Below are 144,179 nucleotides of genomic sequence, written 5' to 3' on the forward strand. Positions count from 1 at the left end.
TCACACAACATGGCCTCATTGTAATGATACTTCACTGTGAAAACAGCAGTAGTCAATAAAGTTTGGTTTTGGCATTAATTGTTTACCTGAAAAATCTCAGAACACAGTTTATCAAAACATAAGCTTTAAACAGGTATGATTTGTTTGTACATTTTTGGAGCCGCAAGTACAGTGCATATAGTGCAACTACAAGGAGCAAAGAATGCGGATGTTTTGGTCCTAACAAATACAGGAGATACTTATACTTTCTAATGTTGCATGTGTTATGTGCCATGGCAGAATAGAAAAAAATGGAAAATGGGGCAAGACTGTGGCTAAACTTGCTTCAGGGGTAAAGTCTTTGCATGGGCACCATCTCCATCAGGCAGCATGCTATTGGCTGTCAGGAAAAGAAAATAAAGTAACGAGCAAGCTCATAATACTTTTAAATGTGAAACTGTGCTGGAAAATTGTCATGCAGTTTTCTAATTAGACATGTCCTGTGATTTCTAGTTGTGTAATCTGACATCCCCACCAACCAGAAGCCATGTAATGTGTCATAAGCTTTTTCAAAATGCAGCCAATAAACATGTCAATGCAGGAGTGCATTTGGTTGTAAGGAAATCCACAAAGCTGTATGGATCTTGACTAAGCAGAAGACAGACAGCCAGACACATCACACATGTATCAGAAAGTTATTTACAGTGTCAGAAGAGAGTAAGTAAACGTAGTGTTAAATAGATTGTCTTCTCAACTGATCAGCTGTGAGTAAACCCGAAAAAAATGAGTAGAAAAAAAAAATCTAAAGAACATGTCACAATCTCTACATGCGCAGAGTAAAGGATACCACTGACAAAATATAATCTTATTCACTCAAGCCAGTGTGAGGCAATGCGTACAAGAGAGTCAGATCTCTGTTGATTCCTGGAAAAATGTTGAAATATGTAAAGAAGTTAAATTCCTCCTCAACAATAACAAGAACAGGGTTCAAAAATAAATAGCTTAGACAGGCCCGGTCTTAGGTATTATGGGGCCCTAGGCGAATGGGGCGTCCAGGGGCCCCCTGAGGGGGGCGGAGCCCCCCTGGAAGCTCTGTGAAATGCGTGAAAATTAGACCAAGGAGTCGATCCGGGGCCCTAGGCGGTCGCCTACTTCGCCTATGCCTAAGGCCGGGCCTGATTGGGACAAATAATGCTATAGTATATTTAAGTATATATGACAATTGCTCACTCGGACAATTTGTTTTGGGGGCCCCCAAGAAGGCGGGGGCCCTAAGCTATAGCTTGTGTAGCTTATACGTAAATCCTGCACTGAGCTTAGAAAATATTAGTAGAAGCACACACAGCAGTAGGAGACTAGTAGGAGGAGAACACGCTAACTGTAGGAAAGAAAGGGAGAAGGAGGCAATCGGAAGAAATCTGTAATGGTTGTTTCTTTTCTTTCTAATATTTAAAGAAAATTACTGCCAATGACCCGATTTTATAATTCTTTTTTGTGTTTGCTTGTTCTAAAATTGGAAGACTCTTCTTAGCATATGCAGAGTACTTTGAAAAGAACCCAAACAGGCCAACTACTTGGATCACTCTTTCTATACTTTTCAAAGAAACATAACTTAAAATTGACTCTGCTAGGTTTTCTCAACAACGTGGCTCTTGTAGGAATTTGAATTGCAGTGAATACCAAACTGGCCTACGGCAGAGTAAACAATGCATCTTAAGAGGTGTGTTCATTTTTTAAACAGCTCAAAACACTTCATTACCAAAAATAGCCGATAGAATATGCATAAACTTTTTTGGGGGCAGCAGCTTGAGCAGAGATGCCCAGACTTCCCTCTCCCCGGCCACTTCTTCTAGCTCTTCCGGGGGAATCCCGAGGCGTTCCCAGGCCAGCCGAGAGACATAGTCCTTCCAGCATGTCCTGGGTCTTCTCCGGGGCCTCCTCCCGGTTAGACGTGCCCGGAACACCTCACCCAGGAGGTGTCCAGGAGGCATCCTGATCAGATGCCCGAGCCACCTCATCTGACTCCTCTCGATGCGGAGGAGCAGCGGCTCTACTCTGAGCCCTTCCCGGATGACTGAGCTTCTCACCCTATCTTTAAGGGAGAGCCCAGACACCCTGCGGAGGAAACTCATTTCAGCCGCTTGTATTCGCGATCTCGTTCTTTCGGTCACTACCCACTGCTCATGACCATAGGTGAGGGTAGGAACATAGATCGACTCGTAAATTGAGAGCTCCTTTTTCGCCACGACAGACCGATGCAGAGCCCGCATCACTGCAGATGCCGCACCGATCCGCCTGTCGATCTCCCGCTTCATTCTTCCCTCACTCGTGAACAAGACCCCGAGATACTCGAACTCCTGAGAGGGCACTCCACCCTTTTCCGGCTGAGGATCATGGTCTCAGATTTAGAGGTGCTGATTCCCATCCCAGCCGCTTCACACTCAGCTGCGAACCGATCCAGAGAGAGCTGAAGATCACGGCCTGATGAAGCAAACAGGACAACATCACCTGCAAAAAGCAGTGACCCAATCCTGAGCCCACCAAACTGGTATCCGTCAATAAGGGCGCGCACATAATGGCGACCTTCAAAAGGGCGACCTCAATTGGGCGCGGCGAATAAAACCGCACATAAATAAAAGCGATCTTCAAAAGGGCGACCTCAATTGAGCACCGAATAAAGGCGCGCGTAAATAAAGACGAGCTTCAAAAGGACGACCTCAATTGAGCGCCGAATAAATGCGCGCGCAAATAAAGGAGTGCTTCAAAAGGGTGACGTCAATTGGGCGCAGCGAATAAAGGCAAACGCAACAAAATTACAGAAAATTTATTAGATAAAGGCAATGATTGAACATATAAAAAGGTGAAAGCAAGAATATTAAAACATCCAATTAATTAATGCATGAACTTCTAACGAACTATTACTAAAGCTCTCTATATTTCCTTGTTTTCAAAATTACAGAAAATTAGATTACGGCACTGCGGTGGGTTGGCACCCTGCCCAGGATTGGTTCCCTGCCTTGTGCCCTCTGTTGGCTGGGATTGGCTCCAGCAGATGCCCGTGACCCTGTGTTCGGATTCAGCGGGTTGGAAAATGGATGGACAGATGGATAGGTAGATTAAGGCAATGACTGAATGTATAAAAAGGTGAAAGCAAGTTACACTTGAAGCTGTAGATTATGTGCAATGCCACGTAGATATTCGAGATGCGGTCTATTAGCATAATCAATGACAATTAATTTAATTCGCTCCGAAGGTCATCCTTTTGAAGCGCTCCTTTATTTGCGCGCGCATTTATTCGGCGCTCAATTGAGGTCGTCCTTTTGAAGCTCGCCTTTATTTACGCGCGCCTTTATTCGGCGCTCAATTGAGGTCGCCCCTTTGAAGATCGCTTTTATTTATGTGCGCTTTTATTCTCCGCGCCCAATTGAGGTCGCCCTTTTGAAGGTCGCCTTTTTGTGCGCACCCTTATTGAATAGAACCCACCAAACTGGTATCTGTCAACGCCCTGGCTGCGCCTAGAAATTCTGTCTATAAAAGTTATGAACAGAATCGGTGACAAAGGGCAGCCCTGGTGGAGTCCAACTCTCACTGGAAACGGGTTCGACTTACTGCCGGCAATGCAGACCAAGCTCTGACACCGGTTGTACAGGGACCGAACAACCCTTACGGTCCGGTACCCCATACTCCCGGAGCACCCCCCACAGGACTCCCCGAGGGACACGGTCGAATGCCTTTTCCAAGGCATAAATTGAATGCAAATAAATAAAAGGCTACAAGTTGTAACTCCTTATAAATAGTAAAATCAGAATTTTAAAAACCTATGGCATGCAGATGGTGAAACCAGCAAAAAAAAAAAAAAAAAGATGCCGGGAACAACAACTAAGCAAAGTATTGAGGCGATTGTGTTTTGTTTAACTGTGTCCACAAATTGTTCACATTTAATGTCTACCTTTTTGAAGCAATGCAAGCAAATGGTCTGTTTAAAGGTTTCTGACTGTCCTTCATCTTTCCATTTGAAACCAAAACTGCAGAAGGTTTGGGTGCTTTTTTATTTTGGTCTATTGCAATTCCATCCACATTTTTATTTCTGACTCATCAGTACCGTGACCATGTTTCATTTTTGAAATATTGAGTTGTATAAATATTTGAATACAGTACATATTTCTCACATTGTACACATTTGTACTGGCTGAAATACTCAAAGAAAATCATAAAATATTATTTGGTAAATATATGAAAAGTCTTGCTAATTATACTAAACAGAAGTTTTCCCTTCTGGATAACTTACATTATGGTCTGGAATTAGCTAAATGGGCACTCCTTGGGTGTTTTTGAAAATCAACCTAACAGTCCTGGTAAGAGGCAAGTCCTGTTATTAAAAAAATAATAGAAGTAGGTGCTTAAGGTCAAGGAATGTAGTTCGGAAATTTTACATCATTATAGCACATTGTAAAATATTAAAAATATTTAATTTTATATTGTGACTTTCACAGTACATAGTATGGTAATGCACTTTGCAAAGCAATTTTAAATCATTTATATGTCATTACATAAAAATAAATACTTTGAAATCTTTGGGGAAAAAAAATCAAGCGCTGTGCATTTGCTAAGAACCAGGCCTAATGGCACAGCACCACTGGAGTACGGCCTATAGGGTGGAACTCACTGAAAAGTAACTCTGCCATATAACAGTGTAACGGATGTACAAACCTGGGATTTGAAAGGCTTTAATTAGCTATTTTCCTGTCTTCTCTTAGCTATTATTGTCAATTTTCCTCTCGGGTCACTCAAGTGCACTAAGCTAATGGCCTTCTGTAAAGTTTCAAGTAGATCTGCTCATTTTCTAAATCTGTTAGAATAAGAGATTTTGTAACTTACATAGTGACCAATACTTTCTTACATAACATTTCTTGAGCATGTTATAATTAGATCTTTCCCGTTAGTGATCACTCAGTACGATATATGAGCCCTCAATGTCATGAGCTCTTCAATCAGAACTTAATTTACAATTCTACGCTTCTTTTTGAGAGTATCATGTAGGTTCTCCAGTCAGTATTCACTTTCGGAAGTGAACCACACCTGATTATTTAGATGTTAAAGGACATGTGAAGCCAGAAACCAACGTGCTCTTTTGTTCTCACATTACTGGAGTACACATCTGCTCTTTGATAGAGTGTTACTAACTTCTAGCTGATGTGATCATCATCAAGCTGGATGGAAAAGAGCAGGATGTAGCTATTCATTCTCCACTACTTACTTTGTGTGTTTTCATCCCTACCTGCCAAGGCCCAATGAACATCAGCCCCCTTGCAGTGAGAGCAGCACAAACAGCAGCACTACTGACACAGTTATCAGTCCTAGCCATGACCTCTAACCTGTACGAAAGCCACACAGCTCAGCACTCTGTAATTACAGCTTAGTGCCCCTGGCATCCTCACACTGGGTGTGCAAACCTGTCGAGTCACCTCTGAACCCTGCTCTCTGATCTGCACCGTGCTCCTTGATTGAACACAGCTGCTGCTTGCTTATTCAGCAAATGCTGCTGTCATTATTATTTATTTATTATTAAAGCCAAACAGCCGCAGGTATGGTAAGTGCAGGTTCAAACCCCGGTCAGGAATTTTGCTCCACACATGTTATGCTCACTTAAAAGTGCTTGTTATTAAAGGTGATTTTCTTTCTTCTATCATTATGTTTATGTTGTTTCACCAGGTCTTCTCATAAAGTAAAAAAATTATAATAATAAAATTGCAAGATGTACGGCTATGAAGCAAATCAAGTCTAGAAATGTCATTCAACTAGCTCTCATAGCAGAAACCTTGACCACAACAGAAATGCACAGTAGGTGTAGGACTCTAGGGTGGCTGCCACCTAGGAAGAATTCCCAAGTTCATTCCTTTATGTTGCACATTTTCAGTTGAGTTTAATTACACAAAATAAAAATCTTTTTGTCCACCTGTCTATGCAACCTTTACAGTTTCAAACATCACTAACACTCCATCCATCCATCCATTATCCAACCCACTATATCCTAACTACAGGGTCATGGGGGTCTGCTGGAGCCAATCCCAGCCAACACAGGGCACAAGGCAGGAAACAAACCCCGGGCAGGGTGCCAGCACACTGCAGCATTGCTAACACTCATTCCACATAATACCCCTTCTGCCTTTTTATTTTAACCTAAATTTCAAATATTGGGGAGAATTATTTCTAGTTGTATTATAAAGTACATTGTCCTAAGACTCACGTTTAAGAGTAATGTATAAAATCTGCTTAATTTTAAAGAATTCCTTACTGGAAAATAAGAAGTACAGCTTGTTGTGTTAACTTATTCTAATTCAACTCACGATGAAGGCCTAAAAATCAGCTGATATTTATGGAAGCACACTTCTAAAAATTCTAGCCTTCTGAAATGTTTACTGTCAAATTGGCAGTGTTGTAAAACTGACTTGTGATAAAAATCACCTTGAAAAGTATTATATGAAATATGGATGATTTTTTAAAGCATTATCTTGCACTGAAAAATATATTGCATAGGGATCAGTTGTTGTTGATTAAAACAAAGACAGTGCGACATCTAGATTGTAATTTTGCTTCAAAATTTATAGATACTTTGAGTAAGTCGAGTGTAATTGCGGAAAACCATTCAGATCAGTTAACATCAAATGTAAACGTGGAAAACAATTTAGATGAGCTAACATCACATTATAATGTGACCTTGAGAAATGCTCTGGACACAGTGGCTCCCCTTAAACCAAAAGTGATCAAAGCACATAGAAACTCTCCCTGGTTTAATGAAAACACTCGAGCTCTTAAATTAGAGTGTCGAAAACTGGAGCGCAGATGGAAAACAACAAAGCTACATGTCTTTCAAATTGCATGGACAGAGAGTGTTAATAAATATTTAAAAAGCCCTCTTTAAAGCTTGCTCAGAATACTATTCTACATTAATAGATAACAATAATAAAAATCCTCGGGTACTGTTTAGAACAGTGGCTAAATTAACAAATGGAAATTCAGATCAACAGTGCAAAATACCAACAGATATTAGCAGTACAGACTTTATGAACTTCTTCAATGAGAAAATTAAAAATATAAGATCCCAGATCTCTGCATCACACTTCAAACCAAATACTGGCTTAGCAGACCCTGTCTCACATTGCACTCAGCACTTTAGTAATTTTAATCCTGTAACTGAGCAGGAAGTCTTAAGTTTAATTTCTAAAATGAAGCCCACTACTTGTTCCCTAGATCCAGTGCCAACAAAACTAGTAAAAAGTGCAATGAATGTTCTTGCAGCGCTATTCTAAACATTATCAATAGTTCATTATTGCATGGCACAGTACCTGATACACTAAAAGTGTTAGTCATTAAACCATTACTTAAAAAGTCAGACCTAGACCCACACATACTAAATAATTATAGGCCTATTTCAAATCTACCGTTTCTCTCTAAAATACTAGAAAAAGTAGTCGCCAATCAGCTTCAGTCACACCTTATGCATTACAATTTATTTGAGAAATTCCAGTCTGGTTTTCGCACTGGTCATAGTACAGAAACGGCACTAACACGGGTTGTAAATGACATTCTGATATCCTCTGATGAAGGAAACTCCACTGTAATTATGTTGTTGGACTTAAGTGCAGCATTTGACACCATAGACCATTCTATTTTACTGCACAGGCTAGAAAATGATATTGGGCTTACAGGCACCGTGCTCGCTTGGTTTAGTTCTTATTTATCAAATCGATTCCAATATGTACAGAAATGTGCTGACAGTACTCCATCATTATACACAGAAGTTCAATATGGTGTCCCGCAGGGCTCAGTACTGGGACCTTTACTGTTTTCACTGTACATGCTTCCACTGGGATCTATCATTAGGAAACATAATGTTAATTTTCACTCGTATGCAGATGACACCCAGTTATACCTTTCATTTAAATCAGATGAAGTTTCTCCAATGTTGTCTTTAATTAGTTGTGTTAGCGAATTAAAGGAGTGGATGAATGAGAACTACTTGTCTTTAAATACAGATAAAACAGAGATGTTAATTGTTGGAGGTAATGACGCTGATCATAACAATATTTTGTCATCTTTTAACTCAGTTGGAATCCCAATTAATTTTGCTGAATCAGCCCGCAATCTAGTAGTTATCTTTGACTCTAGCATGTCATTTAAAGCGCATATTACAAAGTTGTCCAAAACATGTTTCTTCTATCTTAAAAATGTTAGGAAATTAAGGCACTTTCTAAATTAACAGGATTCTGAGAAATTAATTCATGCATTTATCTCTAGTAGGATTGACTACTGCAATGCAGTGTTCACTGGATGTTCAAACTGTTCTTTATATAGCCTCCAGTTAATACAACATGCGACTGCAAGAATTATTACAAGAACAAGAAAATACAAACACGTAACTCCAGTTCTTAAATCCTTACACTGGCTCCCAGTTAAGTTTAGGGCAGATTTCAAAATCCTTCTTTTAACATATAAAGCATTCAATGGCCGAGGTCCAGCTTACTTGTCTGAACTTATCATGACTTACAAACCAGAGCGCACATTAAGATCTCAAGATGCTGGTCTGCTTATGGTTCCAAGGATTAATAAAATAACAATGGGAGGTCGAGCTTTTAGTTACAGGGCCCCTAAACTGTGGAATGGTCTGCCTGCTACTGTAAGAGATGCCCCTTCGGCCTCAGTTTTTAAATCCCGGCTGAAGACTCACTACTTCAGTTTAGCATATCCTGACTAGAGCTGCTGATTAACTGTACATCTCTGTTGTTAGTCATTAGCACTAAAACATAAGTAACATGATAGTTAGAATTGGATACTAACCCTCACCTATTCTGTTTCTCTTCTCAGTACTCAAATGTGGCACTTGGTGCCATGGCCCACCTGCCAAGTTGTTTTGCCTGCCTAAGGTAAAGTCATCCCTGATGGAGGATCGCAGGAATCGTGAGAAAGAGGGGTCCTTTCATCGGATTGGCTGGCCCAACACTATTGCAGCCGTGGAATGGCCAAATGGGGGAGGCAACTTGATGAATGAGGTCTCCAGGAGTCTAAAATTATCTAAATCTTATTATGTGATATCATCTACTGTTAAATTCTGCTCCGTACTTCTAAAAATTTTTTTTATTTTTTATTGAGGATTTGTTCTGTTCTGTGTATTGTATTGTATTGACCCCCTTCTTTTGACACCCACTGCACGCCCAACCTACCTAGATAGGGGTCTCTTTTTGAACTGCCTTTCCCAAGGTTTCTTCCATTTTTTCCCTACAAGGTTTTTTTGGGAGTTTTTCCTTGTCTTCTTAGAGAGTCAAGGCTGGGGGACTGTCAAGAGGCAGGGCCTGTTAAAGCCCATTGCGGCACTTCCTGTGTGATTTTGGGCTATACAAAAATAAACTGTATTGTATTGTTTATACATACAGTTTAAACAATGTGATGGTCTATTTATATAAAATTATTGTTGACTGTATTGCTCTTAAAAATGCTATAAAAATGACAGGCTTGTTCTTCTGTAATAGGTGGCACAATGGTGAGGATGGGTACCTCACGATTTCAGGATATTAGATTTGAATTCCTCCCCAGACACCTGTTGTGTAGGGTTTTGTGTTTTCACAATGCCTGCATGGTCTTTTCAGAGATACTCACGCTTTCCTTCCAAATCCTAAAGATTTACTTGTTACAATTTTTTAACTGACATTTCTAAGTATATAGGTGGACGAGTATGCCCCATGATGGAGAACTCTATCCCAGTTGGCAACTATCTTGCACAGAGTTTTGTTACAATTGGTTCTACAATATCTTACTTTTGGATTTAGTGTGTTCATTACATGTTTGGATGGATGTCCTGTAAACAGAGTACTCATGCACTAGATTAAACAGATTAACTTTGTACACTATGTTAAAAATTATTAGGCAAGTTGACTTTCTGACCTTCATTATTTCTATGTTCATTTTCCAACTCTAAACTGTATAAACCTGAATGCTGATTGGACATATTCATTTTCTGGTGATATGTAATTACTTAATGAGGGTGTGGTTTAAAGTGATTAACTCAGATTTTAAGGTGTGCTTGAATATTAGGTGGTAGCTTCATTACTTCAGGTACAAAGGGACAAGAAGCAGATTTAACTGACACTAAAAAGTCAAAAGTTATAAAATGTCTTACAGACCTTTCAAATCCTACCCGACAGCTTACAGACTTGGTTGCACATCTTTGCAGCTTTTTTTTTTTTTTTTTTTTTTTCATTCACACAATAATTTCCCACTGCTTATCCGAAGCCGAATCACAGGGGCAACAGTCTTAGCAGTGAGGCCCATACTTCGTTTACCCCAGCCACACTTGCCAACTCATACTGTGGGATCCCAAGGCATTCCCAAACCATCTGGGAGATATAATCCTCCTCTACGAGCCAAGGGTCTTCCCTGGGGTCTCCTCCCAGCTGGTCATACTCATAAACCCTCCACAGGGAAGTTTCTAGGAGGCATTCATATCAGAAGCCTGAATCACTTCAACCAGCTCTACTCTGAGCCTCTCCCAGATGTCTGCTCTTCTCACCCTATCTCTAAGGGAGAGCCCAGCCACCTTGTGGAGGAAGCATATTTTGACTCTTTGCACCCGTGATCTCATTCTTTCAATCGATTCTAAGGCCACCGAACTGGAACCCCCCATTTCCCTCTCCGGCTGTGCCTTGATATTCTGTCGATGAAAATCGCAAACAGGACAGGAGATACAGCACAGCTTTGGCAGAGTCCCACACCCATTGGAAAAGATGGTGACTTTTTCAGAGTATGTGGACACAGCTCTCACTGTGAATATACAGAGACTGAATAACCCTTTATTAGAAGCCTAAACAATATCCACAGCCTTCAGCATTGCTGGGCAGATCTCATTCCCCACTGGGGCTTTGCCACTGTGGAGTTCCTTCACTACTTTAGTGACCTCCCTCAATGAAATGAACATTTATCCCTCGTCAGTTTCTGTCTCTGCCTTCTCCACAGAGGGTGTGTCCATTGAATTCAGGAGCTCCTCAAAGTGTTCTTCCACCTCCAGAAAACATCTTTAGTCTGGGTCAGCACTTCTACACCGTTGCTGAGAACACCCAGGTTTTTATTTCCCTGACCACCAAGGCTGCAACCAAGGCTGCAGGCCTTTTGGCCTGTCGATACCTTTCTGCTGCTTTGGGAGTCTCCTATGCTAACCATACATCGAAGGCCTCCTCTGTTCAAATATAGTGTTTGTTAAGGACAAACTATGCCTTGCACGGAAGTCTAATAACAAAACTCCGCTCTGGTTTAGATCAGGGACGACGTTCCTCTGAATCTTGCCTCTCCATCATTACCCACGTGGGTCATGAAGTCTCCCAGCAAAACTATGGAGTTCCTACCTGGGACACTTTCCAGAATCCCCTCCAGTGACTCCAAGTAAGCCTGGTACTCCGAACTGACATTAGGTACATAGGCACGTATGGCAGTCAAAGTCTTCCCCTCTGCAACCTTTAGCCACACAGAGGCAGCATTACCGCTCACCGGGACAAACTTCAGAATGGCATTGACCAGGCAGTCGAGCAGGCTCAATAAGAAGTCCAATACCACCTGAATGCCTTTCTTCCTGGGAAACCTCAGAGTAAAGGAGAGTCCAGCCTCTTTCAAGGGGTTTGGTCCCAACACAAGTGAGTGGTTGGATGTGAGTCCAATTATATCTAGTTGGTAGTTATCTGCCTCACCCACCAACTCCTGCTCCTTCTCCCCAAGAGAGGTGACATTCTACGTCCTAAAAGTCAGTTTGTGTGTCTGGGTTCCAGTCTGCCAGGGCCTCTGCCTTCGACTGCCTCCCAGCTCCTATTCCTTCTGCAAATGGTGGGGCCACAAGAGGGTAGTCCCACGTTATGTTTTTGGGCAGTGCTCAACCGGGTCCCATGATAGGCTCGGCTGCCAGGCACTCACTTGCGGGCACTTCACCCTTGCCTGGCTCTAGGACGCATACTCCAGTGGACGCTACTGCTACACAAGTATTTTACTGTTTATACTTGCGCATGTACTTTACGTAAATGTGGAAGATTCCATCAGGTGGCAGTGTGAGATATCATCACGGTAAGAAAACATTCGGCTTCGCCATGTTGGGAATTGCCTGAAACATCCACTAAATTCCGAAGACACCTTATCGCAATATCTCTGAAAAGGATGTTTAATGATTAACTCCATCAATCCAGGGATGTGCCCATTCCAGCTAGCATTGGACACAAGGCAGAAACAATCCCTGAATAGGGCATCATACAAGCACTCACACACACAATAGCGTCATTTTAGCGTCACCAAATCCCCAAATCTGCATATCTTTGGAAAGAAACCGGAGCACACTGTGGAAACCCAGCAGGAAAACATGTAAACTCCAAGCAGGGAATACCAGCGACGTGTCTCCCTGCGAGACAGCAGTGCTACCGCTCCGCCACCGTGTCACCCCCATGTGTGTAATCATTAACAGTATTCATTATTTAAACAAAATTAACGATTTATCTGTAAAATGTAATATACATACTTTTAATGCATTTCATCATGAAAGTGATATCAAGTATAAATCTAAGAATTCTAAATGTGCAGAGAGTTGGAAAATCATACATTTAATGTGTTCTGTGTGGTGATCTATTGCTTCTTGCCACTGCTGTCAATGCAGGAGGAAGCCCCAGAAGCTCTTAGTGATTAACAACTAGGTTGGTTTTAAGATGATGTTTACAACGGTCTGCTTTAATGATAAAATAAACTACAAGATTAAAGTGGACATTTCGAGATTAAAGTCGGAAATTTCCACTTTAATTACAAAAAAACACCTTTTCACCGTGTCCTTAATTTTTTTCTCTGTGCCTCAAATACAGCGCTGTATATTCTGTTGCTGTTGTGAAGGTGCAAAAAAAACAAAACAAACGACGGCACAGAAGATGGTTTCTGAGATTTTTAAAATGTATCGTGTCATTACGATCAGGAATATGCAACGCTGTGTAAAAGCACCACAAATGCATCTGTATGTCAGCATTTTGATTCACCACATCAATCCACTCATCAAACACTGAATCAGGCACATCGATCCCGTAGGATCCTCATAGAGGCTTTCTGTTACATGTAGATAATAAACAGAGACTCTGATGTCACATTCTAACTTTTGTCACACTGCGCCCCCCAACTTTTTGCTGGGACTGCAACTCACGCACGCGTCGCATTAATTTCTGAGGACCTGCTCAGAGGACTCGTCAAATGAACGCTGGGAACGCGTGGCAGCCATGATGCGTGCACGTTCTGAGAGTGAAGTATAAACAAGCCCTTAAAGAAGTCTTGGTATGTTGGTATGCCTCACTTGTATCTCTTTTTGCCCTTATTTCAAAGTGTATTTAATACCAGATAAACATTTAAAGTACTTTTTGTTTTAGTCCCATTTAGCATAGCTACCAAAGTGTACTTCAAAATCTTAGACTTTAAATATCTTCAGTCAATCCACTGAGTGGAAGACATTTTGAAAGTGATGTATCAATTATAAGAAAAATGAAGGTTCAAGTATCAATAATCATACACGAGTAATCCAATTCCAGGTCACAGCCTCATGCAAACTGTAACCCATCCAGACATCATCACATACTGTATAATGTACAAACTAATCCCAGTTGGGGTGCCAGTCCTTCACCGGGCACACTCAAACATACACTCCTCATACACTTCCAATTTAGAACATGCTGGAAAAATCCACACACATATGCAAATCCCTCAAAGAACGTGCCCAGGCCAGACTTGTTTAAGGCATCAGAAGCTTTTAAAAAGTAGAAGATTTTGAAAAACTCAGTTTGTTGACTTCTGTTATTTGGCAAAGCAAACTTGAGCCCATATAATTTAGTTGTAGAGTGAGCTTGGATGTCCCTTGTAATGGATTAGTACCCAATCCAGGGTTGAGTCCTAAACCAGATACGAAAGTTATAGAAATGATCGATTTTAACAGTTTCCTTTACCTCTTTAGGTATCCAGTATCAAGCCTATACGATTACCTTAATTCTATCAGCTGAGTTTCTTTGCTTTTCCGAACTGTTGTCGCTCAAGATCTCATCATCAACCAACAAATTACCCTTGTGCACTGTGTAATATCTGATATGGTGCACACACTGACTATACCCACAAAACCTTTATAGCAGAAACATATAATTAGTACACGTGAGCATAAAACCAATACAGCATAAGGTAAACAGCACAGTCACATGTATGCAAAATAACAATACAAGTATGTACCCCAAACAGTATAGTTAACAATAAAACCAATGGCATAGGAACACAAAATGATATGATGTTCATATAAACTAGAGATAGGCATATTAATATCACAGTAATCGATACTTCGATGTTCAAACAGTAGTCATTTGGTATTGCGTACCATTATAAAAATATTGACTACAAATTTTTCTGTAAGATAGAAAACAAGGTTCTTGCAAAGACATAGAATGTACTCCGGCACTTTCTACTCACACATACTGGGATGAAGACAAAATGCAGACTGTATACGACAATGTCAGGCTGAAAGCGCAACACGGTATGTTGCTACTTTTCACAAATGGAAACAAAATGCCAGTAATGCAATACTTGCGAGAACGTGGTCCAACACAGTGGTAATAAAAGCAAACTCTTTAAACATTTAAAAAGCACACATCCTGACCAACAAAAGAAGTGTGAAAACACATCAAAAAGAAGCAATTTGGAAACAATTGCAGGATAGTTTTTAAAGTGGCACAAGGCATATTATCCAGGTAGCTCTGCTGCTAGCAGTTTTATTTAGCCTGGGGTTTACTGAAAACATGTTAGTTGCGTTTATCAAGATGTTTTTCAATAAAAGAGAAGGGAGAGTATAATAGAAATGTAGATGTAGCCATATTATTATTATTATTTTTGGTAATTGTTTCAGTTTCAAAGAGAGAAGTTTAAATAATTTTATAAAATTATTGCATTTTTTTCATGCATTAAACAAATCAGAAAATCTTTATGAAAATACAAAAGCTAACATTACTTTTATTGTGTTTATATGTCTTATTCTATTATTATGTATTTTTAATACATTTTATTTGGTGACCTTGATCTTCTGCCATGATATTATATAGACTGACCTATATTAATGAATACTAGTCATTCTAAAACACTATACTGTAATTATTTTTTGGAAAATAAAGCCGTATGCTTATTAAAAAAATACTCAGTATTGGTATCGGAAACAGTGATACCTAAGAATGCCTAAGTACTATTACCCATCCCTAGTATAAACCAAATATTTAACCAGAATCCAGTCTCACTCTGCAGACAAACCAAGAAAGTTAACCAACAGCATATGAAAGCAAACGACTAACGCACACATTCTGAGGGTTATGTTTCTGAAAATCTATGCACATTGACGTCTATGTCTCTGCCCATGTACATATGCATATTAAACACACCAATATATTACTCACTTCTTGTTCAGCTGTCATAAAATTGTTTGTCTGACCCTACGCTTTTAGTGTGCCACCATTGCACGAAATACATTTCCAGTCAAAAAGCATCCTGGGGCTGCCCGTTTTAGGCTAGGTTTATACTTCACAAGACGCAACGCATGCTGCAATGGACGCTCCTGCTATGCAAGCGTTTTACTATATATACTTGCGCGCATACTTTATGTACATCTGGAAGAATCCACCAGGTGGCAGTGCGAGATATTATTACGGTGAGTACAGGTTCGGCTTCGCTGTGTTGTGAATTTCCTGGAACACCCATTAGATTCCGATGACACCTTACTGAAAATATCTCTGAAAAGGATGTTTAATGATTAAATCCATCAATCCAGGGATGTGTCCATTCCAGCAGGCATATTGGGCACAAGGCAGAAACAATCCCTGAATGGGGCACCAGCTCATCGCAAGGTAAATACAAGCACTCACATACACTGGCGTCATTTTAGTGTCACCAAATCTGCATATCTTTGGAAGGAAACGAGAGAACACTGGAAACCCAGCAGGAAAACATGTGAACTCCAGGCAGGGAATATCAGCGACGTGACTCCCTGCAAGACAGCAGTGCTACCGCTCCGCCACCGTGTCACCCCCATGTTTGTAATCATTAACAGTATTCATTATTTAAACGAAATTAACGATTTATCTGTAAAATGTAACATACATACTTTAATGCATTTCATCATGAAAGTGATATCAAGTATAAATCTAAAGATTCTAAATTTGCAGAGAGTTGGAATATCATACATTTAATGTGTTCTGTGTGGTGATCTATTGCTACTTGCCACTGCTGTCAATGCAGGAGGAAGTCCCAGAAGCTCATAGTGATTAAAAACTGGGAAGACGCTTACGATGGTCTGCTTTAATGATAAAGTAAACTATGAGGTTAGAGTGGACATTTCGAGATTAAAGCCGAAATTTCCACTTTAATCACAAAATACTGTACACCTTTCACCATGTCCTTAATTTTTTTTCTCTGTGGCTCAAATACAGCACTGTATATTCTGTTGCTGTTGTGAAGTTGCAAAAAAAAAAAAAAGACGGCACAGAAGATGGTATGTGAGACTTTTAAAATGTATCGTGTCATTACGATCAGGAATATGGAACACTTAAATATAAAAGCACCACGAATGCATCTGTATATCAGCATTTTGCTTCACCACACTGAACCATTCATCAAACTTCAAAGCGTGCATATCAATCCCATAGGATCTGCATAGCGACTTTCTGTCACATGTACAGTAGATAGTAAACAGAGACTCTGATGTCACATTCCAACTTTTATCACACTCCGCTCTCTGACTTTTTGCTGGTACTGCAACTTGCGCAAGCGTCGTGTTAATTTCTGAGGACCTGCTCAGAGGACGCATCAAATGAACGCTGGATACGCGTGGCAGCCATGATGCGTGCACGTATGCGTTCTGAGCATGAAGTATAAACGAGCCCTTAATCGTCTTGTGTACAAAACATAACACAAATATTTCAACCTCCCACTCTGCAGAAACACACCATTTTTTGGTGGAGGTTGTACAAAAACTTGGCACATAATTCTTTTTTTAAGCTTCTAATGCTTTTCAGAGCTGTATTTAGACAGGAGGAAACCACGCGTTGACTAAATTCGCGGTTGTGACCATTTGTTCGGAATATGTTGCACATCAACATTGTGGTCGTATCCTATTGTCTAGGATAAGAACCACATATTGTTACAATGAGACTATTTAGTGGCTCCATTACACATTACATTAAAACACCCAAACACAACATATCAGTATGTATAAGATACACTAGCAGTAATGTTACCTGTTTTATCTTCTATAAAGAATCAATTACTTTGTGCACGTTTGCGTAAAACTTATTGACTAATCACAAACAAGGGTGTTTGGGCCTGTGTTGCCACGAAAGCTTGCATGTTGTAATCTTTCTAACTACCCAATAAAATGTGTAATTTTGCATAACATCCATAATGGCTAACACAGTACTACAGCCAAACACGGCTAAAGTCATGTGAGACTTTTCTATCATTGATCTGAATACACTCACCTGCTAGGCAACTCGAGTAGCCAAATGTGATTCCAAGTTTAGTGATGGGTTTATCGATACAATTTACTGAATCGATTCTAGTTAGTTTCATATATATGTACGTATGCATGTATGTAAGTATGTAATTAATATTATTGCTTGCTAACTTATATTTAATTCATTATATAAATATATCATAGCGTCCCAGCCAGGTTGAAGGCCTTTGGAGTGACTGTTGGGTCCGATTGAGGGAGGGCTGAGTACAGAGCGGATGACTGACAGTGGGGGTATGATTGATGCGGAAAGGGGGGGGGGGGAGTACCTGGGACAGGAGGAGGATCGAGAGGTTTGTTGGGGAAGGGGCTAGAACAGGGGTGTTGAACTCCAGGCCTGGAGGGCCGCAGTGGCTGCAGGTTTTCATTCTAACCCTTTTCCTAATCAGCAAGCTGTTTTCACTGCTAATTAACTTCATTTTCCTTCATTTTAATAGCCCTGTTTTTAAAGATTCAGTCCTCTGAATTGATTTGTTTCTTCTTTAAATGTCACCCAAACAGAAATGAGATGTGAAATGAGCCAACAAAACTGACCAGCAAAACTGGGATTTTAAACTCCAACCAATTTCACTCCAACCAATCTCTTAATGATAAGCCAATTCTTACTGTTAATTAAACCCGTTATTTATTTTCATGGCTTGTTGCTGCTTTTATTCTGCCACAGCAGACATTTCCAAAAGCATTCATTTTTCTGTTTTTTCTAAGATCTCTGTCAAAATGTTTAGGTGACCTGAGAGATCAACCTTACTGAGACCTTCACCTTTCTTTATTTTCAGCTATTGTGTGATGGGCACATGTGGCTGGCTTGTTTTGTGTCTCATTATTGTTTGGCTGCTAATTAAGGAAAAAAAGACGACTAAGGGGCCTGAGTCAAGTTATTTAAAATTAAGGCAAAAGAAAATAATTAGCAGCAAAAACAGGTCACTAATGAAGAAGATGGTTAGAATGAAAACATGGAGTTCGACACCCATGGGCTAGAAGTTTGTGTTGTGGAGTTACGAAGTCGGCGTTTGTCTTTTTCTGTTTTTTTCCTTTTCTTTAACGGCATCTCTCAGGACCGCAAATATGAGAGAAATATAGGAGATTGTAAATAGTTCAAAGTCAAAGACGTTCATTTTTTTTTTTTTGCTGTTACAACCCTCTGTGTTTTTCTTTTTTATTGTTCAAGTAAACAGTTTTGTAAGCTTTACTTCGTCCGTCTGTTTTTTTCTTCTTTTTCAAACCTGACGCGGAGGTCGCTACAATATGATTATATATAAATTTGTAGTTTACATATTTAACATAATTAACTAACATTGATTTATATCTCATTGTCCTGTTTCTGTACACATTTAAGATGCATAATTAAAATAAGACGTTACATTAAAGAATCACATTCACATTCACGTAACAATTCATTCATGAATCAAATGAATGAGAATCATTAGACTGATTCACGGGTTGAGATTTGTTAACATATCAAAACGTATCGTTCACGAAATGCCCATCACTGTCCGCGTGTCTTCAATGAAAAGAGTTTGAATTTCAAGCATTATCTGTTCAGTCCACACTAGCGATTTACCTTTAACTGGGGATGCTTGGTGTGTAATGGCACAGTAATGAAAGAGGAGAATATTTGTTGAGACAAAAATAATTTTAAAAAATTGCATGTGTGTCAATGAGCTCAGAGTCATTTCTGACAGTTCCTCAGGTAAGTAAATATAAGTCACTAACACAGGTTAATCACATATTTAATAAAAAAAATTGTAAACAGAGTAATAAAATAATAATAATATAATAATAGAATTCTTTAGCATGTAAATTGTACATGTACCAAGACATACAAAAATTACAGAGCAATAAAACAACATAATGGAACCACTTTGCCTGTAAATAACCTATTTAACAGACTCTACAAACTTTATTTAAGAAAAGGAAATACAACAAATAAATATTAGAAACACGTCGCTGGTAAATGGAGGGATTTGACATTGCAAATAAAAGTATTTTTAAAATCAGACATGCCTGGACTTACTTGCAGCAAAGTCATGTATAATTTATAACATCATCATATGATAGATTCCTAGACACATCTCTGTTAATGCTCATCACTGCAAGGCCATTGAGACGGTTTTGTGTGTCCCTGCCTAAAGGCCCCCAAGAGTGTATGTCCATCCATCCATTTTCCAACCCGCTGAATCCGAACACAGGGTCACGGGGGTCTGCTGGAGCCAATCCCAGCCAACACAGGGCACAAGGCAGGGAACCAATCCCGGGCAGGGTGCCAACCCACCGCAGGACACACACAAACACACCCACACACCTATGTGTTGTTTAAAAATCCATGGAGGTGCAGAGGCCACAGCAGGGCCGTTCTTAGCAGTTTGGAGACCCTACGCGGTTCAGAAATGTGCAGGCCCCGGATGTGCATGCCCCGGATGGAGGGGGGGGGTGTTCTAATAAAACATCCGGAAAGGGCCTTAGGTGACCAGTAGGCCTACATGTACGCTTGTGTGTATGCAGAGTGGTAAAATATTGGTATTGTTCTGGATCTGGTAAAGGCCGGTAATATAGGGCTATTTCATGATTTTATGGGAATCTCGAAATGAATCTCTAAAATTAACGTTTGCTACAGTGCATTTGGCAAAGTTACGACGGTGTGACAATATCATTAGGGATTTAGGTGAAGATTGCAATTTAGATAATAAATTACCATTGTTAATAAGACTAAAAGATGCACTGAACTGAATTTCCTGGGACTTGCACAGATGGCTGCAGTGCTAGCTGTGCAAGTCCCAGGAAATTCAGTTAGTGCATCTCTTAGTCTTATTAAGCCACGACAACAAAAAAAATAAATAAATAAAAATTGTAAGTCGGAGCCGGGCCGTGAGGCCCCCTATACGGATACGTAGTTCGCGTATGCCTAAGAACGTCCCTGGCACAGGGTCCCTGCTGCAGTACTCCTTTCCTTCAAGACCTCCTCTCCTCAGGCTATCTCTCTCATCCAAGGAGCAAGCCAAGCAGGCAGCACGATGAAAGAAGGAAGCTGCCTGGATGGACTCAGTCACTAGCTGGAGTCTGGACTGAACCCTGTCCGCCCATCACTCACCATGGTGGAGCGCCACACTTGAAGAGGTGGGGTGAGACTGGGACCCAGCAGTGTATGTGTCCGTCTGGCCGGCTGCGTGTCATGTGAGAAGACCAGAGGATGAATCCTGAGTCCTAGGTCCTGGTCCTAGCAGCGGTTAACTGCTGAAGTTGAAGCCTCACTGTCACAGCACCAAGGTCCTTCCAGCTAGTGTGCCTGTGTCCACCTGTACAAAATATCAGTATGTAGCTGCAATGAATCCTAAATGTGTAAGTTGCCTTGGCTACAGCCTTCAAAATTGGAGGTCTGAAACTTGAAAGTACACCTTAGGAGAAGGACCTAGAAGTCATAGTGGACTTAATAACTATCAACATCCAGACAGTGTACAGAAGCCATTAAGAAGGCTAATGGGATATTAGGTTATACTGTGGACTACAAGACAAACGAGATAAAGTTTAAGTTATATAACACACTAGTGAGACTTCATCTGGAGTACTGTTTTCAGTTTTGGTCTGCATATTACAAAACGACATAACAGCAGTAGAGGAAGTCCAGGAAAGAATGACTGGGCTGATTCTGGGATTCTGATAGGTATGAGATATGAAGAGAAATTGAGGGAGCTGAACCTTTTCTGTTTATGCAAATGGAGATTAAAGGGTGACATGATGGAATTTTTGTTTAAAAATGTGAAATGTGCATTTAATCATGTATTAACATCCCCATAAGTGTTACGCATGCTGGATAATGATTTTGTAGCATTGCAATTTCCATTTTCAGCACAATGTATTTTGCCAAGCCACGGCAGGAGAGCTTTTTAAATTTAAGCTATTTGGCCAGGTTGCCAATCATGTTAGGAATCAATTAATATGTCCTCCTCTTCCATTCCATATACCAATTTGCATGTCTTGAGCAATACCCACAAAATGAAAAAATAAGCCATCAAGCAAAACTGCTCAAATCTTTTCATATTTATTTAACATACAAAAACATTAATTAGAATACTTGGAACACATTTATAAAACCAGATTCTTGAGTAAACTGGATAAGGAACAAAACAAAACAAAAAAAACAGAAACTAAGGCCACAAATTCAGTTAAAGAAGAGACTGTAGTGGGCCATGGATCCCTTTTCTTTTTTAGCATGGCACTCATTGGTGGGCACAGACACTACTTCATTTCAAGGTGTATCTGCTTGAGTGTTGGTTGGAGAGAGGGATATTCAAAGATGCTCCAGGATGTCCATTTTTCAGCTAAGACTGACTAACTTTTAATATCCAGAAAAGATTTTTGTTGTCCCATTGTGGAGTTACTTTGCAAGTGGCCAAAAGCTGAATTTTGAAGTATTTAAATATTTCATTAATATTAAAAGAAAAAATGTAAAAAATAAAGTCAAACTTGGACAGGTGATGAGGAATATGAGGCCACAGTAACATTTACACAGGAAGGGCAAGTGAGTGACTTTGTGTTTTTGCCAGGTGAGGAACAGAACAAGCCAGCCAGCAGAGGGCACCAAAATACTGCTTTGCCAGGGTGCATGTTAACAAGAAATGGAAGAATTGTCTTTAATTTCAGTCCTCTGAGTAAGGCCCAGGTCTTGGGGCAAGCAGTGTTTGGCCAATTTGATCATTAATGTCTTATGGCAGCGAATCTTGGCAGTTCATGTTGTTCAATATGAACTAATATGAAGAGCCACCTGGGCAATTAATAAGAGAGAAATTGGAAGAGATGTGGTGTGTCATACACTACCTAGCAATACAACCAAAAGAAGGAACTCAATATGTCTGTCAAACACCAGCCCATAATCCTTGGTAAAAACTTAGCACAGGTGCTGGGGTGAAGATCAGTCATCTAGATTTTAAACACACAATTTTTCCGGTTGGCGAAGACCGTCTCTGAGCTGTGTCCAATGCCTCCCTGCGGTAAGTCTCTTCCTTTTGAAAGACCCTGCCATGTGGTGTTATCTTCTGGATTGTCCTCACCCAAACCTGGATGTATTTGTCCTTCTCTTAATGAGTATCACTTTAATACTCATCTGGCTCCACCTCATCCCTTTCCATCTGTCCTCATTTTGTCTCTTGATTTCCAGAGGTTTAATGGTCACACTACTGAGTTGGCCTCGGCTGGTCTGGTGAGAGCTGCAATTACATCAGCCCGCTCTATCCGATTCAAAGCGGCACACAGGGCTGCCACCGTAGCCCCCTCCTGTCCTGACCAATCAGAGAGAAGAGTATGTGCAGGATCTTCACCCCGGCCAATGACATCTGTTCGCTCTTGCTCGTAACCCAGCTGGGCAGCCAAGTGACGCCATCCCTTTCCACCAGCAGGGGGCAGTTGCAGAAGCTGCTCCACTTCATCCCTCCTTTGTGGGGTCATGTTGAGGTAGAGACGGTTGTCTAGCTTGCTGCCTGCTGCAAAAGAAAAAAAAAAGTTGAGCTTCACTACTTCTAATTCTTTTAAAAACAGAAATTCTGAAAACCAAGGGTATAAGCTCCAGTAAAGATTATGTTTCAAGTACTAATCTTTTCAGTTATCTTTTTGCATTACCTGTACATGAGCTAGACAATCATTGCACGCCACTGTGACTTTGCCGCAGAGCCATGGATCCACCACAGATGTACATACAGTAGTGGTGTCTGCATGTTGCCCCTAATTCTGTGCATCCCTAATCTGCTAGCCTCAACAGGCTTTCATCTACACCATGGATTTGTCACTTTTGGTGAATAATATCTTAGTACATCCCTTTGTAATGGAGGAAACCCCATCAGCTATCCAATTACTGCTTTAGGGTAATCTTGCCAATTGCACCGTTGTGGATGTTTCACTTTTTTCATATTTTTCTTTGTCACAGTTTTATGCTAAAATTGCTTATATTAATTTTTCCCTTATCAAGCAACACTCAAAATCCCAGAATGAAAAAGCCAAAATAGGATTTTTTGTAAATTTGTTAAAAATTATAAAACTGAAATATTACATTGACACAAGTATTCAGACCCTTTGTCATGACACTTGGAACTTGGCTTAGGTGCATCCCATTCTATTCATCATTGCTGAGATGTTTCTACACTTTGTTTGGAGACTTACTGTGGTCAATCCAGTTGGCTGGACATGATTAGGACACACCTGTCTATAGAATATCCAACAGTTGACAATGTGTACATTATCAGAACAAAAGCCAAGCCATGAGTTTGAAGAAATTGCCTGAAGAATTCAGAGACAAGATTGTGTTAATGCACAGATCTGGAGAAGGCTACGAAAAATATCTGCAGCATTGAAGGTTCCCAAGAGCACACTGGCCTCCATAATTCCTAAATGGAATACATTTAGATAAACCGCAACTCTTCCTAGAGCTAGCTTCCTGACCAAACCACTGGAGGACAAGAGCCATGGTAAGAGAGGTAACCAAGAACCTGATGGTCATTCTGTCTGAACTCTAGAGAACTTGTGTGGAGATGAGAGAAACTTCCACAACAACAACCACCATGGCAACGTTTCACTAATCTGGGCTTTACAGCAGAGTGGCCAGATGGCACATGAAAGCCTGTCTGGAGTTTGCAAAAAGGCACATAAAGGTCTCTCAGCCTGTGTAAAACAAGATTTTCTGGTCTGATTTAGCCAACACTGAACTGTTTGGCCTCAATAATAAGGATCACATCTGGAACAAACCAGGCACTACTCATCACCTGCACAATACCATTCCAATGGTAAAGTGTAATGGTGGCAGCATCATGCCATGTGGTTTTTGTTTAGTAATAGGGACTGGGAGACTAGTCATGGCTGAGGGAAAGCCGAACAAAGCAAAGTACAGAGATATGCTTAATGAAAGCCTGCTCCAGGGCACTCTGGACCTCAGACTGTGCCAAAGGTTCATTTTCTAACAGCACAATTACCCTGAGCACAAAGAAAAGCCAACAACAGTCTGGCTTAGGGACAACTCTGGGAATGTCCTTGAGTGACCCAACCAAACAGTGGTAAAGCTAGTAAATTGGGGGCCCCTGGGAAAAAAATATTGAGGGGGGCCCACATATAATCTTAAGGAGATGAAATATAAATACTTCAAGAAAAAAAAAGTTTAATAAAATGTAGGTATATTTAATTGAATATAGAGATTTTTAGAAATAAACATTTGTGTGTCAAGTATTTAAATTTTGAGGAAGAGGATGAAACTCTAGATACTATCAAACACATGAACTTAGGAGTCAGCTTAAGTGCTCTGGTGATGATAATTGCCCGCCGAACCAGAGGTTGGTGCTGTGTGCTAATGCCGTCTCTCTTACTTCCTCTGCAGAATTGAAGATTGATGCCCGTTCCACTGCTCATTTCCATTGCCCGTCCTCCTGGACCCGTCCCTTCCTGCCTGGAACCCATATGGCTGGAAGTTTGGCCATTTTTAATCAGGTCTGTATTTGACTCTCATCTGAAAAGACGTCATTTTCATCTTTGTAGAAATGATCAGCTTGTTTAATTTATTTTCATTATACGGGGTCACGGACATGCCCCAAACCTTTTTCATGTTTGCTTCTTGTCTTACAATACATTATTCCATAAACTTGATGGTTTCAGTTACTAGATGTAATCCATACTTATAAACGTATCAACCTCATTCTGAGCTTTGCTGCTTTCCGTCAACACTACACATGGATCCACCTTGTTCAGTATTTTAATTTCTGCCTTCTAATATTACTAGTATGTTCTGTGAAAGCGCTCTCTATAACACTTTTTCATGTTTTAGGTAACCAGATTGTCTCATTACATCACAGTGTGTTGCTGTTCACCTTGCTTCCCAGTTGCTTACACTACTGCCCACCTACTCTATATCATTTCAAGGACAGGATTGCGACCAGAGATTTGAAAGCATATGGCTTCAAACCATACGAACAATGAGAGCTACTGTTAGAATTTTTAACAGGAGCTGTCATTGGTCTAATGCTGTGAAATTGTATGGTTTTTATTCGCCAGTCACAATCCTGATCACACATGCTTGCTGCTTAGATTGGTAAACATGAAATGGTGGACATTTTTGGAAGAAAAAGGAAGGTGCTTAAGACTTAGGGACTGCCCCAGGCTTAGGGTCCCAGTGTTTTTACCCTGAATCTACATGGTGGCTATGCCCCTGCAGCCAGGGCCTGGACTTGAATCCAATGAAATATTTTTGTGAGACCTGAAACTAGCTGTTCACCAATGGTCTCCATCCAGACTGACAGAGCTTGAGAGAATCTGCAGATAAGAACAGCAGAAAATCCTTAAAATCCAGTTGTGTCATGTCATGGAAGACTCCAGACTATAATTGTTTCCAAAAGTGCTTCAACATAGTGCTAAGTAAAGGGTCAGAAAACCTGTGCCAATGCAATTTCGTTTTATCATTCTGAGGCATTGAATGTTTCTTGATGAGTGAAAAAGTAATTTAAATGATTTTAGCACAGGGCTGCAACATAGCAAAATGTGTAAAAAATGAAGAGTCTGACTACTTTCTGATGGCACCCTTACTTACCCTTCAACTGCTGGCTCTCCTGCAAGCTGTGAGTATCCAGGAAAACTCCGCTATCACTGTGTAGCTTCTCTGCTTCAGCCGAGCCCAGTTCATTGGCACGAGCTTTGGCCAACTGCTGTTTCTGCTTGCAAGATGTCCAGCTGCACAGATAGACAGACAAGCAAATAGGAAAGGTTATCATTAGAAACATGTTTACTGCAAATCTTGCAGTCTCCCCTTTTCCCCACTTAAGAAGTTAACTGTAATTGCTACCCTAATGATTAGTGAATATGGATGAACCATCACAGAAACCTTGGGGCAGTCTATTCATATTTAGTTTGATAACAATTGGATGTTACGAGTCATGAAAAATGATACTTGGGATCAAACCTATCCCAGCTTTCATTTGTAGCGAAGCTTTATAATCCCTTCTCATCTTGTGCAGGAATATAACTTGATTTTTGAAGTGCTTTGTGTTAGCAGGTTTATTATGAAAACGATGACATTTAATGCTATGTGATTGCAGTCATCACGACAAGTGCTGTATTCTTGATTGCTTGCTTTTAAACTGCTTTGTTTTCATTATAAAATATATAAACTGTGATTGCCTTTAAGGAACTTTGACTGCTTTGAATGGCACTAATAAAAACCTTGAACTTGGTTGACAGTGCTCGTGATAAAAGGTGTTATGTTATGTCAACCATCAATTTGCTAAATCCACTTAATTCAACTTTAACGTTGCAGGGCAAGAACCAACCTTGAAGCTGGTGGCATGACATCAAAGAGGACTCAGTCATATCTGGTCAATTTGGAGCCACCTAATGTAGTAGAATATCTTTGGGATCGGGGACACAAACTGGAGGAAAAGCCACATAGATATGGGAACAATGTGCAAACCTCTGCACTAGTGGTGACCAATTCAGAATTTTAATCATGTGTACTGCAATTGTGAAGAATAAATTAAAGGAATGCTTCACCCAAATACATGTTTTTTTACCTGTTACTTAACCCATGTTGTTTGTAGTGATGGCTAATCTCATATTTTCCCAGAGAACAGAGACAACAAACTTTCTACAATGGGCATCTACAGTACAGAAGCCAGCAATGCTGCACAACAGCAGCCAATATTAAAACATCCACAAAAAAAATCTGAAATACCTCATGTCGCATAATCAACATGTTAGTTATCCAGTTGTATGTAAATAAATGATTTTTCTTCTCATGTATTATTAAATAAATAAATGTATCTCCAGAAAATTAGAGTAGTTCATAAAAGTGAAGTGCATTCAAGTGAGTCTGAGCTTCTGAACTGAGGACTGGGCTCTCGATTAATCAATAATGCAGGTGGGACTCTGAGTATTTATTTAACAATTTTATTTTTTTTCTCTGACATTCAGTTTTTACCTCCTGTATGAAGAAATTTGTTATTTTCATTCTCCACAAAAATGAGATTCAGCATGAGGTAAGTGACAGATAAAAAATAATCATTTCTAGGTGGCAGATTCCTTTTAGCCAAGGGTATTTATTGGTTTATATTAATTATTACGTCCTACAAAAGATGCTTTCTAAAATAATGTTTGATTGATGTTAAAGGGAGAAGCCAAAACACTTCATGGATTAATGGATTTCTTGATTCAACTCACATTTGAGGTTAAAAAGTAATTGCCTCCTTGTTATTCACCTTTCAAGACACCAGCGTAAAGCGATGACTAGAACTGGGATCCCATAAGCACCCCCTCCCACACTCTAACTGGGACAATCTCAGCACTGTGGGGATGGAGCTCTAGAGACCCAGTTTGGGACAAAGTTTTAATCCTCTCCATTCAGCTGGAGAAATATGGAGGCTCTGACAACAAAGTTGAGGATGACAACTGCTGTGTTCAGCCAAAGACTCATATGGCTCAAGGGCTTTGACCGCCATGTGAAGAGGATAACAGGCAACAACAAAACAACCACCAAGTTTGTTCTGTGGAGTGGTGCATAAACTGGAACGAGCCCCAAAAAAATAAAAAAAAAGAACTTGCCTTCTTTTGCTAGACTTCCAGCTCTGTGCATTAGGAGCTAGTGAGCCGTTTCAAATGAGATTAGGAGTTAATCAGAAATGGCTCTGCATGTTTCCTTCATTCTGCTTCAAAAAGGCCTGGGCTTTGCCCTGTACTTCTCATAAACCGACAGCGTATAAAATTTCCACGGGCACTGATATCATTCCAATAAGAAAAAGAGTTGTAACTGCTTCAGAGTGGCTTTTCTACTGCAGTGGAAAACATTTGACTCAAATGACTGAAAATGATCTAATGGGTGAATGGGATGATAAAAATAAACTGGGGGAGTGGAACTGTAACCTCCTTCCTTATCTTTGAAATGTTCTGCAAATGTGAGATCAGCACAGCGGACTTCTTTTATTAGATATCATTCTGATTCTACTGTAACCATTTAAGACAGGAATTGTTTAAGGCAATTTTGACTAAGTGACAACTTTGCATGCTTTATGTAGAACCAGAGTTGAGGGACAGTGGTCCATGGTTCACAAGACCCGCATCCTTGAGTCACCTAATCAGGTGCAAGTCGCCTCACCTACTGAGCCATCTCTAATCATGGAGGCGAAGAGAATAAATCATATTGTCAACTTGTGGCAAGAGCCCAATGAGAATGCATAGAGAAGAAGGATATACTCCTCACTGAGGACATTTCAGTCAAGAATTAAAACAGTAGCCAATAGCTTTGAGCTGTAGTTGTGCCAACAACCTACAGATTTCAGCCTTTGACCTTTAGCTTTCCATATGTATAGCACCTTCCATAGTGAGTGCTACCACACTACTTTATTTGTAAATTGCTGGTGTATTAATTCTTGGTAGCACACTTTGCATTTACATTTTTCATAACTTTTTTGCTGCCACCCAATACTTGATACATTCATTCACAGACACATCCTGTTCCTTTCACCAGACTCAAGTACAATCTTCTCTTGAATAGCACCCTTCTCACCAATGTGTGACACAAGCGTGCCTTTTCTCTTATCGAGGTCCTGAATGAACTCCAGATGAATACAGAACATATATGACCATCTGAATAAGAGAGAGAGAGTGTGCACATGATTGTGCTCTCCTTGTGCCATACCTAGTCATGACAGAAACTAGTAAGTTTCAATTCACAGCTTTCACAGTCGCAAAATGAGAATCTCACTAAAAAAGAATTTTCTGGAGGTTGTAAGGATTTTTTGGGGTGGAAAATGCATGCAATCTATCACAAACCAGTAAATTCAATTCTATCTATGCATCTCATTCACATCACTGCAGTGGAGCACACTGCATTTTTAAATAATATGACTTGCTGCATATGTTTCACACGAAGACACATTAAAACTCACCATCATACACATTACTATTTTTTTCCCCCCTGTCAAAATCAGAGGAAGATTCCCCAATCATCCCATACCTAGTAATCACCTTTTCCTCTTTCTTGATGCATACAGAAGAGTTTGAGTATACAGTATGCATTCTCCAAGCACCATGGAGCTTCAAGGTTTTTTTTCTGTCTCTAATGCATCTTTAGGATTTCAGTTGCCAAGACTGTCGTCATAATTGCAAACGGGGGGATTGTATGACTAGAACGCATCTGGTGACTCCACAAAATGTCTGCATGTGACAAGATATGTATCAGGTGACATTTTGAATTCCAGTAGATATCTATATTAATACTAAATGACAGGTAGACACATGTGGAATTAATGCATGTAAATGATTCCAGACGGGACTAAACAGCTTTCCTCTTGTGTCAATGGCACAAATTAAATTCAATTTGTTTTGCGATTTTTTTCTTTTTTTTTTTTGCAAAAGTTAAACAGAATTTTCTTTCAAATTCAATTTGCCACAAATTGTTTTGCTCATCACTTGCCATACCTGAGGCCAATGTGACAGCTGAACTTGTTCCCCCATGTGGGCAGAGTTTCTAATTAGGCTATATTAATTATTAAATATACTGAATTATTAAAGTATTAAAGAAGGTTCTGAATTTGCCTTAATGCTTGTTTTTGTCTATTTTGCTGTTCTACCTCAGTCCCGGTTTTTTCCACTATTGAGGGGTTTTTTTTTCTTTTTTTTTTTTTGGTTACTCACTGTGAGAACAAGCTGCTTGGTGATAGATCTCCTTGTCTTGGCCAAAATAATAGATAATCTTTGGGCAAGGGAATGGGAAAGTTGAAAATCATGTGTGGTGGATTGTTACCTTGCATTGGGGTAGCTTAATCCCATGTGGGGTCATATTTTTTGCTGTCTCTGGTTCATCTCCTGACATAAGTGGATAAAAATAAAGAGATAGGTGTCAACACATCTTGTGTCACTTCATACTTGTTGATGTCTCTGGTTCACCTCCTGACGTCAGTGGATAAAAAGAGATATGTCTCAAACCATCTTTAATTATGAAGTTTTTATTTCAGACTGCAGCTCAGTGATGAAGGTGTTCACTGGCACCTAAAGGAAATGCTTTCAATAACGAAGACTTATCTTCGTAAGAGGCTTATCTTTTCTCCTGTTTTTGGTAAGGAGGTTCTAATGTGAGTATTTCCAGTGGGTCTGTACTGTGCAGTTCAGGCATCAGGGTCTGTGCAGTTTTTAATGTGATGAGCTTTTTGGAGGGAGTCCAGATATTCTTATCATGTCAAGAATATTTACATTGTTAAAAAAAACCACAAAAAAAAGTAGATGCTTACCATTTGTAGGCTACATAGAAAAGCAGCCCAATGATAATAGCAGCAAGAATGGAGCAGTAAACTGGGATGATGTTTTTGCCACTGTCTTCCTGTGGGATAAAGTCTGGTGAGCCAGGATTGGTACTACTGACCACTTCCAAATCAGAGCGTCCCATAATGCTGAGGTTCCTGTCTGAATAAGAAATAAAACAGACTTACACCCTAGAAAGTGTTGATCTATAATATGTTAATGTTTCATCATATTCTGGAGCCACAGCCTCTAAACCTTGCTATTCTGTTATTAAATTCACAATTGTATCTTAAGTAGTCCCTGCAGCATTTATTTCAGATTCATTGTTATTATATATAGCTACAGTACAATAGGCTCGTCTGCTGGTGCAGAAACCTCAAGGATGGAGAAACCATACATGACACATTGATCTAGTAAAGCAGACACTGACCAATAAACATAATTAGAACAATACATAGTACATAAATATGCAGCAGCATCAGGTTATCAATACATATTAGATCAGTCATCTATGTACAAACAATACAGGTAAGTTATCTGTAGAATGACCAATAAAAGTAAATAATTACAAATTAAAAATAATGTCAGGTAGTGCAATACAATTAGAGATGCAGGATAAATATTATGGCTCTGCATAGATCAGGTTAAAGGAACAATTGTATCTATGGTCTTCGCTTTCTCTCTTACCAATATACTGTATGAATAATAGCATGGTCCTCAGTGTAACCACCTGCTGTAGGGCCTTACAGTCTAACACAACAAACTGACTAGGCAGCTAGTCATTGTGCTCTCTTCTGTGCATCTATAAAGTTTAATGACGATCTCCAAAAGAGTCTGGATGCAGACCCCTCTGTGGCTGCTTCAGCCGCAGGACCCAGTGATATCGCTCAAGGACCTGCAGCTGAATGTGTGAAGTGGAGACTCTTGGCAAAGGGCTATATTGAACATGTGCTGTTGGGTGAATTCTCACGATTAAAACATTAGTTTTGTGCTAGTGACTAAATGTATATGTGCATGGAAGGATGCTGAGCAGAAATAAATAATACATAAAAGTGGGCTGGTCGGCACGGTGGCGAAGTGGTAGTGCTGCTGCCTCGCATTTAGGAGACCTGGGTTCACTTCCTGGTCCTCCCTGCGTGCAGTTTGCATGTTCTCCCCGTGTCTGTGTGGGTTTCCTCCGGGTGCTCCGGTTTCCTCCCACTGTCCAAAGACATGCAGGTTAGGTGCATTGGCGATTCTAAATTGTCCCTAGTGTGTGCTTGGTGTGTGTGTGTGTGTGTGTGTGTGTGTGTGTGCCCTGTGGTGGGCTGGCACCCTGCCCAGGGTTTGTTTCGTGCCTTGTGCCCCATGTTGGCTGGGATTGGCTCCAGCAGACCCCCGTGACCCTGTGTTAGGGTATAGCGGGTTGGACAATGACAGACTGACTGACTAAAAGTGGGCTTTTATGTTAATCACTCTTTTCTATGACGCCTCAATAACATCAATGGGAACCTGAAGTCTCTAAGAATTGATGAGGTTGGTGTCATGCTTAACAGCACAGCTTTAAGTTAGAAGGTTTTTGTTTATGTGGTATGTAATTCACATGGCAACTTGTAGGCAAGTCCTAGTACTTTAATTAAGGTCATCTCTTTCCATAAAAAGTTAAATTTCTATAATGATCTCATTCAAAAAAAATTTTAATTTGCAGGGCCTTTAAAATATTTTTCCTGTCAACTTAACCATTCTTTGTATAGTTTGCACTAATGCTGTGCCTATATCTGACAAATGAGTCATTTACTCTATAATGGCTCATTGAATTACTGTGTTCACCAAGAAAAACACATTTTTTCTGTTCTCAGTTAGTTGTAGCACATCTGGTTTGAACAATTCAAATAAAACTGTTAAATAGCTGCTTCTAATTGACTCTTGTAGAAGTCAATGCTACATTTGTTAAATAACATAACCCTTATGTTTCTAAATACTGTAAAGTGGCTGCGAAGGAGAACAGTGTGGTGCAAGGCAGGGACATAGCCCAGCAAAGCTCACAGAAAGGCAGAAACAGGGAGAGCGAGAAAAAAAACAGTAGCGGTGGAGTCGATGAATGTCATTATACCACTGCAGGAAGAAGGGCCCCACCAGATTTTGGTTTGTTCTATGCATGTAGTATTAGTGCTGGAAGGGAGGCAGGGGCACCAGTGAAGGAAAAAGAAGTACAATCTGGGAAGAATCAGGGAATGCTCCCTCAGAATGCCATTAACTATACAGAAGTGTCTTGTGTGTATATACAGTATGTGCATAATTTAATGTATTTTACATACATACATCCATCCATCCATTTTCCAACCCACTGAATCCGAACACAGGGTCACAGGGGTCTGCTGGAGCCAATCCCAGCCAACACAGGGCACAAGGCAGGAACCAATCCTGGGCAGAGTGCCAACCCACCGCAGGACACACACAAACACACCCACACACTAGGGCCAATTTAGAATCACCAATCCACCTAACCCGCATGTCTTTGGACTGTGGGAGGAAACCGGAGCGCCCGGAGGAAACCCACGCAGACACGGAGAGAACATGCAAACTGCACGCAGGGAGGACCCGGGAAGCGAACCCAGGTCCCCCAACTGCGAGGCAGCAGCTCTACATTTTACATACAGTATATCTAATATATAAATCTGAATGTGTGTTTGTGTGTATGTTTGTTCAGAATGCACATCCGGAACCTTGCATCTGTTCTGCCAGTTTTTGCACAGATTCTCCATTTATGCATGGAACACCATAGACCAGAATTTAGTTGGTGCCCCCCCCTGGATAGTAGTGCCAGGTATCCTTGCTTGTCCAGTATGCAAATCCACACTGCTGAATCTTTGTCCACCAAACATTACACATATCCTCCATTAGTAGTTGAAATTTAGTTGATGCCCCCGCTAGTATGTATATTATATATACTAGTGAAACACACGTCTCTACAGTCCTAAACTACCAGTAAATTGTAAATAACAACCAAGATAAGCAGCTGTTGATAGTTTTTATGTTTTCTAAATAGTTGCTTATTTCAGTTCCTCTGGAAATTTTAATGTATTTAACTGTTTCTGGCGAGTCAAATAAAGCAAGATGAACGTTTTCATTTTGGCAATGCATTCTTTTGTTTTCACCATTAAAAAAATACCAGTTGACATTGACCACATTCCTGAGGTATCTTTGCTAAGTTCTGGTCTTCAAAGAAACATTGATCTTATAATGTAAAGGCGATGCTTTCTTTCATATAGTCAGAAGTTTTGACTGTTTGATGGTCTTCTCAATTGGCGCTGTGCATTTCTCTGTTTTTCTCATTCTTGTATCCTGGACTTACAGTTGCATATTTATGAGCCATTGTGTTTGTCTGCTGGTCAAATTCCCTATATTTAGGATTACTTATTGCTTGTTTATGTGCTTCAGTGTCTTGTCTTCTTTTTTTTCTTGCTCTTCATCACGTAATTGCCTTCTGCAATTTGCTTGATGCTCAGATTTTTCTTTCTGCCATTAGTAGTAGTTTTTCAATTACTTTGCCATAAACACACAACCTCACGTCACTTTGCTATAATTAACTATTTTTGTGTTTAAAAAATATATATTTACATACAGTTCATACGGTCTGGAACGAATTAATTGTATTTACATACAATCTTATGGGGAAATTATGTTCGGGTCGCATCCAGAGGTACCACTGTACTGAAATGTCCATTCTTAGGACTGTACATACTGCCCTAGATGTACCATCCTGACAAATTTCAGCTTTTTAAGTAAATGGGAAATAGTGTGTGTATATACTGTATGTTCATTAAGTGGCAACCTGGAGAAATATTACAGGTTTTCTCACGGGTTGCACTTTTCTTTCCCATTAACTGGTGCCACTGTGTCACTGCGTGAATATGTTCATGTTGTCTTGCCAACAGACTGGTGTACTGACCAGAGACAGTTCCCACCTTCTGCCCAGTGGTGCTAGTATAGGCTCCAGCTTCTCCGAGCTGAATATACAGGTTTGAAAATGGATGAATAAGGGCAGGTCTGAGAAAAAAATGTTTCTTGTGACTTACTGAGAAATAAAAGAAAAACATAAAATCATAATGCAACTGTCAAAAACAGACTTCATCATTAGAATTTTTTCTGTTGTTACCTATGTTTACTTGTCTACAAACTATTTGTTTTTATACTGTAGTGGTCAATCCCATTTTTTTTACTTGCCCTGCATGTTAGGGTGACTTTTTTGTTTAAAAAGTATTCAGCAGAACGCTGCAAATGTGATCCTCCATATATAATCACTAAGACGACAGATTTGCTGTGTAGCAGTGTGGTGAAACTAAGCAAATCCAGTGTTCACTAATTTTAAACAAATAGTAGTAATACAGTTTGTCTTTTAGGCTTGGTAGTGAAATTTTCTGGGAACAGTAGAATATTTTCAGCTTGACTGAAAAGATTCAGTGAGGATAGGGTTAAAACTGAATAGCCATTTGTATCTTCCCTTATTAGGAAGTGGTTTCATTCCATGTGCATGTGACAAGCAGTGTTAATATATTATAGGCTCACTTGGGAGTTAAGGAAATCAGGTCTGGCTGGGGAGGAGACAGTGACTCTTACAAACTTGGAAGCTATCAACCAACACATAGCTAAGCAGCACTTGGGGGGGGGGGGAGACTGGGGGGGGGGGGGGGGGTAGACACAGACCTCTGATAAGAATACACAGTCCTGCATCTGTATTGCTGAGGAAGTTTAAATGCAGCTTCTGTCCCCAGGTCACCCATTTCAAATAAGGAACTCCAGATCTAAAGGTCAGTTAATGCATGGATATATATGTATCATATGGGAAAACAAAGCAGCTTCCGAGTGATGAGGTCTTGGCTCTGATTAATTGCCCACCAAAAGTTTCATGTCAGTGACAGCTCTAACCATCTCATCCCCAAAAGCCAAATACTGTATTACCAGGATCAAAGGCTTCACTCTTGAGCAAGGGGTCAGAGGTCAGGAACTTCCTCTGACCGCCCACACATCTTTAAATCCCAGCAGGCAGCCTCTGTTTCCTCTGTGTTCTCTGGCAGCAGCCCTGCATTTATCTGAATTACACTGCAAAATGCTAACCACAGTCTGCAAGTAATGACTGACCTCCTTTAATTTTAACAAAGGCTGCCGAAGGGGGCATCTGTTATGTGACTATTTTTGCTCATAGTAAAGGGCTGCATTATGTTATATTATCATTGCAGAGTGCCATGGTATAGTATGCTCTTAAAATATTCCATATTAAGTATTAAGTGAGATTTATTTCTAATAACTATTGTCTCTAGAGTAAAGTTTGAAGGATGGACTTGAATCCTCACAGGTGGCGCAGTGGTAGCGCTGCTGCTTTGCAGTAAGGAGACTGTGGAAGATTGTGGGTTCGCTTCCTGGTTCCTCCCTGTGTGGATAACGCTTTGAGTACTGAGAAAAGCACTATATAAATGTAATGAATTATTATTATTAAAGAGAGTGCTGAAAATGCAACATAAGTTACAGGATATACAGTACATACTGACTTTTTTAATAATCCTGCTCCTGATACAGAAGACAACAATCAACCTTCTCACAACCTTATCACAATGCTTAGTGTTAAATGATGAGCCCAAAAATGACATTATTTAGGCTACTTATCCTATGTAGTTTATAGTGATGGGTGTAAAAAAGTCTTAATGTTATAAAACAGAATGTAGAAAACAAAATTTTCTGACAGAATGGGAGGTGGGAGACTGTGACGGCCAGAGCTGGGCAACAGCAAACAGTATCAAAACCATCCATAAAAAAAAAATCTTCTGTTACTCCTGTTGCATAATTCACATATCAGATCATCCAATCGTATGATCACAAGGTGTGAAATGCCCTGCTGCTTGTTCGAAGCATCTCAGATGTGCACAAGTCCGAGGTTTATTCTTTTCCTGACAATTTTTTCTCTTGCTTTTTTTTTTTAACTTTTAACTCTTAGTTTTACATCAGTGCAGCACTTTTTCTTGATATCATGTGAAGTACAAAAGTAACCAATGAATAACCTTTTACTGGACTGGACTCCTGACCAATGAATGAAGTCCGGAGGTGGGACTTCAGTTCAAATGCTTGGATGTGCCTGAGCCCGTTCAATTTTTGTACACAAGAACATTTTCTGGAAGTGGTTTATTTAATAATATTTTAGTAAAAATATATGGGTTTGGAACATTATGGGCATACAACTGGATCACTTTAAATATGGATTACCAGTATGTGACATGAGTGCCATGAGAATTTGTTATGTAGGTATTTTGATATCGATAGCTGATGTGCTGATAGCTGATAGATTCCTATTCTATTGGAAACTTTTTTTTATCTCCGCTCTGCATGATTAAAAAAAGTTGTCACCCATTGCTACAAACTAAATTGGATAAGTGACATATAAAAATATTATTTTTGGGTGGAGCATTGCTTTAAGTGAATTATATATAATGTAGCTTTATTAAGTGTTATATGGTGGGGTTCATGGTTTAAAGCAACATAATGAAGCAGATGGATTCATTTATTTGGACTGGACTGACTCAGAAATGACAAATTATAATCAATGAAAATATTTTGCAATCATTCTTAATTTGTGGACAATTTAGGTGAATAGGACAGATGAATAATAGAACAAATAATGAAAGGAGTATATATACCACCAATGCAGAGAGATAGCTTCTTAAAACACTGTGTGAGGGTGTATCTCATGAAAGGCAATATCCATCCATCCATCTATTATCCAACCCGCTATATCCTAATACAGGGTCACAGGGGTCTGCTGGAGCCAATCCCAGCCAACACATGGCGCAAGTCAGGAAACAAACCCCGGGCAGGGCGCCAGTCCACCGCAGGGCACACACACACAAACACACACCAAGCACACACACAAGGGGAAATTTAGAATCACCAATGCACCTAACCTGCATGTCTTTGGACTGTGGGAGGAAACCGGAGCACCCGGAGGAAACCCACACAGACACGGGGAAAACATGCAAACTCTACGCAGGGAGGACCCCGGAAGCGAACCCAGGTCTCCTAACTGTGAGGCAGCAGTGCTACCCACCACACCGCCCTTGAAAGGCAATATGTGAAATAAAAATTAATTTACTTTTATGTGCCAACCTTCACTAAAGAATGAGCAATATGCAGTAACGATTGCTTTGCAAAATAATTTGAGATGAAATATTACACATAAAAGTGTTAACATTAACCCTCCTTATTAAAGTATGATGAAACATGTATTGCTCATTATTGTATTGCATATATAGTAACAATTGATGATTAATGATTGTTGTGTGAACTGGTTAGTTTTTGAGAAACCAGTTTTTGTATATTTTAGATAATATGAAGAGATAACATGAAGTAGACAGTATTGCACTCTCCATAGATAGATAGATAGATAGATAGATAGATAGATAGATAGATAGATAGATAGATAGATAGATAGATAGATAGATAGATAGATAGATAGATAGATAGATAGTTAGTCCACAGGGGGCAATATGGCTTTTTACAGAAGTTTTTTAAATAGATAAATACATACAATTAGGAACAAAAAGGGAAACCAGTGAGAAATATGGAGCTAAAAGTATACTGACCACCATCACCCTGTGTATTCATACCCCATGTCACCAACATGCTCACGGCATCTCTTAATAGCATAAGTACATGTCAAGAGAACTTACCCATGCAGAGTGTGTCTGACAGACGTGTGCATTCTCGGATCTGCACCTTGCTCTCCTCACACACAGTGCAGGGCTGGCAGGCTTCTGTCTGACTGACCTTTTCTGAATATGAGCTACCATTAATGCAGGGTTCACACTGGGTGTCCATGAACAAGGTGCACTTCTGCTTCACCCCCTGGCCATACTTGCAGGAGGAACATTGGATACACTGCAGACTAGAGTCATTGAAGGAAATCTGTAGGAACTCACCTGTACCAAAGAGGAAAAAGTCATAGAAATATTAGCAGAGATAATACATGGAAAGGAAATAAAACATAGATTCTGTTGTGGCTGTTCCTATCAATACAGTGAAGTTTATGTTAATCTGGCATTAAACCACAAGTCATGTTTGACACACTAACCAGGGATTCTAGAAAGAGACCATTAGACCCCAAAGCTAAGAAGGTGTATTGTAGCTTTTCTCATGAGAATCAAATGTGCTCTTGGGTAATTCCCATGTTTTGCATTAGTCTTCTTTCTTTTTTTTTTGGCTGCTCCCGTTAGGGGTCACCACAGCAGATCATCTTCTTCCATATCTTTCTGTCCTCTGCATCTTGTTCTGTTACACCCATCACCTGCATGTCCTCTCTCACCACATCCATAAACCTTCTCTTAGGCCTTCCTCTTTTCCTCTTCCCTGGCAGCTCTATCCTTAACATCCTTTTCCCAATATACCCAGCATCTCTCCTCTGCACATGTCCAAACCAACACAATCTCGCCTCTCTGACTTTGTCTCCCAACCGTCCAACTTGAGCTGACCCTCTAATGTACTCATTTCTAATTGTCACACCCAGTACTAGAGCTACTTGCAATATGATATCTCAAAAATTGTGTAGAAAAGGACTCACATATTATGGATCCTGATGTGGATCCCGATATGGATCAGCTATAAATGTGATATTAAGTGGACAGTGTAATCATCATTATATGTGGTTTGGACTTGAAATAAATGCAGTAGGATCCTTTGAAATATGCTTTGAAATTCAAATTAAATATGCTATTGCAAATTAAAAAAATATGGAAAGTGAGTAAGACTACAAGCTTTACATGTTTTATGGAATGGCATCAAACATTCTTTGGACCAATATTAAGGAACAGCTCCAAATTTTATATATTTTGTTAATCCACAAGGGTAAATTGTCTTTTTGCCTGACCTTTGGGGGACAGAGCACAAGGTCAGCCATTGTACAGTGCCCCTGGAGCAATGTTCAGGTTAAGAGCCTTATTCAAGGGCTCAACAGAGTAGGATCTCTTCAGGGATTTGAACCAGCAGCCTTCCAGATACCAGTGCAGATCTTTAGCACTATGAACGAAAGCTTGTGTAGTATGGAATACTGTATGCTGGAATACTGTGTATGGATGGTATGACAATAAAGCCACTTGACTTGAGTTATGTGATTTACGAGCAAACATCAACCCTTACAGCTCTGGGTAAATACAGATGTAGATTCAAAATACAGAGGAGAAGCAACTGTATACTGTAGTCTAACTATGTAGCCTGCATAGAGGGCATGTCAGAACAGTTATAAACTGAATGTTTTTGAAAGAGCACCCTTTGATGGAAATCATAGGCTACTTTCAAAATGCATAACAGACTTTAATTAAAAGCATAGTCATTATGGGGATATTGCATGTGGGTGGTTCCTTCCTTTCATACTGTACGTCAAGTAAGAACAAAGAATGATAGTTTGGGTTGTACCACATTGTGTTTTACTTGTAACACAAAGCCTTAAGTAGTGGCATTTGCCACAAAAAATGAACATCTGCCACAGGGACACATGTTTACTTACAGTAAATGTGAGGTGGCACAATAAGCTAGGGGTGCTACTCCAGGGCCTGTTTTCTTGCCAATGAAAGTTCTTAATTGATAGATAATTTTCAACTTTAAATACCTCTTGTGATGCATACCCTCTGAAGGTATTTTGCATATACTGTATACTGTTATATGAAAGGTATCATTTAATATTTAAACTAAATAAAACAGTGGACACATGAAAGTCAGTCTTATCATTTAGGAAGAATTTAGATTTGTTATTCAATTTATTTGTAAGTTCCCTGCTTAATTTAATTTTTTTTTTTTAACTTTTAATATTTTGAGCCCAGATTTGGTACCTTTATGTCACAAATGCAAGCATGGGGAGTGTTTCATGTGCTATGGTGAGGCAAACCACAGGAATAAGGCTGATGGTGTTATACAGTACAGTCACTGACTCATTTCCTGTATCCATCCCTAAGCCTCACCTCTTCTGGTTTCCACAACATATAAACCACCGCCTCTCCAGAATTACTGATGGGGATTTCAGTTCACTTTACTGACTTCAAGTACCCAATTATGTGAATCGATTCATTTAATTTGTCTGATTCATTAATAATAAAAAAGAAAAACTTTGGGAGAGAGGGTTGTCCCACTTAATTGGATCTCAAATTATTAATTAATTAATTTAAATTATAATTATATTTATTAAATTATATAAAGTAAACATCGAATTCATACTGAATAAAAGTTACCTCTTTGAAAGCACAAAGCATGACAATATAATAAAAATGCAGAATGTAATTAAAATAAGACACTAAGTTTTGAGAATTATACATGAACATGTATTGTGTGACTAGTTCTTGGGTAATCAAATGAACAAGAATCATGTGACTTATTCTTGGGTAATGAATCGGTTTGAAGGTGAAAGAATTAGTAAATGATATATGCTTGGTGTGTTCATCGAGCCATAAAAAAAGTGCATGTTAAAATAAAGCTAAAAGCAAAATTACTTAGCAATTAGAATAATGTTTTAATACGGTTCAGTTTAAAGTGATTACTCATCAGTCCGTCATTATCCAACCCACTATATACTAACACTGGGTCACGGGGGAGCCAATCCCAGCCATCACAAGGCGCAAGGCAGGAAACAAACCTCGGTAGGGCACCAGCCCACCGCAGGGCACACACACACACACCCACACACCAAGCACACACTAGGGACAATTTAGGATCTCCAAAACACCTAACCTGTATGTCTTTGGACTGTTTAAATACTGTGTTTAAAATAATTACAATAACAAATTGTACAAAACAAACATTTAAAACATTCCAATATAAATGAGTTGTTACTTTATTTTACTTGTATGATGAAAAAGAGAATGATAAATGACAGAGTTCTCATTTGCAGATAATATTCTAGTGCCTTGAGCATGGGAAAGGCGCTATATAAATAAAATGTATTATTATTATTATTATTATTAACTAGAAAAAATGGTAAATGAAGTGAATGAGAATCAAGAGTCAAGCGAGTGGTACTTGCCAATGTACTTTTAACATCTAAACCAAAGAGGCTGATGGCATCACCCATGTGCTTTAGCACTTCCGTTGAGCTCTACTGAATTAATGTATTTGTGCTCGTAAATCGATTCCCATGATTTAATGAAAACAGTCATACAGAAAAACCAGTCATTCCCGAATTCTCAGTACTGACTGGATACTGCTGTTCATTTCAGAGTTACATAGCAGAGACATTTAACTCGCTCATAGGAGATCACTGGAGACTGGAAGACAGCACTAGACCTACAAAATCATTCACTTTTGTCCATCAGAACTACTGGACATTAAATTGGGAATACTTCAATACCCCAACCCTTTATCTGCAAGTTTGTGTTTAATTCACAGTGTGATAGGTGGCTGGCCATTTATCCCGGCCAATACCCCCAGGCCGCCAGGTGGAGCTTTCCTTGCAGTATGGAGGTACCCCGAATGCCAGCAGGGAATTATGGACATTGGAGTTTTCCTTTACAACCCTGCTGGATACCACGGGGGCCACTAGAAGGCGCTGCAGGGAGGAGCAGTAATTATTTTCCCTACGCCCCAGAAGTATGTCAGAGTCACATGAACAAGAGGAATGACGTGCTCCGGGGTGAAGAAAAGGATTTTTTTCTGACCCGGAAGTGTTCCTAGTCACGTGGACAGAGAGGGCGAAACACTTCCAGGTCAAGGACTATAAAAGGATTGTGGGAAATCCCAGACGTTGAGCCGAGCTGGGTGGAAGGGTGGCAACGCGTCTGGGAGTGGAGGATTGTTTATTGTATTATTGATTTATTATATGAGTATTGTGGAGTGTAGCTGCTTTGTGCACTTTAATATTGTCCAAATAAATAATAATTGGACTTTTACCTGGTGTCTGAAGAGTGGTCAGAGGGTTCAAGGGGTTGAGAGGACCTCAAACTGCCACAACAGTTATTATATCTGTTTTTTTGGTCATGGTAGTTGTTTGGGGAACTGCAATCAATTCTATAATGGCAGGCATACTACGTTAAGCCCTACCAGGTGGAAACTACATTACAGCCTTTCCAACAGAAGAAATTTTCTTATTGTAATAATAATGTAAATAAGATATATATATATATATATATATATATTAAGAGTCTCTTGTTGCATTGTATATTTCATTTACTTGGTAATTATCAGATTATGTTCAGAAAAAGTAGTAGTTTCTCAATTTTTATTCCATACTTCATTGTGTACTTGTCTATACTGTTATTTCAGTTGCAAAGCAAGTACAGGATAATTACGCTTTAGTGAAGCTGGTAATTGAACCACACGCCATGGCACAGCAAAAAGGGGCTTCGTCTCTGACGCTGACATCCGAGGTTCGATTCCCCGAGAGGGGAGCAGTAGAGTGTGTACGGCTGATGAGCCCAAATGAGGGCAAAACACGTGTCGCGTACTCTTTGGGGTGGCACGGTGGCGCACTGGGTAGCGCTGCTGCCTCGCAGTTAGGAGACCTGGGTTCACTTCCCAGGTCCTCCCTGTGTGGAGTTTGCATGTCCTCCCCGTGTCTGCGTGGGTTTCCTCCGGGTACTCCGTTCCCTCCCACGGTCCAAAGACATGCTGGTTAGGTGCATTGGCGATTCTAAATTGTCCCTAGTGTGTGCTTGGGGTGTGTGTGTGTGCCCTGCTGTGGGCAGGCGTCCTGCCCGAGGTTTGTTTCCTGCCTTGTGCCCTGTGTTGGCTCCAGCAGACCCCCGTGACCCTGTAGTTAGAATATAGCGGGTTGGATAATGGATGGATGGATGACAGTATAAGTAAACTATATTAAAGACACTTACTCAAAAAGCATTATAGAAATACATTACATTAAGTGTCTTGTATGCTTACATGCTGCTATGTAAAAATGTAGCTTATATGCTTAAATGCTTGTTTTATATATACAGTACTTATATGCTTACATCTTTTAATTAAACAATATATTTAAGTAGAAAATGCTTCCTTATATAAAATATTTTGAGCAAACAGTTGCTTTTCTGTATATAAAACTTTTTTGCCTTCAAAGTAGTTTTAGGCTGGATAACACATGCCTGGCCTTGTGTAAAAATTGGTGACAATAAACAAATACCGAAAATATCCAAAGCATGCCGAATGATAAAGATGGTGGAAATGGCTACTGTGATTGCAGTGTAATACGGTTACAAACACATACATCTGCATTAGCCTTAATATCTGTATTCTTTACATGGGTTGTCCTGATTGGAGTTTCTAGTGTTTTTATTATTACCTGTACAGTTACTGTATTCATTTCTGCATGTTGCATAGCTTTATGTTATAGCTGCTTAGGAACACATGTGCAAGATTCAAATTTGTGCAATCTAAACTGTCATCCATAAGTCATACATATTGTAGATATATGGATTATTCACTTATAAGTACTCACTTAAAGAGTACTAAATAAAATAAACACTGTCTGGTTAAACTGTCAGCTATAAAAGCTCATTGTGAAATTATCAGCAGTTATTGCACACTATGTAGAGTTCTCTACACAATCCCTGACCAGTAAAAAGACTGAAAATGTGATGTGCTAAGTAAATTAGATTGGTTATCACATAGTAATCCAGCAAATTATTTAACAACCATTCACACCAAAGTAAGCAAACAGCAAACTTTATTATTCTTACTCAATAAATTGCTTTGGACAGAAATATGTGCATTATTGTTAATTTTCAATCCACATTCTGCAACCTGAATTAAAGAATTGTGGTACAATTCTCTCTATCCAATTTGATACAATTCAAGGTAATAGGGGGCCAGAGCCTACCTTGGTAGCATCAAATAAGAGACAGGAATAAGCCCAGGGCAACGTATTAGGCCTTTTCAGGGTTCATTTACTCACAAACACACACACACACACATCCGCACACACACACATGGCCAATTTGACTTAACCAGCAGGAGGAAAGCCCAAACAGACATCGCAAGAACATACAAAGTCTACATGGACAACAGCCAGGCACTAAAGCAGGACTAACCACTATAATAATACTATGCTGCCCAGCACCAGAGAAATATGCTTTAAAAATATTTTGCATTTAAATGTATATCTTCAATAATATCTGATTATGGACTACTAATGAAATCCAGAAACCAACAACAAAGTTGAAGAAGATTTCTACCATGGTACAACTGTTGTGAGGCTGCCAAGGACACAAGTTCTGTGCCTTCATCAATTCATCATTGTCAAGGATAGCTAACTCATAGTCAAAATAATTTGTTTCATTTCTATCACACAAACTCAAGACAGTTGTAATTAAAGAGACTAGAGTGAACCTTATATGAGGTTTACAGTTAACCCCATTGAAACTGAGGAATCTGTAGCCTCATATTTGCCTGCCATATTATTATTGTTAAGACACAGATTTGGCAGATCACTCTTTCTAAACATGTGGCCTTTTGCTGGTTATGGCCTATTCAGAAAACAGCTCCTTAAAACTTATGTGAGTAGTGAATGCACCAGAAAAAGGTGAGCCACATATATTTTAGTAAGCTCTTAGTTTCATCATTAAAGACCTTACCCTCCTTGCACTGTGGACACTGGGCATCTGTTCTGTTACACGGGTGTACCCCCTCCACTCCTTGGGTGTCTCCCATTGTGATCTGCAACTGGAAAAAGACAAGATTTTTCAGTCATTTCTAGACCTCACATTACTTTGGGATAAAATAATGCCATAAGTGAGTGGCATGGAAAGGCAATTCCATCTTTAATACATTCTGAGCTGCTTCTATTATATTGTTCATTGCTATTTACACCATACATTTTGATAGTGTTTACTAATGAACTTATATAAAAAAAAATTTTTTTAATTAAAATATTTAAAAAATGTTAAAGTTCATTTTCTCAACCTTCATGAAAAGATATTGCATTCTGTTTATTAAGTTATCACTACATCCAATTCAGTGTCAGCTAACAAACCCTGCCATAGTGATAGGCATTTTGATTTACTTTACTGAATCAGTTCTTTCAACAACCCATTTAAGAGAATTAATATTTTTGATTTGTTTGATTCATTTTTAGGATTAGATGCTGATGCATATGTAAAGTCGTGGGGGACAGTCCCCTTATGACATGGGCAAGTTCCGCTCGCATGACTCTTGATTCTCGTTCACTTCACAAATATAATTAATATGACATTGTAATGTTTCACTACAATAAAGCATGAAAACATATTTAAGATACACATTTAAATAAGACATTAACTTACAGGATCACAAGTGAATAAGAATTGCTAATCGTTTGTGGGTAATGATTCAATTCATGAATCTAATTAACAAGAATTGTGTGACTTGTTCTTGGGTAATGAGTTTTGCATGAATCAAATGAATGAGAATTGTGCATCTTGTTTTTGGGTAATGATTCTTTCACAAATAAAATTAATGAGAACCATGCAACCAAATCACAGGAAACGATTTCATGAATCAGATGAATGAGAATCATGGTGATTTGCTCTTGGGTAACGATTCATTCATGAATCAAATAAATGAGAATCATGAGATTCATTCTCAGGTAAACATTCAGTTCGAACTCAAGTGAATCAGTAAATGATACGTGTCCACTACAGTTGTAGGAACTTCGGAAGTTCTCAGGTGTTAAGCTTCTACAAGTCAATGAGCTGTAAAAAATTGGGAACTAAAGTAAAGTTGAAAGCAAATAAATATTAGAAATTAAAATAACACTTTAATAATATTCAATATTGTGTTTAACTAATTTGTTGAATGAACAAAGAGACATAAATGTATTAGTTATAATATTATTTATATAGTCAGTTTAAAGCAATTCCAATAATACATTTTACAAAACAAAATTATTCATTCTAACAGAAATGTTTTATTGTTGTATTGTACTTTTATGTTGAATGAGACAATCATCAGTGATAGTGTTTTCATTCGCTGATATTGATATAGTTTGAACTGAAAAGAATCATAAGTGAAGACAATCAAGACTAGTGGTTCTAAGCTTTTAACATCAACTAGTGTTTGTGAATTTCCCCTTGGGATTAATAAAGTATCTATCTATCTATCTATCTATCTATCTATCTATCTATCTATCTATCTATCTATCTATCTATCTATCTATCTATCTATCTATCTATCTATCTATCTATCTATCTATCTATCTATCTATCTATCTATCTATCTATCTATCTATCTATCTATCTAGTGTCAGCAAAATGAGCGACACTGATAACATGACACAAGACATGGATGCACTTTAGCACTCCTGTTGAGTTCCACTAAATTGATATGTTTGTGCTCGTGAATCGATTTGTATGATTCAGTGAAAAATCATTAAAAATAAACTAATTGTTTATGACTCACCTATTAATGCCCTGCAAAAGGCTTTATATACAAAAGCTTGACTAGTAAATACAAAGAGTGAAACTCTGCAAGGAAGGACGGGATGGTGGACACAATGTCAGTTGAATTTGGGGCATAAACTATGCAGAAGGGGGTCCGCTACAATGCAGAATTACATAGTCTAACATCTGGAAGACAGACTTCCATTGTGTCCAGATCCTTGTCCCAATCCATTTATGACAACCTATCAAGTCCAACTGTCCTTCTCATCTGGAATAAGAATGAGACACCTTCCTGACCTAAGTGCTCTGGAAGAGGATCACTGGAATACCTTCTAAGCAGCTGCCAGAAACCTCTTGGGTAAGACCAAAATTACTGGCACTGTGACCAGGTGTTCAAGGCAGTTACTGACAATGTAACTACAGTCAATACACCAGCAAACATCAACATTCTCCAAATAAGACCACTGTGTTTCCCAAGGCTATAGAAATGCCACAGTCACAGCCAGTAATATGCACACTGGTGTTCTATCTACTGTACAGCTTCAGAATGGCAGATCAAAGTGGGCCTGGAAAAAAGACTGAGATTTCCTGAGTACATAATTGTAACAATTTTATGTTCAGACATGATCATCTTGTCAGAAGCTACAAAACAACTGGTTATGCTGGGGCTCACAGTGACCTGGGAAGAGCACATTGAGGAAGCAAACAAAAAAAATCATGCTAAGTACCAGGAACTGGTAGAGTTGTGCTAGACTTACACCTGGCAAACCCGCTTTGACCCAATAGAGTGGGCTGTCAGGTATTTGCAGGATGCTCACCCTGTACAATATTCAACTTGCTGGGTATTATAGAGGCTACAAAGAGAACAGGAATAAAAGGAGAGGATGTATTTTGAACCTATTATCACCCCTTAGACTGATTTAGTGACTGACTCGGGGTCACAGAGAGTCAGAAGCCGATGCGGTTTTCAGCAAGTACGGCTTAAAAATCACTTTATTTTACTCACTATGTTTAAGTCACTTGGCAAAACAAGCTCGCTAAAGGGTTAGGAAGCAGACAGTTCAGATTTCAAACCAATTCCAACTCAGCCACATTCAAGTTACCTCCCTACAGTAAGAAGGTTATGTGGTCTAATAATGATTGGGTTAGTAACCAGGAGGTTCACAGGTTCCATAGCCTGAGAATTACATGAGCTGGAAAGTGAGAAGCACCAAACATCCATATCAGTCACTGACACCCTTAGACACCCCCACCACAATCTTCAGCAGACAACAAATCATCTCCGCCATCAAACCTCTGGCAAGAAGAGATTCCCCACAGGTTGAAACCTGGACACAAACATGAAATGGATAGGATCTGGCTGTCTGATTTGAAGTGCGGCTTGTTGTCACAGCAGACTTTTTCAGACGCTCACAGACTTAGTCAGCTCTTGCTCGAGGCTCAGTTTTTGAAGGCCACGTCGAATGTGGATTCCTGAGGAGAACTGGTTCTAATTAGCCTGCTGAATCAAAAGAAAACGGCCTTTTCGCACCCAGGCCGCTTGTTAACTTGTAAATGAGGCCATTTCTCAGGGGCTGGTCCTGACAGATGAGAGCTAGGAGTTGGCGGGGGAGGGGAGGGGGTGACTTGTTGATGGCAGCCTTTGATGTTGTCGTTGCTCCCCAGGTGTGTGGCGCATACGGTCTGACGCTGAGCTCTAAACGCCTCCCACTCCCTACCCTCTTCTCATCCTTCACCCCAGCAACATCTTAAATATGCACATATTCAGCAAGCACCCAGCCGACTCCTCTGTCTGCATGATGGGAACAAACAGATGTCTACGTCCCTCCTCCACCCCCTCAAAAAAAATATCCCTCTGATCTTTCTGTAAGTTCACAGCGGGCCGTCTTAGGAACATGTGTGGACGAGGTGCTCTCTCTGCTCTTACTCCTAAAGCCCGGAAAATCTGAACAGCCCAAAGACTGGCATTTAGTGGATCATTGACTTTTGGAGGCCTGTTTCCTTTTCCAGTTTTAAAGCTAAGGCTGCCATAAATGTTTAATGTCTTTTCTTATGTGCCTGAGACACTTTGACCAGTTACAATTCTCAGGCTGCTGCCCCGAATAGACGTCCCGCGATTACCTGCTCCCGTCATGGAGTGTAAACCACATACAACCCCTCATTTAATGTGATAAGAAGGCATGGTGGGCACAAGGCATGAGCTCTGAATCAGTATCTGTATACAGTACTGTAATGACTGTCATTTTGAACCCTGTCATCAAGTGCTTTGCAGAAGTGTTGATAATTCTTTATTGCATAAAGCATCTTTCAAAATTGGTACTGTCACACATTTATAAAACCTTAAAAAAAGACTTTGGGAGAATTTTTTTATAAACAAAAATCATTATTTGCTCTGTATAGCATTTCTCTCAAGGTCATACTCAATGTGTTTACATGCACATACAAACTGGGATAAAGTGAGTAAACTGGTTATGGCAGAAACCTGTTTTCTTAAAAACCCACCTTTAAATGTGCAAGTCCACCTATATAACTGTCCAAAACAAGAGTTAAACATGGGCTGCTGTGAATCTGAAATCAAACATGAAATCTGTGTCTCCTGAGTAGTGTGGGGAACATTACTTTTAAAAGAACTTAACATAATGATCACTAAATGCTTATTTTAGCATGATGAACTGGAGCCCTGTCCAGGGTTGGGTGCTGCATTGTACCTGATGCTGCTTTGGATTCTGCAGTCCTTGAATTGAATTAAGTAGGTTTAAGGATATTATTTTTATAATGTTATTAATATGAATTATTCTACATGTCTTTTTCAGAATATACAATCTCTCTGTACTGTTGTAAAGAAGGGACTGTTAGGGTCTGGAACTATAACACAAATGGTGTGATGCAGGACAAGTGTTGGGCCATAAGCAACCCAAACAGAGAGGGGGTGACAAAGATGTGTAATGGTTGGTGTTGATAAATGAATTACCTTAACTTGTTTGATCTTAATGGGTTTCAGGCTGGTTTCTGATCTCAAGTTGGAGAGCTGAAGCTGCGTAGAGAAGAGCAACCAAGTGCATCCCAGGACTTAAGAACATGTCATACTGTAACAGACTCAGAGGATTAAACCCATTTAGTCTTGAGCAGAGGAGAGTGCATGGGGCCTAATCCAGGTTTTTGGAATTCTCAAAGGCATTGATAAAGCAGATTTAACAAAATTCTTTCAACTTTTCAATGAATCATGCACTCGAGGACACCAGTGGAAATTAGGGGAAGTGTATTTCTGACTGAAGCCAGAAAGCACTCCTTTACTCAAAGAGCTTTGGGATTCTGGAACAAACTAATGAGACATGTAGTTGAAACAGAAACCTTGACAACCTTTATGAAGTGTCTAGATGAGATATTGTGACACTGGCTGAACAAATAAGCTTGATCTCCTTTTGTTTGTCAAATTTCTTAACTACTTATGTTCTGTGTCTTCTTGGGAAGTAGCATGGCCTGAATGTTAGGCAACACATCCCTTTGAGAGATGGTCAACCCATCCAGCAACTTATCCAGCTCCTTGTTGTTACACAGAGCTGGGTCCAGGTGGTGAGGGATGATTCTGAATGTCTTGTTGCGAGCAGTATCACTGGCTAACTCAAGAATTTCAGTAGTCAAGTATTCGAGCACAGCAGCCAAGTCAATGGGAGCACCAGTGCCCAAAATTGCCTTTCCTCAGAAGCTTATGAACATGGCTGAATTGAAACTGCAAACCACCTCAAGAAGAACAAGTCTTTGCCTTGCCATGTGGTTTACCCCAGATCTTTCCTCTTGTGGATATCTTGAGTTGCACACAATAACTCTCTGCAGTAGGTAATGTCAGATGGTTTATCAATGGCCTCCTGTTGCCTCATGCACTGGACAAGTAAGCTGAGGTTTACATGGCGCTTTAAGTAGCTGTTGAGAGCCAGGCTTGCAGAAATACCTGGAGCCAACAGGTGGGGCTCTAACCAGTGGACCTCAAGAACCATCAGAACATTTGAGGAGCTCTCTTGCTAATTGTTTCAATGTCTCTTCTGGTGAGAAGAAGAAGAAGAGAGCTCAGAATTTCAAGAAGGGTCAGGGAAGGTGGGAAGACAGCATATCTGCAAGGTTTGGGAATTGTGTAAGTGCTACAGGTACCCCATGCAAGGGAGAGAACCTGAACAGGCAAGCTCAGAGTGGCACTAAGTCATTTTTTTCTAAGTCTACAAGTTTGTTATGTAATAAGTTACAGGAGTGGGCTCTGTGTTTGCAAGAACTGGCAATTAATAGAGCACTCAGTTGGAAATATAATACATAGAATCCAGCCAGAAGAAACAAGAAATATGGAAGTTTTAAAAAGCACAAACAGAGGAGATGGCTGTCTGTATATTGTCTCATGTTTTTGGTACCACGAGAGAATTGAAAAAGAAAAAAACAGGAAGCACATTAACTGATTTTCAGCATGCGGCAAGCACTCAGTACTTTGGAAATTGAAACTGCACTGGAAAATCTTAACAGAGTATGTAATTTGTCGTCCCCTGAAATTACTAGTCGTGTATCATGACATTCTCACAAGATGAGCAATTGTCATTGTGACATTTCACATTCCCTGCAATTAGAAGTCATGTAATGTGCCACTGGCTTTAGTCAGTAGAACCCCCTCCTGAGTCCTTTTTGGTTGTTTTGTACTCCTCTGAATCGTTTGAAGCACCATTAAAAGGGAACATTATGTATAAAATTAGTACAGTTATAATAGGCCTAAATACATTCTGAAACCTCTTTAATTGAATTCTGGGCAGCAAGGGGCAGAGCCTATCAAAATGACAGTATTGACATTTCACACAGAAGACATTAAAAGTTAATAAAAACAACCCAAAAAATAAGGAGACAAGAATGTACATACAGTGGAACCTCACTTCATGACCATAATTCGTTCCAAAACTCTGGTCGTAAACTGATTTGGTCGTGAACCGAAGTAATTTCCCCCATAGGATTGTATGTAAATACAATTAAGCCATTCCAGACTATACGAACTGTATGTAAATATATATTTTTTTTTTAAGTTTTAAAGCACAAATATAGTTAATTAAACCACAGAATGCACAGCGTAATAGTAAACTAAATGTAAAAACATTGAATAACACTGAGAAAACCTTGAACAACAGAGAAAACTAACACTGCAATAGTTTGCGTTATAGTGCTACCAACCGCTGGCTAAAAACACTTTTTTTTAATGAGTTTTAAGCACAGGGAAAAAAAAATGAACATTTGAAAACAATCCGTAATTTAGTAAACCACCAAGAAAAGTAACATTGCAACAATGCACGCTACGAACCGATCGCTTTAAACAGAAGTGAAAACAAAATCAAGCCCAGTGCATTCTTTAACTGCCTTCCTACCTTATGCGTCCAGCGCCCTCTCTCTCGCGCTGCCTGTATGTGCGTCTGTCTCTCTCTCCAGCTGCCTGTGTGTGTGTGTCGCGCTCGCTCTCTCTCTCTTGCTCCTGCACAGGAAATGCACAGGGAGAGACTGAACATGTACAAACCGAAAGGGAAACTGGCTTGTTCGTATACCGAGTGTGTGGTCGTGAACCGAGGCAAATGTTTGGCGAACGTTTTGGTCGTAAACCAATTTGTACGTGTACCGAGACGTTCGTGAACTGAGGTTCCACTGTATATCAAAATCTCAAAATAATCCTAACACAAACAGGCCAGAAAATATATAAAATGATCAGCAATTGTGTGTAACTTATGTTGATAGTTAAAGTAATAGTAAAATAGAACACATCCACCCATCTATCCATATGTGCTGTACCAGCATATGATTTATATATAATTCCCTGCATAATAAAGAGATATTCTAGGTGGCATGGTGGTGCAGTGGTAGCTCTGCTGCCTCATCACAAGAAGACCAGAGTTCAAGTTTATACTCCCTGCTCGGAGTTTGCATGTTCTCCCCACGGTTTCCTTCCAAAGACATGCAGGTTAGATTGATTGTTGATTCTGAATTGGCCTCTGATGTGATGGACTGGTGCCTTGTCTAGGGTTTGTTTCTACTTTGCGCCTGATGTTTTTTGGAATAAGATCCAGCTTCCCCAAAAAACCCTGCTCTAGATAAAGATGTTTAGAAAATGGATGGATGGATAATTATTCTTTATTTTATATGGTTTTCCTCAAAGTTTGACAGTGAAGAGCACATCAAGACATTTAGGTATCACCAACTGCATGCAGCACATAGATTCTGTTAGAAATCCATCCATCTGTTCAACCATTTTCTAACATGCTTATCCAGCTTAGGGACACAAGGAGCCAGTGCCTATTCTGGCATCATTGGGCACAAGGTGAAAATGAACCCATCGCAGGGGCAAGCTCACTTTCATAGCCCAACCGAGAATTACAAATTACTGCCAGAAAGTATATAAACAATACACTTTATTTTTAGTCTCCCTGAATAATTTAGATTACTTTATTAAATAATTAAGTCTATTTTATGTAGCACTATTCATGGTAAGGATTATTAGGTGCTTAATAAAAATGTAAATGGCAACTCTTTCAGTAAGTGCTATCACAGAGCTTGAATAAACAATTACATTTTACATACTGTATATAGGACCTTTCCAAGTGAGCACTTCACCACTGAGAAGTCTTTCAGTGGTCAGTATTGCTGGGAGCAGCAGCTTATTCACACAGAAATAAGCATAAGGAAGACACCCAAACCAGAGGGCAGGCAGGAGAAAATAGTTACTTTTTATTAAATACAGTCTTTCATACCAAGCACTTCTAAAGGCAAACATAGGCAGAAACTGATAAAGATGATGCACCACAAAGTTGTGAGAATCATATGGACTTGAAAGTGACTTTAGAGGAGGTACTGGAGAAGAGCATCTCCCATGTTCACCAATTGAAGGATGGCGGCCTTAAAGCAGTGCTGTCTTTTGTGGATTGGGCTTTACAAACCCAGCTAGCTTGGCTTTATATTATTTTCAATACAGGGACCACTACCCACCCCTGCACTTCTGAAACCTTAACCCACTTTCCATGCTGGTGAACACCATGTACAGAAAATTTACAAATAGTATTTCTCTATTATAAAATGAAATTCTGGGACAAGACTTTCTCTGAGATAATTTCAACTCCTGCGAGAGATGATTTCGGGTCCTGCAAGACAAGACTTTTTGCCAAGAGATTTTGACAACTGCCGGCCCTCCTCTCAAACATTTACAACAATGCCCATGGTCCACTCACTTCTCATTTGTGTGAATGCTGTTGTCAGACATAGTTCCAGTGCTCTCACCTCTAAGCGGGGTTGGAAATAAAAGACAAACAGTAGAAGACAACATTGAACGTCGTAAAGAGGTTCAAAAACGTTGGCGCGATACACATGCAGAGCAGGTTAGAGAATATGAAAGTACTAAAATTCGAAAGTCTCAAAAAACTGATAGTAAAGATCGCATTAATGCTAACAAATGGAAATTATTACTCGGTGAAATAACGGAACAGCGAAAAGAGAAAGAGAATATATGGACATAGATGATATGACAGAAGTATGTAGGTATTGTTTGGCTTTAAACTTTAACTCAGAGACTTGTAGATCATCAAATTCATGTTGCCATCAGGGAAAAGTAGTGTTTCTTCCCAATGAAGACGGCTATCTGTGAGAATGAAAAGATTTGTTGTTTGGTGAAAGTGAAATCCACATACGTGAGCGGCAGAGACAGGCCGGGGGTTTGGCGAGCGAAGCGAGCAGGGGGCAAAGCACCCTAGTATTCATACAATTTAGGATTTTCAGGGTTGCACATCATCCCAGCAATATGGAGTGCAAACTAGGAACCATTCTTGGACAGAGTGGCAGTTGGTCATAGGATCCACAAATAAACTGTACACATTCTTATCCATGCTTAGATGGGCTAAATTAGAGATGCCAGTTATTCTACAAGCTCATCTTAGGGGATGTCACTAGAGGAAAAAAAAAAAATCAGGGAGAGGACAATCAGCTGCACAAAGACAAAGACCGAGAATGACTTATAATGCCAGGATGCAGAATGCAGCAGCACTGAACATTAATCACAATATTCTTCACAAAATATGACCACTGACAGTGAAGTAACAGACTTAATGGTGGGACTTCAGCTAGTGGTAATAGTTAAAGACACCTAAAGCCAATGTTACATTACACTACGTCTAGTTGGAGGGGACGTCAAACTTGAAGGACTGCAATTGTTGATCTTGTCATCTCAGAATGTTAATTTACACAACTAGTAATTGCTGGGAATGTGACAACTTTTCAGTACAGTTTCTCATTTCCAAACTATCATGAATTCTGCCATTTTTCTGGCAGCCAAAAACATGCTATCTGATGGATTTGGAACCTGTATGAAAGATTCACAAGTTAAGCCTCAATCTCAAATCGTTTTTTTTTTTTCCCATTCTTTCGTGTTAGTTAATATACTTAACATCAGACAGATGAACCTTTCTTCTGTTTGCAAGTTCCAAAACACAGCGGTCCACTTCCAAATAAGCATTCATTAGCGCCTTCCTCCGTGACTTAAGACAAAAATCAGACCTGTGTATGTTGAGGCGAGTCGCAGGCTGGTTGGACCGAATCACTGGATATGTCGCACTACAAAACAGGCAGTCACGGGAGTGTGCAGAGACTGCATACAACTCATTAAGATTCTCTAAATAAAGTCTGCATCTGTAAATCACTGGAGAAGTTGTGTAGTGTGACATGGCCTTTAGTAAAGCTTTACCAGGATACCACAATCACATACATGAAGCAATGCTGAGCTAGGTGTCTGTAAGAAAGTGTGTTGTGGGAAGGCAGCAAATGACAGCCTCACTAATTCTTTTTTTTTTCTTTAAAAATGGTATTCACGTTTAGGTAATGGCACTACACTCCAGGGGCACATTGAACAGGTGGCACAATGCTTCAGAAGTGCAATGGCAGTGAAAGCACATTTTTAGCACAGCAGTCAGAGCAAAAGAACAATCATCAAGACAACAAAGAAAAGTGGGAATTTTAAGAACACAAGTAAGAGAGATTTTCATTTAGGCAACTTAAAAAAAAATTATAGATATTTTTTTATAAAATTATTTATTTTTTTAAATATATTTATATCTGTGTCTGTGTGTAATTGAAAGCAGCAATTGCTTTTTACTTTTCTCTATAAAACACTAGAAGAAAAAAAAGCATTCTTGACATTGGTTGACACCAAAGAACAGTAAGAACAACTGTGAAATTTTATATGGCTTTACTCCAGCTGCAGGATTAAGGGTGGGAGCAGGTGAGAGACAGCATAGGCCTTCATCAAGAATCCTTTAGCAGCCCCTGAGAGGCTGTCATGGCTCCTCAGTTAAGATTGTTCATCCGCCTCCTAGCACAATTTTTTGTTTCCACTCATTCCAAAATGATACACGCCATCCCCTAAAGGCAGCAACTGCTCTGATGAAGAATCCTCAGCTTAAACTATGTGGCATTTGATTTCACCAGTGAAGCTGGAACAGCCAAAGAGTGACCCTACTGTTCAGAATTCTAAACAGGATTTAGAAATCTTTCCCTTATATAGTGCTTTCTAGAAAGACCATTGTAACCATATATTTAGAGTAATGAATCTTTATCATAAATAATCCCTTTCATAACAATACAAAACATTTTACAAAGCAATCAGTCAAGCTTTGCCATCTGGCCATTTGTATAATTTGAAGTAATCAGGATGTTTTATGAACCGTGAGTTGATTTCATTGTGATGGTTTTTATTACATTTTTTTTGCGTCTTCTGTCAGAGATAAAATTCAGTTTGATTTCTTACTATAGGGTTAGATTTAGGAATACTACTTATTTAAAGATCAGAGGTTTCTCTGAAAGGCTAATTATTATTTAATGCCATTTTTGCCACCATTTCAGGGATAGCTGTGTGGTCATTGCAGTGGCAATCTTTCCCATGATGCACCAGGAGTGTGTGGCAGGTGGCATCATTGATGCCACCATATACAGGTCACTGTGTGCATTTCTGGTTATCTAAACTGATTTAAGGAGCAGTTTTCCATTCTTATTTTTTTGCAACTCCCAGCAATAGAAACTAGCTCTGTACTTTTGACTTCAATTTTTGGTTAGCAATTTGGCGTTGTAGACTTTTTTTTTACTTTCAGTATCGTCCTCTGCCTGTTATTGACTACATCCTTTCCTTCTGATCATTGCTCATACAAATTTTTTACTGACTACCTTTTCAGTCGGTGAAGATTTTTATCTTGTATAAGACCTTTCATAGTAACTACTATCTCTAGCAACTTTGCAGGGAAATACAGCAAAACATACCTTGGCTACGTCCAAACTACTATGTTTTCCATTTAAAAACTGCATTTTTAAATTAAAACAATCTTAGTCCATACTAGCATTTTCTTATTGTTTGTGAATGTCTGTCTGCCCACACTAAAACAACAAAAAAATGACATAGATGTTTGCCTACACTGGGCATCAGCAGAAAAATCCTTAAACAGATGGTACTGCTGCTGGCCATGGGATTTGCTATAAAACTGTACAAACCGATAAATTATTTGTCTTTTACACGTTTGCGGCATTCAAACTGTATAAAGCACAATTTAGATTTATACAGGTAAGCAACACAACAAGCGTTGTGGAAAGCAACTCTTCTATGTCTGCTATGTTTAAATATGGTTATTTCCATGAAGGGTGACCAATCAGGCGTGAGACATTGTAAATCAGCAAGATCCAATCATGGAGGGGCTAGGTAATAAGTACAAACACATGACTAGAGCATGATTAGAGTCTGTGTTTGCACCCATTCCTACTGTAATGCTGAGCCGGCATTTTTAAAAGTATACAGCTCTGGAAAGAGTTTTCAAAAGCCTCCATTTTCAGGTGTTAAAAGCACTGAGGTGGTGTGGATGAAGGGTAAAAACGCAGACAAATGTCTCTTTAGTAGTATGGATGCATGCTTACTTTCTTGCATAGTCAGCTCTATTGAAAAGAGCCCTTTTGAGCCATCAAACTTTTCATTAATAAAAAGTTTTTAATAATAATGAGCTTTACAAAACCAACAGTCAAATTTTTCCTAATTTAGAATTATCAAAATAAAACTTAGGGTCATCATTTAAATATACCTGTATCATGCCAAGTACTAAAATATTTACAGAGAAAGTTGTTTTAATTTGTATAGCATCGTCTTTTACAGCATTATCACAAAGTGTCTTTACCATATATATTGATTTCTTAAAAAACATAATGTTGACAGTTTTGATGGGACAGCCAAGCTTTACTATGATGTGAATTATTTGGCAAATTATTGAGTAACAAATACAGCTATGTAAGGCACTATAATAATATTTCACTGTCTGCTTCATTTGTAATTCACTACAGATCTTCCTAAAGCCAAGCAATAGATATGTGATTCCCATTATTACTATAATTATTTGAAAAGTATAGCAGCAGCCTAGGTACATTTATTGCACAATTACTGCTATGTGATAAGACTTTCATGAGACTTACAAAACACTAATGACAGCGTCAAGAATATGAGCTACATGCAGTGCTTGGTTTAGTCGTTTACTTCTACATAACACAACCTTTACAGTACTCTCTTATAAATAAAGGTGCCAAAGTAGTTTTTCTAAGCAATGCCATGTGAGGGTTCCAGAAAGAACCTTGATTTATTTAAATCCCTAACAGGTTCCACAAATAGTCAAAACTAGATGGTGTGTATAATAAACATCGCTTTATGATTTTGACAGGGCTCTTGCAGCATACATTAACACAGGCTAAGGTCAGGTTTTCTTGATCTGTTAGCACTCTGTCTGCTAGCCAACTATACATTAAAGATTTCTGTTTTGTCCACATATTAGGAACTTTTTCAAAGCCCAAAGCATCCAAATTCATATGTACAGAATGAAATGATTCTTTGTCAAGCAAATGTTCTAAGTGGAGCCACACAACCTAGTAAAGCGCCATTACAGAACCAATACTTTTAAGAGTGTAGCTATTAGTGACTAACAGAAACGCTGTGGAAAGCCCTTAAAGCTTCCGATCCTAAGTGTTAGCAAATAAAAATTGACTGATGAAGATTGATGTATTTTAAAACAGACAAAAAATCTACTTCATATTAACTGCAGTAACTGTTTGCCTTGGACGCCTTTTTATGGCTGCCACTGAAAACAGCGCTACATACAGTACATCATTCATGTGTAAACCGTTTAAGATTAAAATGTATATCAAATACGATTTTTATCATCAATTTTCAGTTTTACATTATTTAAAGAATCCTTTGTGAGCACAAAACGTCTCGCTGCCTAACTGACTTATCATGAAAGATTCCGAGTTACTTTAGGCTTGGGCGCATTCAGCGGTTCTTGTTTTAATAAAAACTGAGAAGAAGCGGGCCTTAAAAATCACATACTCGGATTTTACTGTCTCTCCTTTGAAACAATTTAAAATGTCATTTGGGCAGCTACAGCGCCCCAGGAAACGTTCCCATCAAAGAGGCCAATAAACACACTGGTATTGTGGCTCGGATTAAGCCGGAGAATGAAAGTGAACGCCATGAAGCTGTGCCGGTTCTCACAGCCCTGCTGGGAAATGAGAGCCGACGTGATCAGCGAAATCCTGAAACTGCAGCAAACCAAACTGTTTTAGGTGAAAAGCCTAAACCGTCATTGCGAAACTAAACCCCAACCCCCAACAAACAGCCCAAATGAAACCACCGCTTTCATATTTCACACCGTTTTCTTTTTGTAAGTACTCAAGAGCGTCCAGCACTCCACGGCATTTAAGTTACAACTAGCCCGGTGGGGGGCAAGCAGGCGGAACAGCAGTCAGACCTGTCCTGCAAAAAATCAGCAAATCAGCTCGTAAAGTGGTTGTGGAGAAGCCCATCTTAGTGGTGTAGGAACTAGTGCGAGTGAAAGACCAGACTGTGCAACCGAGACGTGTCACTCGCAGGCAAAGAATACTTTTGTCAAATAAACGGCACATATGCCAACGATAAAAATCGAATGCACTGTTCATATACGGATGGAGCTGCGGGGCTTCAAGACAGCTTTTATCTGACAGTGTACGACCTTTTGCCCCCCGACTAAATATTAGCTCTTGGGCTTTTTAATATACGTATGTATGACTTCATTTGAATGAAGGAGTGGTTAGTTACCTTCTGAGGTAGTCGGGGTAACCTCTGTACACATGCGCATTCGACCCATCCTGTCATTTCGTGATTCTCAAACCTAAGGCAGAGTCGGGGGTGGCCGGAGCCTTCATAAAATGTCATTAATGTTTCGGTTTTTTTAAAAAATATCTCGCAACACATCTTTTTGAAACAAAGTAGTGATGCTCTGAGAGAAATAATAAAGTAACTTCAGGCTTTAAATGTGGACGCTCCCTGTTACAAATTGATAAAAGCATTCGCACGATGCCCGTTAACTACCCCGTCTTCTTCTCCATGCTGCCAATTTTTATCATACCATTTGAATGACACCTTTATCCAAGGAGACTTGCAATATTTGAAATTCAATTGGTTACATTTATATAAATTTTTCCGACTGGAGCACAGGCAGGTAAAGTGACTTGTCGTAGCGGGATTTGAATCGACAACGTCAGGGCTTAAAGTGCACAGCCTCGTGTCACACTGCTAACAATTTAGAAAGAAAGAAAGAAAGAAAGAAAGAAAGAAAGAAAGAAAGAAAGAAAGAAAGAAAGAAAGAAAGAAAGAACGGGGGCGTAGATTATTCTGACCAGAGAGGGATGATTTGCTTACGAGCAAAATTCTTTGGTGAGAACAGTGAACAATTAAATATTCGGCATCTGTAACCAAGCAAAAAAAAAAAGAGCACATACTGTTCAGAGACATTAAAGGCATTCCTCTGGAGGCAAAGCGTCCTTTTTCCTCCTAGGAATATATTTCATCTCTTCTATTTATTTCACACATCTGTTTTTCGTTTAGTGCCACATATCGCCCCAAGTATTCAAAGCTGGTGACCTGGTGGACGGGATAGCGTTTTGGCACTGCTGATTTCACATGGGATGGATAAGGGAAACATTTCAGTGAAGAGCGCTATACAAAAATAGAAGCAAACTGAATAGAATCTAAAAACACGCTAAAGTGCAGATAATTAGCAAACTTTCCAATTACTTCCAAGTAATCGCGTGACATGGAACCTCGGCAGATATTTTCAGGTGGTCCACATTTGTCTTGTAATTATTTGCATCCAGTTTTCTGATCCGCTTCTTAACAGTCAAGGATGTGGGGGAGATGGAGCCGGCCCTCTCAGCAGCTGACACCAGGCGTGGAATAATCCGGGGCGTGACATTCACGAGTAAACGGGGAAAACCCAGAGGATGTCACTCTTAATAATAATGGTTCTGCAACAGCCGTTTACTGGACCTTGTGGTTCCTCGTATTTCACTCTGGAAAGGCTTCTTTCCATATGAAATTGGTTGTTTGGGCTTTACAAATGTTACAGATAGGTGAACAATACAGAAATCTTCAATATACACTGTACAGGTGTAAGCGACCAGACAGGATACAACAGGTTAAGAAAGCCTAGCCCGATGGACTCCTTTTTAAAATCATGAACGCATTGCTATTTCACAAAGCTGTTATATTTATTCATTATTGTTTATGGAAACTGTGAAAGGTCGTGCAATATAATTAATTAATTAATTTATTTATTTATTTATTTATTTATTTATTTTGCAGTTGTACGAACTACTTGGATCATGCAGCGGTGTAATTACAGTGTTTTGGATGATTTTTTACACGTCCGCTTTGCGTCCTACTGTGATGACTAAGAGTTGGCAGAATTCAATTAATTTTGGGCAACCTACCCAACACCAATCACTAAAACCAAAATAACCACACTGCAGCAAATTCAGGTTTACTGTTAGTGAAGTTCGCTTGCATCCAGATGATATGGTGTGAGAAGCCATCAGTGCACCCATTTATTCATAGCTGTAAATGTAATGTGGTCTTCTGCGTTTTTTTTTTTTTGCTCAATGCATTCTGCATCCAAACATAAATTGTACCTTGCAACATCTCCAGTGATCTGCAATCCACCTGTCCTACGGTGTCCAATAAGGTAAACGCATGTTTGGGAATCTTCGCGGGAGCCAAAGAAAGCGCCAAACGACCGCAGGGCACAAGCACCCACACTCTGTCCATTTACGGATGCGGAAAAACACGGAAGCTGCTCACAGCCAATGATCTTACTGGGAGTCGAGCTCAAGACTCTGGAGTGGTGAACTACCGAGGCACCAAAAAACACGATTTGCCAGCTACCAAATGAAAAAAAACGTTAATTTAGGGCCAAAACTGTAAACATTGCAGACGCACAATACAACTTTGGTCGTTTTATTGCATAGTAAAATATACTAAAATGCTACGGATATCCAACAATAAATACGAACTTTAAAAGTATGTTTATTATGTTACAAATTAATGGAAACGTCCGCAGGTTTGCTGCTATTTACTTTAAGTCCTGCAGCGGCTGAGGGTTTATTACAACACATTGGTCTGACTGTGCGTTTAAGCGACATCCTTCACTTCTTTTAGTTTATCTCTAAACCGAATCGTCGCCGTCTGTGAATTCAGATGTGGCAGTGCGTCAATATACCTGCTTTATTCATTCAGAATGGTAGGATACGGATACTATACAAAGGAACACAGCCTGGACTGGACACCAGAGCAAGCAGAGGGATTTTGCAGACAGGAGTTGCCCTGTATATGTCTGTCTTTTCCAAAGTTGGAACTGCAATTATTTAGATTGGTAATAATGACACAAACTCAAAGGCAAAGATTTTGAACATTTGGTGTCACATGTACTGGTTAATATAGGAGCTGTAGGCTGAAGAATTCCAGTATATTTTACAACCATTTTTCAGGTTAAGATAATAAAAGCTTGACATGTAAAACGTTTAATTCCGACGACGCCACTGTCATCTCCCCTGCCCTAGTCACTGTAAAGAAAAAGAAGAAGAAGAAGGACGTAATTTAATTGTTAAATGCTTGGCGGCCGTCAAAAACTGTCAGAAGCATAGACCAGTGGACAGTCTTTATCAGTAACATTAATGCAGTCAACAATTAGCACTCTATCATCATTAAAATATGCCTCAAATCAAAACAACTCAAGCTGATTAGCTGGATGATGTCATTTTTAATTTACAGCATACACATGATACACAGTTCATGTACCCAGTATGATAATAGCAAAGCGTATTGATATCTGACAATCATTTTTATACATTGGAATGTGTCGAGTGTTTAGGGAACTATAATCATATTGCATGTTATCTGGTGAAGTAGAAAAGGTTGCTTTTGTGATACAGAAGGGATGCTACAGGTTTGCCAGTTTAATAAAAACAACCCACCATCAGCTTACATTACTACTAAAAACCTTCAGCACACAAAGAACAAAAGTTTGCTAATCAACTTTAAGTTTTTCTTTTCCACAATGCAAAAGTGTGTTGATCATAAGACAAACAAATGTGGTGTTGCTGCCCAGGAGGAGTTCCTTATACAAATACACCCTAATATGCAAATGTAGAATTCTCTGCCATTGTGATTTTATTGCAATACGAAAATCATTCATAAAATAGTCTTGGAAATTGAAACAAATAATTGATACAGACAGATAAAACAGTTTTAAACTATATTTATGTGCATTTGTCCGTTTAAAATAATTGAACTATTTATTATATTACAGTGAAAATATATAGTTACTGTAATGTAATTTAACAGGATTTGTTTTACAGCATTAACTGTGTTCACAAACCCCCACACCATAAAGTTTAGTTCTGTTGGTCTGTCCAAATACCAGTCTTTATGATAAGCAATATAGAGTAAAGCCAAGCAAAATGACAACTTTTATTGGCTAACTAAAAAGATTACAATATGCAAGCTTTCGAGGCAACTCAGGCCCCTTCTTCAGGCAAGATGTAATATCTTTTTAGTTAACCAATAAAAGGTGTCATTTTGCTTGGCTTTTCTCTACATTCATAATGGCTAACATGGTACAACACCCTAGTACTACTGATAAGCTATATAAAATTACAAAATTCTTCCATTTCCAAATGAGTGTAAACAATCTGGTAGTCCATTTATCAATGCAGTTCAAGGTTGTGGGGCACTGAGCATATTCTGGCAACAGCAAGTGAAAGGCAGGAATCAGACACAGACTAGACATCTGCACTCTTAAAAATAAAGGTGCCAGGGAGGTTCTTTAGAGCTATGCCATAAGGAAACCATTTTTGGTTTCTAAAAGAACACTCCATGTGAAGGGGCCAGAAAGATTCTTTATTTATTTAGATCTGTAGCAGGCTCCACACATTAAATAACCATAAATAGATGGTAACAGATTTGTGAAATATCTATCGGTCAGGATTTTAAATGGACTCTTACTGCATTCAGTAACAGAGGCTAAGTCCAGGTTTTCTTAATTTGTTAGTGTCCTGCTAGGTAGCCAACCATACTTTAAAGATATCAGGTTTTTCTTCTCTATATGCACATTAGGAAGTTTTTCAAAGCACAACAATTTCATATGCAAAGAACCCTTCCCAGAATGAAATGGTGCTTTGTCAAGCAACTGTTCTACGAGGAACCACACAATCCAGTGAAGAATCATAAAATACCATTAACAAACCAGCAGTTTTAAGAGTGTGCTCACCTCACGCACACACCTACTTCACTCACAGTGCCCAGTTAAGCCTCACCAGTTTGCTTCTGAGAGGTAGGAGGAAAACTGGCAGATTCAACACATCATCAACCCAGCATCAGTACATAACAGTTCAAAAATGCCCCTTTACTGGGTTGTGTGGTCATTCATAGATGAATTACTTGACGAATAATCGTTTAATTCTGGGAAAGGTTCTTTGAAGTTCAAGCTGGTTCTTTGGGCTTTGAAAAAGTTCCAATTATGTGGAAACAGAAATGTCTAGTAAGTAGCAGGATAAAAACAGATCAAGAAAACCTGAACTTAGCCTGTGTTACTGTATGGAGGGAGAGTCCTTCTAAAATCAGGAGCCCATTGGTATTTCTCAGATCTGTTACCAAATTTTTCATGTTTACATATGGAGCCTGGTCCAGATCTATATAAAAAAGGGTTTCAGGATCCTTATTGTGGATGGTTCTATTGGAAACTAAAAGGGGTCTCCTATAGCATCGCTTTGAAGAGTCACTCGGATGCCTTTATTTTTTTAAGAGTGTACTGATGGTACATTATGGTACTAATTCAATGTGTGTAGGCATCAGGTTAGGGTTGTGTATGTTAGATGGTCAGGTTTCAGGTCTGTGCCTGATCTCTGTTAGGGTAGACAAAGAGAGTGCAAGAGCATGTTTTGGTGTACCCTATAATGGATGAACATTTGGCTCTGGGCTCATTCTCTCTTAAAGCCATATTTCATGTGGTAGGACCTAGGAACCAGGTAAGAGGCTAAGAAGATATCAAAAATAGATGGATTTTTTTATACAATTATCCAAATGGACACTCTCTATCGGCCTGTAAAAGGATTATGGGGAATAAGTCTAAATAGAAACTGCGCTGTGATTTCTTTCAATCTATTTGTCATCTATGGTGTCTTTTGATGTATTGAAAGGAAATTTGCATCTGATAGGCCACTTACCTCTAGCATTGTCACAAACAACAATCCATTCATTTTCAAGCCTATACTTATCCTGAGCATAGTCACAGGGAAGCTGGAACCAGTCTCAGCAAGCATTGGGCACAAGGCAGGAATAACTCCTGGACAAGGCACCAGTCCATAGCAGGCTGAACACACAAACACAATGCCAATTCACCTAACCTGGATATCTTTGGACTGTGGGTGTAAACCAGGGCATCTAGAGGAAACCCACTTGTTGAGAGACAGCAGTACTACCACTGCACTGCCGTGCCGCCCTCCCACAAACTTTTAAAAATACAAAAGGCTAAAAACGTTTATCATTCATATGTTACATTATGGGAATGAAGCAGTAACACTGCATGAATAACTTATTTATAAATTTAAATATCCAGTCAAGTTATTATATAAAGCTCTTTTCACTTTACAGTTTCCAAAACTGTCGTACAAGAAAACTATAAAATGGATTTAAACTACACACCCACAAACAAATTTAAGCCATAAAAGAGAAGCAGTATAGCAGCACCCTTAAATGTACAATAACAGATTAGCCCCAATAACAAACTGTTATATAAAGCAAATGCAAATGCAAGACAAAAAAACAAAAAAAAACACAAGATTCTGTTTTTTAAAATTCTGAAATTTTGCTTGTTATTACTAATATATTTTTTCAGTTGACGAGATTTAATGTAAATGGCTCATTCAAGTGATATTTCTTTGGGAACAATAGAAAAAAATTAATGTAATGTTTAAGTTGCAATGTAAGGCGTTCCCATCCAGTGAAACAGAGCCCAAGGGGACAGACTGAGGATTAGCCAGAGTCCCGTCAAGAAATACAGGCTTTTTGTAACTAAAAAGAGAAAAAAATATAATAAAAAATAATCCTATTCATAGATGGTCAAGGTTCAAATGACACCTCCAGGGATTTGTTAGATTTGAGGTACTATGGGATTGAGAATGCCTTTAGGTACACAAAGGTCAAATGATCCTCCAAACTGAAAAGAAAAAAAAATGAAGTGTTCATAAGCAATTCGGGCTTTGTGCAAGAGTGTCCTAAAGCAAGAAAAGGCTTGGAACATGGGCACCACACGTGTTAGCCCGAATGGAAAAACAGGCCTGTAGAGTATTAGGTTTAATTAGAACTGAAAGGCTGCCAGTGAATTTAATAAGGAGAAACAGCCATGTGGTTTTGATGTGGAAAACCACGTGGTTAATCTCATTGACATAACCTATAAAATACTGTCATCGTTGGAGCCTCCTGTAGTCCCTTACCCTCCTAAACTACTGCTTTGTCATGTGGGACTGTGTTGTAGTCGCACACATTGAAGGACTCAACTTGCCACTAAACTCTTCCCCTTACTTGTAGTGAGCGACAATGCCATTTTAGTTATCTCCCCATTTTATAGCTACTTTTCTATTAGTTGAGAATGGGATGGGGCTTAAAAAAGCTGCTAAAACAGACCGCATTGGTTACAGGCTAAGGTACTGGGGTAAAACCCTCAAAGACTGGTGTAATGTGCATAGTTGATAATTAATGTGTCAGTGTGATTTATGCTTTTAAATGGACCCGTAGATATACATGTGATTTGTTTCAGTACTTGAATATTGATTTCACTTGTATATGTGCACCTATATACATATTTTAGCCTTTACTGGATATATTGAGACACTTCATGAGCTGCAGAACAAAGCTCTTTTCAAAACGTAAATATCCATAAAGAAACTATAAAAGAAGATTAGAAATGAAGGTCTAGAAATTTCCATAATTTCTGGTTACAGATGGAAGGGTGGAAAAGTAGTGTTGTTTGTTGGGTGAATGTTATAAGAAATATTTGAATAAGATGATAAAAAGGTGGCAGCTGCCATATTCAGTTGACGTTAATTTGTCAGAACAGTTAAGCATTTGAATGATGTCTTAATGAATGTGATACAGCTGTCCATGCTTTGGACATTTTCACTGAATCAAGCTGGAAAATCAGAACCTGAACCTCCAATAAGAAAATTGCCATTGTTCTTGTTTATAAGAATATTTTGTTTGATGATGTTAATGTGGTGCCTTGACAGATGTTTTTTTTTCCAAAACAAACGAACATTAAAAGACAAGAGAAGTGCAATTATCCTGTAATGACTAAATGTTTTGTTCTCGGTCGTCCCTGCTGCGGTACCTGTGGATATGTTTTTTTTTCAGGCTAACCTTAGACTAAGGTTATATCCACACTAATATACATCCACACTAAGACATTTTTAAATGAAAATGATCTTCGTCCACACTAGTGTTTTGGCTTCATTTGGCTGAAAATGGCTGAAAATGCATATAATGCAGACATCTGCCTACACTGGACATATGCGCATCAACGTGAAAATCCTTGGAGGGCTGGAAACATATCCAGCCTGGGGATTTATTGCAAACCTTTTGCACATGTATGCAGCATTCAAACTGTACAAATGCATACAGGTAAACAACTAAACAAGTGCCGTGGACAGTAACTATTGCATGCTCACTATGTTGAAATTCGTTTTTTTCCACAATGCATGACCAAACAGGGGATGATATGTTGGGATGAGCAGAATCCAATCATGGAAGGGATACATAAATAGCACAAATAAATCTGAGAGCAATTAGAGTTTGTCTTTTGAAATATCTACGGTTTCACCCATCCAAATTACTATGCTGAACCAGCATTTTAATGGAGTAAACAGCTCTGGAAAATGTTTTCAAAAGTCTCTGTTTTTGGGAGTTAAAAGCATCAGGGTAATGTGGACAAAAGGTGAAAACTGAGACTAAAATCTGTGTTTTTAAACAAAAATGTAGCTGTGCATATGTCACTTAAGAGAAAACAATCTATTCTTCTGGGAAGATGTGGCCTTAGCAAAGTTTAGTTAGTTGTTTAGTTCTGTGATCCTATCACTGGAGTACATTCATAAACCATCTCCTCCTCAGCATCACTAGAGACTTCTGTTAAAAAATGATATGCATATGTACATGTTCACCATCTTAGATCCTATATGCAATAAACTGTACATCGATCAATCCTATGACATTGTGTATATGAATTACTTTGAGAAAATGTTCCATAAAACTGACACTGTATAAAATTGCTTATGGTAACCAGGTGAACGGAGCTACACTAATGTTTTCCACATGAAGTTACCACAATCTTTCTCAAAGAATAAAGGAACAAAAATGTTTGGACAAGAACATGATATTCATCCCAAAATTTCTCATCACTTACCGTTCACCTAACAATTCCATAACATTGTCAAGTTACGATTTAAAGGTCCCTAAGGTAATGCTATGTACTAAACTGCTTAGTAACTTCTTCCATCTGTCTACAGTGGCCTGTGTGAAGAAATATGCAAGTTTTCACAGACGGTGATCTTACTATATCTACAGTATATCCATATATAAACACATATACACTCATACACATACACTTATAAAAATATACAGTATATATACACTGTTAAGCATGTGCATACAGAGGATGTCTTCAAGGCTCTAAAAAGGTAAGCAATACCACCCCAATCAGAGATGGGGTGCTGTTATTAACCCCATCTCATTTCTTGATGCTCTTACTTCTGCTTTCGTCACAAAGACACCCCCCCCCCCCCCCCCCCCCCCCAATATTTAAGCCAGTCAATTGACCAGATGTAGGAAGCTGTGTGTCATAGGATGCTCGTTGTGCTTACTGGCCACTAAATATTACGTAATGGGTGGGAGACAGTTGGAAAGGAAAGGAAGAATGCAATGGTAACTGGCTTATATTACATGGTGAAAGAAAAAATAAAAGTCAAATATTATATTTCAGTTGGATAACATAAACCAATTGTGCCACAAGATAAAAAAAAGCAAAAATCCTCATCCCATTGCCCAGGCTAGCTGGTGTAACAACTCTTGCACACACTGAAAACGAATTCCCGTATGTTCCTACAGACACCCTTTAAATTATCTTTGATTCACTGGCTTTCTGTACTTTTCAATACAATATAGTTATATTAAGTGAAAGTGGTAGCACTGTTGCTTCTCAATAAAGTGACCTGGGTTCATATTCCCGATACTCTCTGTATGGAGTTTGCATGTTCTCCCCATGTCCACATAGGTTCTTCCCACAGTGCAAAGACATGCAGGTTAGGTGGACTGGTGATAATAAACTCGCCCCGATATGTGCCTGTGTGTCTGTTTATATATTCACCCTGCAATGGTCTGGCAAGCTGTCCTGGGTTTGTTCCTGCCTTATGCACAGAGATTGCTGGGAAATGCTCAAACTGGCCTTTCAACCCCACCTAGGATAAGTGGATTAGAAAAATGGATGGACGTTAAGTGAACAGTTTAATGATCTTGCATTACCTAATCCATTTATGAATTGCTCCATTAAAGTATATACCATAAATTACAATAATATTCACTTCTATAGCACATTTTCATACAAATGAAGTAGCTCAAAGTTTTTTACAAGATGTATGTATATACTGTACATACAGTACATCATGTATTTCACACTGTGAAGAACCTTATGTTTGCCTTTTTATTTTAATAGCGAGAGGCAATACTGACAGATACATCGATTTAGTTATTGAATCTTCTCTCATTCCAATTCACTGTAAGAAATGTCTGTCTGAAGAGCATCAAAAAATAAGTCTGGGTGCAGAACTGGATGAATTTCATTGCAGAATATTCATAAATTGGATACATTTACAATGCCTCTATGAATATTCTACAGAATGATTTGTCCCCAAATTTCTATTAAGATGCTTTCATTTTCCAATGTGGAAAAAGTGGATTTGGAAAAATACAAGTGGATAACCTAACCTAAGAATTTACATTAAGAGGAAGATGGACAAATACAGACCACTCTAAATTCTGACAGAAGAAGTAGAATATAACCCATGGTTATCAATACTTTAAGTGGGTTTTACTGGCATTGTGTACTGAAAACATTCCATTAAGACTCAAAACAATGAAAATGTAGTCTTTATTGGCCTGGCACCTTTTGCTGTGTATAAATTTGGTGGTCAGCTCTGCACGCGTATATGGCATCTGTTGTGAAAATGCAACTTCTCTCTTACTCTTGATGTTCTTTCCAACACAGCTATTTTAGTTAAATGGTGTGTGAGGGTTTGTGTGTTCACCCTGCAATGGACTGGTGTCCTGCTTCCTTGCTGGGATGGGCTCTAGCTTACCTGCAACCCAGCTCAGGATAAAGTGGGTTTAGAAGATGGATGGAGAGATGGATGAAACTCAAATTATCTACTACATAATAAAACGTGAAGGCCTGCATGTCTGGTCCATCAGAGCAATCTGATTGGTCAGTTTGGCTTTTTTTGTGATTGGTCGGTTTCACTTTTGTAATATGATGGAAACAGGAAGAGAGTGAGACACATAAGGATAAGTAATGACGTAGGAGGTGCACTGAGAATCGCCTTCAAAGGTGGGATATATAAAAGCAGACAGGAGCAAGGCCCCTCAAAATGCTAAAATCTGAAAGGCATGCTTTATGGGAATGGGCTCGAGAGGTGGGGTGCTAGTCAAGATAGGAAAAGACCTGAAGGTATACCTAGGGCAAGAGATATCCAATATTTTTTTAATTTATTCTATTACCTGTCTTTGACAGGTAATGTAGGTAGTTAATAATAATACAAAATCAAAGGCAACTTTCTTCAACATTCTGTGTCACTTTTTGGCACTGGTTGACATATGAGCTGAGGAATTCCATTATATTTTACAAACTTTTTTGGGTTGAGATATTGAAAGCTCAACATTCATAATGCTTTGTTCCAGTGACATCTGTAACTGTCCTGAGTTCACAAACTCCACACTCTAAAGATAACTGTTTAGACCTCTTATATCATTGAAAGATGCTGAGAAATTAGTTCACGCTTTTGTTTTCAGTCGACTAGATTACTAGAACACACTCCTCTCAGGACTACCCAAAAAAGACATAAATCGATTGCAACGAGTGCAGAATGCAGCTGCTAGAATCCTAAAATCCGAGCACATATCTCCAGTTTTGATGTCACTACATTGGTTACCTGTGTCATTTAGAATTGACTTTAAAATCCTGCTTATAGTTTACAAAGCCTTAAATAATCTTGCTTCATCTTATACTGTATTTCGGAATGTTTTACACTTTACACTCCAAATCGTAACCTTAGATCTTCAAATGAGTGTCTACTTAGAATTCCAAGAGCTAAACTTAAAAGAAGTGGTGAGGCAGCCTTCTGCTGTTATGCACCTAAAATCTGGAATAACCTGCCAATAGGAATTCGCTAGGCTGATACGGTGGAGATCTTTAAAAAACTGCTAAAAACACATTACTTTAACATGGCTTTCTCATAACTATATTTTAATTTAATCCTGATGCTCTGCATATTCAATTTATTATCATTACTATTCATGGTGGCTCCAAAATCCGTACTAACCCCTACTCTCTCTTCTGTTTTTTTTCTGGTTTTCTGTGGTGGCGACCTGCACCACCAACACTTAATCAAAATTCCATGATGTCCCTACACTGATGGATTAAAGGACAGCAGTCCACATGACCATCATCATCAAATCCTTCCATGAGAACCCTGAATACAAAGAGGACTGATCATTTATGTTAGGTAGAATGTCTAGGGGGGGCTGGGCAGTCTCATGGCCTGGAACCCCTGCAGATTTTATTTTTTCTCCAGCCATCTGAAGTATTTTTTGTTTTTTCTGTCCTTCCTGGCCATCGGACCTTACTTTTATTCTATGTTAATTAGTGTTCTCTTATTTTAATTCTTACTTTGTGTTTTTCCTCTTTCTTCATCATGTAAAGCACTTTGAGCTACATTATTTTTATGAAAATGTGCTATATAAATAAATCTTGTTGTTGTTGTTGGATAGGTGGATATAAGGCAGGGTTTCATTCATTGTGCTCTGCAGCTTTAAATACTAAGTAAATCACATTGTATTATTTTTATATATCAACCAATCCTGGTCACAATCACAGACGACCAATCTACCATGCAAAAGCAGAATCTACTGTGTTAACTTGTGGTCCATAACAGGGCAAAGTCCTGAGCTGCTGTATCAGCCTTACTGCATTTCTATGAGGAGAATCTGAAATAACTGAGCAGAGACACACAGTCCCCTCAAACCTCAGAAATGCACAATGCCCGTCTGGAACTGAACCTGAGAATCGAGCAACAAAACCCCGTCTGCTAGTCTACTGAGATGTTCAATATCTAATAGACACTGATCGGCTAATTTATAAAGCTTCCTTTTCATGGCATTTATTCATCCTCAGTTGCCACGATGAGAGCCAACTTTCATTTCAGATGGTTATGTATGTATAGATTCAATTAATTAAGGACATGTGCTCAACAGTGAGAGGCCAGAGACTTACACATTTGTATGAGCCTAAAGCTTAGATCAGGAGAATCATATACAGTTTAAGCTATTTTAGATTTACGTTACAAAGTTATTTTAATCTAAATAATCATATTTACTTTCAAAATCATTTTTTCTTATGCACCATTTTTAATGACTTCTTTGTAATTTTGGTTTTAATTTTGATAAACTTACATGACTGTGTGAAATACAAGCCTATTCATTATACCACTGTAATTTCTGTTATCCGGGGATTAATTACAATAGAATATCAGATTCCTAATTGTGATTATTTTTTCCATTTTATCAGTTTTAGGATATACCAGAATTGATCTACCCACAGCAATCAAAGTGGACTTGACTTTTTTTTTTCCAAAAGACACTATCACCTGGCACTGAGGACACATATGCCTAGGAAAGGGAAACAAATGTAAACAGAAACTTAAAAACAATTAAAATTTGATTAATTTTGTATCATTGTTCCTTATTCATACAACAAAAAACCCTCTCTTGATTCATAATGGCTAGAATAAGTTCAAGAGCTATTGAAACATCTGTTTCAAAGCCTGTGATAAATCGTTGCATATGCGTGACGAGTGAAAACCACACTCCAAGAATGGGTCTGGGGTAAAAAAGAGAAGAGACGACAGAAGGCAGGCCGAGAAAAATAAACATATACTCTAATATACACACATACTTAACCATCTATAATCAGCATAGACAGACAGGTCGTTGTAGCCATCTTGAATTGGTACACACCCACACAAATCAACAGAACCCTAATACTGTTTCTATCTGGCATAGACATCCCTGTTGACTTTTGAATCCTGCATCATTAATTAGTCTGAAAAACAGCAAAAGGTGATAGATAGATAGATAGATAGATAGATAGATAGATAGATAGATAGATAGATAGATAGATAGATAGATAGATAGATAGATAGATAGATAGATGCTTTATTGATCCCAAGAACAGACTATGAAATTAATCCAGAACAAGATGGATGTTTATTATACAGCAACACACACACACACACGCACACACACACACCAAGAAAAAAAACCTTACTTAAACACAGTGATAATTTGTAGTTTGTAAATTGCACCCTGACAGTAGCAGTGTCAGAATTTGAATCCAGAATCATTAAACCTTGTGATTTCAGTGATATCCACTATACCATCATACCATTCCCATATAGTGATTTGAAAATAGAGTAAAAGTATACACATTGTGTGATTCCCTAGTACGGTATCTATAGAGTTGACCATATTTATAATAATCATTTGAAGTCTAATGTGTAACCCAGAGCCAGTCTCCGAATATGCCACTGTTTATATTTTAGAACTTGTTAAATAAATGTACATGTAAATTTTGTAATCTGTTAAGTCTCTCCAGATAAATGAAGTGAAAAGTCAAGCAAAATGACACCTTTTATTGGTTAACTAAAAAGATTACAATATGCAAACTTTCGAGGCAACTCAGGCCCCTGATTACATCTTGCCTGAAGAAGGGGCCTGACTTGCCTCGAAAGATTGCATATTGTAATCTTTTTAGTTAGCCAATAAAAGGTGTCATTTTGCTTGACTTTTCACTACATTCATAATGGCTAACACGGTACAACACCCTAGTACTACTGATAAATGAATAAAGTGAAACATAACATAAAATGTTCAGCAACTCACTAAAGCATAAGATACCATTTTATGTTTCTCCAGTTTCATTGCAGAAATCGTTATAAAGTATAATCTCTTCCACACCACTCTGCGCTAACTCAACACAGCTGCAGCCATTCTCTTTTCTGTAGGATCGACATCCACACCCACACGTTAAGTCGCATGAAGCTGCGACTGAATTGAGCTGAAGGGCTTTACCAGACGGGTGTTACACGAGTAGCTGTGGAATACTGAGGCAGAAGTCACCTCTTTGAAAAGAATACAGCCCAAACCTCTAATTTCACATCAATATGCTAACTCCATGGTCCTTTACGCCAATACACACGACGGTCACTCCACCCACTCGCCCCTCGCATAACAATTAAAATTAGAAATACACGAAACAGTCTGAACCGAAAGGTTGCCAATAGTTTGTCGCCATTCTTTTAAAAACTTTACAGCAAATCTCTTTAAAAAAAATTCCCAGTAAAGTCTCGTGGATTACCTTGTGTAAAGTCCGCGCCGCTCTTCTCCCTAAATAGAGACTCCACTGAAAATACAGTAATTCATCTATTTTAAATAATCTGACTGCAACACCGGGGTTATCAGAACTGCCAGTCATCACATAAAACACTATTTGCGCCTGATCTTCTAAATCTAAGTAGTGATAATCGGTGACTTCAGACAAGAAATGCAGACGTTTGTATTTGGCTCCGTATCTCTTTTTACAACACAGGGTGTTTAAAAGTTGCTTCTTTCGTTCTAATCAAAGTACCTGATTTCGACTTCAGATGTTCAAAAGGACTCCGAATAAAACACGATCAGGAAAAGACACGACCACATAATCGCGAGAGAAAAGCCCTTCCAAATATAAACGAATCCTTCACTTCTAAAACGATCCCCTGCGTTCAATGCGGTGCATTTAAAGTGTATCAGAGCTAGAAGAAAATAAATCATTGCAATTTCACATATTAAAATACATATGTAGTTATCTACTTTAATCTCAGTACAGGTTCGTAGAAACAACGTTTGAAACAAGAGATAAATCCCCGGAGGGAACGCCAGACTATACACTTAACCCACACTCGCATCGAGACCGTTTTGCGTGGCTAACGAATTTATTGCATATTATGTATTATAACTATTTAATGATTTGTAATTCAGCTGCAAACCTAAAACTCTTAAAGGAGATGTGCATCCACCAGTAAGTATTCAAAATAGTGACCGGACATATTATAGGTTGATCATTTTATTATATTATACATATTCTTCGTAGAAAGCAACAACACACTTAGTAAATCAGCACATTTGTCAGTCTCTTTGCACACCCTGTGTTACCTAACGCAACAGCTTATTTAAACTATAAGAGGCTCAATCAAATGAATTAGGTGAATATCAGACTCAAGCGCTTTAACACGCAATTACGAAATATTTTGTCATGGATAAAGGTTATTTAGCAATGGATCAAACCAATGCAATACTGGTGTTTAAAATGTGGTTATTATAATAGCATTCTATCCATTATCCAAGCATCCACTTTCGGAATATGTTTATTACAATTTAGGGCGGTTTAGCGCCGGATCCTGACCCGACGAAAACGTGTGAAAGGGCAGAAGTTCAGAACCTGCCCATCAGGGATCCAACAGATACTTAAGCTGATATAAATTGAAGCCAGTTTAGTGTCGCCTAGCCAATCAAACTAATATGTCTGTCTTCAAGATTTACGAAAAAAAAATATTAAAATAAAAAACAAATATGCTCGTTAATATAAAAACATTGAACAGAGTGATCTAGCCAGAAATTGAAGCAACAACTCCGGAGCAGTACGGCAGCAGCTCAGACCATTACGCCACCATGCCTTTTTTTGTATACAGTATAACCTTTTTGTGTGTGTGTGTGTGCGTGTATATATATATATATATATATATATATATATATATATATATATATATATATATATATAGTATAGTGTTTGTGTGTGAAAGTCGCTGAGATTTAATATGAATACGCCTGTTTAGAAACTCGTCGTAATTTCAATACTCATCTATATTTTCTTGGTATAGATAGTCATAGTTTTGCCAGATGCATTTGTTTCAGTAATTATGCTGCAATGCAACAGAGTAAAATACGTTTTAATATAAACGCCAGGGTCTGAGTAACATACAGCGTGGCATACTGCACTGTAAGCTTCTATGGTGTCTAAATGTAAAGCACTCATTTATCACTTATTATTATTTTGCTGACGCCTTTATCCAAGGCGAATTCTAATTTTTGAAAGATACAATTGGTTATATTTCTTTAGTTTTTCTCAGTTGGCACACGGGCAGGTGAAGTGACTTGCTCATGGTCACACAGGGTTTGAAGTCCAATGCCTTAACTACTATGCTGGTTACTGGTTCAGTGGCCAGAACTGTTTGGCTGACACTCTGAGTGATCCACTTACCGGATTGATCTCCACATTTATAAAGCATACAAACAATTGTACTACAAAGAGCAACTACAACTCATCAAATTGCTTAATCCATAAAGTCGCTCTATTATGATAAAGTTAAAAGTATTATGCCCAGAAGACAAATTACCGTATCAAACACGAAGTCATTTTGAATTCTTTGATACCTTTATAACGTGCCTTTTGTAACAATTACAACATGGTAATGAACAAACAGCCTTTGGGGGAGCCAGAAATATTTGTAAAGAAATAAGAATTCGCCTCACCTGAAGAACAATCAGCAGACAGTTGGCTATAGTCCTCGGATGCATCGCGACTCCACTTTTATTACACTTTGATTTTCAGCCAGAAACTTTGCCGGCTCTCGGCTTTTCTGCCAGACTTTAAAAAGTTTCTTTTTCTGGTACGGGGATGTTACCGGATGACTTCCAATTTTGTTAACCTCACATAAAATAACAGATGTCTTGATCGTTCAGTTTATAATTTTCTTTTCCAAAAATATAAAGTGCAATCGCTTTAAAAGGAAGAAAAGAGCTTCATGAGTGGAGGGCGATCAAATCGTGCAGTTTCTTCTCAGTTCAGAATCAGAAAACCTTTCAAGCCAGTCGACCAAGCGAATTCGGAGACAATAGTACTATCCCGACTAAGTAAACGCCTGTAAAAACTTATTCCTTTTGCTACAGTCTCCGGATCACTCCCTCGATTCCCGTCCACCGCACTTCTCTTCCAGTTGTCCGCATCTGCATCCTTGTGGCCGGCCCCTTTAAACAGAGAGCGAGCTGAACGGGTTAATTCTTGCTCTAGCTCAACCCTAGGAATGGTCACGTGGACGCATCTCTTCGCCCCCGGATTGGAGGGTCCGCCGGACGTAATAAATCACGACGGAGAGAGAGGGAGAGAGGAGGAGAAGACAGAAGACCCGAGGAGCTTAGAGATGCCAATAAACTAATAAAAAGACTTCAATTAAATGTGGAGGAATTTTACAGAGGGTTTGCTTTTTTGCATGCGAAAAGCCAGGGGTTTGGGAAACATGAGCTTCCTTCCTCCCCAGTTCCATTAAAATACCTCGCCAGGGTAATACAAATAAGCGCATCTCTGTGAAGTGATATCCCCAAATAATACCTGAATGCTACCCCCAATACTTAATATCCAGTGCGCTTATTAGGCATAAATGTTCAGCAGTTGATACTCGCATATCTCATCCAGATTCAGAAGTTTCGTGGCAAATACATACGTTTTTAAATGAAAATATCACAGATGTGGTAATATAAAATTTGATTGCTGTTTTTTATAAGAAGTAGTGTCTTCTAGTTTTCATAGTTTATGGGTACAGTAAGATTAACATTGTCTTAGGAGGCCAGTACATACCAGGAAATTATTTCAGAACTGAAATCTCTACCTTTGCATAAAAAAATGCTTATGTAAATCAGTCATTACAAGTTAGTTATTTTACTATGTATCACAGTTAGATTAACTGAAGCAGTACTAAAAAAATAAGAGGCAGAGATGTAAACAGTCAATCATCTTGTGTTTAGACAGATAGTCTGGTCTTTAACAGCAGCATCCCTCCATTATTGAATCGATGTAATTCAGTTCAGTGTCATGTGGGCCATAGTCTAATCCTGTATCATCAGGCACAAGGAAAGGGCAGGCAACTGCATATACGACATAATTTACTTAGATTTTCAAAAAGCCTTTAATACTGTCCCACACTGAAGATTAGTTCTAAAACAAGATGCTGTAGGCATCAGAGGTAACCTATAAACTGGATCTTAAGTTAGTTAAGTGACAGGAGGCAAAGAGTACAAATAAGAGGAGAATACTCCAGGTGGAGTGACGTCATCAGTGGAGTTCCTCAGGATCTGTCCTTTAACTGTTACTTTTTCTGATTTACATTATACTCCAATGTAGCTAATGAACATGTGAAATTTGCAGCTACTACTAAAATTGGAGCAATGGCAGACACTGAGGAGGCAGCAGCACATTTCAGACAGACTTGGACAAACTTTTATAACTAGATGAGCATTTGGAAAATGCATTTTAAAGTAAAATAGTGCAAAGTGCTACTTGTAGGCAAACAGAAAGTCAATTAAATAAAATGTATTATTATTATTATTATTATTATTATTATAAATGCAAGATGTTTGACACTATCCTAATGGAAGCAACCCCAGTAAATGAATTAGGGGTTTATGTTAACAAAATACTTACATTATCTAAGCAATGTGCAGAAGCAATCAGAAAGCCAAATGTTAGGTTATATTGTAAAAACTGTTGAATATAAATCAAAGGATGTTATGCTCATACCATATAAATCACAAGTGAGACCACATCTGGAGTATTCTGTGCAGATCTGGCCACCATACTACAAGAAAGACATAGCAGGGCTTGAAATTATGCAAAGGGGAGCAACCAAGTGCATCCCAGGACTTAAGGACATGTCTTACTGTGACACACTCAGGGAATTCTTTTCTAGTCTTGAGCAGAGGAGCCTGTGTGAGGACCTAATCCAGGTCTTCAAAATTATCACAGGCATTGGTAAAGTAGACCAAGCAGAATTCTTTCAACTTAACAGTTCATCATATATTCAAGGACACCAGTGGAAATTAAGGAGAGTGCATTTAGGACTGAAGCCAGAAAGCATTTCTTTACTGAAAGAGTTTTGGGAATCTGGAACAAACTAACGAGACATGTAATTGAAGTAAAAACATCTGACAGCATTTAAGAAGTATCTGACTGAGATAGTGGGACAGCTTAGCTATTAACTAAACAAACGAGTCTGATACAATGTATGGCCTCCTCTCATTCTCTCAAAGTTCTTATGCTCTTATCTAAGAACCATCCCTGGACAGGCCACTAATGCACACACCAACACTCAGTTATATTGGGCCAATTAATATGGATGCCTTTGAAGATGTGGAAGTAAACTCTTGCAGACACAAAGAGAACATGCAAATTCCACAAAGACAGTAGCCTGCAATTCAAGCTAACTGTGCTTATATGGGCTTTAGGTACAAATGCTAATGCTTTGGCTTTCTTATAAGGGGGCATGGTGGAACAGCTGTTTGCCTTGCTGCCTTTTAGCTCCATGAAGCCGGATTTACATGGAGGCCTGATCTCTGTTTGTGCAGAGTTTGCAAGTCCTTTTTTGAGTCTAGTAGCATTAGTAGTATTGTTACATTTATTTATATTTACAAGGAAATTCTTACTTGCTGGCACCCTGCCCAGGATTGGTTCCCTGCCTTGTGCCCTGTGTTGGCTGGGATTGGCTCCAGCAGACCCCCGTGACCCTGTGTTCGGATTCAGCGGGTTGGAAAATGGATGGATGGATTCTTACTTGCAACATGCAGTATATCACCAGTATCCAATAATGGTGCCTAAGTGGTTCTTCAGAGCAATGCCATAGTGAAAGGATTTTTGTTTCTCAAAAGAACCATCCACATGAAGGATCCAGTAAGGGCCTTAATTTATTTTGATCCATAACAGGCTCCAGAAATAGCCATGAATAGATGTAACAGATTTGTAAAATACCAGTGGGTTGATGATTTTAAAAGGACTCTTGCTGTATACCATTACACAGGATAAGTTCAGGTTGATCTGATTGTATCCTGCTGGGTAGCCTGCTATGCAATAAGATGTCTGTTTTGTCTACATAATTAGTAATTTGTAAAGCCCAAAGAACCAATTTCATATAAAAGAACCCATCCAAGAATGAAATGGTTCTTTGTGAAATAGTGGTTCAATGGGGAACCACACAACCCAGTTAAAGTGCCATTTTAGAACCATTATTTTCTGTCAGTACAATCAGTACAATAATGTGGAGATTAGTTGTCTGTTTTTCCTTCTCCACAAGTGATCAGAAGAATCACAGTCACTAGTTTGCTCAAACTGAGACTGCCCTTGTTAAAGCTAACCCTAACCCTAACCCTAACCCTAATGCAACGTGGAGCCCTGCAGCACACAAGATGCACTCTGACATCCACCACTGCAGCTATCAGTGAGGTGTACGTGACCGATTCTGTAGAGCTGCAAACAGTAATGTTATAGCCATCAACACTGTCTCCATTCAACATACTAACTCAACCAAACAATATAGACCATCACCTCTCGGCAGGTCTAAACTCAGTTAAAAGCACAACTAGAGTAAGAAATATAGAACAATTATTAAGAAATCAGTTGTTGTCTCTTACCAGGCTTCTGTCTTATTTTTTCCTCATTAATTCCTTAACAATGTATCAGAATGAAAAGGATCCATGTACAATATGATTATGTTACCCAGTGTTAGACTTTGCCTGTTTGGGCATAAAGTTCTTGTTAATCCTAGTTGCACTTCTTGCTGTGCTATTTCTGAACTACTGAGTAACTCCTTCATATTCCCTTTAGCTACTTCGAGGTTATTGACTCTACCTGTAAAAACGTCAGACCCTTTGCTATTTCTGTTTTAATATATTTAATTTAACCCTTCTAATCGATAATACTGGTTATCAGTTTTAGAAGAACAATTTTGGTAAAATGCAAAGAAAGTTAATCTTAGTTAGAAAGAGAATATACAGAGTGTCATGTGATGAAATACTTTCCAAGACATGAGGGTATGACTCCAAGACCTTGGTGGTAAATGTCAAAGATTATGAGGAAAAGGCTGATCTACAGTACATGGATGGATAGGCAGCAGGAACTCTTGTAGCTGTATAGATTAGGTTTTTAAAATAAATTAAACACTACGCTTCTGAAACAATGAGTTCTGAATAGATGAGTCAGAGTGGAGTCATCAGTTTGTAATCCAAAACATTATATCTGGATATAAAACACTTACTTTCATTTAAATGAACTCCTGACAAACTGTCAGACCTATCAGGGTGATGGAGAGTGGTAAGGGTTGGGATTTAAGACTGAGCTTGCTTAGGTGTCACAGGAGTTTGGACACTTTTCTATCATGGAGTCTACCATACAGTGCATTCAGAAAGTATTTAGACCCCTTCACATTCTGAAGGCACTGAAACGTTCACATCACACCACATTATTCTAGAAGACATTGTGAGACTATGTGTCTGACAGATTTTCCTGAACTAAAAGTGAACCATGCTACAAGTCAATAGTCCAAAAGAATAAAATTAAAGACCAAAATGGGTAAAGAGATAAGACAAGTTTTTTGGAAGACTAAGCTCAAAATATGAGCTGAAAGAACATATCAATGCTATGGCGGGACCAAAACAAAGCCGTGATCTTAAATGTCACTGAGGAGGAACAGATCTGGAGAAAGGAGAGGGTCAGAATTTCTTTGAGGTCACATGAAAGACAGATCCTCTCTTACTGGAAACATTTTATTGAAGTTATTGCTCTTCAAGTGGACTCCATGAGATGCTAATTAAAAAAGAGGCAATTATACCAAGCATTGACTAAAATATGTAGGCAATTTTTGTTGTGTTATTTTGTCAATTGTGTTAGCTTTAATATGTTATCAGAACTTGGCAACAACAACGTGAAGAAGAGATATTCTAATATTTTGCCATTGTTCATGTTAGTTATCTTTGTGCACAATACGGTCACATATAATAGCAGAAGACCATTGGAGGAGAGGAGTCTCTGTTCAAGATATCCTCATTGAATGTGTGTTTTCATTGTTAGCAGACTCTCAGTGTCCAGTTGATGTCTGTGCTCTCAAAGCATCACCTAAGGATATACATTTCCCAAAGGACTGAAGTTATCAGCAATCAAGTAATTTATTAAATTAAAAAATTAGCATTAGAAGAATTGTGATGATAATAGGCCATTCAGATCAACAAGCTTATCAGTCCCATTTACCTAATATTTCCTAAGTAATTTCTCTGAGGTCACCTAACCTTGTGTGGAGAGCGCTTTGAGTACTGAGAAAAGTGCTATATAAATGTAATGAATTATTATTATTATTAATTTCTCCCAGATGATCCAAATGAAAAGCACAACAGAAGCATAGTGAATGATATTAAATCAAAAACTCAGATGTTCAGAGTGCCTGTGTACCACATGCTTTGCTCTATGTATTGGTGGGGTGTCCTTTCCCTATTTTACTGTCTTCAGAGAGCATTATTCATCTTCCCTTTCATGTCCTATACTTTCTTTCTCTCTCTCTCAGTATAGCTAGCCTGGCTTCATTGTCCCTGGAAAAACCTTTATGTCACTTTTAAAGTATTTGTCAGTGCCCACCCATTTATTCAATTCAGTTTATTTTTGTATAGCACTCTTCAGTGAGTGCAGGTACAGAGTACTGTGACAAGATCTCATGTACAATTTAAATACAATATTTGCTAACTAGTAATTGCAAAAATAGTGCACATGATGACACAAATTTGTTTTATACAGACAGTAAACAAAGTGCTTGAAACTAGTTAATATAAATGGAGCCCAGCAATATCAGTCCATTAATTAATTGTTAAACTAGGGTCTGTTGACAAAGGATGAAAAAAAGTCAAAAACTCCAGTCAGCAGTAGACCTCTAGAATATACATCTCTGGGTGGTGCATGGTCAACTGGTGGAGAGAAAGTCAAAGTCAAACAGAGTCCCTGTCTTGGAGACCTCAGCCAGCTGGATGCCCACCCCACCCTTGGTAATCAACAGTACAGCCTGTGCTGATCCACCTGATATGATAACATAACCTTTCCATCCACTGATTTCAAGTCTCCCAGTACCTCAGATATCTTTCCATGCATAGAAAAATAGTTTGGAAGTAGAGCAGTGGCACCAAGTGGCATGGCAGGATATCAAGAAGAGAAACAGAACAGATGAGGCTTAGTGACAGGTCATAATTACGGTATTACTTTGTACAATTGACTAGCAGACACAGATTCAGCATGCACAGGGAATGATGTACAAAAGCAGCGAGTCTTCAGCCTGGATTTAAAAGCTCAGCAGAAGCACACAGAGCATTCAACATATTTAGTGTCCTGTAGCTAAAAGCTCTACCTCCTACTTTTTAAATTATTTCTTGAAATCTGTAGTAGGCCAGCATCTTGAGATCTTAATGTGCAATTTGGTTTATCATTAAGTAATGATAAGTTCAGGTAAGTAAGCAGGGCCTTGACCATTTAAATCTTTAAATGTAAGAAGGAGGATTCTGAAGACAGCTGTAGGCTTAACTGGAATCCAGTGTAAAGACATGAGAACTGAAGTTAAGTGTTCATGCTTTCTAGTTCTTGTAATTATTCTTGCATCAGCATTTTGAATTAACTGAAAGATACCTACAGAATGATTTGAACAGCCTGTGAATAACGCATTGCACTAGTTAGTCCAAAGGGAAATAAATGCATGAACTAATTTCTCAGTGTCCTCCACACTTAGAAACCATGTTAATTTTCTAATATTTTAAAGATGGGAAAAAAACATGTTTTAGATAGTTTTGTAATGTGTGTCTTTAAAGACATGCTGATGTTGGAGATAATTAATGCCTAGGATGTGTTCTGATTCAGTAAAACTAATGGTTAGTCCAGCTGAGCTAAATAGTGACACCATATTGTTGTGGTTTGCATCATTTCCCCCCAGTAAGTAACATTTATGTTTTTTCTGTATTCAGAGACAAGTAGTTCTATTTTATCCACTGTTTTAACTGACTGACAGAATTAATAAGGGTGCCATTGGGGAAACTTAATTTGATCTAAAAGAAAGGTATTGATGTATGTTGCCTTTATACATGTGAAAAATAAATGTCTTTTCTAATGATAGTTGGTAATGGAAGTATATAAAGTGAAAACAGTAAAGGTCTGAGAACAGAGCCCTGCAGGGCACCATATTTAACTTCAGAATTTAATGATAGAATGCTGTAAGAAGATTTCTGCATGTGCTGAAATCGATTTGACTAATATGAAATGAAAAACACAATGACTGTGTCTGAGAGACCAACATTGGTTTCCAGTCTATGTAACAGAAGGTGTCAAAGTCTGCACTTCAGTCAAACTATATACTTACTAATGAATTTCCTTTCATCAGAGGGTATTAGAATGCTATTTTACATAGTATGTTAGTGCCATTTTTCTATTGCGCTCTTGTAGCTCACATGTGTTATTTTCAAACATGCTAATATCAATTATATAATTCTAGAAGCACAGCCCTGGGCACAGGACATGTCTGATCCTTCTAAAATTGATTCTGGTTTATATTGTTTTGTAGAACTTGAAAACAAGGCACTATATGCAGTCTACTATGTTTGAGGAAAGCCACTTAGTTCATCCTAAGAATGAATGATGAGAGTTAAATGTATGGCTATCAATTCACAGTATCAGGAACTTGGGTTCCTATTTAATTTAATCACAATCTGTGTGAAGTGTACACATACTCCCAATCGAGTTTGCCCTGCCACTTCAATTTCATTCCCCATCCCAATGTTTTTGTTGTTTCCTGCCTGACACCCATTGCTTTCATACCCTGTAATAGAAAAGGTAAGTTCAGAAAATGAATCAAAGAAAGGACACCAAGAAGACAAAAGTGTGAATAGCCATGTAGTCATGTGGTCATTCTTCAAAAATGGCCAACTTAATTGCTTTCTCAGGCACCTTACACAAATATCTGCTAAATAAGGCATTGTAATTAAATGTGCAGAGGCAGCTTATGAAACTGTACAAATGATTCCTAGAAAAGTTATTTTGCAAGGGGAAAAGCAAAAAGAGAGTGAAGGAATGACCTGAAAACCCGGCATAATCTGACACAGATTGTACAACAAGCTGAGCACACTACAGTCCTCTAAGATTTTCCTTAATTATGTCACATTTTCTTATCTTTAAACTTTATTAACCCATCCAGGTCTGCCACTGCATCATTTTTTGGTATTCAAAGCCCAAGCTGAAATCAGCAGATTCCCACTCAGAACAGTACAGCATTGGAAACAATTACAGTTTCCGCTTTTCCCTAATAAAGAAAATGATCGGGTGAGACACAGAGGTTTTCCTGCTATCAGCATCCAGACAGTACAAAAGCAATTACAAATACTCACAGGATGCCTGGCTGCTACATGCAGACGTTAGAAGACAAGCTTTTTTCCTAAAAGAATTGTTAATATATGGAAGCAATTACCCAGCCGCATAATGCAAAGTAGCTCATGGGGGACCTTTATGTCTGCTCTCGATCCTGCCTTTGAAGAACTAGATGAGCTGGAGTGCTTGTTGAATTGCGATGAACCAATAGCGTGAATGCTCCTCATGCATTCTGGGATACAAGGGGAAGTTATCAAAGTCTGTACTGACCTATGTCAGGCTGCCCAGTTGAGCTGCCAAGTGTCGACAGTGAGATCAAAACTGTTTGAAGTGTACTTGCGTTACTTGTCTTATCACCACCCCCATCTTTATGAATTCACTTCAGCCATGCATCCAAATAAAACAAATAATGTTTTTAACCTGCTCTCCATTTACAAGGTCAGTTAATGGCACCCTTATTACAATACTGTAACAGTGTTGGTTTGGCAATGGTAATTAGCCAGGTGTGAGGCAGAAATCCATGTCAAAAAAGTTTTTCCTGAGTTCCTTTCAACACATGAAAAAGACAAAAATGGACTAGATGCAAAAAAATGACAAAATAAATTTTATCTGATGCTTCAAAAAGGAAGTCAGTGTGGCCCCCTAGTAGTAAAGGCATAGAACTGAAATGCACCGAGAAGGTCCTCGTTGCAGCATGTGGATTAGATTGTGCCTAAACATAGGCAGGGTTAAATATTTAATTCTGACTGTAATTCGTAGATGTCACATGTTTGAGTCATGCCAAGATCCATGGTAGTCAATAAATACATGACCTGCACACAAATGATGGAAAATTACATGTTTAAACAACTTAGTTTACTTGATAGTCGTTATTATTTGATTCAGATAGCGATCTCACAACCCTAATCTATTACCATAGTGTGACTTAGTTGTATTGTGCTTACAGTCTCTGCAGCCTGGCAACTGTCACTACCAGCATGCTGAATGGGATGTGATGTGAATTGTGGGTGGAGTTAAACATTTAACTAGACCCATGTTTAGCCACACCCCATTCCGCAAGCTGGAGCAAGGAATACTTGAAGATTTCTGGCTTAGTGCCCACTGCTGACATGTTTTCTACAATATTAGAACATTAGAACAATTTTAAGGAAAGCTGGCCATTAAGACTAACAGAGCTTTCCAATCCTATTCACACAACCAACTCCAAAATGCCATCAAGCTGAATTCTGAACCACCAAAAAGTCCTACTGTCTATGTCTATGGTTCTCAGTGCTAAGGAAAACTTGCTAACGTTTGCACAAATTTGCTCTTAACAAGTTTATTTCAGTGTCACCATGTTCTTATTCTTAAAGTAATAGCTGGAGTCCACTGTACTAACTCCCTTCATAATTTTGAACAATTCAATCATGCCACCTCTTAATCTACAGTGCTTTCCACAATTATTAGGACAGTAACATGGTAGATGCCCTATGATACTCCTGCCACATTGCCTGATTTTACTCAGGTTGAATCCAAACCCATCCAAATACATAAACTTTTCTCTGCACAACACACAAAGCAGTTTACATAATGTAACAGTGCTGACAAGTTTCATCGGTCAGGGATAACTCAACAACAGAATGAGCTGGCATTATATAAAATAAATAAGGCACTTCAGAGCCTACTGCAGGGGTGCTTATAAAAAATGGCGAGCCTGTAATTTCACACACAGAATTCCATTTAGGTAAGCAGTCGTTTTATGGATAGGAAGTCACCTAAAAGAGCCATGTAAAGAGCAAAGAAGAGCCAATTTGACAGTGCTCCATTGTTGTCAGAGCGGGATGAGCATAAGACCTACTGTCCAATTTTTAGGAAGTGCAGAGTGATGCAAAGACCACAATGGACCTACTTGGCTCTTTCAAGGAGTTATTGGAAAGTTTCGAGGTTGAGATCAGGATTCTGGAGTGCTATTGACAGCAACAGCAAGCAGTTGCTAGCAGAGCTTCCTACTCATGAAGGTAAGGAAAAATGTGGTAGATCAAGCTGTCACTGACCCTAGGGGATCCTTGTAAAATAAGTCCAGTGGTAAAACTGTGAAGGCTAAGGACAAGGCAGATGACAGAGGCGTTACAGAGCACTAATGGAAGGAGGGTCTCAAAGCTAAGATCCAGACCTGGAACACCATTTGCAATGACAATTCAGAGATTGGAACATCTGCTGCTGCACACAAGGAGGTTCACCTGCTCACTTATTATCGACAGATCACCACATTGAAGTGCAGCATTTAACACCTCTGCTGTCAACATCTCAACATCCCTGATGTGCTGCCTGACAATAAAGTGCTCAAGACCCCTGTTGATGTGCTTTTGTCACTGGCCACACAACTACAATTGCCATTTCAAAGATTTGTGCCATTTCAAAGATTTGGAAGTGATCACCGGGGACAGAGACATTAAAGGGAGGGCTACACGTTGCATAACCCAGGGATGAGTCAACAGTAGAATGACCTAGCATTCTATGATGTAAATAAGAAGCTTCAGAGCCAGTTGAAGGGGAGCTCATAAAAAATGGCAAGCCTGCAAAGTCACAAACAGAATTTCAAGCGAGCAGTTCTTTTAAGGACAGTGAGTCACCGGAAAGAGCCATTTAAAGAGCAAAGGGTACCCATTTTGGTGCTACAATATTGTAAAACCCAAATACTGATGACCAAACTCTGTTGAATTCACTTCACCTTGAGTTCAGCAAATTCATGGAAATGTTCGCAAACTCCACAAACTACGTTGAAGTCAATGGGGAAGGAGGAGCTGAACTAGTTTTGAGTGGATTATAATGAAGCAATTGGGAAAAATTTGCCAGCTATGCTGGACCAATTATTGTGCCTAAATATGTGATCTGAGCTGTAAGGCAGCAGTGCTAAAAAGTGAATCACCATACCTCCAACAACAAAAGATGCAGACGGAACAAATACCATAAACAGGGAATGTTAGTGTATCTCAGTAGCTGAAACAGCACTTTTTTTTCCCCTTGTGCTTGTGACCCAACTATGGTCATGTTGGCAACGATCTAACAGTAGCCAAGCGTGAAAGTTCTGTACACGACTGCTACAGCTCTGTGATGTCACACTGACTTCGCAAAGCATCATGGGGAGCTTGGAACAAACTGTCCACCTAAGTCAGAAGAAAAGGATGAATTTCCAGGAAAATATTTAGTGAGCAAGGTTACCTGTGAACGCAGCATATTCGCTGCAAAAAAAACACTTTGGAAGATTTTGCTGATCAGCACCAAAGACAAATAGTGCAGGACATCATTCCATACAGCAAAGCTGTAATAGCACACCTGCTTCATTCAACTTTCTGTTATTGAAGTAGAAACACTGGAAGAAAAACAATCACTTTTTGGCCATACATGTACTTTACAGCATCTTCACTCCATGAACCTCACACTGCTCCTTTCAAATGTAGTCTTGTCAGTGGTGGTTTGTAATGTGGAGCACTGGAGTGCCATGCCCCCACCAAATATTTTAAAAACTCTACTTAAATTAATTAGGTAATGCAAAATAGTCATGAAATAAATTTGTTTATTTGAACAATGTGCCTGGTGTCAGTGCATGTCAACATCCATTAAAATTGGTTCTATATTTGTTTAATTTCTGTGTGAGTAGCTATATTTCCTGAGTGAAGGGCGCCAGCCAATTCAGAGCATATATAAGTCTTTAATTTTTTGGCAAGCAGGTGACCTCAGGCTGCCCTTTAATTGGTTACTTGCAAATTTTTCCAGGGACGCAGCTCTCTGTGCCCCGGACACTCCCACATTTATTAACAGCAAATTAGTATTGTTTTAGTTTTTTTTTAATATAATGTGATTGGACTGTGGATTGTCGATGCACTATTTCATGTCCATGTCAATGGTTCACACTTCACACCCACCATTAACGTAATTACAGATGAGATATCGCGACTTTAGGGAGATGGCAACTTTTAACTGTACTTCAGAAATCAAATAAAATTTTCTTATTTTTTTAATGAAACACCCCTTCACCCTATCCACTTTAAGAAAAAATGAAAATAAAGGAACTTGGACTGGACCTGCCTGACTTAAGAATACAGCAGCAGGTGATCGAGGTTGAGCTTACACATGGACTTTTTCCTGATCTTGTTATGACAAATGGAGTTGGCTAACTGGATGTGGTGTAAGTAAAGCCTTTTTTTTTTGCTTTCCCTGTTTGCTGTTTCAAAGTGTCAGTATCAAAGCACTGTGGATAATGACGGGGTAGTTGGCAACTCAAAACGCCTCATGTGATAAAATATGTGAGTGTTCTGTGCATTGGAATGGTTCACACTTTCTGAGATTGATTCCTGCCAGTGCTGCTAGGATTGGTACAGGGTGCCAATGGCTATGAATTTGGATATATGAATTAAGAAAATGATGGAGGGATGAATGAATGAATGAATGAATGACATTTTTATGATGTTCTTCAACAATGAAATTAGAATAACTGTCATCTGATATTGGACATTTCCACTTCTGTATTGAATGAGAGAAAATTATTTGGTTAATTATACAATATAAAAGAGATGAAGCATTTTTTTCATGCTTCTTGTACTTCAAGTGTTTACTGTAGTAGAACCTTTACAAGCATTACTACATCAGTTTAAAATTCTTAAATCTAAATCTAACCTATTTAATAACAACATAACTGGCTACTTTGAAAGAATCAGAATGTCATTCAGGCTTTAATAATTTGATTATGTTCAAGTAAAGTTCTAGCAAACTTATGAATAATTCTTTGTATCTGCTCCATAGGTAATTTAAAGATATAAGTGCAGTTATTCACTATGGCATCTCAAAGTGTAAATTGTCTGGTGCCCTGTATAGGTGTTGAGGTTCTTGCCTTGCACCCTATTATTCCTGGGATAGGCACCAGCTACCCCAATATCCTGGCCTTGATAAGTGGGTTAAAAAATGGAAGGGTTGATGGATGGATGGATGGATGGATGGATGGATGTACTTTCTGAATATTATAAAGGGGCTGGTGCCCCAGCCAAGGTTAATTTACGCTTTGTGCCTGATTCTCCCCAGAAATGCTCCATCCGTGATTTGAAATGTATTAAGTGAGTTTGGTTTTAGAATGATATGTTATGTTACATAGTAGTAATCTAACAGAATAATAGTTAATTTTCAATCCCTGTTGTCTTTTTGCTTTTGGATCAGTCTTACCCGGGCCTTCTCGAGACCTAAAACATCTTTATGAAAAATGCAAGTGGCATGAAAGTAGCTGTAGTCATCTAGACAATAGCTTAAGGCTAATTTTTTTTTTTTGGCAGGCTTAGTATTGCTGAACAGCTAGATGTAGGCTACAGGTTTGGCATTAGAAGGAACAACGACATGCTATCAATGAAATAGAGACTGGCAACTGAAATGACTCAATTTAATCAGAAAGTAATTGTAAAAGTAACCCAGACAGCATTTCTATAATATATAAAACCATTTTTAAGTCCCTTCCCAATGTACAGTGGGAAAAGATCTCTTACTCAACATTTCAGAAAAGGAGTGGAAAGCAGCAATGCAGAGAATCCACTCGAGCTCCATATGTGCAAAGCATACAATTATTCAACTCAAAATTATATATCGAGCACATCTGTCTTGCTTACAATTGTCCAAAATGTTCCCAGGGCAAGATCCAACCTGTGAATGTTGCAATCGAGCTCCATCCTCACTGGATCAGAATTTTTAAATGCCTTTCAGACAGCCTTGGTGTCACAATCCCCCCATAATTCATTACCAGCTGTGTTTAGTGGGCTAACAGATGGAATTAAAGTGGAGAAGGACAAACAAACTGGAACTGCATTTACTTCACTATTGGCACATAGACTTATCTTGCTCAACTGGAGCAATCCTAACCCACCTCTGTTAAGTCAGTGGGTAACTGATGTTATATACTACTTGAAATTGAAAGAAATCCAATTCTCTCTTAGAGGATCTTTTCAAAACTTTTTTTAAAACCTGGCAGGATGTAATCAATAATATAGATTAAGCGCTTACATTGGGGAGAAAGACTCCTTTCCCTCTATAGTACTCTCGAATGTTTTACTCTGGCTGTTGGCCTTTCTCTCTTTCTCATGGGTGGGGATTGATTTGAATTTAGTTTTGTTAAGTTTGACTTGATTGTATGGAATGTTACTTGCTTTTAATAAATTCAATAACAGTTAAAAAATGTAATTGAGAAATTTTCAAGCCTGAAGGAAAGGAGGGCCAGATTTATGTTCAAATAGTGCTGCTGGGCAGTGTGTAGGCAACATTACAGTTTGCGTGGGTGTTTTTTCTTTTCTTTTCTTCTGAGCTATAAAGTGCTGCTTCACTTTGCCTCACCAAAAACTGCACCCCTGCTCAAAGTCTTGTCTTGTTATTGTCCATATTATTTGGCAGGCAGAGATTTATGCAATTACCAAGTGCGTGAGTGTTAAATAGAAATAATCAAGTGACAAAGGTAGTGTACAATCAGTTTATCCATTATGTCATGCTTAAATGTAAATTGCATCTATGGAATGACAGTTGTGTGTAGACAAAATGTGCTGTAGAACAGGGGTCGCCAACTCCAGTCCTGGAGGACCACCGTGACTGCAGTTTTTCATTCTAACCCTTTTCTTAATGAGTGACTTGTTTTTGCTGCTAATTAACTTCTTTTGAACTAATTTTAATTGACTTGCTCTTGAAGACTCGGACCCCTTAATTGTTTCTTTTTCCGTAATTAGCAGCCAAACAATGATGAGATACAAAATGAGCCAAAACAAGTGGTGTCCATCATACAATATCTGAAAATAAAGAAAGATGAAGGTCTCAGGAATGCTGATCTGCTCAGGTTCCCAAAACATTTTACCAGTGCTCTTAGAAAAGTGAAAATCAATAATCTTGGAAATGTCTGCTGTTGCACAATGAGAGCAGCAACAAGCCACGGAATTAAAGAATGGGTTTCATTAACGACAAGAATCGGCACCTCATTAAGCAGCTTGGTTAGAGTGAAATTGGTTGGAGTTTGAGGCCCTGACTTAGTTGGACTTCTGTTGGCTCACTCACTTCACATAACATTTCTGTTTGGGTGCCATTTAAGGAAAGAAATGAAGCAATTCAGAGGAACAAATCTTAAAAAAGCAATTCAGTTAAAATGAATTCACAAGGAGTTAATTAGCAGCACAAACAGGGCACTCGTTAAAAAAAAGTATTAAAATGAAAATCTGCAGCCATGGTGGTCCTCCAGGACCGGAGTTGGTGACCCCTGCTGTAGAATTTACACTTTGTATAAATACAATGATAACTGAAAGAGTGATGTAGCCCCCTGCATTATCACTGTGTAGTTCTAAGGCACTGCTTTGGGAATGGGGTTAATGATTTTGAGAACTGCATCTAAACAATTAGGAAAAGCAACAATATACAGAACTTCATTTTATTTACAGCAATAAAACATGCAGTAGGATGTCATTAAAGCAATCAAACAGAATGGTAACTAGGGGTACTTCATGGAAGCATTTACTCCATTTCTTCTATAGTGTTTCTCTCAAAGGCTGCAGCCAGCTGGTCTTAGAAGCTTCTCCAGCAACTCAATCAGATAAAAGACACTCCATAGAGAAGTCAAGGTGTTTGCAGCTTTGCCTCTTATACCCTTCGGCAGTGTAATAAGCCACTTTCAAATGTCTGCTAATGATTTACAGCAGTACTGAAGTAAAACACTTTGCCCCTATGATTTGAACAAAGCCTCTGTGTTGTTAAATGGCCATTCTCCGATGTTTCCTTGCCCTGCAGCAGCTTGAGGTCACTGTCTGGTATGACTTAGTGGTCAGCTGTTGAAGTGTGAGGTTTTGAGACTGGGAGGGAAGGAGAGACCTTTTCATTCAGAAGAGTGCATTAATGTTGAGTCGCCAGCCCTCCATCACACAATCATGGCCACAGAGGACATCTGTAAAGGAAATTGTATCTGCTCATCAAGAGGACAGCTCATTAGCCCATGATGGAGTGAGCCACTTTTAGTGAGAGAAATAGATTTTTGTTCCCCTCACAGTGGTTAAGGCTTATTGCACTGAAAATGTAAACTTGTCCTTGTTGTAAAAAGATTACTACAATGTGGTCTACTGACCTACTGATACTCATTCACATCATTCTTTTAGAAATATGGCTGGTGGTTAGCAGTTTTGTAGCCTCTGCCTTGAGATTGTCTGGATTTTCTCAAAGCTTTCCCTTTTTGAAATCTGTATCTCTGTGATGTTTTTTTTCTGTTGCCATGTTTGTGTGGACTTTGTATTTTTAACATTATATTGAGAATTTTGTGAAAAATGTTCACATTTTTTCAGGCTGCCTTCTACATCAACATGCATGACAGAAAATGAATTCCTTGGGAATCAAAGCCCCAGAATAGATGCATACATTGACACAAACACTTCAAGGAAGCACATAAAAAAATTAAAGAATGACATCAATCACAGGAGCTAGTGAGTGTGTGTGTGTATGCGTGCAATTTAGTAAATAAATGTATGAATGTGTCAATGACTGAGTGGGTCACTGAGCAAGTGAATGAGTGTGTGTTCAAGTAACATGTGAATGTGTCAATAAGAAGGAAAGATAGAACGTGAGTGAATGACTGAATAAATGGCTGAATGTGTCAAAGAGTGAGAGAGTGTGCCCACTCGAGTAAATAAATGAGTGGATATGTCGATTGTTGAGCCTGTGATTGAGTTTGTGAGGGAGTGAGCATATCAGAAAATGAGTGAGTGTGCAAGCAAGTGATAAAGGAGCGAGTGTGTGAGTGATTCAAAGGAGAAAACATATGAACATGTGCATAACTGAGGTAAATGAACCAGTGATTTGTGTGAGTGAATACATAAATAAGTGAGGTACAAATGTGAATGAATGAGCAAGCGTGTGATGAAGAGAGTGAGCAAGTGAATAAATGTGTCAGGGTATGAGTGAAGGAAAGTGTGATTTATACAGCATGCAAGTGCATGAATAAGTGAGTAAATGATTGTCAAGTAAAGTTTATTGTTATCTGTACTCTGTACGATTACATTCTTACTTACTTGGCTCCTCAGAACAACTGACAAAATTATAATCCATCCATCCATTATCCAATCCGCTATATCCTAACTACAGGGTCATGGGGGTCTGCTGGAGTCAATCCCAGCCACCACAGGGCGCAAGGCAAGAAACAAACCCCGGGCAGGGCGCCAGCCCACCACAACAAAATTATAATACCAAATATAAATAAGTAACTAAAAAGTACACACACAGTTTTATCTCTTTATTATAAAAAAAATCCTGGAAAGCAAAAGCAAGGCAATGATACGTGATCTTCTCGGAAGTTCTCAGAAGACATTTAAAAGACAGAGACAAAAGAGACTTGCCACGGAGTGTCTCGCGGGGACCATAAACATGAGACTTGGTGCCAAGAGATTGTCCCAGGGCCGTCTCGCGGGGACGTGGAACATGAGATTCAAGACACGCACTACTTACAAAAGATATCATATAAGAGCACACCCACCAAAAACACTCAGTCGTGTCAAAGCACGTAGCACACACAAATCATGTGCTCTCAGCACATATAAAGCGTATAAGGACAATACAGAGAATAGAGACCCAAAGGTGCTGGAGAGAAAAAAAGGCAGATAAGAGATTATGAAAGCAGTGGAATTCGAAAGGCTCAAACAAACGATGGCGCGATACACATGCAGACAAAGGTACAGAATATGAAAGCAGTAAAATTCGAAAGTATTGTAGCGTCCCAGCCAGGTTGAGGGCTTTTTGGTTTTAAGTGACTGTTCGGTCCGATTGAGGGAGGGTGGAGTACAGCATGGAAGACTGATAGCGGGGTATTGATTGATGCGGTAAGGGGGTGACACTTTATCATGTCAGTCGCTACAGTATCAAAAAAAAAGATAGAAAAGATCGCATTACCGCAAACAAAAAGTGATTAATCATCAGAACCAGATGTAATTAAAAAAATAGCAGGACAAATTGAGGTCAGAAATAAAAGGTAAAAGAGTAGACAACAAAGTCTTTTCGCATTCGCATCATTCAATGCACAAAACGTGGATTTACACAATAATGGACCATACGCTATGAGAATCTGTGGTCCCGGAACAGTTAAAGCAACGACAAGTTAAATTTCAAAGAATACACAATTCGGTCAGGTGTATATTGATGATCACAGAGAAGCGATGCAAATTTTAACAGGCAAAAAGAAAGAAAGGTGATGTATATATTCCGCGAATAACATTACACACCAAAGGAGATTGTGATATGCCATTCGTATTAAAATGTTTACAGTTTACCGTGAGAATAGCTTTTGCTATGACAATCAATAAATCACAGGGACAAACATTAGAAAAAGTTGGATTATTTATTAGAGAAACAGAAACAATATTCACTCACGGGCAGTTATATGTTGCGTTGTCACAATGTGTCTCCAAAAAATATTGTTTTTAACGAAGTTTTAAAGTACAAGTGCAAATAATGAAACTGAAACAATTCCAAAGAAAAAAAAAATGTAAAATTGTATATCCAATTAACCAAACACAGGGGTTGGCGAGCAGGGGGCAAAGCCCACTAGTATATAATGAAAATCAGAAATAGAAATCTAAAGTAAGTTTTCAACCCTTAATTCAGTACTTTGTAGAAACCTCTTTGTTAACAATTATAGCTTCAAGGACTTCTTGGCTAAGTCTTTACAAACCTTGCAAACCTGGATATGCTCACTTTATCCCATTCTTTCTGACAGTTTCTCTGAAGCTCCATTAGACCGGATGGGAAGTGTCTGTAAACTGCCATCATCAGGTCTCTCCACAGATGTTCTATGGGGTTCAAGTCTGGGCAGACTTGTGCTCAAGCCACTCCAGCATCGTCTACGCTGTTTGCTTTGGGTCATTGTCATGCTAAAAGATTGACTGTTGCACCAGCCATGGGCATGTGCAGTAAATTTTGTAAATACAGAGCAAAAAATTTATTGAACCGCAAAATTAAGGAACACTCATAGAGACCAATAGAACTGATAAGGAAGACTGGTAAACAGTATATTTGGTTGAAATTAAACAGCAATTTTAGAAAATAAACCCAAATGATATCTAATTTCTTGATTTTAAGCGGCATACTTTACAATAAGCATTTCAGTTACCGCGGCACGGTGGCGCAGTGGTAGCGCTGCTGCCTCGCAGTTAGGAGGCCCGGGTTCGCTTCCTAGGTCCTCCCTGCGTGGAGTTTGCATGTTCTCCCCGTGTTTGCGTGGGTTTCCTCCGGGCGCTCCGGTTTCCTCCCACAGTCCAAAGACATGCAGGTTAGGTGGATTGGCGATTCTAAATTGGCCCTAGTGTGTGCTTGGTGTGTGGGTGTGTTTGTGTGTGTCCTGCGGTGGGTTGGCACCCTGCCCAGGTTTGGTTCCTGACTTGTGCCCTGTGTTGGCTGGGATTGGCTCCAGCAGACCCCCGGATTGGAAAATGGATGGATGGATTTCAGTTACCAATACTAATATATATTCCAATGATCAGGTAAAGTCTAAGATTTGAGGTTGAATAGAGAACACTTTAGTATGCATGACGAGATCTACCGTAAAGGTGACTTTGGAGTACCCCGGGGTTCTGCTTGCAACAGAGTCTTAACATATGCAAGAGAGTGGTAAAAAAGGCCAAACAGCAAAAGTCCACATTTTCACTGACAGTACAAGTGTCCATAATAAATCTGTTATCAGCACTCAACCCTGCCCCATTCCTTCGATTAAATTCCTACCCAATCACACATCAATAAATTTCATTTAAAAGTTCTGGTTATTTGACATCAGTGTGGAATGGGTCATAGTAGGTGTCTCTTCGGTCACTCTTGATGTTTTACTGTGTCACAAAAAGATTAAACATCCATATGGACAGTCATTAAAAACAAGCCCTATGTGGTGCAGTGAAAAGTAAAAATGAAGGGGAAGTAAAAGACCCTGTTGTGCTGAAAACTATACCAATTATTTTAAAAAAATAAATAATATGATGATTTAATTAAGTACTTTGAACACACCCTCAACAAACATTATAGTTGAGACTATTGAGAGTGACCTTACAGACAGACAGGAGAGAGCTGGTACTTCGAACACCTTTGTAACATCAACGTGAAGTCCAAAACTGCGTAGTCAACTAAACAGACGAGGCAGCGGCAGGAATTAAAAATCACGAAACAAAGCCAATCCGGAATGAAGGATCCCTTTTCTTTATTTGGCCACAGTTACATATCACTGTTTTACCACAAAGTCGCAAAAGCCTTTTAGAAATGTTTAAGTAACGTTTGTTAACTGTGATATCAGAATGAATGTTGAATTCCAGCAGCTGTGATGCTGCACTCATCAGTTTGTCACATTCATTGCAATACTCAAACAAACAAAAATGTAAGGTGAAGTTGATCCAATATAAAGTTTTGTATCTTTTCACACTTTAATTCCTATACCTGATTTGTTATTTACATATGCCATGCTAATAATTTGTGAGTTTATGCATGTGTCTAGTAGGAAGTAATTGGTAGTGGCATTGAAGTTGGAGACTTAATCCCGCCTTCATTATATATGACAGTTAAATTTCTTTTGTTTGAAGAGCAGATGTAATCAGCAATTATTTTATTTGCACTTACAGTTCATTCTTATGCTCAGATTATTAATTAGGTGAACATGTGTACACCCAAATAACTTGTACTCAGTCAAGTTTCACATTTTTCTTGACTTTTCTACTCTGCAACTGTTACATTTGTTATAGCAATAAGAATGTCTCATCAAATACCAAGAAACATCAGAGTACTTTAGCAAATCCAGGGTCTGACATTTTCATGTCAAAAAGGTGTTGAAACCAATTGAAGCCTTTGCTTGTGCTTTCAAATTGCCTGTATTCACTTCGAGAAAGTTCAGTGCCATCGGAAGCCAGTCCCACAAACAGAAACACCTGAATTAGAACCCACTAAAGATTTTTTCACAATATAAAGCATTTAAAACACTAATGACCTGATTAATGAACACTTCATAGACTCAATATTGTGTGTGTTTATTTGCGGTATAAAAGTAAACACAAACGATTTTTACTTACTTTAGGAAACCAATTACGGTTTCAGTAGGCATGTATTTTGATATAAATAAACATTTAAAATACATACGGAATATAATGATTAGCAAAATAAAATTTTAAAGGAACAGTTACGTACCAACTGGAAAACTGGACTGTGTCTGGGTTGTGAGAGGAGGGAACGGTGAAAATGCAGTTACACTCTTCTGATCCACCTTCTTTGTAAACATTTATCAGGTAATAATCGGGCAAACAAAATAATGAGAAACTGAAAATCACAACATATTTAAACAATGACAGCACCTACAGGGCTGTCTTAACGCATGGGTGTAAATGACAGTGCTTCGGGGCCCCAGGAGCATAAAGGCCCATGATGGTTCCAATGCCTACGTATGTTTCTGCTTTGCTATCAAAACAGGGGCACCAGTGCACTACTTTGACCGGCGACCTATGATGTTTTAAAGATGGTCCTGAGCACAAAACGCAGCCTTGTGACCCATGCAGCCTCTTCATCCTCTCTGTACAGGTGGGCAATGAAAACTTCTTGCTGGTGCTCGCACTTTTTACTTTTGTTTGGATGTGGATTCAGGTTATGAGAGTTTCAACATGAATGATGACATTTGGATGCAAGTATCACTGCATAACTTTCAGACAGAATGATAACAAATACCAAAGAATTTGTGTATGGTTAAGTAAACGTGCAATGCAAAGTAAAAGCTGAAAGCCAAATATAATTAATAATTTTGTCACTGTAATTCCAGTCCATTGCAATGTCATGACCCCAGTTTAAAGTCATGTGCTGCACTCTGGAGCAGGTTTTCTTCATGGAGCTCTTTGTATTTAACCACCTTCATCCATCCCTTAGTCCTGATCAGTCTTCTTGTCCCTGCCGCTGAGAAGCATTCCATAATGTGATGCTGCCTTCACCATTTTTCACCACAGGGTGGTATTAATCAGGTGATGAACAAGTCTTTGCCAGACGATGTTTTTGGAGTTCTGCTCAAAGAATTCAATGATTGTCAGAACAAGGAATCATTAACCACTCAGGCTATCCATTAAATGAGGTTTGGCAAACTCCATGCAGGAGTCAGCTACTTGCCTGACTGATGGAGTGATGCTGAAATGCCATTCCATTCAACATATTTTTCCATCTCAGCAGAAGGCTTCTGCAGGTCTGTTAGAGTTTTTATTCACTTTCCTGACCAAGGCCGTTTTTCCCCATTTACTCAGCTTGGCCAGGTAGCCAACTCATGAAAGAGTCCTGGTGCTTTCAAACTTCTTCATTTTACAATTATTGAGGCCGTTGTGCTCCTTGTAACACTTAAAGGCTTTTATCCGCTTGCCCTGATTTATGCCTCAACACACTTTGATCGCAGAGGTCTACAGAGAGTTTCTTGGACTTCCTGGCTTGGGTTTTGTCCTCACATACAGTGTGAATTCCAGGACTTTACTGTAAATACACAGGTGTGTGCCTTGATGTCCAGTCAGTTCAATTTGCCACAGCTGGATTCCAATCAAATTCTAGACACATCTCAAGGAGAATTAAAGCAAACAGGATGCACCTGACAACAATTTTGAGTGTCACAGTAAAGGATTTGAATACTAATACAAATGAGAGAATTTAGTTTTTGTTTTTGATAGATAGATAGATAGATAGATAGATAGATAGATAGATAGATAGATAGATAGATAGATAGATAGATAGATAGATAGATAGATAGATAGATAGATAGATAGATAGATAGATAGATAGATAGATAGAATTCTTATGATTGACTGTTTGCAGACCTTACAATGTTTGAGAAGTGGGGGTGAGTACATCAGTTAGTATTCCTGGGTATATCACAGTATTATGTAAGTTTATTCTGTACAGTCCAATAAGAAGACATAATCCCTTTACCATTTATTTCATTCTTAGATTCCAAGGTTCACAAGTATTTCTGGTGTCTTTCCATGATGTCACTCCCTACTTCCTGTACACTCCTGACACACAGCCATTCCACATAGCTCCATCATAAATGCCAGCTGCTGTCACCCATGCTCCTATTGCACACTTCTGTCCTTGCATTGCTCAGTGATTTTTACACTTACAGGAGCAGAACTGGTACAGCAGTGAGGCAGGTCTTGCACCTTTTACATTTCCCAGATCCCCCTAATGAAATGAGTTAGCTAATCGTATCAGAGAAGGGCACATTGATGTATCTACACTAGAAGCCGATGGAGAGGAAAAGTAGAAATCTAAAGCATATCAGGCTTGTCATACACACACTAAGAAGCACAGGAACAGATTTAAGAAAAAGTAACTCTCTTCTCTTAAACCTCCTCCCCCAAAAAGGTGGCAGAGGGCAGTGAGTAAGAGACATGCCATGTATTGTTTATGCACTGTATCCTCACAGTGTGTGTGGGCGTGTGTATAATAAGCAGTGAGGTCATTTGAAAGTTATGGCCATCATTCATGTCCATGATCGTTGCCATGTGTGATAGTACGACAGCTGGCCATTGTTCTGATTCATTGCACATGTAAACAAGTTCCCCATGGCATGAATGTGTTGACTGCAAAGTCTGCTTTCTTGACGCCCAAACAGCTTTCTCATAAAAGGCTGGTTCTCTTTTCTTTGTGGCTTTTTTTCCATCCCTAAGCAGTATTTATTTATTTCAGACAACGAGAATGATGTGAAGACATACCCTGAACAAAACCATCAGAAGGCTCTTTTCATCTTTGAGCACTGATTCAGGGTTCACTTGGTGCATCTATCCTTGATGTCTGAAGGCAACTGTATGAGCAAATTTACAAAATGCTTGACTGACTTGATGGAGGAGGCCTTGGACTGGACACTACAAGCCTTGAGGTTAAAATTCGCACATTACTTCTTCCTGCACTTTTTATTGCTTAAAGTCAATTAATAAATCTCCATTCTGTTTAATGCTACACCACAAGAGCTTTGCTACACAACTAATAAGATTAAAAAATTGTCAATTAACTTGCATCATGGACACATTGCTGGAAGCAATAAAAAAGGAGAAGGTGGAACAGCATGACTCAAGACCAAGAGTACTGGTAAACAGTGTGCAAGAGTTCAATCAAGGGACATCAGGTTGCACAAAAAAGCTGGTGCTTAATGAGGAAGCAAAAAAGTATATGACCAGAAAGGTGTATACTGCATTGTTCTCAGAAGATGGAAAGTAGAGGAATGAGAAGAATAAACGTGTTCATGGTTTGAAACCAAGATTTTTAATCAATGTTTTTGTCAAAATAAAAACAAACACCAAAAATCTTTAACCAACAGAAACATGAAAAGCAGAAACACATGTTGTAATCTTGGATGATCTAGAATGTCCATGGTGACTTTTTGTGCCATCTCGTCATTGACGACTCACGTTCCACATTATCATACAAATTCCATAAAAATGTGGTGGCAACCACACCACAAACTAACTGTACTTGTGAAAACTAAGATGGCTTTTAAAAAGACTTTAATAATTTCAAGCCATTTGGAAACTACCTTAAATCAAAAATGATGTATTGGAAATGAACTCCACAACCCCAAAAATTATATTAACTTTGATTTTATATGCAAAAGTTATACCAAAAAAGGAAAAAAAATTAAACATCAAATATATTCATAACACATATCATTTACTAGGTACTCTTACCTGTAAAAGATAGGTAATAGAATAATTTTAAAAATAACATTCATTCTGGCCTCTGCTCGATATCCTCGCCAATCTCAACCTGTCTTGCCCTACGTGTACCTGCAGTGTTCCTCCTATGACTTTGCTTGGTATCCTTGCATACAATACAATACAAAACAATTTAATACAATACAATACAATTTATTTTTGTATAGCCCAACATCACACAAGAAGTGTCGCAATAGGCTTTAACAGGCCCTGCCTATTGAAAGCCCCCCAGCCTTGACTCTTTAAGAAGACAAGGAAAAACTCCCAAAAAAACCCTTGTAGAAAAAAAAAAACATGGAAGAAATCTTGGAAAAGGCAGTTCAAAGAGAGATCCCTTTCCAAATAGGTTGGGCATGCAGTGGGTGTCAAAAAAGGGGGTAAATACAATACAATACACAGAACAGAACACAAGTAATCTTCAATACAATACAACAGTGCAATAGAAATATTCCAAGTACAGAGCCGAATTCAACAGTAGATGATATCATACCTCAGCCTCTGTCAGTGTACATGTATCCTCAGCATTCGTCCTACTCCTTTCGTCAGTATTGTATTTCTCAACCTCTGTTGCCCAGTGTTTCCTCTCTCACTCATGTTCCCGTAAAGCCTGTTTCTCAGACTCTGTCATTTTCAGTTGCCTTGCTCACCATCCGTCTGCTTTTTGACTATCACCAACTAGACAAAGAGCCCATTTCAACAACGTAAGATGAAATGGGCACGAGTTTGTGTCAGCAGTGTATGAAGAACAAATGATAAGTAACGAAGAAGTTGTTTTGTAATGAATTGTAGTCCACTTTACTCATTACTGTACAGGCTTGTACTGTTAGTTGATGAATTTTCCAGGCCAATAGTATAATATTGAATGATGAATGTTCCAGTACAATATGGAATAGTAATAAGTATAAGCACCACAAACCTGATATACAGTAGGTGTATTGAATGAATGAGTAATTGAATCAGAATGCGTAATTAGGCCTCGAGCTGTAGTCGAAATCGCCTTTCAGGCCTAAAGAGCTTTAATCGAAGTCGCCTTTCTCTTTGAATTTTTGCGGCTGTAAATCCGCCGCCTGCCGCGATGGTGGGGTTGGATGTTGGTCTCGTAAGGTTTTTCGGGCAGCTGCGCAGAAGGCGACTGCGCATTCGGCTTCGGACGTGCGCAGAAAGCGACCACGCATTTGGCTTCGGACGGACGTGAGTGAGTGAGTGAGTGAGGAGGCAGGCGAATTATGTATTAAGATGGTAGACAAACCCCCATTACCCACTCTAAAAACATCATTCATATCCTTGTGAATACTTCTAGTCTTTGAAGAAGATTCAGGTTGCGCCTCATTAGTATTTAACGACCCAATGTTGCTCAGTAATTTATTTGCTTTGTTCACATCGAAATGTTCCATTTTAACTCCTTTTTTGTTATATAAAAAATTGTCATAATCAGGAATTGATCTTTGCACTAGTAAACCACTGGCCAAACTAACCAATCAGACCAATGCAAACCTGACTGATCAGATTGCATGGAGGGACCAGACACAAACACACACACACAGAGTAATGTTTTATTATATATGTAGTAGATCTGAATTTTCAGAAAACTTTCGATAAATTGCCACAGGACAGGTTAGTCTTTAAGTGTAAAGATGTAGGGTTTTAACTTTCACTGTGTAGATTGATGAAATATATAAGTTTACTGGATCATTATTGTCATATTTACAGAGTGCAGTGAACATCTTACTTGCATGTGCTAATCAACATGCAACACGTTACAACTCTCCCACGCCATTAATAGTGAGAACCTTACCTCGAAACTTTCCGTTCACGGGATCCCCTTGAGGTTGCTGGATATCATGGCCGGCCTGTGCACTGGTACTGTGAGTGCTGTGCAGAGTGGAGGCAGAACCTCTGTGTTTTTTCCAGTTGATTCTGGGGTTCGTCAGGGTTGTGTTCTTGCTCCTACTCTTTTCAATGCTTGTATGGACTGGATGTGGGGAAAGGTCGTGGGGTCCAGCAGCTGTGGGACATCTGTTGGTGAAGAAAGATTCACGGATCTTGACTTTGCTGAAGATGCTGTGATCTTCGCAGAGTCAATGGAGGCTCTGATCGGGGCGCTCGAGAGACTGAGTGAGGAGTCTGAGTGTCTGGGCTTGCGAGTGTCCGGGATAAAAACCGAGATCCAAGCCTTTAATGACCTCTTGGGCACAGCCATCAGCAGTGCCCTTTTGGGCACAGCCATCAGCAGTGTTTCTGTCTGTGGAGAGAGTGTCAACCTTGTCGAAAGGTTTACTTACCTTGGCAGTGACATTCATGTCTCTGGTGACTCTTCCTATGAAGTCAGTAGATGGATGGGAGAGCATGTGGGGTCATGAGGTTGCTGGAAAGGGGTGTGCAGGCACATTACCTGCATTGTGAGGGAGCGTCAGTTACGGCACTACGGCCATATGGTGCATTTCCCAGAGGGTGATCCGGCTCCTAAGATCCTCATTGTTGGGGACCTGAGTGACTGGACCAGGCCAAGGGGTCGCCCATGTAACACCTAGCTGCGGCAGATAGAGGGTCATTTCCAGAGGGTGGGACTGGACCGCGTGTCTTCCTGGGGGTTTGCCAACCGGGATCCCGAGTTGTTTCGTCGTGTAGTGGATGCGGCAACGCACTGTACCAGTGCATGCTCCCCAACTTGACTTGACTTGACTTGAAACTTCTGTCTTCCTGACTTCAAGACTAATGGCTTATTTTCCACCACTGCTAAAAGGTACATACTAAGAGGTAAGTCTCGACCAAGAGATTTTAACCTTTACTCTCAGACAGGAACAAGTTTCTTAGATTCAACAACTTGCATTATAGATGTAACACATGACAACAGCTTGAATCATAGCTTGACATTGGTCAAAATAAGAAAGTGTTATTTTCTATACCTTAATTTCAGAGTACTTTGAGACATTAATCTATATAAATTTCAATAAAAACTAGAAAAATTGTTTCTAAAACTCTTGACTATTTTAGCAATGGTTTTCTTACTGCCTCTGAAATGGTCAAACGTAAAGCTTGAAGTCTTCTCTTCACAGATGAAAGTGACACTTGCTTATTTTGACCACCGTCCTGTGAGGCACCTGCCAGAAAAACTATTGACTCTCAGAAACTTGTCTTCTGATTCTGTTGTGCTTTGGGTCTGCTAGACTTGTTCCTGTTATAGTTTCACCCATTTTCCAAGTTCCTTTTGATGGTGTATATAATGCATATAGTTATGTATAGTGCCAATTATGCGGGCATAGTGTGTCTCTTTTATGGTCTGATCTGAGGGGAGCATTTATGATTGTATTGATCGTGAACAAAAAAGCCACCCTAAATGAAGAATAAAATCCACAAAAGTATAATATATGGGGAGGTCAAAGTGACCTGAAGGATGTGGCAGTGTTCAGAATCTGTGACAGCTGTACAAAAATGTGGCAGAGTTATATTTATTTATTTATTTTGTAAAGTTAAGGTAGCTTTTTTAAAGCCTCTACTTTTTGAGCTAAAGAAATGACATTTGGGATGTTTTATGGATTGTGAGCAAACAAACTATTGTAAATGCAGATGAAAACATGTGAATGTAAATGGTGGGTCAAAATTGACCCAAATAATATGGCAGCATTCAAAATGTGCAGCTGCAGTACAAAATAAAGAACATTTGGGACACTTTGCTAAATGCCTTCACATTCCTGAGCCGAAAAGCTGACATTTAGGATGTTTCTATGTGTTGCGAATAGTGATGAATGAACAACGCTGAATTCACTTGACGTTAAGTTTAGCAAAAGCACAGAAATGATTGGGGATTTCACCAAACTCAGTGAAATGCAATGAAGTCAATGGGGAAGGAGAAACTGAACTACTTTTAAGTGGATTATAATGGTGCAGCGGTCTTTGAAGTGTCCCTGATAACTAGGGAAACATCAAAGTTAAGTTAAAATTAATGGAATTAAATATCAGAAGAGTAAACTTTCTTGCAGACTTTGGAAGATGCAAATAGATGCTTCCACAGATTCCTTATCAGGTACTTTCATTTCTTCCGACACTGCTGCCAAATGTACAACACATTACATGGATTCTTCCCTTCTTCCTATTTTCATAAACTGTATGGCACTCTGGGTAATAATATTAAATGGGTAAGCTCACTATTACGCACAGGACACGTAGAAAGTCCATAGAACATGACATTACCTTTAACACACAAACACACTTTTCAATTTTTCATCCGTGTACACATTTTGTGTTTAAATGTACTTACGAGTTTTCTGTTAACTTTCAGCCCACTACTAGAATCAGCATTATATACTAGGGGGACAGGGAGGGACTTGGGGTCTGTCCCATTCAAGACTAGCTGCTACAGCTTTATAATGACAATTCTAGCCTCAAAAAGCATTACAGGGTGCTGGCAAAAAAATGTTGTCTAAACCAGCCACTCGACACATTTCCATGAAAATATTCATTAAACAATATTCACAACAAAAATGCTTTGGAAGATTTTACCAATCTGCATGAGTGGTGAACAACCAATCTACCCAAACTGCAGCAGAAAATCCACAAAAGTCCATGTTGGGTTAACAGTGACCGGAAAGACATGGCAAAGTAAAAGGTTTATAGCAGCTGTACAGATTATGGGATGTTTAACTTTTTTTGTTTAACTCTTTATTCATTTGGTGAAATCATTATAAGGTTTCATTGTAAACAGGTAAAATTTAGGGTGCTTTTACTGATTTCAAACACAATCACGGGTATAATTTGACCCGAAGACATTGTGATGGTTAAAAGCAACATGCACGAATGAGTGCCACTGGCATTACACTGTTGTTTTTTCATATTTTTCACAACAAAGCCTATTAAATGGTGTTATCCTTATTACCCCAGCCCTCTGTTTTTGTTTCCTTGTTTATTCTTTTCCACAAATCTACATCTATATTCACATTACCCATTGTCTCCGCAGGTTGAATGCTAATTTAACAGCTATTCAGTGGGTTCAAAACGTCAAAATCCAAGAACTCAAACTAAAGAGCACGATAGCTTTTTCCATTAGGACATAAGTAAATAGTGCAAATCACACAGTGAAGTGATTTTAAGATGCCAGTTAACATAATTACACGTCTTGGGCGACGGGAGGAGATGTACTACCAGGATTTAATCTAAATAAACAATGGGAGAAATGCACACGGTGGACACCCCAGCCTGGAGCTGGGCTAGTGTTCTGATGCTGTCATGTGACCATGCCATCTGTTTGACTACTGTGTTTGCCCCCACAATATGCTGTATATATTTACATAGAAAATGAAATCCATGTTTTATATTAGTATTAGGGTTGCAGGGAGCTGAACCTAAAAGAGACCAAAAAGTCACTATTTACTGTACTTTTAAATAACTGACAATTTACATTTCCATTTTTCATTCATAAGTCATTTCTTTATTCATTATTTATTCATTCATAATTCATTTCTCAGTTTTTTTCATTCATAGTGCAATCAAAGATTATTTGCAGACTTGAAGAAATTAAATGAAACTAGCCAGTCCATTAAAAGTCAGGCTGCTGCCTTAAAACACTGGCTTGTCAAGGCTGAATTCTTTTCGTCTACAGAAACAGCAGGGTGGGTCCTAGGAATTTGGATTTAATTGCTCTCCCAATGGCAACAAGAGACCAAGCAATTACTTCAGATTGAGAGCAGCATCTGGATTGACTAAATTATGGAGCTTTTATGTGACAGACAGCTATTTAACTGATGCTGAGATTATTTTAAGTTTCACAACTGTAATCTTAGACATTGTGCTCGTTATTTCTTACTATTTCTAAAAGGTTTTCAAAGCAATCTAAATAATACTTCTAAAGTCTACTACTTTTCTGAGTCAGTGTATATCTTTTTGACATTTACAGAGTTCTGGGTGGTGCAGTGAAAAGCACAATAGCCTTCCATCTCAAGAAACCTGGGTGTGATTCCAAGGCTGTGCACTCTTTGCGGAGTTTAGACATTCTACATTATTTGTACATTTATTTTATTCCATAGATGAGTATTTTAGTTTAATTGGTGCACCACTGCTAATTAAGTTTGAATAAGTGTGAATGGTTGTGCCCTGCAATTCTTTTGAGTCCCATTTAGTTTTGCCATCTCTGTGCCCAACTTCACCAGGTCACCCTTCAGATTGTTTACACTCCAGTGAATTAAGAGCTCTTATGATTTAAGTTGACATTATTTTGTTATAGGGCTTTAGGATGTGCAGCATGGCTGCTCTAAAATTTGCATTTGTTATTTAGATTAAAGCCCAATGAAATCAAATTAAAGTGGAATGTGTTTTCTGCAAGATCTCATTCAATCAACAGTCTTTATTTCATAGGAGTTGAGGTCAATATTATATATTATAGCCATACTTTCATTATAGACTAGAGTGATGTGAAGGGACATGGCAAGTCTATAGGACCCTTTCCAATGTGCCCCATCACATAAAGTACCCCCTCTTTAAACAGTAAAGGACAATATAACAGAGTAATTCTTTGAATAATACAGGTGGTACAGTTACAGAGTCTTCACAAATTACTCATACCTCTTCCGCTTTTCTCCCTTTTTTCTTTCATAACCTTGTGTTAAAATCATTTAAATTAATTTTTCCCTTCCCATCATCAAACAACAGAATACCCGAGAATGTCAAAGCAAATACAGGACTTAAGGAATTTTTGCAAATTTAAAATTTATTTAAATAAAATATGTATATATACACATTTCACATTGACACAAGAATTCAGACCTTTTGCTATGACATTTGAAATCTGGCTGAGATGCATCCCATTCTATTCATCATCAATGAGATGTTTCTACACCTTGTTTGGAGTCCACCTATGGTCAATCCAATTGATTGAACGTGATTAGGAAAGGCAAAAATGTGTCTGCAGAAGGTCGCACAACTGACAATGTGTATCAGAACAAAAACCAAGCCATGGGGTAGATGAAATTGCCCACAGAACTTAGAGAAAGGATTGTGCTGAAGCACGGATCTGGAGGTTTCTAAAACATTTCTGCAGCATTGAAGGTTCACAAGAGCACAGTTACCTCCACAATTCCTCAATGGAAGAAGTTTGGAACAACAACAACACTTTCTAGAGCTGGCATCCCTACCAAACTGAGAAATAGGTGGAGAAGTGTCTTGGTAAGAAAAATGATCAAAAACCTGATGGTCACTCTAAGGATGGCTAAGCTCCAGAGAATCTGCATGGAGACAGGAGAAACTACCAGAATGACAATCACTACTGCAACACTCCACTGATATGGGCTTTATGACAGAGTGGAAGGATGACATAAGAAAGCTTAGAGCCTGCAGAAAGGCACCTAAAGGATTTTCAACCTATGAGAAACAAGATTAACTGTTCTGATGAAAACTAAGATTGAACTGTTTGGCCTCAATTATAATCATCACGTCTGAAGGAAACCTCATCACCTGGGCAATGCCATCCCAACATTGAAACATTGTGGTGGTAGAATCATGGTGTACTGTTGTTTTTTAGTGGAAAGGACTAGTAGACTAGACATGCTTCAGGGAAAACTGAAAGGAGCAAAATCCAGAGATACCTACCCTTATTGAAAATCTGCTTCAGAGTGCCCTCGACCTCAGAGTTGGCTGATTTTTCACCTTTCAACAGTACAAAGACCATAAACACTAAGTAAAGATAACACAGAAGTGGCTCAGGGTCAACTCTGAGAATGTTCTTGAGTTGTCTAGCCAGAAGTCCTAGACTTGAAGCTATTTGAACATCTCTGGAAAGACCTGAAAGTAGCTGTCCATAGACGGTCTCCATCCAACCTGACAGAGCATGAAAGGGTTCTCCAGAGAAGAATGGAAGAAAATCCCCTAAACTGAGGTGTACAAAGTTTATCGTGTCAGACCCAAGAAGATTCCAGGCTGTAATCGTTGCCAATGGAGCTTCAAAGAAGTACTGTGGAAAGGGTCTGACTGCTTGTATCAATAAGAGATTTCAGTTTTTTATTCTGGGATATTGTGGGTTGTTTGACGAGAGGAACAATGAATTTGAATTATTTTAGCATAAGACTGCAATATAACAAAATGCGTAACAATTGAAGGGGTCTAAGTATTTTCTGAAGACATTGTATATACATAGCAATATTTATGGAGTACCTCGTTGTGTGGTGGGTGCAGCAACACTCTGTGATCAGCAACAACAACAGCAACATCTATTTCTATAGCACGTTTTCATTCAAATGATGTAGTTCAATGTACTTTACAAGATGAAGAAAGAAAAAAGAAACAATATAAAAATTAGGCAATGCTAATTAACAAAGAATAAAGTAAGGTCAGATGGCCAGAGAGGACAGGAAAAACAAAAAAAACTCTAGAGCGCCGGGTGAAAAAAATAAAATCTGCTGGGGTTTCGAGGCCACCACACGATTGGGTGGTGGTGGTGCAGATCGCCACCTCAGAAAGCCGGAAAAAGAACAGCAGAGAAAATAGGGGTTAGTACGGATTGTGGAGATATGATAAGAATGATAATTAAATGCATATACAGAATATCAGGGTGTGGAGAATGGCCCGGGCACAGACAGGCGGACACCGAAGGTTCAACCACCAACACAAGTTTATTCATATTCTTCATATACAGTGCGCACACAACCCATTGACCCCGCACCAATCACCCGTCAAGTCCTGGCCTTTCAAAATGCCTTTACTCTTCTGGTCCGCCTCCACTCTTCTCCTCTGAGCTCCGTCCTCTTCCACCCGACTCCAGCCATTGAATGGAGGGAGGCGGCCCCTTTTATATTCACCTGGACATGCTCCAGGTGCCTCCCAATCAGCTTCTGCCGGCACTTTCGGGTGTGGCGGAAGTGCCGGCTGTGCACCAGGAAGCACTCTAGGTGTCCCTGGTCTTCGTCCCCCCAGCACTTCCGGGTGTGGCGGAACTGCTGAGGGCCAGGGCTCTCCAGGCATTTGGGAGCCCCCTGGCAGTGACCATGGGCCCTATAGGGTTGAGCTTCCATGCTTCTTTCCTGTGGTCCCCATAGCCACCAGGGTGGTTGCCCCCTTGTGGTCCGGAGGAGGCATAATCCCTCCTTCGGTCCTTCCGGGCATCTCGGCCAGGTACTGCCCCCAGCCGCTTGCCACACAGGGTTACACTAAAATGAAGCTGTAAGAAAGCCATATTAAAATAATGAGTTTTTAGCAGTTTTTTAAAGTGCTCCACTGTATTAGACTGGCGAATTTCTATTGGTCAGCAGAAGGCCGCCTCACCACTTCTTTTAAGTTTAGCTCTTGGAATGATAAGCAGACACTCATTTGAAGATCTAAGTTAACGATTTGGAGTACAAGGTGAAAGACATTCTGAAATATAGGATGGAGTGAGATTATTTAAGGCTTTGTAAACCATAAGCGCTATTTTAAAGTCAATTCCAAATGACTCAGGTAACCAATGTAGTGACATCAGAACTGAAGAGATGTGCTCGGATTTTCTTTTCCTAGATAAGATTCTAGCAGCTGCATTCTGCACTCGTTGCAATTGATTGATGTCTTTTTTGTAGTCCTGAGAGGAGTGCGTTGCAGTAATCTAGTCGACTAAAAACAAAAGTGTGAAATAATTTTTCAGCATCTTACAAAGTTAAAAGGGGTCTAATTTTTGCTATATTTCTTAAGTGAAAAAATGTTGTCCTAGTAATCTGATTAATATGTGATTTAAAATTTAGGTCAGAGTCAATAATTACCCCTAAATTCTTTACCTCAGTATTGACTTTTAAGCCGAATGGATCAAGTTTATTTCTAATCCATTTTTGCCAATCACTAAGATTTCCGTTCTCTCCTTATTTAGTTTGAGAAAATTACTCATCCACTCAGAAACACAAATAAGACATTGTGTCAGTGAGACAAGCGAGTCAAGGTCATCAAGTGCTATTGATAAATACAGTTGTGTGTCGTCAGCATAGCTGTGGTAGCTCACGTTATGCCTTGAGATAATCTGACCTAATGGAAGCATATAAATCGGAAAGAGCATGCTTCCAACTCCACCTCCCACCTCCCCGCGAGCCCTGCCTGTTGCTCATAAATTCATAAAGCAGTTAAGGTACAAAGACATGATTGATTGCATAAAGATGTTGTGTAAATTATATAGCACCTTTTCTAGAGTGTTCCATTCTATAGCTACATTATGCAATTAAGGTAATATTGTAGAGAATGGATCTGACTATACTTAAATGGCATAAATACATATTTTAGGATTATGCAGCAAACTTCAAATGTCCTCCATCATGCAGAACTTAATAACAGAGTAAGGCTATGTAGAAAATGAATACAACAGCAGAATTAAAACAGAAGGAGAAGAGACATGGTGGATAAGTAATACCTTTAATAATTTCTAAACATATAAACACATTACATACCTCAAATCCAATTTTCAGTCAGATATTGGATGACATGCTCTTCAAAAAGAGATATCATCTTGCTGGGGGCACATGCTCCCTGAAATGTAGGTTCTTTTATCTCAGAGACTAATGCATGCCCTAAACACCCACACACTCTTAAAAGCAAGTGGGGGGGGGAGTGGGGGGGGGACTTGAACATTAAAGAAAAAAAAGAACACTTTGCTTGTTTTTTAACGCATGTTTAACTTCTTGAAACAAACTGCCAGGAAGGCACCAAATCAACACCAACACAAAAAGACTCTGGTGTAATAAGAACAAGTCTCTTGTCTAAAGGCTTTGTCACGCTGCCTGACTTTTCTAGCAATTTTCGGTCTCAGGATCAGGGAGGTGATAAAAGAACTATTTGAAACATTTTGGAAGTGTGCAAGTGCTTCAGGCACCCCAAACTATTAAGGAAGAGCACCTGAACAGGTAGGCCCAGAGGGGCATGAGTTCATTGTTTTCTTCATGTTACTTTGTGTTCTCCCTGAATGTAAAATCTTTCTTGTGTTTAATTTAATGCCCCATCACACTACACAATTTTTCCAGTGATTTTTACTTGAAGACTTCACATATCCTTAGGAAGTTGCAGGCTGTTAAGGTGCACTCCTGTGTAGTCTAACATCCTCTGTGACTCAGTCTGACCAGTCTGCGACTCACCCCAACCAAATAATGCCTTAAGATGTTTGGGAGGGCTCTATGTGTTGAGAACTAATGAGCACTTACTCAGCAAAACAATGTACATTATTGGGCTCTGAGGAGTAAGGATCATCATTTCTTGTTACTTCTAATTTTTGTTTAATAAATCTGTCATTCATAAAGCTTCCATATTTTAATTTTTTAACATGAGGCAAAGTTTAATTTTACTCCCTCTTGTGAAGGATTTTTGAACTTTTAAACTAGTTTCTTCATTTTGATGTCTGTAGTTGGAGAGTGGCTGGAGTAAGGTGAGGCTATTCTCATACAACCAGTTGGGATTTGGCCTGCTTTGGTGGCTCATTGGAAGGCCTCACATCATTTTATTGCACATTTTGATTCCAATTGCAACAGAAGGCCACAAAGCTTGCTTAAAGAGTTTAATCCCAGACTTTCTGTATCTTATTTGAGGCCTACAGTATGTCACCAGGCCTCATTAGAGTATTGAAACCTAGTATGGAGGTAAAGCCTGTTTGGGAGTTTTCTGTAGTTCTTATTTATAACAACCTTTGTTTATAAAAAGTTTAATGCTTAGTAGCTTTTAGGTAGAAACATACTGAGGATGTCTGGTGTCCTGCCTCTTCATATTTCTTCGGATAGATAGATAGATAGATAGATAGATAGATAAATAGATAGACAGACAGACAGACAGACAGACAGACAGACAGACAGACAGACAGACAGACAGACAGACAGACAGACAGACAGACAGATAGATAGATAGACAGATAGATAGATAGATAGATAGATAGATAGATAGATAGATAGATATCTATCTAGATATAGATAGATAGATAGATAGTGTGATGGGCGGCCATTACCCAGCCGGGGCACCAGCAGCATGAAGGACTTGGGCAGACTACCTCCCCTAGGAGGCTAGAGGGCAGCCCTCCTGGGCGGCTGTGGCACCATGGATTCCTACAGGGCACACTGGGAGTTGGAGTTTGGTACAGCTCTGTTGGGTTCTGTGAGGGCTGCCGGGGGGAGCTGTAGAGACCTAGAATCTCAATTAATAAATAATATTATAATATAATAGCCTCAGACATACACCCTAGAATTAATTAAAAAAAAGAAAACTTCAGACTTGGCAGTGACAGATATACACAGTGAGGTATTACACAGGCATATTGTTGTTGATATAAAGGAGCCCCTGTAGCATTTCTTGATACACTTCTGCTGAATAATTTGTTATCTGGAAGTCCTTAGTGTTAGTGTGTCTTTGAGAGAGGATATGCATGATTGTCCTTAATGGCATTCAGTTTTGTTTTAATTCTCTCCTTCACTACTACCTTCAGGGTATCGAGATTGCATCCCATAACTGGATTTACCTTCATAACCATCTTGTTGATTTTGTTGAATTGGTAGGCCTCTCGAAATGATGTTACTGGCCCCCAGCTTACCAAACTAAAGAAAATCGCACTGGCCATCACAGAGGTATAGTAGATGTGAAGGAGGTTGCTACCCACATTAATGGAACACAGTCTCCTAAGAAAAAAGAGCCCGCTCTGCTCTTTCTTATATAGTTCCTCTTGTTAAGAGACCAGTCCATCCTGTCACTGATGTGGATCCCCAGGTAGCTGTAGCTGTGCACCACCTCTATATTCACTCCTTGAATAGTGACCTGACGTAGAGGCTCTTTGGTGCAGCAAATTCAATGCCCAGTTCTTTGGTTTTGCTGATATTAAGTTGCGGGCAATTCTTTCTTCACCAAGATACAAAGTTATCCACCTGACTCCTTTTCTTGGTTTCATAACATAATACAGGGAGGCAGCAGCCTTCTAAAGGCCAACATTGATGGGGCTAAGGGTATTTAGTCTTAATAAGTGGATTAACATGGCATATTTCCACTGCACATGTTTGTGAAATTCCTTAAAACTATTGAAATGTGCACTGTCTAGAGTTGATAAATCTGTCACTTCTGAGGTGATTGCCCCACCTGCCTTCTTCCTCCTCTCTTACACCCCAATGCCCAAGAATGTAGAGCACAGGATCACTGCAGAGAAGCCTGACCCTCCTCATCCATCTCCCATCTGGACAGTTAACTACAAAGACAAGCCAGCAGGGAATCGCAAGAGATTGCTGCTCATCAATACACACTTGTAGTGACTCCATCACACCCTCACAGCATCCACAAGATATGCCATTCCAATCACGTAGGCGACTGGAGGTAAAATGAGCTGAACTCTGAAGAGCCCTGCTGAGCAGCCAAGTCAGTACTCACAGCCTCTGTGGCTGTTAGGGTCAAAGGACTGTGCTTTGTAACTTCTGAACTTTGGTGGAGGTCCACAGCTGAGAATTTGTGTGTGGCTGAGCAACACCGAAAAGTAAAAAAAAAAAGAAGAAAAAAAATCAAACACCAAATACCAAACAGACAAAATTTTTCGTGGCTGTTATTTAAATAGTTTTTCAAAACATCTTACCTGGATTGTCTGTTGAAATGGATAGATAAAGTAGCAGGGTGGGGTGTGCGTGGTGCAGGACTGGGGATTAACTAAAGTGGAAGTAGTGTTCCAACAAATATTCAAAATCTAGCATCACATGTTAGCTTCCAGGCCAGAACATTTCATATTCATATTCATTTTCATATTCATATTCATATTCATATTCATATTCATATTCATGTCGAACAAAACCTTAAAGGAATATACATTGAAGAAGACAGGATCAGTTAAGGCCAAATTACATTACATGACTTTTCCAGTGATTTTCAGTTGCAGACTTTATTTACATAGGCTTTGTAAGTCAGAGACTCCAATGAGCGCCAGTCTGATATGTAGTCTATCATACCCAGCGAATCAGTCCAAGCTGTCTGCAACTTGGCCTGACAAATGTCTTAAGTCATAGGGGGGTGGACTTGTGCATATGAAATCTAACTAACAACCAAATAGTGCTGACCTGAAAGTATAATGCAGAGAATGCTACTACGAGGAATAAAAAAAGTAGGTGATTTAGACCTCACATTCAGAAGAGGGACTTGTCTGTCTAATGTCTTGTGTTTCACATACCATGGCAGAATGCAAAAAAAGGGAAGGAAATACTGCTGAACTTGTCATCCTGGAAAGCATTTTTACAGTATTGTACGTCGGCATATTATTGACTGTCAGAAAAAATTGGCGGGCTTGTGATACTTTGGAAATGTGAAACTGTGCTGGAAAGGCATCACAGGGTCACATGATTTGTTACTTGTTGTGTATTCTGACATCATCAGTCAATATGATAAGCAATGGCAGTTGTCAAGTTTGACATCCACCAGGATAGAAGTCATGTAATTTGAAATGCGCTATAGGGGACACATTTTCAACCCACTGAAGAAAATAAAGACAAAAATGAGTGCATTTATGAACAATGCTGCATGTCCTCACTCTGACACACTAGCATTGATTTAATCGATTTACTATGTGATTTTAGCATTGTGTACTGTCACAATAAATATAATTTTGTTGCTTGTTGTTTGTGGGATGAGCCCAGGAGGCCGAACCACGCTGACGTTACCACTCCTAAGCCCTCCTTCAGGCTATTTACTGTATATTGACAGAGAAGGCTTAGGAGTTGGGAATCATTCATTTGTGGGAGATTCAATGAGTATTGTGTTTTCTGTGTTGGATTTGTTTTTTGTTATTATTATTATTAGTTTTGCATTGTTTTAAGGATTGTTTGCTTTAAATTGCATTTTTGTTGCTTTTTGGAGCCATTCTTTGTGCATTGCTGTTTTTGTTAATAAATGTTTCATTAATAATGATTCTATGTTTGTCCTTTTACAACATGTCAAGGTTTTATGGTCATTCCTCCTCTTGTGGAGCTCTTATTATATTTTGGTGACATTTATAGTTGTTTTGCCATCTCCCCAATTTTGGGCCTACACCAGCTAATGCCAGCAGGTAGCCTTAGAGGCCTAGCTGGGTTACAATGAAGCTCAGCTGGACAGACCAGTGAAGATCCTATCCTAGTTTGCTATGTTTCAGCTGGGGCCCCCCAGAAGCTGTGTTTCATATTTAGCATTTGTGTCTGTCTTGCTCATTTTTTAAAATTATCATTATTGAATTGATTAGTTAGTTTCTGGGCGGCACGGTGGCGCAGTGGGTAGCGCTGCTGCCTCGCAGTTGGGAGATCTGGGGACCCGGGTTCACTTCCCGGGTCCTCCCTGCGTGGAGTTTGCATGTTCTCCCCGTGTCTGCGTGGGTTTCCTCCGGGCGCTCCGGTTTCCTCCCACAGTCCAAAGACATGCAGGTCAGGTGGATTGGCGATTCTCAATTGGCCCTAGTGTGTGCTTGGTGTGTGGGTGTGTTTGTGTGTGTCCTGCGGTGGGTTGGCACCATGCCCGGGATTGGTTCCCTGCCTTGTGCCCTGTGTTGGCTGGGATTGGCTCCAGCAGACCCCCGTGACCCTGTGTTCGGATTCAGCGGGTTGGAAAATGGATGGATGGATGGATAGTTAGTTTCTATATGTGCCATGTATTTTGTGGAAGGTAACCCAAGAGACAGGGCCACCTCCCAATCACTGTCAAGAGGCTGTTCTCAACCACATAAAGACTGAGGAAAACTCACAGTTCTTTGTAGATCATTCTATGCACTCATGGTGTTGGTGAGTTCTAGTATCTATTGTTTTGTTTTGTTTTATTTATTGTGCTGGATAGTAACCCTTTTTGCTCTGTTTTTTGTTTTTTTTTCTATTCTTTGGATTAGCATTTTTGAGACTTGTTTACCATTGATTGTATTTGTCTTATCAGGCTACCCCTGCTGTGCCTTTTGTGCCCTTCGGAGATTCACTTTTTTAGATCATTTTTTGTGATAATAAATCTTGTATTTATAAAGATCCTGTGTTTGACCTTCATGACTAGCTGGGGTTTGATTATTTCCCCTCTCTGGTGGACATTTATGAGTCATTTTGCGACTTATTTTACTTAATAACCCCATGTGCGTGACATGCTTCAGTGGTTCCTTTTGAAGGTCTTCAGTTCATAACAATAATTCAACATCCTCACTACTTTTGACTCGTATAGGAACCTGAAGGAACTGAGAATGGAGATTGGATTCTAGACATTTTTCAATTGAAATAAAGTTTGAGAATGAAGGTGCTACTTGTACAGTGGTTACATCAAATGTAAATGACAGATATTGGCATGCTAAACACATATACACAAAACTGCTGACATCCTGATTGTTCTTCTGGTTATTTTTGCACTCTTGTTTGATCTTTTGTTTTTATGGCAATGTGTAAGCTGTTTTTTTATTCCAGTATTTTGATATTTATCTATATGCTATAGGTAAGAGATCCCAATTTCCAAGTCACACTGAACACTGTTAATAAGGGAAAACTTCTGAATCCTATTCACCCAACCTCTCCAAAATAACATCCAGGTGATTTTTGGAGATCCCCAAAGTCCTACTGTCTACCACACTACTTGGTCACTTATTTGATTTATCTATAATTTTCAGCAGCCATGTTTCTGTCCGAGAACAATAAACACACAATAATGTCAGCTTAGGAAAGACACAGCACGGGTGGACTAGATGGATTGGGGGGATTAAAGCCTAACAACAGCCTGAAAATCAAAGGTGAAATTGAAGTTACCTCTGAGATACATATAAACAAATGATTCTCTAAATAATTGCAGTTTTCTTATATTCTTGTGGCAATGGTCAAGTAAGTTTGGGTTTTTATATTCTCTGTAGTTTTGTAGCATTGTACTTAAAGTTAATAAAGTTTAACCTCATTGTTCATCTCCCACTTGACATCTAACTGTAACTCTCACTTTAACTGGCCCACTATGGTAAAGCACATATGCAGTCTCATGGAGGTAGTACATAACGTAAGTTACATGGGCTGGGAGGCTTACACCTTTATGTGCAGTGTCGGTACCATTACTAGATGGCAACTTTAACCACTGGCATAGTGTTATCAATAAAAAGAAAACAAAACAAATGTTTGACCATGCATCATTGATGCCAACTAAGGTTCTAAGTGACAGTTTAAAGCAAAATAATGAAACTCTTGTCCAAGAAATGACAATAGCATAAATGACACAATAAGGGCAGCATAGTTTTAAAAAGAATCTTACTACATAAAGCACCATGAACTCAATCTTGAGACCTTTTCCCCAGGAATTTTGAAGACAGTTGGCAGATATGCAGGCCATTTTCAAAGTCTGCTTGTTTATCTCCCACTGTCTCTGTGCTAATCCTCCTGTGATTGGACAGGAACCCTTTCTCTTGCATTGTTTGCTCTTCTCAGCTGGATTGCTGTGATGGATAGATATTAGTTTTGGATATGTGGCATTGGCAGTCTGCTAAAGCTATGTAGCAGCCAAGTCTATCAAGAAGATACCCTGGGGTTAAGCACTTCCATCCTTTCCATGACTTCTCCACACACGCACACACACACACGCACACGGACAGTCAGGAGCTGTTAATCCCCTCCAACCCCCATAGTTTGGATCCACAGACATTCAAAGACACAATAGGAGCCAGGGAGCGCAGCTGATTAACAGCCAACTTGAAAAATGAGTTTCAGTAAGAAAGAAAGCCCTTTGTAGAGCCATAGCAACTATGAACTCCTGTGTAATTTCATTTTCCTTAACAATAAGTTGTCTAGAGAATGTAAATTATATTTAAAAAGTCAAACTGGTACTAAGACAAGATAACATTTAACATAGTATTGCTAAGTAAACTGGCTGTGGTGTATTGCTGAAGTTCATGCCAGTTTTGTGGCACTATAATTGTTTAGCAGTTATTGATTCAATCATTATGTATTGAAGATAAAAACATCATTTAAATTCTTATTATGGTGACATGAAGAACACCAGGATGTGCTGGAATTTCCTTCTGTTTCTGTGTAGTAGATGTGTTTCAGAGCCCAGTTCCACCAGTCACAACCAGTTCCGAAACAGAGAAAGACAGGAGGGTGTGCCGCCTCTGCTGCTGTGAATTCAGGCTTGCAAATAATTTTTCTACTGTTAGTAAATTTTTCTCATAAAAATAACTTTAACCTTTTTTCTATATTTCTGAATATAAAGATGATAGCAGGGCGAGTGATAAGGCAGAATGAGTCCTAAAATAGTTGGGGTGCCAACCTGGCAGACCCCATTTAATTAGAAAAAAAGTAAAAAAGAACACACACATGACGGGGCTACAATAAACAATTGGCTAAGAGCTTCTTATTGCCCTGTAGTGGCATTCCTAGAAAGTGCTGGTCTTGAGTTACCCTTGACAGCTGGACTCCCAGGTCCAAATGGACACCACCTTCTGTGGATACCCCCTTTTATATCAGCCACACTTGAAGGGGTGGGGCATCTCTGGTTCCTTTGCCCTCAATGGACAGTTTTTTGGCACTGTGATGGAAAGAGTAGTCAAGGCTGTTAGTGACAGTGCCCTCTCTCGTCTCAGGGTGGGATCACATGCCTTAGGTTGCTTTTTGGTGCACATGCATGACAAGATTTACTTAATTTTTTTATGGGATTGTGTTATGGCATGATGTAAATTAATTACTATTAATTTTTATTTTACTGTAACACCATATTTTTTTACAGGTGCAGCAACTTTGTACAAAGCAATTTTGTGCAAAATGTTTTTTTTTTGCAATTTTGCGCAATTTTTTTTTTCTTTTTCTTGTGGATGTTGCCTTATTCTGGCAATGGTATTCATGGCTGCCAGTATAATGTGTCCCAGAATTCTTCAGAGACGCACTACGAATGATGTTGTCATTGCATCCATATAAATGTTGGCACCTGCTTTTTGTTATATTCAAGATTAGATGAACCTTCTTAAAATACCTGTGATCATTTCTCTTTTGTCTTTTCTAATTTAAGGCTTATTTTTCTGATTTTGCAGTTGTGATTCTTGTTTTGCCCTTTGTTCTCACAAAACATTGATTTGTTTCATGGTTTTTGATCCTTGCACATCTCTGGTTTACAGTTTACCTACAGATTTCTCCCAGTCCGTTGCAAAATAAAATCCCTTAACTTTGATTTCATTTTCTGTGCTTTTTTTAAGGGTGTAACACACATATGCTAATAGGGGGAGCTTTCTAGGTACTGACGAGGTAAGCACTACAACCCGGGGGTAAGAAGGGCCCCTGTTGCTGACAATCCTGTGTTTCCAACCACATCAATGCAGGCTCCCAAACCCCGCCCCTTCCAGGCTCAGAGGCATATTAGCGGCAGTCTGACAGAAGCTGGCGTCTTCATTTGACCCAGATGTGAAAGAGAAAGAGAGCACGAGATTAATATCAATTCATATTATCATTTGTAGTTTAACTTTGCTATTATTTAAAATTTTTTACATGATGCCACCTTGAATTTCCTGGAGCACCACAATCTTATTGACGTCTGTTGACTGTTGCTGTGGCTATTACTAGGCATGTGACTTGCATCTGCATGGCATTGGATGTCATGACACTGTCAGTTTAAAATAGGGAAGCTCTTAGTCAGCATCCAAGTACCTGATGTTATGGTTTTGCATCGTCTCTATCCCTAGTCTTACCTTCTTTCTATTTTTAATTGTATATTTTGTTATTTTTTGTAAATTATTCTTTCATTTTAGTTAATGTACATTTTTATAAATTTTTTTTCCTTCTTTAAATAATGATTTTAATTAGGCTTTATCCTGTTTACCAAGCATTTTCTAATTTTCCTTTTGTCTTTAAATTCTGTCAGTTTGCTTTGCTGATTTCTTGTTAGTCCGTGTGTTGAGCCCAAGGGGCTGGGGCTCCTGACACTGCAGGTGAGATGCTTATGGGCTCTTAGCAGAGATTAGATTTTTGTACTCTTAATAATATATCTTTTGTTTTGAAGTGTTGCTTTCTTTTAACTGTTGGGTTTTTCTTTAATTAATTTAATAAATTAAATTAAGTGTAAAGAATTTCCTTATTTGAAAAATAGTTTTGGTTGTTCTCCTCTCCCTTATTGTGCTTTTTAGGCCAGTGGCCTTTTTGAATGTATAGGCCTTAGGCTTCCCTTTAGTTTGTTAGGCTTAAAAAAAGTGATTCCATATCAATTGAACTTTTTAACTCTTTCTTTAGAATTTGGCCTTGTTTGAGTTCTGGTAATGACTCTGTGCATTATTTTTTTAATTTGTTTTTGTGTTTCACTTTGGTTTTGGTGACACAATTGTCTGAACTCTTATTAATGCCTGTATTACATTTTTTGAGGATTCTTTTGCACATTCCCTTTGGGACATCTCCTGGCTTGCTTTTTAACTGTGCTTTTCAGGAGAAATGTGCCTTTTTTATCTCTTTGGTTGGAAAAGAGATAGATTACCATGTTGGGACCTGAGAATTAGGTAGCTTATAAATAAACTGGGAGATAGAACACCACTGTGTTATAAGACAGAGTCTCCGGGGATAATTGCAAGTGAAAGAAAAGGACCAGGAGATAATAATGTGAGACAAGAATCAAAGTCAGTTCAGGAAGGATCAGAACTGAAATACCAAAGAAGGTCACACGAGCAAATAAAATACAGGGGCAAATCAAAAATCAAAGTTGAAAGTAAAAAAAGGAAATCAAAATCTCAAAATGAAACTTAGAAATTGGCCTAATTAAATAAGCAAACTAACTACCACTAGGAATTTTGAGTTTTATCCAACTGTGGGATAACGCTACATGGAGTACATTTATAATGGAACTTGAGCAAAAATCATCAATCAAATCAAAAATCAAATTAAAATCGTCCTAGTGAGCTGAATGACTTCCAGCCTGTCGCTCTGACGTCACATGTGATGAAAACCATGGAGCGGCTGCTGCTTCACCACCTGAGGCCACAGGTCTGCCACGCCCTCGACCCTCTGCAGTTTGCATACCAGAAGAAGGTGGGAGCGGAGGATGCCATCATCTATATACTACACCGATCCCACTCCCACTTGGACAGAGGCAGTGGTGCTGTAAGAATTATGTTTCTGGACTTCTCTAGCGCCTTCAACACCATCCAACCTCTGCTCCTTAGGGACAAGCTGACAGAGATGGGAGTAGATCCATACCTGGTGGCATGGATCGTGGACTATCTTATAGACAGACCTCAGTATGTGCTTCTCGGGAGCTGCAGGTCTGACTTTGTGGTCAGCAACACAGGAGCACCACAGGGGACTGTACTTTCTCCGGTCCTGTGCAGCCTATATACATTGGACTTCCAATACAACTCAGAGCCCTGCCACATGTAAATGTTCGCTGATGACACTGCTATCATGGGCTGCATCAGGAGTGGGCAGGAGGAGGAGTATAGGAACCTAATCAAGGACTTTGTTAAATGATTCGACTCAAACCACTTACACCTGAACACCAGCAAAACCAAGGAGCTGGTGGTGGATTTTAGGAGGCCCATGCCCCTCCTGGACCCCGTGGTTATCAGAGGTGACTGTGTGTAGAGGGTGCAGACCTATAAATACCTGGGAGTGCAGCTGGATGATAAATTGGACTGGACTGCCAATACTGATGCTCTGTGCAAGAGAGGACAGAGCCAACTATACTTCCTTAAAAAGGATGGCGTCTTTCAACATCTGAAATAAGATGCTGCAGATGTTCTATCAGATGGTTGTGGCGAGCGCCCTCTTCTACGCGGTGGTGTGCTGGGGAGGCAGCATAAAGAAGAGGGACTCCTCATGCCTGGACAAATTGGTGAGGAAAGGCAGACTCTATTGTAGGCATGGAGCTGGACAGTTTGACATCCATGGAAAAGCAACAGGCGCTGAGCAGGCTCCTGTCAATCATGGAGAATCCACTGCATCCACTGAACAGTATCATCTCCAGACAGAGGAGCAGCTTCAGTGACAGACTGCTGTCACTGTCCTGCTCCACTGACAGACTGAGGAGATCGTTCTCTCTATGCGCAGATGATGGTCATGTGATGTGACTCTGTGTTGCTTAAATCAATTGTACAAAAAATTAAATCAATCATAAAAAAAAATTTAAAGAATCTGCAAATAAACTGTGAAATACTACATGTGCTAGCTTCCAAATTATTCTCTTGCTATAAGAAAATGCACTTTCTCATAGATTTCAATAACTTTCATTCTGGATCAACTGATACTTATGGAAGTGACATTTTTCACTTTACCATGTGTCCCTAGTTCTTTAATTCAAGAAGTCTAATCCAGCTGAGGCTTTACTGTCTTTCAGATTGTTGAAAAGAACAGGCAGAGCCTTCCTACTCCACCACAGGAGAACAGTTCTGACAATACTGATGATGAATTCATTGAATTTCACCAGTTGTGGCAGCTGGTATATAGGCAAAAACTATAAAAATACAACCCCAAAAATGTATTAATTGAACCTGCAGGTACAATAATGATTTATAAAAAGCAGACCACAGCCTTCATTGGCCAGCTCAGAAGAGGTTCATCTCAATGTTCAAGTTCCCAGACTGCTATTTGCAGACTGCGGCCTATATTGGCCTAACAATGAGAAGCTTGCTTTTAAAATTCAAAATAAAAAAAGAGCCAAACTTAAAAAAAAATTAAAGCAACAGGACACAACTACTAAATCATAGTATCATAGTAAAACATAACAGAAATTACATAAAAACATAAAAAATAATTCAAAAAGAAAAAAATACAAACCACAGGAAAAAAAGCCAAACTGTAACACAACACAAAAACGTTTGACATGAAGAAAAAGAAATGAGGTTGCAATATGTTTATTTGCCCTCAGATGACACCAGTAGACTATCAGCAGCATCAGAGAAATGGAAGCCCCATTCTATAGAGCTTGAATCTTATTTGGAAACAGGAAACAAAAGGAGACATAAAATTATAATTAAAAAAAAAAAAGAAATAAAGTAAGAAAAGATTGAGCCAAAAGTGGAAGGCCTGCAAAACACAACATTCAGGATTTGGTGATACAAATTTCAAAAGAGATGTTTTTATATTGTCAGTTAGATGGTAAAATAGTTGAGAATAATCTAGTATAACTAATTGTTTCAGAGAAAACATTTCTTGCTACTTTGATTTTTTTACCAGCATTTCCAGGGAAGTTTGTCCCTGAAACTGTTTGGTGTATTGTTTTAAAAAAGAGATTATGACTCCATTATTGTTGGAAATTTTTGAACCTGTAGAACTCCAGAATAAATTAAAACACCTCTGTGTTGAAAGCATACGTTTTCTGATAAGCTGTTATTTTGGATTCTAGCTTTGATAGCTACTTAGTGTTTTGTGACTTTCCATGAGCGAGAGGAGGTAAACCTTTGCGGATTTTATGTCGGTTTCCATTTAATTTCCCTACTTTTGGTAGGTTAGTGTTAGGGCTTTGTTTGGCAATAATCCACAGGCTCTTCATGTAATTAAGGTTGCATGGCATGGATGTGGGGAAGCTAGCAGAGAATGGGGTTTACCTTTTTATGAATCTATATTGTTCTATATTGAGTTCAATAAAAATGTAATCACAAAAAAGAGGACATCAAAGTATGTGTTTTTTCCATACCAGTCAAGCCCAGTTAGGTATAAAGCTGAACAGATAAATTCACAAATGGTTAACGAGTAAAGCCTGGGATATCTCCAGTAGCCTTCACTGTGACATGGTGGTTAGTGATGTGATCTCAGAGTCAGACTCAACTTCAGACTCTAATTCTGGCCTGCGGGCACAGCCTGTTTAGAGTTATCTTCATTTCTGGGTAGATTTTTCTACAGGCACTCCAGTTTTCCCCTCACACCCTTAACGTGCATGTCAGGTAAAGTGGTAACCTTAAGTTGGCATGTTTTGACTGGATGTAGATGTGTATTTGAGTGTACCCCTTGTAAAACAAGAACAATTAGAGGACATCTTCCAGACTCTAAGAAGGTAGGCAATACCACTCTGAATTAATGGAGGGTGCTACCTTTAACTTCATCTCCTTTTTCTCCTGCCATTCGGAGGTTCAGTAACCAGAGGATGGGTAACCCAATTTCAACTTCCTCCTCATGCTGCAACTTTTTTCTTTCTAACCCTAGATGCAGTAAGCTGCAGACCTTATAGAAGAAATTGCAAAGGAAACAATTCTTAATCTGAAAATACTGGTTAATTTGCAAATACCCTGCATGGCACTGATTGCTTGCCTGTAACACTTTGTGAGTTCATCTTTCAGTGAGTCACGATGTAAAGCTGTTGTTTTTTTCCGCTTGTTATGTCACTTGTGGTTTACTGCTTACAATGCAACTATTTTTAAGCAAGCTCAAACGATGGAGGGTGACATTCAGAGTGAGTCACTTTGCTTGCAGTCACAAGACGGTTTCCAGAGTGTCCAGCAGAGACTGTATGCGTGTGTGCGTAGGAGTGTAGTGGGGTGTTTCAGTGTTCAGCCTTAAATGTGTTCGTGAATTAATGGCCAAAGCAGCACTGTGTAATGATTAAGACATTTACTGTGGTTGTTTTTAGTTTTATTATCATTTTTAATTTTGTGAACATTGTCTTGAGGGTTTTCAGGTCATTTTGAATCATTTTAAGAATGTTTATTCTTATTCCCATCTTGTTATTTGTTTGACCACAATTGTTGCACCGATTAAATCAGTGGATGTGACAATATAAATATGGCAGCAGTCCTGTGTAATCTTTATTCCTCAGTTGAATAAAATTGTTGAACTTGTTATCAGCGACAGTTCGCTTCAAACCAAGTAGGTTCTACTGTCAGGATTTGTTTCAGTATATTGAACTCTTTCTTCTTTTAGCTTTTCATTTTAAAGTTCCCTCGTAATTGGGTTTCCTTTGGTTTCTCTCTTCTGATTATGACCTCACCTACATTTCTCGTTACACAAGAATCATCCCCTGGTTAATACTTCTTTTCCCACAATAATCCTTGGATTTTGTGTCTGTCTTCACACACTGGAGGTACAGATGCTTTTGATATGCTAGTTGGGCCAACCTTGTTGTTTTCCCTTGTCATTATCTTGTTTATGAACCTCTTCCATTAGAACATTAGAACAATCTAGAAAAGAACAGGCCATTCAGCCCAACAAGCTTGCCAGTCCTATCCACTTATTTCTTCCAACAAAACATCAAGTCGAGTTTTGAAAGTCCCTAAAGTCTTACTTTCTGCCACACTACTTGGTAGCTTATTCCAAGTGTCTATCGTTCTTTGTATAAAGAAAAACTTCCTAATGTTTGTGCTAAATTTACTCTTAACAAGTTTCCAGCTGTGTCCCCGTGTTGTTGATGAACTAATTTTAAAATAACAGTCTCAATCCACTATAGTAATTCTCTTCATAATTTTAAACACTTAATCATGTCACCTCTTAATCTTCTTTTGCTTAAACTGTAACGGCTCAACTCTTTTAATCTTTCCTCGTAATTCAATGCCTGTAGCCCTGGAATCAGCCTGGTTGCCCTTCTCTGGACCTTTTTTAGTGCTGCTACATCCTTTTTGTACTCCACACATCGTGCTATATAACCTCACCTTCTGTTTGCCTTCTTAATGGCTTCCGAACACTGTTGAGAAATCGATAGCTTAGAGTTCACTATGACTCCTAAATCCTTCTCATAAGGAGTACTCTTGATTTTCCGACCGCCCATTGTGTATTCAAACCTAACATTTTTACTTCCTATGTGTAATACTTTACATTTACTGACATTAAATTTCATCTGCCAAAAATCTGCCCAAGCCTGTATGCTATCCAAGTCCTTCTGTGATGATATAAAGGATTCCAAATGATCTGCTAATCCACTTACCTGGGTATCATCTGAAAACTTAAACAGCTTGTTACTTATATTCCTTTCTAAATCATTCATATATATTAAAAATAGCAGCGGCCCTCCTCGCACTGACCCATGTGGAACACCACTCTTAACATCAGCCAATTCTGACGAGGTTCCATCATCACCTTCTGCTTCCTGTGTCTGAGCCAGTTCTGCACCCATCTAAAAACCTCATGTGGCACCTTATTAAATGCTTTCTGAAAGTCCAGATAAATAATATCATATGCTCCACTTTGATCTCATCCTTTTGTTGCCATCCATCCATCCATCCATTTTCCAACCCGCTGAATCCGAACACAGGGTCACGGGGGTCTGCTGGAGCCAATCCCAGCCAACACAGGGCACAAGGCAAGGAACCAATCCCGGGCAGGGTGCCAACCCACCACAGGACACACACAAACACACCCATTGGTTGCCTCCTCATAGAATTCCAGCATGTTAGTAAAACACAACCTCCCTCTTCTGAACCCATGCTGACTGTTCCTAATAACTTCTGTCCTTGCCAGGTGTTGTTCAATCTTATCTTTAATAATTCCTTCCATTAATTTTCATGTGATGCATGTTAACCTTACTGACCTATAGTTGCTTGGATCTGCCCTGTCACCCTTTTTATATAATGGGATTATATTTGCAATTTTCCAGCCCTTCAGAATATCTCCAGTGCACTGTGACTTCCTAAAAATATTTATCAAGTGTTTATATATGTACTGGGCGGCACGGTGGCGCAGTGGGTAGCGCTGCTGCCTCGCAGTTGGGAGATCTGGGGACCTGGGTTCGATTCCCGGGTCCTCCCTGCGTGGAGTTTGCATGTTCTCCCCGTGTCTGCGTGGAGTTTGCATGTTCTCCCCGTGTCTGCGTGGGTTTCCTCCGGGCGCTCCGGTTTCCTCCCACATTCCAAAGACATGCAGGTTAGGTGGATTGGCGATTCTAAATTGGCCCTAGTGTGTGCTTGGTGTGTGGGTGTGTTTGTGTGTGTCCTGCGGTGGGTTGGCACCCTGCCCAGGATTGTTTCCTGCCTTGTGCCCTGTGTTGGCTGGGATTGGCTCCAGCAGACTCCCGTGACCCTGTGTTCGGATTCAGCGGGTTGGAAAATGGATGGATGGATGGATATATATGTACTCAATAGCATCCTTAAGAACTCAAGGGTAAATATTATCTGGTCCTGGTGATTTGTTTGATTTCAGACTATTTAATCTGAGCAGTACTTCTCCCTCTACAATTTCCAAATCCCTCAGTACCCCCTTAGTAGTCCTGTTTACCATTGGGAGGCTATCCACTTGCTCACTTGTGAAGACCTCAGAAAAACGTAAGTGTAGGGCATCCACTATTTGGACTAAGATTCTATGGTCTAATGAGACTAAAGACTAAATAAGCCATCAGACTGATTACCATGTTTAAACACTGCGTATTATCAGAAGCACACCATCCACATGATAAAGCATGGTGGTGGCAGCATCATAATGTGTGGATGCTTCTCTGCAGCAACCCCTGGAATACTTGTGAGGCTAGAGGATCAAATGAATGCAGCAAAATGCAGGGAAACTCTGGAAGAAACCTACACCATGGGAGAAGATTTGTTTTCCAGCAAGACAGCGACCCCAAGCATAAAGTCAAAGCTACCCTTGCCTGAAGAAGGGGCCTGAGTTGCCTTGAAAGCTTTCATCTTGTAATCTTTTTAGTTAGCCAAATAAAGGTGTCATTTTGCTTGACTTCTCACTACATCCAGTAAGGGCTTAAAATTACTTGTTATTCTGGAATATTCAATGTTGCTTGATGTGGGAACAAATAAATTTTAATGATTTTAACACAAGACTGCAAAATAGCAAAATGTGTAAAAAGTGAAGGTGTTTCCGAATCCACTGTGTTACCTTTTACAATGATTATTATTATACAATTAAGATGTCTTTTTCAGTAGACCTTCAGAAACGTATTTATAATAATTGTTTATTTAACGGTTCCACCTTTTGCACCAATTTTTTCCATTCATTTTTGAAACCACTAACAAAATTACCAAGTCCTGGTGTCTCATTTATAAAGGTTTGTGAGGATTTGAGTGACAGTATGCACAAGCCAAAAAAAATAGGAAAATGTATTTGCCAAAAATTAAAATCAAGTTTATAAAATCTGGCGCACGCACATTTCTATGCAATTTACTCTTTATAAATCGGAATCACACACTCCTTGAACATGTATATATGGAGCGTGCTAATCAGTCTCATACATATGCAATCACAACGTGGTAGAGCAACCATTCACCTGACACATCGAGACCCCAACACATGCATTCAAGAGCAACTGGCTGCGTTCTGTCACTTTGAGTGCAAGATCATGTGTGGTATTATAACGACTCTCCTCCTGCTCATGTTCTGGGGGTCAGGCAAAGGCATAAGGTGTCATTGTCTGAGCAGGTAGCCTGGCACACGTAATGACGTGATTGTTGTTACAATGAATAGTACAGACCATATAAAAAATTGAGGGTTCAGCCAGTTACGTTACTAGTAGGCTACCCACCGCATGCTGTACCATCATTTATGTCACACATACTTTGTCTCAAAATAAATGATTCATAGGTTGGCCCAGACCACTGAGCCATGACATTTGTAAGTCACATCTTGGCATCACATGTGACTTGTGCATTAATGGAATACTCATGGCTAACAAAAATAGCTTTACTTTCTCTAGATTCACTTACTGCAATTTGAGTGCAGTAAAATGAACTGATTACTGTATGTTAGGAGAAATGGACACTGCTGCAAATTGCCTTTTATGTTGGCAAAAAATGTTATGCTTTATATGTTTGCACCACACTATTTTAAAACTTGATGTAGTGCCTCATTGGCCAATTAATGGCTTCCAGCTGAGCAGGCATGACAGAGTGAAGCTTGGCTAAGACATTCCTGACTTGTCGGCCAGTTCCCTGAGAAGTGACAACAGGTGACTAATATAAACTGGCAGAAAAGCAACAAAGTTTTTCAATGCAAAAACGCGGCATTGGCCCTCCTAAAAGAGGAAACTAAAATACAGTCTGTACATCATATTCATATTCATATGTTTGTGGTGTCAACACAAATTATAATAACGTCTTGGCGATATGAATTTTTATATGTGTGAGTCATGATTTAGCTGGCTTGGCTGCATTTCCCTACTTGATTAAGGATGTCGTCATTTCCCATTCCAAGTTACTCCAAAATGATGAGTATTCATAGGTCAGAGCTGCCATAAAGATATGCCTGTTCTCCCATCTTCTTTTATAAATCCAAGCGTTTGCATAGGAAGTTGCGTACACACATTTTGAGCATTTCTTTTTACATACACAAGCCTTATAAATAAGCCCCATGGGGAGCTATGGGTTATGATAATCAGACATAAAACACAGGATGACACTCCATCTCACTGGAGAGGCATCACTGAAGCTATCACACTCATTAGGATATACATGGAAGCTGAAGTATCAGAAGAGCCTCATGGACACAAGGAGAAGTCCACACAGATGGTTTTAAGAGCAACTATTCAGACATGAAGTGAGCACTAATAAAAATGGATTTTTTTGTTACAGTAAATTTAATTCATCAGCACCTGCATTTTCTATAATGTAATGGACTATAGGCAGTTGGAAAAATCAAATAAATATTATTTTGTCACAGTGAGAAGTCAAGTAAAATTACACCTTTTATTGGCTAACTAAAAAGATTACAATATGCAAGCTTTCGAGGCAACTCAGGCCCCTTCTTCAGGCAAGATACTTGCTGATTTTTTTATGGAACATCTTAAAATTTAGCATTTTGTTATGTAAAGAATATACAGTATATCCCAACATACTTCATACGAATCATCATTTAACACAAGGACAAAAATTAACATCTACCTCTAAATCCAGGGAGAAGAGTGAAGAAAAAGTGGTCAGAGTCTGAGCAGACCTCATTTCAACTCTTCCATATACATGTAATGGCTGTCATTGTGAGGAGCAGCACAAAAACCTCAAAGAATGAGGCTGAAATAACAAAGGGCTGAAACCCAGGACACTTAAATGGTAAATGTGACGCCAGACATGGAGTGATGCAACCCTAAAATAAAAGGTACACTATACTGTAGAGGTGTTAATAGCAATCAAGTGCTGGCAAAAAAAGAAGAAGAAAATAACAAAGCAAGTAAGTAAACATTACTGAAAGCCTTCCCAGGACAATGTCTATTGTTCAAATGCCAGAGGGGAATGGCACACCATTAATGTAGAAGACACAGGAAGAGAGTTCAAGTGATGGGCTCCACCGAGCTGCATGAGCCTGATCAAACAAAGGATATTGAGACTTGCGAAGATCAAGGAAGTGACGCTGCCTCCTAAATTTAACCAAGGGCTCTTAAATAAGAGGCTTCTTTTGCCTGATTGCATATACAGTATTTGGAAATCTTCTATCCACTGTCCTTTTCTGTCAGCTCTCACATCCTCTTATAAGCTTTCAGCTGGTTACAAGGTTACAGAGGAGTTAGAATTTATTCCAAGAACACCGGGCGCAATGCCGGAGGCTTCCCTTGATGGGATCATCAGCTCATTACTGAACATTCATACACATACTCATCAATACCTGGACAATTTAGAAAAGACTTTGGGAAACCAGAAAATCCATGTAGATGAGGTGGAAAACATGCAGATGACAGTAAAGTGGTCACGAGTCCACCCCACTACAACATTCATTCATTTGCTCAACCTTATTAAACTCATATTAGATTAACTGTAATTAGAACCGCAGCAAGCGGCTTTGGACACGAATTTGTAACCAGTCCTAGACCAGAGACCAGTCCATCCCAATGCACACTCATGTATATCCCAGCATTCTGTTAAAGTTGCTCACATTTCACATGTTTGGGATGGGGGAAGAAACCAATGTGCGCAGACAAAGGATGAACATGCAAACATTACACTTTGACCACAGGTCCTTAGAGATGTCATGCAACAGCTCTGACCACCCCAGTCCAGTTTACGTTTTTCATTATTTTTCTGAACTTTTTTCCAAATCAGTACCACAGGGAGCCAGAGCCTAATCTGGCAGCACAAGACATGGGCAGGAAACCACCCTGGATCAGAACCTAGTCTATTCATGGCCACACTCACAGTGCCTTGTTCTGGGCTGATTTAGACTCACTATTGTGAATTTCCCCTTGGGATTAATAAAGTATCTATCTATCTATCTATCTATCTATCTATCTATCTATCTATCTATCTATCTATCTATCTATCTATCTATCTATCTATCTATCTATCTATCTATCTATCTATCTATCTATCTAATGTGAATATCTTTCAGATATAAACAGAAATTAGCATAAGTGAGCACTTTAAGAACATTCAAATTCAATCAAGATAGTAACCAGATTGGGATATGAACCCAGGGTCATTGAAGGCACAAGGCAGTGCTACTTTAGTCACCCATAAATAGAGGCTACAATAAAGTAGCAATTTAATTTTGATTAATTCATCTATATTCATAGATGTTGATTGTTTTCAATCAAAATCAACTTACTGTGAAAAATTATTTTTAATTTAGTTTTGGTCAACTCAGTTAATTCCATGAGTAGTCAGAACAGTTAAATACGTGGATTTCAAAGCACAACTGTCTCCTGTGTGACGATGCCTGGATTCCCATATAAACACTGTGTTCTTCTGCATATGGAGATGATGGTCACCATAAAGGTCACTCAGTAAAGCACAGATGAAATAAGCAGCTTGACAGGTCCACATTATTCCATCCATCCATCCATTTCCTACACCTGCCTTTTAAATGACAGGCCCATGGAGAGCCTGAACCTTATCCTGGAAGCTTTAAGAATACAAGACAGGAATCATCTCTGGACTGGATTCATTGTCCATCACACAATGGAGTAACACTAAAAATTAATGACAAGTAGAATAACATACTGTACAGTGCAGTGTTGCAGGTGAGCACATCTCAGTACAGGCATTAATGTGAGATGTAGGTTTCTATTGACTCCTGTCCATTCACACCCTGATCTTAAGAACAACCCCCACCCCACCCCCACCACATCCCCACCCCTAGGCACCAGTGCTATTGACACTCACACCTCGTAAAGTTGGCATGGGGTCAGTGAACTTCAGAAGCTGACAAATGGCCACTTCCTGCAGTAGACAATAGCATGGAGAACTTCAAAGGTTTTGCAGAAAGAGAATAGACTGCACAGGGGAGGGGACTTTAGGGGAGGACTATCTGGGGGGCTGGGAAGAGGTAAGACCAGTCCTGACACCATCCCCTGCAGAGAGACCAGGAAAGTGTGCATCACTGTGTGATTCAAAGACATTTACAGATCAGTGACATATGAAGTGTGGCCCGGTCTCTAAAATGAAAGATAAAAAGATGTGTTAAACTTAAGCAAACCGTTAAATGCTCAGGCCTCCTCAATGTGTTTGTTTAGTGCTAAACTTGGATCTCTTTAGCTTTTCAAGTGTTTGTCTGAATATCATTGTTAGAGCTTAACTAATTGTTTATCTCTTACTCTAATACTTTGCAATATCTTTACTTCTTGGTGCAAAGGGAATTGTCTGCAACTCAGCATCAAGCAAGGAAAGGGTTATTGACTTTCTCGGGACCAAAGAGCTGCTATGTCTGATCAGTACTCAGGGAGTGTACATTGAGATAATGCACGGCTACAAGTGCTTGGGGGTCTACATCAGTGACAGGCTGGACTGGTCTAGTAACACAGAGCAGCTACATGAGAAAGGACAGAGCAGACACTTTTTCTAAGGTAACTGTGCTCCTTTGATGTGCGCAGTGATATCCTTTACATTGTAACACAAGTGCACTTGGGAGACAACTTTAGGGCTCGTTGAATGGTAATTCATCCCTGAGTCGAGGTTTAGCACTGTCATGTAATGCATCTCTTTTTCTTCTACCTGCAGATCCGAAGAGCGACAGCACAATGAGTTCTGACATCACATCTAGTTTCCAGTCGTCTCAACCCGTCCCTTCCGCCTCTTCTACCTTATATCCAACTCCACAGCCATCTTTGTTCAGTCTTATTCTGGAAAGACATTGCCTTGATTTGCTGTCAAACTGTTTTTGTTGTTTTTCCACCAATTATACAGGGATCACCATCTGGTGCCCCAACCCTTTATGCTCTTTTTGTGTTCTTTATTCACAGCATATTCTACAACTCTGTGATAGCTGGAGTTGTTTGCTGGGTCAGTAATGTCACCTCAAGAGAGGCCCACTGAGTCAACAAGCCAAACACAAAGCAGGGTCTATTATAGGATGCACACTCTACCTGCTGGAGAAAAGGGCAGAGGTGAGAATGAAGGCAAAATTGATGGCTGTTATGGACAAGGCTGCACATCCTCTCTATGACACAATAACACTGAGGACTCTCAGCCAAATAATTATTCAGCAGATATCAAGAATGGCTCCTCCATACCTACGTCAATATGCCTTTATAATGTGTCACTACAACTGTTCTCTTATAAGCTTTTTTCTTCTTTTTTGTAGTTCTTACTTGTGTTTCCCTTTGCCAATAGTTCCTCCTGTTATCAGATTGCATAGAAGGATCCAAAACATAAAAAGAACAGTTCTTCTTCATAAATTTGACTGATATTTGATTTGAATGTTATGCATTACATATATATCATAAAACAATGACATTCATATTACTGATCTTCATCCATTCATCAATTTTTTTGTGCGTTGTAGTGGATAGTGCATTTAATATGGACTGCTCCTTTGTGCCCAGTGGTGCGGCTAGACTGCAGAGGTGACTAAGCGGGACACATGTGTACACGCATTTTTAGGTGATATTATAAACTGCTGTATGAAACTCTAGGTGCTCTAAAAGTTTTGTAAGAGGGGTCACTGGTTTGTTGGGTTAGGTGGGCCCAGCTTGTTCTCAACATCAACAGTATGGCATCAGTAACCATATTGTAAACAACAGTGTAATAGTTTCTGATGAAGAACATCTAACAGTAATTATGTTGCTACATTTAAGCACAGCCTTTGACACCACGAGTTGGAGTGGTGGCTCTGAGACTAGGGATCTGTGCCACCAGTCGGAGGGTTGCTGGTTCGAATCCTATAAATGCCAGAAGTGATTCCAATCCGTTGGGCCCTTAAGCAAGGCCCTTATCCTGCAATTGCACTGCCCTGGGTATGATGTTAACCATCCAGCCCCTGTGAGCTGGATTGGTGCCAGGATTGACACTCCTGCTACTGTAAAAAAAAAAACTCACACTGTCCCGCTCCATTCGAACTAGTGTGGTGCTGAGGTGTCACCTGTTGTACAGCTGCATTTGAATCCTAATCTGGGATCCTGAGGTGGTTTGTTGTGTAGTTGAGTGCAGCAATGCGCTGTATCAGTGCATGCTCCCAACCTCTCATTGACAACTGTATTGCAAAAAATTACATTGGGCTTTCAGGCACCATCCTCGCTTGTTTTAGTTGAAATCGATTTCAGTACATAGAGACATATGCTAACAGTACTCCTGCACTATATTCAGAATTAAATATAGTGTCAGTACTCAAACCTTTACTGCTTTCACTTTGCATGCTTCTAATATTCATTTTCACTCATACACAGATGATACCCAGCAATATTTTTATTTCAGACCAAATGATATTTCTCTGATACTGTCCTTAATTATTTGTGTCAGTGAACTTAAAGAGTAGATGGATGAGAACAACTTGTCTCTGAATACAATAAAAAAATGAAATGTTGCTTACCGATGGTTAATCATGAACACTGAAACAATATTCTGACACTTTTTAACTCAGTTTGTGTATTGCCATGGATTCACACTATGAGCCATTTCATTACACTGTGCCTACTGCCAGTGGCCAAACCTGTAATGTCTGGATTACAACGACTTTCTGAAACAGTCTCTTATCAGCTTGACCTAACAGGAGACCCCGGTCTTGGCTGAGCAGAAATTGCTTCTGAACAATGTGAGGAGAAGGCTTAATGGTGACATCAGCTGAGCTCTCCCTCTCATTCAGCCCCACTATTCTGCATAGCGCCTCTGCCTCACAGTTGGACTTGCCGTTAGTTTTACTGAATCAGCACAAAACATACTGCAGGCATTATATTTGACTTTGTCTTTTAAAACACACAATGCAAAGTTATCTATAACCTGCCATTATTTTCTGTCTTACAAATATTAAGATGGTTTCAAAATATGGGAGTGTAAGTGCCTGGAAGGAAGAACAGGCATCCTGGCGAGGAGGCCATAATAGAAGGATTGGGCAAATGGGCTCACTCAGAGCAGTTCTCTCCCCAACAGAACAAGTGGCATTGTTGTTCGAGGCTGGACCAGTTTAAGACACCCGCAGGGTGGCATGGGAATTGGAGTCTGGTGATGCAGCTCTGTCAGGGTCTTAGGGGACTGCCAGAAGGCTCTGCCAGGGGAGGACAGCCCTGGTTTCCACACAACCCGGAAGGACTTGGACAGGACCAACTTTAAAAGAGAGCGTTGGGAGGCAGTGGTGTAAAGCTCTTTTTTGGATGAGGAAGGAGAATTGTATATTGTATTCTGCTGGTGTTGTATGAAGAAGGTATCACTTTGTCAAATAAAGTTTTGTATTTGATCCTGGAATTGGGTTGGGTATTGCTGTGTTTTGTGGTTTGGAGCTCAGTGGTGCCCCCTTGTGGTTACAGGGGACACTGAGAAAGTCTTGAATTTCTAGTAAGATTGACTACTCTAATGTGTTATTCACAAGGTATTTAAATCATTCTTTATTCAGCTTCCTGATAATTCAAAATGCTGCTGCAAGAATCATTGCAAGAACTAGAAATGTGAAAATATGGCTTCCAGTTAAGTTTAGACCTGATTTCAAAATCCCCCTTCTTACATATATATGTATAAACCCTTAAATGACCAAAGCCTTGTTTAACTATCTGAACTTAGCATTACAACAAACCACTCTGATATAAAACCGCTCAAGATATAAAGCTACTTACGATTTCAATGATTAATAAAATAATAGCGGGGGGTCAATGATGGTTAAGAATAATGATGATGATTCAGAAGATATCCTGCAGGGAGAGCTATTGAAAATGGTGGATAAATTTAAATATCTAGGATCAGTGGTAGCATAAGATGGACAATTAGTTGCAGAGACAACCCGTAGAGCACAGTGTGGAGGGAACAATTCGAAGAAGGTATGAGGAGTATTGTGTGATCGTAGAATTAAGGCAAAGGTTAAAGGTGAGGTTTGTAAGACAGTAGCAAGACCAGCAATAATGTATGGAGCTGAGACATGGGCAGTAAAGAGAGCAATGGAGAAGAAGTTAGATGTGACAGAAATTAGCAATGTTAAGATGGATGTGTGGAGTTACAGAAAAGGACAGAATAAGAAATTAGATCATCAGAGGTACAGCAAAGTGGGAGAGATCTGTAAGAAAGCACAGGAAAGTAGACTGAAGTGGCATGGACAAGTGATGAGGAGAGACAATGAATATGTGGGCAAAAGAGTGATGGGAATGTAAGAGAAAGTGAGGGATGCAAAAGCAGAGGTGGATCGAAAAAGTAAAAGAAAATTTGAAGGAAAGGGGTCTGACTGGTGAGGTGGTGCAGAACCGAGTTGTTTGGAGAAGGATGATCAAGCACATCGACCCCACGGAGAAGTGGGAAATGATCAAGAGGAAGAAGAAGAAAACAACAGTGAGATGTCAAGCTTTTAGTTACAGGTGCCCAAAGCTATGGAACATTCTGCCTACTTATATAAAAGTAGCACCCCTTCAGTCTTTTTAAGTCCAAGCTGCAGAGCACAACTTTAGTCTGGTACACCCTGACTAGACAATCTGATTACCTGTTTGATAGACATTTATACAAAAATATAAACATTACATCTTGCCTGAAGAAGGGGCCTGAGTTGCCTTGAAAGCTTGCATATTATAATCTTTTTAGTTAGCCAATAAAAGGTACCATTTTGCTTGACTTTTCAACTACAAAAATATAAGAAATACAATAACTATGAACCCTTATTAATACCCCTCTGTTCCTTATCATGCTTTTGCCCTTTGTGCTACAGCTCTACTACCAAGCTGTTTTCCTGCCCATGGAAAAGTCATTGTAGTTACTGGGGACATTGGAATCATCAGAAGTAACGATTCTGTCTTCCTATTGAACTGATCAACACTATTGTAGAATGCGCAGGACCCGGTGGGCAACCATTTGGCCCAGATCTCTAGGATTCTGACATTATATTTGACTTTTTTTTCTTACAATTGACTGTGGATCCATCAGAAGTTTATTTTCTCCAGAGATTCTGTTAATGGAAGTTTAATTTTTCCTCTCCCATGTTGTCAACCAGCCATAGTTCGACAATGAATTAATGGACAGATATTGTCATGTTACATTTATGTTAATCAGTTTTGAGCCACTTTGTTTCCTGTGTTTTTAAAACAAATCTGTGACTTGATCTGTACTCATAATGTAATTAGTAATTTGTAAAGTTAATATTTGTATCTACCTGTGAACTTGTCACTCCTGCGCTCAGCGAAGAGCGCTGTACAAAAATAAACTGAATTTAATATGACATCCATTACTCTATAAGCTGTGCACTAAGTGACAGTGTTATGTAGTTCATTTTGATGGACGTGGCCACACACTTTTATATCCACTTCAGTGAAGTTTGACTTCTGGGTGGCTGACTGCTGTGCCATATGAGAAAAAAAAAAAACGAGTTGTAGTGCAATTCTGGGGTAAACCTTCCTTTTCATTCCATAAAATGCCTCATCCTGGCATTTTATTGCTTCTTCATCAGGTGGACTTTTGCACATTATACTTTTTGTTACCATCTGAGAGGACATGTTATGTTTTGCTAGCACATTTCAGATCATTTTTTTACATTTTTTTTGTAGCCCTCTTCTTGCACATAAGGAGGCATGAGAAGTGGCCCACATTGCTCTTTGGTCAGCGCCTGAAGGCACACGGCAGCCTCATTTTCTGACAGCTGGAAATTGAAGCCTGTTGCTCTCCCACTGACACACTGGACAGCACATCTGCAGCACTGGAGATCGTTAGCAGATGAGCAACATCTGGATGCTGTGCTGAACAGACTGCCCTAAATTCCACTGGGCATTATAATGTGGTGCCTTAAAAAAATGGCTTTAAGAGGTGTTGTGTGTCCACATCTCTGCACTCATGAATTATAGATTTGGCAATAAATGAAGAAAAGCATAAGCTGCAAAAGATGATGGAGCTGATGCAAAACAATAGGTGAAAATAATTTGGGCTAACAGCCAGAGCATTAACTCATTAACAGTCCATAGAAGAGTGAGAAACTAAAAAAAGAAAAGGCATCTGCCCATAAAGCCACTATGGGCTTTTATTTGCCTCTTCAAAGTCTCTTCCTGGGGAACTGGTAAAACTTGTAGGGGGGTGGGTTTTGGAAGGAATGGCATTTAAAGCTTTAGTTGTAAGTAGCCACATCATGGGAAAGGATGGAAGGTAGACAGGAAGTAAAAATGGATGTGGCATTTGCTCCCTTTATGCCATATTCGTTACTGCTGGATCTTCTTGTATAACAGGCATATCCTCCTCCTTTCATACTGTGCTGTGCAACGGAAACAGTGAGGCCATCTGCCAGTGAAATTGGACTGCCTGAGGGTGAAAAAAGGCAGTCCCAGTAATGGAAGACCCCAGCTGCTTCAATAATTACCCCTCATGTAAATTTGGAAATTTACAGGAATGGAGATGGATTCTTTAGGTAGCTGTGGTGTAAGTCTCTTAAAGCAACAGTAACACACGCCATTTATGGAAGCTTAATAGACTTGAGCTTTTAGGAATATGGGTAAGGTCTGAGCTGGTGTGACAGCAACAGGGTGGGTTTAAAAAAAAATCAAACGAACTTCCAAACTGCTGATATAAAAAAATTAAATCCCGAAGCTCACTGAACTGAGATGGCAGCTCTTCTACTTCTTAATCTCTTAACAACGCATCACTCACTAAAGCAAATATCAAGCAATGTTTCCCATTGCTTTGTAGTATAAGATGACATTGTAATGTTTTTTGTAATCCATAATATTAGGAATTTTTCTCAAAGATTAAAAGCAGGACCTAAATATTGAAAAATGGGGAAAACAGAAGCAAACAGAAAACAAAAATAATTTACTCCTTTTCTATAACTTACCTCAGTGCCTCTATTGCAATCAGGGGACTTTGGAAATCACTTATTTTTCTGTATCCCCTTTAAGTCTTTTCCACCCGTTGTAACCTTCCTTTAATCTGATTGTTTCTCTAAGAGCTTCAAACCATGACTCTGTGGTAAGTAATACTGATTACCAAACTCTTTACACCCACAGGGATTTGAGACATTTGTCTTAAGGTTTAGGTTTCAGTTATGTTTGATAGAAGACTTAAGTTGTCACCCTCTCAGCGGAGAGACTGCCTCTTCCTGTCAAACAAATGCAGATTTGCAGAATTAGTACTGGAAGATTCAGTCCTGAAGGACCTGGCACATCATATGACTTTTCACTTACAGATTTCATTTACATAAACTTAGCAAGTTGAATACAATCACAGCACATTCCTGTGCGATATCCCCTGTGACTCAGTTCAAATAGTCCTTGACTCACTGTGACAGAATTAAGCAGGTTTGATTTTGTCTTTAGTCATAGGGACAGGGCTCTGTGTGCATGAGAGCTGATAACCAATAAGCACTCACCCGGAAGTACATTGTAAATAACACAGCAACAAGGAATTAGGCTTCTCAGTCTGATGTCTCATCTTTTATGTGCCACAACAGAATGTAAAACATAAAAAAGGGCTGAGACTGTGACTGAACTTGCTGTACTTTTAAACCCTTTATGTCATTTATCAGATCTGAGAGTGTGAGACAAGCTCATAGTCAATAATCTTTTCCAGATTCCTCAACTGAAAAACTTTTTTTAGCCAAAGCAACAAAGAAAAGGAAAATTGAAATCATAAATACATCAACAACATTGCCCATTCAAAGCCTAACATCCCTTTCTTGTTTTTAAATGTCTAATGTATTATTCCTAAGAGGTACAGGCCTTTCCACTTCTTTGCCTATTACAAAGTTGAGGTAGGGAAAGAACACAAAAAGCTACAATGACACAAATGGCAAAGCCACAGGATGTACTCAAAGTGTTATGATTCATAAAGTCACATCTTAAAAATGAATGTTCAGAAGTGATAGGAAATAACGCTTTACAGTGTCAACCACATATATCCATCCATCCATCCATTTTCCAACCCGCTGAATCCAAACACAGGGTCACGGGGGTCTGCTGGAGCCAATCCCAGCCAACACAGCAGGAACCAATCCTGGGCAGGGTGCCAACCCACCGCAGGACACACACAAACACACCCACACACCAAGCACACACTAGGGCCAATTTAGAATCGCCAATCCACCTAACCTGCATGTCTTTGGACTGTGGGAGGAAACCGGAGCGCCCGGAGAAAACCCACGCAGACACGGGGAGAACATGCAAACTCCACGCAGGGAGGACCTGGGAAGCGAACCCAGGTCCACAGGTCTCCCAACTGCGAGGCAGCAGCGCTACCCACTGTGCCACCATGCCGCCCTCAACCACATATATGCAAAAGATATATATAATTCTGCAAGAATGAGTGGAAAATGTTTTGTGTTACAGCACAACAGGCCTGAAAAAGAAAAAAAGAAAAAATAAACTAAAATAAATATATTAGGATGCTCAAAAATTAGCAAATCTAAATAAGTTTAATTTTTCAGCATAATCTCTGTGAACATGAATACACTTGCCGTATGCCATATGACTGGAGTCAGAAATTGGCCCTGGACTTTTGTCCAGACTGGCCCACCATAACCTTTGGACATTAATCATTCTTGTGCTTCCCCTTCAGTGCATTCCTACTGATTTGTATGCTGAGTGTGAAAGCTCCGTCCTTAGGGCTCACTATGGCCACATGCTTTCATCTTAACCAAATTCTTCTTTTAATCGGACTCCTACGTTCATTAAGCAAGCTGTAATTCCTCAGTTTCTATGTCCTTATGTATCAGTCTAGAAATCACAAACTGGTTATGCTTAATGTTTACTCAATGAAGAAAGAATCTCTTTGTTTGATGATTAAGAATTCTTTTTTTTATTATTTTTTTATGTTCTGTTTACTTAAGTTGTTATTTATAAACAGGCATATGAAAAATAGCTGCTGTCCTTTAGCATTCGTAGTTTTTTCCACTGGTATCTGCTCTGTTCACTATTAATTGTCAGCATTTGGATATAATTTAAAGACATAAAGAAGTGCTTCAAAGTGAGAAATAACAAAAAACATAACATGCAATTTTCCCAACGAAAGGAATGCTTTCAAGACCTTAATGAATAAAATTAAAAATTCCGCTGAAAAATGTGCATATTGGAAATTGTGAAAGTACGCTCAAGTGGTGGTGATTATTAAAGCCTACCAGAGTATTCAAGGTAATATTGAATTGTAATATCTATTTACAATAATAATAATTTACATTTATATAGCACATTTCTCACTACTCAAAGCACTTACTAATATAATAAATATAGTCTGAGATTTTTAAGATATGGAAGGCAGACG

The 144,179-nt window shown here is 39.2% G+C and overlaps 1 protein-coding gene across 1 annotated transcript; it reads right to left on the reverse strand.

The window, feature by feature from the left end:
- Positions 1 to 21,583: 21,583 nt before the first annotated feature.
- On the reverse strand, positions 21,584 to 77,975 carry nradd (neurotrophin receptor associated death domain). Its single transcript, XM_028817369.2, has 6 exons — positions 77,489 to 77,975; positions 45,382 to 45,469; positions 38,512 to 38,760; positions 30,805 to 30,976; positions 26,118 to 26,257; positions 21,584 to 23,034 (listed from the first exon to the last, which is right to left on the reverse strand). The coding sequence occupies exons 1-6, from the start codon at positions 77,531 to 77,533 to the stop codon at positions 22,727 to 22,729; spliced, it is 1,002 nt and encodes a 333-aa protein (XP_028673202.1). The 5' UTR covers positions 77,534 to 77,975; the 3' UTR covers positions 21,584 to 22,726.
- Positions 77,976 to 144,179: the final 66,204 nt, after the last annotated feature.

The sequence above is a fragment of the Erpetoichthys calabaricus genome, chromosome 13, assembly GCF_900747795.2.
Source record: "Erpetoichthys calabaricus chromosome 13, fErpCal1.3, whole genome shotgun sequence".
Taxonomy (NCBI): Eukaryota; Metazoa; Chordata; class Cladistia; order Polypteriformes; family Polypteridae; genus Erpetoichthys; species Erpetoichthys calabaricus.

Bases quoted from the DNA above. Each gene is read 5' to 3' on its own strand.
- nradd (XM_028817369.2), bottom strand. From the start codon at position 77,533: ATGCATCCGAGGACTATAGCCAACTGTCTGCTGATTGTTCTTCAG. The intron at 30,977-38,511 runs GTAAGTTCTCTT...TTTCTTATTCAG, and splicing joins GTCAGACACACTCTGCATGG to ACAGGAACCTCAGCATTATG. The intron at 26,258-30,804 runs GTAAGCATCTAC...CTATCTGTGCAG, and splicing joins TTCTATGTAGCCTACAAATG to CTGGACATCTTGCAAGCAGA.